General features: G+C 37.8%; 3 protein-coding genes, 3 long non-coding RNA genes and 1 pseudogene across 8 annotated transcripts; 3 read left to right on the top strand and 4 right to left on the bottom strand.

The window, feature by feature from the left end:
• The window catches only part of LOC131548667 (NXPE family member 3-like), a 10,275-nt pseudogene extending 5,519 nt beyond the window's left edge, over window positions 1–4,756 (bottom strand).
• A 6,565-nt stretch (window positions 4,757–11,321) lies between these two features.
• LOC131548676 (uncharacterized) lies at window positions 11,322–14,623 on the top strand. Its single transcript, XR_009273220.1, has 3 exons — window positions 11,322–11,614; window positions 13,011–13,125; window positions 13,305–14,623. It is a non-coding gene; the product is annotated as an uncharacterized LOC131548676 (long non-coding RNA).
• A 62,767-nt stretch (window positions 14,624–77,390) lies between these two features.
• LOC131546603 (uncharacterized) lies at window positions 77,391–79,792 on the top strand. Its single transcript, XR_009272756.1, has 3 exons — window positions 77,391–79,006; window positions 79,101–79,630; window positions 79,772–79,792. It is a non-coding gene; the product is annotated as an uncharacterized LOC131546603 (long non-coding RNA).
• A 221-nt stretch (window positions 79,793–80,013) lies between these two features.
• Window positions 80,014–81,169, top strand: LOC131550561 (uncharacterized). The gene is made up of 3 exons (XR_009273578.1): window positions 80,014–80,098; window positions 80,186–80,256; window positions 80,361–81,169. It is a non-coding gene; the product is annotated as an uncharacterized LOC131550561 (long non-coding RNA).
• Window positions 81,170–82,627: 1,458 nt separating this feature from the next.
• LOC131536828 (uncharacterized) lies at window positions 82,628–83,996 on the bottom strand. The gene is made up of 2 exons (XM_058769969.1): window positions 82,859–83,996; window positions 82,628–82,713 (listed from the first exon to the last, which is right to left on the bottom strand). Exon 1 carries the CDS (start codon window positions 83,994–83,996, stop codon window positions 83,109–83,111), a length of 888 nt encoding a protein of 295 aa, XP_058625952.1. The 3' UTR covers window positions 82,628–82,713; window positions 82,859–83,108.
• A 3,658-nt stretch (window positions 83,997–87,654) lies between these two features.
• LOC131546270 (uncharacterized) lies at window positions 87,655–90,245 on the bottom strand. 3 transcript variants are annotated; one of them, XM_058785758.1, is made up of 3 exons: window positions 89,883–90,245; window positions 89,598–89,764; window positions 87,655–89,452 (listed from the first exon to the last, which is right to left on the bottom strand). In XM_058785758.1, the coding sequence occupies exon 3, from the start codon at window positions 89,214–89,216 to the stop codon at window positions 88,080–88,082; it is 1,137 nt and encodes a 378-aa protein (XP_058641741.1). In that variant the 5' UTR covers window positions 89,217–89,452; window positions 89,598–89,764; window positions 89,883–90,245; the 3' UTR covers window positions 87,655–88,079. The 3 variants fall into 3 exon arrangements, with proteins under 3 accessions (XP_058641741.1, XP_058641734.1, XP_058641724.1); XM_058785751.1 differs by having other exon boundaries at window positions 89,598–89,749; XM_058785741.1 differs by having other exon boundaries at window positions 89,598–90,245.
• Window positions 90,246–95,308: 5,063 nt separating this feature from the next.
• On the bottom strand, window positions 95,309–130,284 carry LOC131550133 (NXPE family member 3-like). Its single transcript, XM_058792579.1, has 8 exons — window positions 130,174–130,284; window positions 130,012–130,070; window positions 106,763–107,119; window positions 105,907–106,322; window positions 105,735–105,805; window positions 97,624–97,827; window positions 96,853–97,196; window positions 95,309–96,271 (listed from the first exon to the last, which is right to left on the bottom strand). Exons 1-8 carry the CDS (start codon window positions 130,208–130,210, stop codon window positions 96,074–96,076), a joined length of 1,686 nt encoding a protein of 561 aa, XP_058648562.1. The 5' UTR covers window positions 130,211–130,284; the 3' UTR covers window positions 95,309–96,073.
• Between the last annotated feature and the right edge of the window lie 13,895 nt (window positions 130,285–144,179).

Below are 144,179 nucleotides of genomic sequence, written 5' to 3'. Positions count from 1 at the left end.
TGAAGTGTTGGGAAGGACATTTATTATTTTTTTGTCTCCATTAATAGCAACATTTGTTAATTTCCTGGAGAGAGAGAGAGAGAGAGAGAGAGAGACATTTTGTACAGTTTTTTGTTTGTTTGTTTTGCAATTCTACAGTTATTCTGAAATTCATTTTGAATCATTACTTTGTAAAAACCTGCTGCTCCAAAAGATTTAATGGGTTTTCCAAACGTCCGCCTGAGTGGCGAACCAGTTTGTCACAGGAAAGTTTCTTCGGTCTCTCACACTGCCACACCGTCCCTGTTCTTATATCCTTATGCTCACAGCAGCAGTCGCCTTTCCTCCAACTTCCATCTGCACCCCACTTAAGATTACATTCTACTACTTCTCTGATCCTGGTTTTATTGGGTCCTGATCCTTCAAAGAAGCCATTAAAGTGGGTGCGTGGGAATGAAGAGTCCCTGTATTTCTTAAGAATCTGCATAACCTCACTGGAGTGCTCAAGACGTACAAAAACTTGTGCCTGACCCTCCCAGGGCAGAAGAAGAGCAACAGAGTAAGTCCCGTTACGATGATCCACAACCTCCCCATACACGCTCGCCTTCAAGAAGAACAGAAAAGAACAAGTGTAATGCAGAAAACCACTGTCTGTTGGAAAAGTGAAACTTAAAGGGATCGTTCACACAAAAATGAAAATTCTGTCATTAATTACTTACCCTCACGTCGTTCCAAACCTGAAAGACCTTTGTTAAGATTTGCTAAAGTTGTGGTTGAATCATGATGTCACATGAACTGTTTTACTGATGGGTTTGCTGTGTTTCTGGCTCTGGGAATATTTCAGTTGCATTGCTGTTTATGGAGAATCAGGAAACTCGGATTTCATCAAAACTATCTTAATTTGTGTTCTCAAGATGAACAAAGGTCTTTCAAGTTTGGAACATTATGAGGGTGAGTAATCAGTGACATGATTTTCATTTGACAAATGACAAACGTCTGTATATTGATTTTTATTTTTTTTTATTTTTAATTTATTTGTATTTATTTATTTATTTTTTTAAAAATAATATATATATAAAAACACACACACACACACCTTTAGCTCTGAATTGAAAAGTTTTGCTTTGAAATAATCTCCTCCATATCTTTTCAGGTTCTTGCGGTGGTCTCTGGCTGTGATAGTAACATAGATCTTCTCTCCCATTTTGTAACTCTCTTTGAGTCCCATAATAGAGAAAGTTGAGTGGACTGGACTTGTGCTCTGATCCAGACGAGTGATTTCTTGATCTGGAATAGGCCAGTCAATGGCCTTCTGTAGTCTTTCCCACTCCTCATCACCGATTCCCATTTCAAAGGCAGATATTATGGATGAACTGTTATTTCGAGGAACTGGTTTAGGTCTGGGGGGCTGAAATTGTTTGATGTGGAACCCACCATTCACTGCCCATAGAGCCTAAGAGAGGACCAGGATATCATTCAGACCAAATTTATTTTATTTCTATGTGCAAATGGTAGTGATGGCGAGATGAAGCTTCATGAAGCTTTAAGCTTTTCAGCCAAGTGGTTCACAAAAGGGTTAATTTCTAGAGACTAGGGATGGGCGGATCGATCCTAAAGTATCAATATTTTCGATACTGGCGTTGTATCAAAAAGATTTATTTTCAAATAGAAGTATCGATCCTATCTGTTTTTTTTTTTTTTTTAAACAAGTGATTTTGGGATATTTTAATAATAGTAGTATGCCATATATTATTGAAATATTTGCTTAAATAGGAACGGCAATGGGAACTACATCTTGTTCCGCTGTATCTCTGCTTGTCAAGACAGCGTTCGCTCACTCTGTCAAAGGCAAGCACACGCAGTGCAGGTTTAAAAAGGGAATCGAGAGTGTGGCTGCAGTCATGACTGAAAGAAAAAGAAGCATAATCTGGAGTTATCTCACTCCAGTTAACAATGATGAAGCTTCATGTGACATTTGTCAAAAAACAATACGCCACTGTGGCAATACCACAAATATGATAAAGCATCTAAAAGTAAAACACCCTAAAGAGCACGACGAAGTACAGCTGAGGCGAGCAGAGGAGGTAACAGAGACACGACCCCCATCTTCTGGCTTGAGGCAGGGTTATTTAGCAGAATCCTTTCAGAGAGGCGGACATTATCCAGGTACCAACCTTTTTTATTAAAACATTTTATACTTTTTTTTTAGCCTATATCTATTTCTGTCACCTAGTATCTCAAGGTCCACAGAGGTATATCTAACTGTGTCCTGTCATTTTATTAACAACTGGCAAATGCAGAAATTTGTGTTAAAAACCTGGCATTTCAATACACAGCATACAACTGACAATATTAGAGCAGAGCTGAAAAGAATAGCTGAAGAATGGGGCGTAACTCAAAAGGTACTTGCAGTTATCACAGACAACGGTGCGAATATGGTTTCTGCAGTGCATAAGACTGGGTAGAAACACTATCCATGTTTTGCCCATCCTTTAAACTTGGTGGTCAAAGATGCAACAAAAGTATCTCCTGAAACGAGTCAAGAGCCCAACTAAAGCAAACACTGACCTCCATGATGGTGGCATCATTTTAACCAATAAAACAACATCTGATCATCTGTGATACTTAATAACAGCAGGTGTTAATCACTAACGCACAATCATCATTTAATTAGTCACTTAATTATTAATCATTAACTTTAACTCTTTGAGGACTTGGGATTTGACTCGAGACTTGCTTGTGACTTGAAACCCTTACGAAAATTAACCATGTTTTTTTTGTAGTAACCATGGTTTAACTACACAGTAAAACCTCCAGTGTTAAATCAACACTCCCAGTGTATATATAATCCACACTCATAGTGTTAAAAAAGTAACACTGAAGCAGTGTTAAAGTTAATGAGATAATTAGTTTAGTAATTGAGTGATGATTGAGCATTAACCTCTTAACTGTCACCGTCCACCCTGTGGGACGCCTACCTTTACTTCACTATTTTACAATTAAATCCTAATCTAATCATGACAAACTATATATCGTTGGAAAGGTCTAAGACTCCTAAATAGGTATTTTACCACTTTTTCTGTTAAAAAATTATGTAGGAAAAGTAATAGATTAATTTATGACCAGAGGTGTCAAATCCAGGGTCAGAAAGTAAAAGTCCTGCCATGTGTTTATTCCACCCATGAACTCAGCAGCTGATTTCACCAGAGGAGGAACCAAGACATTCCTTTCAAGTCACAAGCAAGTTTCGAGTCAAATCCCAAGATTATTAAGAGATAATTGAGAGACTAATTAAATGTTGATTGTGCATTAGTGATGAACACCTGCTGTTATTGAGAATTACAGAGGATCAGATGTTGATGTTTTATTGGTTAAAATGATGCCACCATCATGGAGATCAGTGTTTGCTTTAGTTGGGCTCTTGACCCTTTTAGTAACTGAGAATAGATTGCTTTTAAGCAATTGCAATATTGCTTCACAACAAACATTTGCACATTGCTGAATTAAAAGCTTGAGGAAGCAGATGAGCTTACACTTTTGGCTTTTATGTCACTTGAATGAACATCATGAAGGTGTCTCTCTTTGGTTTATTTACTGACGTTCAGCTGTTACAGGACTGCAGGAATTTACTATTAAACAAATGCCATCGTAATATTAAATATTGGAAAAAATTAAGAATTATATTGCTCAGGCTTTTAGACATGAACACTTATCATACGATCCTCAACAGTGGTGACAATAATTATTCATACTGTGGTGTTACCCAGCATGCATTGCAGCATGAAGCATTTTGTTGATTGTCACCATTGTTGAGATTCATATGCTGATTCTTGATGTCTGTGTGTGTCTGAGTAGGACTGGAGTTTAAATATTTAAATGCATTAGATTTAAAATTCTTTCTCTATAACTGCTACAGCAGTAAACTCATTGCGTACTGTGGTTTCACAGAGTTGTTTATTCAAAAGCAGAACATAAATTAAAAAAATGAAAAATGTTGTATGTGTATATATATACACACAGTATATTGGATGCAAACAGGTAAGCACCTAATGATTACCTCATCATATGAAAACAACTAACAGTTGCTCACTGCACAGCACTGATCTCTCCGCTTTACAACAGCACATGCATTGCTACAGAGAGATCTAACACAGGAGTCAAGGGTCAAGAGCCCAACTAAAGCAAACACTGATCTACATGATGGTGGTATCATTTTAACCAATAAAACATCAACATCTGATCCTCTGTGATTCACAGTAACAGCAGGTGTTCATCACTAATGCACAATCATCATTTAATTAGTCTCTCAATTATCTCTTAATTACCTCAACTCGTTGAGGTCTTGGGATTTGACTCGAAACTTGCTTGTGACTTGAAAGGAATGAGTTGGTTCCTCCTCTGGTGAAATCAGCTGCTGAGTTCATGGGTGGAATAAACACATGGCAGGACTTTTACTTTCTGACCCTGGATTTGACACCTCTGTTTATGACAAGAGTGCACCTGAAAAAAATCTACATCATGACATGAATTCTGACCTTTGTCACAGAAAGTCTTCTTAGTTGCCTTTTTCTCTATCACGAATTAGAAATCATAAGAAATTATTTATCAGTAGAAAACTTAAAATTTCAAAATTCATCCTTTGAAACCCATTTTAAAATCAGACATTGCATTACCATGTAAATGGTACATTAAAATCATGTTACAAAATATTTTCATTCATGAATTATAAAAAATTAAGTTTGGATAGTGCACTATAATGTCTCTGTTCAAAACTGTGGGTGACAGTTAAGGGGTTAATGAAGAACACCTGCTGTTAACAAACTGAACCATTGAAAAAAAGAGACGAAACGAGCAGAAAAACAAGATCTACAACTGACTTCAACCACGGCCTTAGATGAAATCAACACAAGATAAAAGAAGACATTAAATCTCTCAAGATCTCAGCAGAGGATGATTAAACAACTCCACAAACAGTATCACCTGCTTCACACGTTACTAACCAGATTGACTTTAGATGTTGATGTTTTAGTTTTGTTTGAATTATCATTATCGAGGTCAGTGTTTGCTTTAGTTGGGCTCTTGACCCTTGACTTAAAACATTACAGTTCCTTTGGCTGCCATAACAGCGTGTTTGTTTAGACATGTTAGTTATGGCAATCAGGTGTCGTTGGTTTGACTTCTATAAAGAAATCACCAGCGTTTAGTGATGCACATAACTGGTTTCATGCAGAGCATTGTCACTGAGTGATTAAAATTTATTTTGTTCACATAAAATATAAAGCTTGATCCATCAGTTTTAAGATTAATCTGAAAGACTTTTGAAAGTAAATCAGCACTGAAAGGTTAAAACTGCATTATCATACAGACATCAAGACTCAGCGTATGAATCTCAACAATGGTGACAATCAACATATTCAGATAAACAGATACTCTGTGAACATTACAAAACAAGCTACTAAAGTCACAACAAAATAGCAAAACAAAAGGAAATGGTAAGAATAAAAGAAAATACTAAGACAACTGCATAATTTATTCATGTCGCATTGCATGCTGGGAGCCATGGATGAGTTTTGATTGGTGCTCCCAGAATGCACTGCAAAATGGAGCTTTATGTTGATTGTCACCATTATTGAGATTCATATGCTGATTCTTGAAGTCTGTGTGATGAAGAAAAGTACATTTTCAGTGCAGAATAAGTTTCAAAAGTCTTTCAGATTAAACTTTCAGGTCATTATGTACAGAATCTCAATAACAAAGTTAACTAATAAATCTATCAGTGACTATACTCCAAATTAATTCAGTTACTCAAGCCACTATACCCTGATTACATCTTTATAAACGTAACCAACTACTGATCACATTTTCTCTTGGCTTGTTTTCTTTTCGCCATAACTAACATGTCGAACACGCAGGTATGGCAGCCAAAGTAACTGTAATGCTTTAAGTCAAGGGTCAAGAGCCCAACTAAAGCAAACACTGACCTCGATAATGGTAATTCAAACAAAACTAAAACATCAACATCCAAAGTCAGTCTGGTTAGTAACGTGTGAAGCTGGTGATGATGTTTGTGGAGTTGTTTATTAATCATCCTCTGCTGAGATCGTGAGAGATTTAATGTCTTCTTTCTTGTGTTTATTTAATCTAAGGCTGTGACTGAAGTCAGTTGTAGTTCTTGTATTTCTGCTCGTCTTGTCTCTTTTTTTCTCTTTCTTTCAGTGATTCAGTTTGTTAACAGCAGGTGTTCTTCATTAATGCTCAATCATCACTCAATTACTAAACTAATTATCTCATTAACTTTAACACTGCTTCAGTGTTACTTTTTTAACACTCTGAGTGTGGATTATATATACACTGGGAGTGTTGATTTAACACTGGAGGTTTTACTGTGTAGTAAAACCATAGTAACTACAAAATGAACCATGGTTTTACCACAGTAACCATAGTTAAACTATGTTTTTTGTAGTAAAACCATAGTAACTACATAATAAACCATGGTTTAACTATGGTTTTAGTAGTAAAGCCATAGTAACTACAAAATTAATCATGGTTTTACTGCAGTAACCATGATTTATCTATAGTTTTTGTAGAAAACCATAGTAATTGCAAAATGAACTATGGTTTACCACAGCATTTTTAGTAGAACCATTACAAAATAACCCATGGTTTTTCAAAAGTATTAACTACATATTTAGTTATTTCTTACTCTTAAAAAAAATAGGGCTCAATAAAATAATCATAATTAATCTCATGATTTCTGAAAATGAAACAATCAAATTTGGCAAATGTGTTGTCAGTTATTACAAACAATACACTCTTAAAAAAATGGTTATTTGGCAGGGTGTATGGTTCCATAAAGAACCTTTAATATCCAAAAAATAATATAAAAGGTTCTTTAGACTATATAATGGTTCTTCACAATCAACATTTTTGTAAATATTTTTTTCTGGAAAGTGAGATCAAGTGAGCTAAATGTTCCTAGCTGCCTGGTCCAGAACTCATTCCAGACTCATTTTCTTTTAGTTGTGTTCAATTAAAGCTCAATAAAGTATTAATTTTTTAGATCAGTCCTTTTATACTTTTTACTCCTATTTTAATGCTGTTTTGCATGACTCAAAAAATGTATTATGCTTATTTAGCAAAAGCAAAGTTTAGTATAAAAATCATGTTTTAAATGAAATAAAAAGGCTGAGTGATACAAATCTTAAAATATTATTTTTTTATTTTTTTTTTATTTATCCCACTATCATACATTTTGCACCAATGTATTGGTCGTAGAACTACAAAATGAGTTTCAAATTCGCGATTTAAAGAAAGATTTTAAGAGGTTTATGAATGCTGCATGACTGTGACGTGTTTAAATGGACTCGCGCGCTCATTCAAACGCTGCAGCGGCGGGAGTTTCCATGGAAACGGTGCACAACACTGTAACTGACGAACAGTAAATCTCCGTCTCTCGCTGCTGTTTTCACTGCTTTCAGGTGAGTTTAGTCCCTAAAATCACACAAATATCACACACAACTTTTCCAGACACTTTCTTACATGTAACTGACATGTTTCTGTTGAATATTTACTTCACAGAAATGTTTTACAGTCTTCGAAAAAGTCCGCTAGCATCTGTTTTCAGACGAGGTACACTCAAAAAAATGATTTGGTCTAAATTGACATTTTATGTAATTCAATTGCATAACAATTTTCCATCCATTTAGATTACATAGTTTTAACATAAACAAATCAATAAACTTAATATGATTCATATCCATCAGTCATACGTGAATGAAACAGGTAACATTTATGTAATAATTCACAGTAAAGTCCCCACACTGCTCAGTGTTCATGTGTTTCCACACTACAGTAGAATTGAATTCAAGTAGAATTGAAGCAGTGCTGGAGTTAAGAAGATAATTATGTGATGATTGATCATTAATGATGAACACCTGCTGTTATCAAGAAGAATCACCAAAGAAAAGAGAAACACAAGAACTACAACTGACTTCAGCCACAGCTGAAGATGAAATCAACTGAAATAAAAGAAGACTCTCAAGATCTGATTAAACAACTCCACATACAGCATCAAATTGACCAGATTGACTTTATTTCTGTCAGACTTCTAGAGAAGCTCTTATTGAGAATTAACAGAGGTTTAGATGCTTTATTGTTTTGTTTGAAATCACCATCAAAGAGACCAGTGTTTCCTTTTGTTGGGCTCTGGGCTCTTGACTCTTGACATGTTGGTGTTAATATGACACTGGTTGCTTTAACTGTGTGTTCATATAAAACACACTTAGCTTAGCCAGCAAAGCTAAGAAAAAAAAAATAGAGTTGTGGGCAAATGATCCACCGACCTCATTTCAAGTCCAACATCTGATTGTATGAATGTAGTACTGCTTTAGATTTTTTATGTGGTTTCAGATCTAGTAGTCTTGTAAAATCAGATAATTTTAATAATTTACAAATCACTTTGTGCATAAAAAGTTTTCATCTGTAACAGTACAAAGACCACAGACATCAAGAATCAGTGTATGAATCTCAACAATGGTGAAAGTCAACAAAATGCTTCATGTTGCAATGCATGCTGGGTACCAGCGTAGTACAAGACTCTCCCATGTATCCCAGCATGCTTTACAGCATGAATAAACAACGCAGCTGAATTGTCTGATTATTTTCTTTTATTCGTACTATTTTATTTTACGTATGCTTTTATAGTTGTGACTTTTAGTAGCTTGTTTTGTGATGTTCAGAGTTTCATCTGAATAGTTTCTTGAATGTCACCATTGTTGAGATTCATACACTGATTCTTGATGTCTGTGGTCTTTGTATTGCTACAGCGTTAAACGTTATGTGCACAAAGTGATTTGTAAATTATTCAAATTATCTGATATTTACCATACTGCAAGATATGAAGCTATGAAGAAATCTAAAACAGTATAATGTCTACATAATCAGAAATCGAACTTGAAATGAGATCAGTGGATCATTTACCCGCAACTCTTTTTTACTTGACTTTGCTGGCTAAGCGTGCTTCAAATGATCACACAATTAAAGCAACCAGCATAATATTAACACCAAAATGTCAAGGGTCAAGAGCCAAGAGCTCAACAAAAGGAAACTCTGGTCTCTTTGATGGTGAGTTCAAACAAAACAATAAAGCATCTAAACCTCTGTTAATTCTCAATAAGAGCTTCTCTAGAAGTCTGACAGAAATAAAGTCAATCTGGTCAGTCTGATGCTGTTTAATCAGATCTTGAGAGATTTAATGTCTTCTTTTATTACAGTTGATTTCATCTTCAGCTGTGGCTGAAGTCAGTTGTAGTTCTTGTGTTTCTCTTTCCTTCGGTGATTCTTCTTGATAACAGCAGGTGTTCATCATTAATGATCAATCATCACATAATTTTCTTCTTAACTCAACACTGCTTCAATGCTACTTGAACACTCTGTAGTGTGGAAACACATGGACACTGAGCAGTGTGGGGACTTTAATTTAAATTTATTGATTTTTTTATGTTAAAACTATGTAATCTAAATGGATGGAAAATTGTTATGCAATTGAATTACATAAAATGTAAATTTAGACCGAATCATTTTTTTGAGTGTATGTTATGCTAACTCTGAAGCTTGAGCTCTTATTTATGAAAGTTTGGGTTTTTAATCACATCTTTATGTGTAGATGAGAGGTTTTGATAGCTTTGTAAAGGGTTTGCTGTCAGTTTGTCAATGGTTTATTGGAAGTTGTCTAACTTATTTAACCTAAAATATGTGCTGTATACTGTTAATGGACGTCACTTAACATGAAGCACGAATGAACTGAATCTAACATTAGTTCAAAAGTACTTTGATCTTTCATGGTAAACAAATATTGATAAATTAAAATTGTTCTGTGGTTTCAGGAGTGATAATATAATCTTTCTACAAAGGAAGAGAAGCTCCAAGATTTCAAAATTTCTGTAGGGAGCTGCTGACAGAAATGCAGAAAACACAGGTGAGCATAGAAGAAATGTGCATTCATATGCATTTTTTTTTTCACAACATATTTTCTTATATCACCATGCATCTGTTATATTACAGTTCATTAAAGGAAGGTTTTGACAGGTAGTGACACAAACCTCCCAGTCAACAATTTGATCTCACAGTGATGTCACCATGAGCTCACAGGATACTCGTGATGAGGTCACAATGTGAGGTAACAGTGAGCTAAAAGTGTAACCACACAGCGCCCTCACTGTGTGCTCATACTAATGTGAGGTCAAAGTGCACTCACTGCACAGAGACTAGGTACCCAGCATGCATTGCAGCATGAAGCGTTTGATTGTCACCATTGTTGAGATTCATACACTGATTCTTGATGTTTCTCTTTGTGTTTAAATGACAGAGTAGTTAATAATGTTTGTGTCTTATGCTGTTGTAGTTCTTCATAAATGATTATGAAAGTGACGTGTCATACGGCCAAGTATGGTGACCCATGCTCGGAATTTGTGCTCTGCAATTAACCCATCCAAAGTATACACACCCCCGGAGCAGTGGGCAGCCATTTATGCTGCGGTGCCTGGGAAGCAGTTGGGGGTTCGGTGCCTTGCTCAAGGGCACCTCATTCGTAGTATTGAGGCTGGAGAGAGAGCGCTGTACAGAGAGCGCTGTACATCCACTCCCCCCACCTACAATCTCTTCCGGCCCGAGACTCAAACTCGCAACCATTGGATTACGAGTGCAAGTCCGACTCTTTAACCATTAGGCCACGACTTCCCAAGACTGCATATTGAATCTAGGTGATGACTGTGTTGTTGCTATCATCAATAACAAACCACCTCTTTGCAGTCTTTTTTTGGGTTTCCTTGCCATAACAAATGTGCTTTACAAACACAATTACAGCAGCCTAAAAAAATATAATGTTATAAAGTCAAGGGTCAAGAGCCCAACTAAAGCAAACACTAATCACTATGATGGTAACATCAAACAAAACAATAAAACATCATCATCTAAATCTCTGTTAATTCCCAATAAGCACTTTTGAAGATGTCTGACAGAAATTAAGTCAGTCTGGTTAATAATGAGTGAAGCTGGTGATTTGTTTATTTCAGTTGATTTCATCGAAGGCTGTGTCTGGAAGTCAGTTGTATGTTTGGAGAAGGTTCTTATAACAGAAATCTGTTAGCTGGGCGTGCACTCATGAGCTCATCATGTGAGAGCACTGTGATATCTCTGTGATAGTGTTGAGAAACAGGAAGTAGAATGTCCCCCGGTGACTGATATTTGAGCTGCCTCCTCTCAACCTGCTCAACGTTTTGAATTCACAATGAGCTCACATATTACTCACACTGTGAGGATCACCGTATGAGAATGGTGTGACGTCACTGTGATCATCGCGTGATCTCACGTGTTGACTGGGCTAAATACATGAATGTTAATAATTTTTTTTTAAGAAATTGTTTGTGTGTGTGTGTGTGTGTGTGTGTGTGTACCGTTTTCTTTTCTGCGTTTCACTTCTGCTCTAGCTTGCTTCCTTTAAATAAAGCTAAATATCGTTGGCTCTGTGATAAATTGCATATTATGTTTCTAGATTATATGCTGATGGCCGTGCAGCAGAGGAGCGCAGAGTCTCCTGTCGGACAACATCTCTAAGTCGCTATGTACCATGTTACTAGTAAATAAAACCTTAAACATACAGGACACTACTGTTCAAAAGTTTACTGTTCAATGATTTTTTTAAATGTTTTTTGAATGTGTTTTTTAAGTAAGTCTTCTGCTCACCACTACTGTATTTATTTGATTAAAAATACAGTAAGAACAGAAATATTGTAAAATATTATCATTTAAAATACCACTTTTTTATGTGAATATATTTTTAAATGAAATTTTTTTTTGCTGTGATCAAAGCTGAATTGTCAGCATCTTTACTCCAGTCTTCAGTGTCACATGATCCTTCAGAAATCATTCCAAGATGCTGATTTGCTGCTCAAGAAACATTTCTGATTACTACCTTTGTTGAAAACAGTTTTTGCTGCTTAACATTATTATGGAAACAATACCATTCAAACATTTGTGGTAAGAAAATAAAGAAATTAATACTTTTATTAATCAAGGGTGTATTACATTTATCAGAAGTAACAGTGAAGACATTTACAATGTTGGAAAAGATTTATATTTACTAAATTGTTTAATACATTTAATAAATGTTGTTAATTGTACTTTCTATTCATCAAAGAATCCTGAAAAAGGTATCACCGTTTCCACAAAAATGTTAAGAAGCAAAAACTTTTTTCAACTGTTTTAATAATAAGAAATGTTCTTGAGCAGCAAATCAGCATATTAGAATGATTTCTGAAGGATCATGTGACCCTGAAGACTGGAGTAATGATGCTGAAAATTCAGCTTTGATCACAGGAATAAATTACAATTTACAATATATTAAAATAGACAACAGTTCTTTTTAACGTGTAATTATATTTTGCAATATTACTATTTTTTCCCCAAAAACACTGTAATGTTTCCAAAATGTTGACAGTTACTGTATAATTGTTACTAAATTGCTTAAATACCATTAATTGGATGGATTTGTGGTCCAAGATGCTGGGATACGCTTCAGCCCCCAAGACCCTAGAGAGGATTTGGTTTGGAGAGTGAATAGATGGATGCTTGAACTTCCAAAATACTTTGACTTGCTTTGATTTTGTTTCTATTCCGACTGCTGTTCAGCTTAAAAATACCTTTCCATTATCGTTGTTTGTCATTTTGCATCATTATACCTGTGCTAAACCTATTAAAATTAATTCAATTCAATTCAATTCAAGTTTATTTGTATAGCACTTTTTTACGATACAATCGTTGCAAAGCAGCTTTACAGGAAGTTAAGTTTCTACTATATATATGCATACACATACGCACACATGCACATATATATACATACATATACACATACACACAGAAGAAACCCAATATATTTAAGTTATGACAGACTTAACTTGGTAATGTGTTGTCTGAGGGTTGGCAAAATTAAGAAACTAATGAAAGGTTGTTTTTTTTTTTTTTTTTTTTTACAGGATCCTATGTACCCAGCCTCAACCATTCATCAGAAGGACTGTGAAAGCAGGAACTCTTTGAACCACCAGTGGCAGTTTCCACGGGATGAAAAAGGGCATAGTAGTGGATGATGAGGTACTGACATTAACCTGCCAAAAAAGGTTCCTCTGTGACATCACTGCGAAACCCCCTTTTTGGTTCTTTCTGTCACCTTTTTTTAAGAGTGTAGATGAGAGTGTGCAACTGACCAATAACAACTGAGTATTCCAGCAAGTTGTTTATTAATATTGTGTATATATTCTTCTCATTTTTAGGTCCTGAGACCATATGGGGTGAAGATCAAGACAACTAAACCAAAGGTGGACTGTAACCTACTGGACTATATGATAGACTTCATACTGACCACTACTGCCATGTATGCAGCATGAAAAGTTTTTGAAAAGAGGGGCATTTCCTTCATCAAGTAAAAGTGTGGAGGATTCATCTGGCCTTCATCGGCCCCCATGAGGTGACTCGATGTAGAATAAATCAGCTTGCTTTAGGCTTGAAATGACTGAAATCTTCTCATGTGAGTTGATATCATTTTAAACATTCTTTAAAGTACTTCTCATTTCTTGTGAATGTATTTTGTAGTATGTGTAAAACTTTTCCACTGAAAGAACCTTTTTTACCTTCATTGATATTGTAATCAAGGTTGTTAATGCTATGGACTGCACACATCTGCCTGTGTTGGGCTTGTGTTTACAGGTTGTGTAAAACTAGGCCTGGCTACAACAACTAATCGATAATTAAAATTAAAACGAATTTGAATAGTGCATCAAAACAAACAGACCGCTCATAATTCTGACTAAAATACACATTTTGCTCAAATATTTTTTTGTTAGAAATTAAATGTAGGTTTAAAACCCTACATGTAACACAAGTAATCATATTTATGAGAGCAGTAACAGTAAAGACACTATTGTTGGAACTGTCCATTAATATAATATAATATAATTGCTCTGTTCAGACGAATGATTGTGTTTGTTCCTCGTACCTCTTACAAGTTAACATTGTGTTTTTTTGTTTAAATTGTTTTAAATTCTGTTTCAAAATAACAAGCAATCTGTTGTTTTTAGGTTTAGAATGTAATGTTTGTATTTTAACACTTTAATGCTTATAATGAACAGCAGAGCCTACATAGAGACATTCTTTATATTTGTTTTCATAGGCACACTGTAAAAAATTGCTGTAAAATTTACAGTAACTTACTGGCAATTTTGGTTGCCAGTAAGACTGTAAATTTACAAGAGTACTGTAAATCAATAATTACAATTGTACTGTAAAAATACAGCAAACTCTTGCATGCTGTAAAATTGTTGTGATGGTGTGTAAACATTTGGTAAACTTATTTAATTTGATTCTACTAAGGAACATTTCTTAATATAAAACTGCAAACATTTAATCTGTAATAGTGAAGTTGCTAAAAACATGACTTTAACCTCAAATCGTTGCAGTTTATCATCAACTATAGCACACATGCATGCGGTAAAACACTTAACAAAGAGATCATCAGTGTATCAGCAACTCTACAGTTACTGTCTTTAAATAAACAGCAGAACATCAGTGTTTGTGGCTCATCATTGACTGAAGCACAGGCTCTACTCTCCACCACAATGGTGATCCACAAAACTAAATTAGATCTCTCATGTGCAAAATAATACAGTTCAGTTAAATATTTACTCTCCTTATAGATAACACCTGCTGTTAACAAGCAGAATCACTGAATGAAAGAGAAACAAGAACTACAACTGACTTCAGCCACAGCCTTAGATGAACTCAACTGAAATACAAGACATCATTAAATCTCTCAAGATCTGATTAAACAACTCCACAAACAGCATTACCAGCTTCACACATTACAATTTGACTTTATTTCTGTCATATGTCTATAAAAATAATTTGAGAATTAACAGAAGTTTAGTTGTTTTATTGAAAACGTTTAGTGTGACCTCACCATTGTGGCGGTCAGGGTTTGCTTTAGTTGGGCTCTTGACCATCAAATTTTAATCTTAGTTTTTTCTGTCTGCTGTAACTGTGTGATTACGTGCTTGTGATTGACTATTAATAGTGATGTAATCATTATCTAGTGGCTCGATTCACTGATATCATTCAGAGGCTGATCTTTAAAGACATGGTGTGGATTTTTTTATTTGTTAGTTTGGTGTGGATTTTTTTATTTGTTAGTTTGGTGTTGTTTACAGCTGCTATATGACCCTGAATGAGACCAACTGCTACTGAAATTTTTAAAAAATGTCTCCTGCACAAAACTTTTAGTACTACGGCAGCAATTAGACACACACAGACATCAAGAATCAGTGTATGAATCTCAACAATGGTGACAATCAAAAGCTTCATGCTGCAATGCATGCTGGGTACCTAGTCTCTGTGCAGTGAGTGCACTTTGACCTCACATTAGTATGAGCTCACAGTGAGGGCGCTGTGAGGTTACACTTTTAGCTCACTGTTACCTCACATTGTGACCTCATCACGAGTATCCTGTGAGCTCATGGTGACATCACTGTGAGGAGTAGCATCTGCCTGCAAAACCGGAGGCTTTTAAACTAGGACCGCATTTCTAGGACCCTAGGTTTTTAGTGACAACGCCACCTACCGAATTAGAGGACCAGCGAAGATGGATGACAGTCGGAGTGTGAGTATCAAATGTGAATACATTTTTATTTGTTTAACATTAAAAACAATTGTGATGCATTTCATTGGAAAGTTAACGTAGCCGAAGTGATCGTGATTTGCTAAATAGTCTTGAATTCATAGCCATCATATATTAGCCTGTAATGCTGTAAAATGAATTGTTAGCATGATAAGCCTGTTGAATTATTGACAGCACAATAAACTGTAGCACGTGTAACAGGGCTGTAGGTCCTGCCTTGTAGGGGAAATTACTATGTGTCCTTGGAAGACTTAAGGAGGAAAGGATCTTGGTCCCCCACCCTAGTGCTTCGAGTCTCAGAATATACTATGCGTGTATATGTTTTAGCTTGCACTATTGGAAAACAACAGGAAAAGGAAAAGTAGGCTTCAGGTAAGTACGTGTCAGTACGGTGGCTCCCTGAAGTATGTTCATGTGAGGTAAAATAAATCATTCACAGTCCCACCCTCCTAAACCTAATAGTGTAAGTGAGACGCCCCTACTCCAAGGAAACTTGCACAGATAACTGTAGACTGTATGATCCGTTAACAATTAATAATTTTTTTCCTTTTTTAGGAAATGGGACTTTGCTTTGAAAGAATTGGCTTTAGTTTAATGAAAGAAAGAAATAAAACAAGTAATTGATGGCAAGTTCTCTGAAGTTTTCTTCTAGCTCTGGTAAACCATTCAACACTTTAACTCTTCATATACACAAGTTTCCCAGAATTAAATTCAATATCAGAGCACACAAACTGATTTTCAAAAACAGCACTGGATCTCTCAAACGAAACTCCGAAATATGTAAATGACTCTTGCAGTTGGATTGAAATAATTAACTTCAAATGAACTCTGAAATAACTCTTGACTCAGTTCAAATGTTTGAACAACTCTTATGAATCAATGTACGATTCAGTTCCCACACCAATCCAGTTCAAGTTCACAGTACAGTTAAATTTATATCAGTGAAGAGTTCATGTGTGTGTATGTGCAAAGAACATTTGTACCAGTCCGTAACAACGAAGAATTTAATGAGATGACTTGCGATGACTTAATGAACAGCTGGGTCAGGACAATGAGGAGATGTCGTCAGGATGGCAGGGTAATAATAAAAAAACAAAAAAACACAGCAAAAACTCAGCGTGGTCCAGGAAAACTCAGAAACTTTCTGGAACAAAATGGCGCAGCTCGGCCACAGCACGCACTGACTCAAGTACTTCCCAAAAACAAAACAGATTCTGGCGATGAACAGTCTCGACAAAAATGCAAGAAAACTCAAGGACGAGTGGAAAAAATCAAACACTCCGTGTAAAACTCACTTCCAGTTTACACACGTATTCTCGTGCGCTGTCAAGTGCACTTGGAAGACACGCAGAAAATAATGAATGTCTCTCACTCTAAAGCACAACTCAATGACTCGGGAATGCAGCAATACTCTCAAAAATGCTCACAGTTCGAATGATGCACGCAAAAACAACAGTGCTCAGAAGGAAACTCGCGGCTCCAGCAGCTCTCTCTCTCTCTCTCTCTCTCTCTCTCGCGTGCTCTCAGCCAGTCTCTCACACCGATCTCTGTTCGATGACGCAATCAGCCGAACTTCTGCAATAACTCCGTCTCACACGATAGCGTTAGTGTTCACTGGACTCGCAAAAACTCAGATTAGCTGTGCATTACTCTTCTTTCACGTTTCCCACTGTAAAAACTGCCGATCTTTCACGCAGCGAAGATGGTGCGTCTCTCTCGTAAAAACTGCTCTTCCCTCTTCCTCTTCCCAGGCGTCTTCGCATCTCCCGCGAACATACTGAAAACGGGCAACCCGTCAAAATAAAAGTCCCTTTAAAAAAATAAAAATAAAATACCACCGTTACACACGTTCGTTGTGAAAGCTTGTTAATTACTCATTGTTTTTCCATTTTAATTAAGCTAAAATAATCTTAATGTTTTAACTGTCACGTGCTCACAGTCAGCCTGTTTAATGTTACCCCACAATACATGTTATGAGTACATCTCCTCATTTTGACATGGTTTTATAATGTTGGTTGAGACATATGACATTTTAATAGTCATAACAGAGAGGCCATCATAATAATTGACTGTTAAAATACCACGTGTTAGATTGTGTCATTTACTGTGTACTGTACTCTATATGAAGTGTTTTCAAGGACACAGCTCAGGGCAGGCAATAGTATGACAAAAGATAAATAAATAAATTGGTCAAGTATTGGAATTGTTTTTACACAATGCCCAATGTATAATTTTTTTAAGCGTTAACAGTATTTCTGTTAACCTAGCAGTGATTATGTTCTCCATTTACTATTTTAGTGAAGTGGAAGAATTGAACAGGGTGATAGAGAAACAACTGAGAAAAGAGGGGAGAGCATCCAGGTGGTAGGTAGTGCTGCTGCATACATCACAACGTGTGCTTTAAAGGGGTCATATAATGCCATTTTTGTACAAGCTAATATTATTCTTTAGGGTCTAAATTGAAAGTTTGTAATATACTTTAATTAAAAATTCTCATTAGTATTGTAAGAAAACACTAATTTTACCTGCTCAAAAACAGCTCTGTTTTCAGCACACCGTTTTAGTGCGTGTGTTTTTAAATGCTAATGAGCTTTGCTCGCCCCACCCCTCTGTTCTGTGGGGCGTTTTTGACACAACACACGTGGAGTGTTGCCTTGACAACAGTTGAGGGTATATTTTGAAGAATGGCAGCGGGAGTCTCTGAGGATACTATGCAACCGTATCAATTTGAACCGGAGTTGGACCCGGAACAGGATGACGGCCCCGAAGAAGTTCGACAATTAAGGCTCGAACGGGACGTTTCTGAATGGTTGGTTAACGTAATGTCACTTTTATCTATTTTTGTGTGTACTGTCAGGTAGAGTAGTGAGATACGAACGCTATGTGTTTACTGATACGTTAGTTCATTGACAGATTGATGTTACAGCTAATGGTCATGAAAAATAAATTCGGTAAATGTAGGCTTGTCAGTGATGCGTAACATTATCTACATACATCGTGAAGCGTGCTAGCGATTTGCAAAGATTAATATAAAGATTAATATAAAGGTTAATTAAACGTTATACTCACTTCTTCTGGAGGTTCAGCAGGAACACGAATAGTTGGTACCGATTCTTTTTTCAGGAGCAGCTTCTTAGCAAAACCAGCTTTATACTGACCTTCATTTATAAAGCAGTCTGGTGAAAAATGATTCGCGCAAACATGAAAACATTGACGTTGCTCGTGGGGAATATTCCCTTCAAAAGCAAAACTCAGCCACTGTGTCTTCAGCGGTTCGGACTTAGGAACATCAAAATGACTGCTGTGTTCATTATTGCACCCGAGAACAGAACACCACAATCGCTTAGACGCCATTCTGCTCATAGACAGCTCCAGCGTATATCAACAAGGACGCACGGACTATGATTGACAGCTCGCTCACGAGCAAGGGCGGGTCTGTGTTGAAACACTGCTGTCAATCAACCATCGTGGGAGGCGTCCGACCGTGTGGCGTCTGCGGTCGAACGGCTTGATTTGAGACAGGGTAAAACAAATAAGGAGATTAAAAAAAAAACACTGGATGGATTTTTATCATTTTATGATGGTTGTGTACAGGCACTGCTAACACACATTTCAGTACAATCAACTTGTAAAAGTGCATGTACCATTATATGACCCCTTTAACTATTTAAAGTCATGTCAATAATATGTTATTTCTATTCAGATTTCTTGCATCTCTTGCTATTATTTTTATTGCATTAGCAGTAGCTATGCAATAATAGTATTATGAACATTAATTGGTATGAAGATTGATATCATTATTTTTGTATCATATATGTGTGTGCGCTCTGTGGTAACTAAGATCTTTTAAATATGAAATTTAGGAGGGAAGATGGCGTCGTAGAGCGGACACGCATTTTGGTGAGCTCCCGTGACATTAGTTCAAATATTCGGTTAATTTATATTTTCACTCAGTGAAATCATCCTGCTTGTTTGGAGGGTTACTGTGCCATGTCTTTTGATCAATATTTTTTAAAAGGATCTGACAGAATGCCCAAAGCTAAGAAGATTGCGTCGAAAAGTTCTACTATCAGCGACGTCCAGCAGGATGTTATGGACGACGCGAGCGTGAATAGTCGGGAGGAGGAGAGGTCCAACTCCAACTTTGCTCAAGCTTTGGACAAATTAACCGAAAACATTACCAAGGTAATAGATGAGAAAGTGAATACTGTCCTATCCGCGATAAGCGATCAAACAGTTCAGTTCCAGGCCTTGGTCGAGCGAGTGGGCGAGGCGAAGGAGCGGATCGCGGGTGTGGAGAATTCGACCGAATGCCTGCAAGCTACGGTGGCTGATCTTCAAAAAAAAGTGAACGACATGTCAGCGCACATCGATGATCTGGAGAATCGCGGGCGCAGGTGTAATTTGCGTCTACTCGGGTTGCCAGAGGGAACCGAAGGCAGTGATCCGGTGCATTTCTTCGAAAAGTGGCTGCCCGATTACTTGAAGATTACAACGAAAGCAGGGCGGATCAAGCTTGATCGTGCTCATCGCTCTTTGGCGCCATTGCCAGGACCTGCGCAACGACCCAGACCTGTCATCATAAAGTTTCATAACTTTACGGACAAGCAGCGAGTGTTGAACGCAGCTCGTCATGTTGGCATGGATCCCGAGAGGAGCGCTGACGCAGGACCGAGGATTTCATTCTTCAACGATTATTCTGCGATGGTGATAAAGAAACGCAAAGCTTTCGACGATGTCAAAAAACGACTGCAGAAGATGAAGATCGAATATGCCCTGTTGTATCCTGCAACTCTGAGGCTGACAATCAACGGGACAATGAAACGCTTCGCCTCACCAGATGACGTGACTGCGTTCATTGACAGCCTGGGCTAGCATAGCAAACTCTCGCGGGTAGTTATGTGGTGACGTTACATGAACAAAATAATTCACTGAGGGAAGAAGTTGTATCATATTGCTGGGAGCTTGGCAGGGTTTGTGTTTACCCTATGTTCAAGGATGTGGGTGGTGTTTGGGGGGTAGGCAGTTGCCTGCAGAAGAAAAGAGTAAGAATAGTCCTTCCTGCATGTTTGGCAGGTTTGTTCCCTTGTAGAGTTTTATGTGCTTTATTGTTTTTTTTTATTTTTGTTTAAAGCTCAGATTTCTGAAGGGTACACTTCTAGGAAAATATTTTGGGATTATCTGTATTATGCATACACTGATTGTTTGTACAGAATTTAATGTCTAGAGTTCTTCCCAGCCAACAATCTTATGTGGGGCCCAGATGGGTGGCACCTGGGCTATCTAACTGGGCCCCAGCCAGTTTTGTCCGCAGTTTTCATGAGAGCCCCACATGGGTCAGCCCAGATGAAACAATGAAATGAACTCTGCTCAGTATGCATACTACAGAGTGCTAAAAATTAGACTGAAGCAGCACTGCAGTTCATTAGATAATTAAGTGATTAATCTAATACTGATTGAGTTAAAGCTTTAAGGGCCAACCACCCAACTAAAACAAACGCTATTCTCCATAATGGTGACAAATATACTTTTCAATTAAACCAACATCTGTACCTCTGTAATTCTCAAAAACTTTTGTAGAAGTCTGACAGAAATAAAGTCAGTCTGGTTAGTAATAATGATGCTAGTAATGCTGTTTGTGGAGTTGTTTAATCCTCCTCTGCTGAGATCTTCAGAGATTTAATGTATTTTATTTCAGTTGTTTTGCAGGCTGTGGCTGGAAGTCAATAGTAGCTGTTGTGTTTCTGCTCGTCTCTTTTTTCTTAAGCAGGTGTTCGTCACTAATGCTCAATCAGTACTAGATTAATCACTTAATTACCTAAAGAACTGCAGTGCTGCTTCAGTCTTATTTTTAGCACTCTGTAGTATGCATACTGAGCAGAGTTCATTGCATTGTTTCATATGGGCTGACCCATGTGGGGCCCTCATGGAAACCGCGGACAAAACTGGCTGGGGCCCAGTTAGATAGACCAGGTGCCACCCATCTGGGCCCCACATAAGTTTGCTGGCTGGGTTAGGATTTGTACTTGGAATATTCGAGGCATCCATAATCCTGTAAAACGAAGAAAGATACTTACTTTTTTGAAAAAGGGAAATATCGAAATTGCTCTTTCACAAAAGACTCATTTGAGTGACGTTGAACATTTAAAATTACAGCAGGGTGTTTTTGGGCAGATATATTTTTCATCACTAGAAGTAGAGGTGTTGCTATTATCATTAAACGTAATTTACCATTCAAAGTTTTAAACTGTATTAAAGATAGAGATGGTCGCTATGTTATTATTGAAGGTGTGTGGCAAGGTAAAACTATTCTCATACTAAATATGTATTATCCTCCAGCTCATCCATCTGACTTCCCAGTCAACAATTTGATCTCACAGTGATGTCACCATGAGCTCACAGGATACTCGTGATGAGGTCACAATGTGAGGTAACAGTGAGCTAAAAGTGTAACCTCACAGCGCCCTCACTGTGTGCTCATACTAATCTGAGGTCAAAGTGCACTCACTGCACAGAGACTAGGTACCCAGCATGCATTGCAGCACAAAGGTTTTGATCGTCACCGTTGTTGAGATTCATACACTGATTCTTGATGTCTTGATGACACAGTAGTTCAAAATATTTGTGTCTTATCATGCTTTTAAAATCTTTCATAAGCGATTATGTCACTGCTGGGTCCTACACTGTATAATCACAAAGCTATTATAAAAGCTTTAGATTAATGACTCCTCACAAAGACTACATAATGAATCTAGGTGATGGTTGCGCTGTTATCGTCAGTAACAAACCAATATCACCTGGTTGCAGTCTCTTTTTGGTTTTTCTTGCCATAACAAATGTGCTTTACAAACACAGTTACAGCAGCCCCAAAAAATATAATGTTATAAAGTCAAGGGTCAAGAGCCCAACTAAAGCAAACACTACTCACCACGATGGTAACGTGAAACAAAACAATAAAACATCATCATCTAAATCTCTGTTCATTCTCAATAAGCGCTTTTGTAGATGTCTAACACCCCCCTCCTGTTCAACATTTTGAGTTCACAATGAGCTCACATATTACTCACACTGTGAGTATCACCAGATGAGAATGGTGTGATGTCACTGTGATCATCGCGTGATCTCACGTGTTGACTGGGTTTGTTACTAAAGTGTTTTTGGAAATGATTGCCAGACCAGCAGATTTAACTATTGTTGGGGGAGATTTTAATTGTGTAATGAATCCTCTTGTAGATAGGCAACCACATAGCTCTGCATCTCTAACTGCTCAAGCAAGATCTCTTCAGAATATTTGTCAAGATCTTGGTTTTGTAGATGTCTGGAGAGCTCTTCACCCTGCTGATAAAGAATATACATATTTTTCTACTTCCTATCATTGTCAGTCAAGGTTAGATTATTTTTTTATGCCAAAAACAGATTTGCATTTAGTATTATCTTGTAATATAGAAAGTATTTTATTGTCAGATCATGCCAGCGTCACTATGGAGCTGCAATTTAGGAATACTGTAGACTATGTTATACAGTGGAGACTTGGGGTGAATCCCATTTCTCTGTCTTACCCCTTCCCCTTACCCCTTCCCCTTAGTTTTGCGCGTTCACGTGAGAGTAAGGGCTATCCCAATTCTCATTTTGATCGAGGGGTAGGGCTAAGGGGAAGGGGTAGATACCCCTTAAAACCAAGCATTTTCGCGAGCTTACTTGAAACCAAGGGGTACCCAGAACACACTGTGCAACCGGCAACAATCAAGTATTTTCGGCTTAAATAATTTATTTAAAAATTACGACAGTCTTGTTTTGTGCTCTAGACAGTCCTGTACATATATATTTGCAACCATGTTCTTAATTGAAACGTTTTTAAAAAATCGCTAGTTTGCGACGCTAACGTTACATTGCTGATTTGCACAACAGTCCCGCAGACTAGCCTTGAATGGACTCCATGCATGTCTACAGTTTTAACAAGTTTGTAAAACGATCCAAAGTTCGTGATCGACAGTTGTCGGCTCTGGTGACGTAGCAGCTAGCTAGCGACGGTGTATGATGACGTAACCGTAACCAAGTGGTGTCTCATTTCATAGCGGTATGTTTTCACCCCTAGTGCTTACCACTCGGTTTCGAGGGACAAGGGCTAGGGGTAAGACGTAGGGGAAGGGGTAAGACAGAGAAATGGGATTCACCCTTAATATTGCAACCCTTAGAGACAGTGCATTTTCAGTTTACTTTTCTTCTGAATTTAAATATTTTCTATATGTTAATTCTTTATCCACAGATAATCCATCTTTATTATGGGAAACTTGTAAAGTTTTTGCAAGGGGGCTAATTATTTCATATACCTCCTCCAAAAAAAGTCAAATAATGGTGAATCAAAGGGCCTTGGAAGCTCAATTATTGGTTAAAGAAAAAATGTATAATAGATCTCCTTCAGCAGATTTATTGAAAGAATTACAAGCAGTTAGAGCAGCTCTAGTTAGAGATTAATCTTCCAACAATTTCAGGTACACAAAAATAATCTCTCAATGGCCCTATTACTAGACAGGAGGTTATTAATGCTATTAATGCTCTAAAGAATGGTAAATCACCAGGGCCAGATAGGTTTTGCGGAGAGTTCTTTAAGGAATTTCAAGAGGTGCTAGTAGACCCATTGCTTAATATGTTTAATTATTCGTTTGTGGTTAAAGAATTACCAAGGACCCTTGGAGAAGCTTATATCTCACTTATATTAAAGAAGGGTAAAAGTCCTGACATATGTTCTTCTTACAGGCCAATTGCATTACTGAATGTTGACCGGAAATTGCTTTCTAAAATTTTAGCAATGCGCCTTGAAAAAATTCTGCCTACAATAATTGGGCCTGATCAAACAGGATTTATACAGGGTAGAAATTCATCTGATAATATTAGACGCCTTTTAAATATTATTTACGCCTTTAAAGTGAAATCCATAGAGGGGCTAGTACTGTCTTTGGATGCGGAGAAGGCATTTGATCGGATTGAATGGTCCTATCTTTTCTTTGTTTTGGATAAATTTGGCCTAGGTGAAAATTTTGTGCAGTGGATCAGAGTGCTCTATACAGACCCACGTTCTGCTGTATTGACGAATGGCTTCAGATCTGATTATTTTCCTGTGCATACACTGTAAAACCCAACTGTTAGGGTAACTCAAACTGTTTGAGTAAACCGATTGCCTTAAAAACCTGACAAGTTAGGTTAACTCAAACCGTTTGAGGAAACTTATTGTCTTAAAATATTTAAGTTTTTTAAAACTAATAGTTATGAGTACTCTGAACTTATTTCAGTTGAGTTCACTAAATTAGATATATGCCCAACCAGTCACGGTAACTCAAACCGTTTGAGTAAACTGTTTGCTTTAAAAACCCAAGTTAGGATAACTCAAACCATTTGATGAAACTTATTGTCTTAAAACTTTTAAGTTTTTAAATCTAACAATTGTGAGTGCACTGAACTTATTTCAGTTGAGTTCAGTTAATTGATTAATTAAGTGCTGATTGAGCATTAGTGATGAACACGTGCTGTTAACAAACAGAATCACTGACAGAAAGAGAAACACAAGAACAACAACTGACTTTAGACACATGCTTAGATGAAATCAATTGAAATAAAATACATTAAATCTCAAGATCTGATTAAACAACCCCACAAACAGCATCACCAGCTCCACTTATTAATAACCAGACTGACTTTATTTCTGTCAGACATCTACAGAAGATCTTATTGAGAATTAACTAAGGTTTAGATGTTGATTTATTATTTCAACTGAAGTAACCATGTTAGAGATCAGTGTCTGCTTTAGTTGGGCTCTTGACCCTTGACTTCTGTGTTAGTAGTTTTGTTTTCTTTTTTTCTCTGGCTGTTGTAACCATGTGTTTTTCGAACATGTTTGTTATAACTCAAAAGCCCAGAGGAAATGATCAGTAGTTGGTTGTTATATATTTATGATGACAATCATCTATTAGTGAGCTGATCTCACAGAGATTGAACATAGACTCATTGTGTCTAATTTCTGATTGAATGAACATATTGATTATAGTAAAAGTGATTCTAAGAGCCACGGTTTCTGTGATAGTTATTAGGAAGGACTTTCTAAACAGTTTGTCCACAAAAAGTTTTAATCTATGGTCAAAATTAGACTCACACAGACATCAACAATCAGCTTGTGAACCTCAACAATGGTGACCATTAAAAAAAAAATAAATAAATAAAAATCATGCAGCAATGCATGCTGGGAGCCATGGATGAGTCTTGTACTATGCTAGTACCCAGCATGCATTGCAAAATTATTATTATATTTTTTTAATGGTCACCATTGTTGAGGTTCACAAGCTGATTGTTGATGTCTGTGTGAGTCTAATTTCTACCGTAGATTAAAACTCTTTGTGGACAAACTGTTTAGAAAGTCCTTTCTCTTAACTGACTATCCAAGAACCAGTGGCTCCTAGAATCACTTTTACTATAATCAATACATAAATTTAACCAGAGCTTAGACACACAATGAGTTGTGTTTATTCTCAGTGAGATCAGCTCAGTAATAGATGATTGTCATTATAAATATATAACAACCAACTACTGATCACTTCCTCTGGGCTTTTGAGTTGTAACAAATATGTTTGAAGAACACACGGTTACAACAACCAGAGAAAAAGAGAAATCAAAAAAAATACTAACACAGAAGTCAAGGGTCAAGAGCCCAACTAAAGCAGACACTGATCTCTAACATGGTTACTTCAACTGAAACAATAAATCATCTAATCCTTACCCAGTCAACACGTGAGGTCACGCGATGATCACAGTGACATCACACCATTCTCATACGGTGATACTCACAGTGTGAGTAATATATGAGCTCATTGTGAACTCAAAAAGATGAGCAGGTTGAGAGGAGGCAGTTCAAATATCAGTCACCGGGGGACATTCTACTTCCTGTTTCTCAACACTATCACAGAGATATCACAGTGCTCTCACATGATGAGCTCATGAGTGCATGCCCAGCTAACAGATTTCTGTTATAAGATACAACTGAAACATACGTTACCATCATAGTGATTAGTGTTTGCTTTAGTTGGGCTCTTGATCCTTGACTTTATAACATTATATATTTTTGGGGCTGCTGTAACTGTGTTTGTAAAGCACATTTGTTATGGCAAGAAAAACCAAAAAGAGACTGCAATCAGGTGATATTGGTTTGTTATTGCTGCTAACAACACAGTCATCACCTACACTCAATATGCAGTCTTTGTGAGGTTTTATTAATAAACAGTTTCTAAATATAATAGCTCTGTGATAATACAGTATAGGATACAGCAGTCTCATTATTATGAAGTTATGAAGGATAAAAGCATAAGACAAACATTATTAACTACCCTCTCATTTAAAAACAAAGAGAGACATCAATAATCGTATATGAATCTCGACAATGGTGACAATCAAAAGCTTCATGTTGCAATGCATGCTGGGTACCTAGTCTCCGTGCAGCGAGTGAACTTTGACCTCACATTAGTATGAGCTCACAGTGAGGGCGCTGTGAGGTTACACTTTTAGCTCACTGTTACCTCACATTGTGACCTCATCATGAGTATCCTGTGAGATCAAATTGTTGACTGGGTTGGGTATACCTAATAAATACATTGTTTCATCTGCTAACAAGAAATTGTATAATATACTCTCCTTTGCTGCCAGAAAAAATATTTTACTTAATTGGATTAGTGATAAATCTCCATCACTTAAAGGTTGGCATAAGATAATTTTTGAGCTGATTCCCCTGGAGCGTCTTATCTATGTATTACATCAAAAAACAGGTCAGTTTTATAAAGTCTGGACTCCATATCTGGACTATATGGAACCTCATCTTCGCCCTATTATACTACAATGAATATTGTAATTGTGTAGTTCTCTGGACACTTAACTTTTCTGCTGTTCATTATTTTATTTATTTATTTATTTTTTCCTTTCCCTAATTTGTTATATATGGGGTAGTCCTGTTTTATGTAAAAATCTGAGCTTTTTTTTTTTTTTTGGGTGATGTCTTGTTATCTTTGTAAAACAGTGAAAATTCAATAAAAAAAATAAATTAAATTTAAAATTAGAGAGTAGAACATGTTCAACTAAATGTTCCTTATTTCATTCACTTATCTCTCTTTCTCTCTCTTAGGAGTCAGTGAAGACGTTGTCCATGAAGTTCTTTCTATGTGGTTCACGTCATGAACAAATTTGTTTTTGTGTGTGTTCAAGTTGTAATATATTATTTTTAGTGGTGGGCATAGATACATTTTTTTAATCTAGATTAATCTCACTGTAATCTTGGAATTAATCTAGATTAAAATGGCTCATTTGAATTCTGCCAAGTAGATCAGAATAAGTTCACGACTAGTAGTAAACAACTAGCAGTCATCAAGAATTTAATATTGATAATAACATTGAAGACATTGTATGATTATTCCTTAAAGATAAGGTTTTAATAGTTTTAGTAGTAGTAGCCTATTACGTTCTGCCCAATGTCTTCAAGTAAAACCGAACTTTTATTTTGACGGGTTGCCGTGAATACCTTTACATTTCTGTGTATATGGTACGAGGATAGTTTTTCTCAAATGAAACGCTCGAATGCTCATGAAGTGACTCTCAGAGCAGTTCTGGAGATGTTGTTCATGTATTTATGTCCTCATTTAATGAGAGGGCAGACGTTAATATCGCCGCAAGCGTCACGTGGTCTTCTGTATGAGTAAACAAACCCGCGCGTCTGCGCCATACATTAACACAGAGACACGCAGAACTCATATTTAAATAGACATTTTGCGGCTTAATACTTACAAATAGGAGTGGGAGTGTGCTCACTTGTGTGTGCGCTTACGTTTGTTTGTGTGTGTGTGTGCGAACCGGGGTGGAACTCCGCTGTGAGCGCGATACAGAGAGTGACCATGTAACGTAGAGATAGAAATGACTTGCCGATTTCCATTGGGAAGCTTCTTAAAAATAAATTTTCCCTGAAATAAACCCGGCGGCTTCATAGCTGCATCCATGTTAACACGCATACACACAGGTTCGAAGACTCGTTCTCGCCCCCTACAGTGCAATTCGGCTAGGTATACATCCGCGCTAAAATATCAAGGTGAAAGTCATCATAGCTTGCGTAGTATAGACCCAGCTCCCAACCCAACTTTGAGAATAGATTAACGGCGATATTTTTTTTATCGCCCGATAAGAGTCTCACGTTAACGCAGCACGTTAACGCCGATAACGGCCCACCACTAATTATTTTATAAAATATACACAATCTTAAATCTACCCCCGGAGTCATCCTTGTGTCTTCCCTCTGTACTTGAAAATGTGGTTGATCTAGTGACTGAAAAGACTATACCATGATTCCTTGTTTATTTGACTTGAGTTATTATATTATGCTACCTAGACCCAATAATTACTCAACATTCCTAGGAACCTGGTTTAATTGTAATAAAGAAAGTAGTATTTGGGTGTAATAAAACTTAAAAAACTCTAAAATTATAATGTAGTTAAAACTGGGTGGAAATACTGCCTTAGTGGCACTTTTTTCGGTCCTCCAAAACTAGGGTCCTGCACTGTAAAAAATGATTCACTATATTTACTCAATAAAATTGAGTAATTCACTATATTTACTCAATAAAATTTAGTAATTCACTATATTTACTCAATAAAATTGAGGTAACAATTTGCACTTACTTTTTTTGAGTAGATTCTATCCTATATATTGAGTAAAGAGTACCTAAATTTTACAGCTATAACAAACTAAAAGAAATTAAGTAATGTCTACCTAATATTTTTCATTAAATTACATAACTAATTACATAACTATAAAAATTGAGTAACATTAACTCTATTGTTAGTAGGCAACAGTTCATCACTGTAAAACCCAACAAGTTAGGGTAACAAACCGTTTGAGTAAACCGATTGCCTTAAAACATTTAAGTTTTTAAAACTAACAATTATGAGTGCTCTGAACTTATCTCAGTCAGACATCTACAGAACATCTTATTGAGAATTAACTAAGGTTTAGATGTTGATTTATTGTTTCAATTGAAGTAACCATGTTAGAGATCAGTGTCTGCTTTAGTTGGGCTCTTGACCCTTGACTTATGTGTTAGATGTTTTTTTTTTTTTTCTTTGGTTGTTGTAACCATGTGTTCCTCGAACATATTTGTTACAGCTCAAAACCCAGAGGAAATGATCTGTAGTTGGTTGTCATATATTTATAATGACAATCATCTGTAAGTGAACTGATCTCATTGAGAGTAAGCGCAGACTCGTTGTGTGTTAAATGAATGTTGCATTGATTACAGTAAGAGTGTTTGTTACAGTCAGTTAACAAAGGAGTTTCTAAACAGTTTGTCCACAAAAAGTTTCAATCTATGGCAGAAACTGGACTCACACAGACATCAAGAATCAGCTTATGAACCTCAACAATGGTGACCAATAAAATAAAAATCATGCTGCAATGCATGCTGGGAGCCATGGATGAGTTTTGTACTATGCTAGTACCCAGCATGATTTTTCTTTTCTTTTAATGGTCACCATTGTTGAGGTTCACAAGCTGATTCTTGATGTCTGTGTGAGTCCAGTTACTGCCATAGATTGAAACTTTTTGTGGACAAACTATTTAGAAACTCCTTTGTTAACTGACTGTCACATAAACACTTTTACTATAAGCAATGCAACATTCACTTAACCAGAGATTAGACACACAGCAAGTCTGTGCTCACTTTCAATGAGATCAGTTCACTTACAGATGATTGTCATTATAAACATATGACAACCAACTATCGATCATTTCCTCTGGGTTTTGATCTGTAACAAATATGCTCGAGGAACACATGGTTACAACAACCAAAGAAAAAAAAAACCCATCTAACGCAGAAGTCAAGGGTCAAGAGCCCAACTAAAGCAGACACTGATCTCTAACATGGTTACTTCAATTGAAACAATAAATCAACATCTAAACCTTAGTTAATTCTCAATAAGATGTTCTGTAGATGTCTGACTGAAATAAGTTCAGAGCACTCATAATTGTTAGTTTTAAAAACTTAAATGTTTTAAGGCAATCGGTTTACTCAAATGGTTTGTTACCCTAACTTGTTGGGTTTTACAGTGATGAACTGTTGCCTACTAACAATAGAGTTAATGTTACTCAATTTTTATAAGTAATTAGTTATGTAATTTAATGAAAAATATTAGGTAGACATTACTTAATTTCTTTTAGTTTGTCATAGCTGTAAAATTTAGGTACTTTACTCAATATATAGGATAGAATCTACTCAAAAAATTAAGTGCAAATTGTTACCTCAATTTTATTGAGTAAATATAGTGGATTACTCAATTTTATTGAGTAAATATAGTGAATCATTTTTTACAGTGTGGAAATGCGTTCCTGGGATTGCGGTTCTCCGGCTCGGTAGGTGGCACTGTCACAAAAAACTAGGGTCCTAGAAATGCGGTCCTACAACTGAGGTCCTGAAAGTGCGGCCTTCGGTATTGCAGACGGATAATATTGACCGTGAGACCAAATTGTTGACTGGGATAATATTGTTTTGGTAAATTTTGTTGTTGTTATTAATTAAACTAATATTGGTTTGTATTTCATATACATTTCCATTTGGTATCCAGACTCGGGCCAGTACCGGCTAATTGTATAATCTATGCTGGCATGATTGTGGCCTGATGCCGGCAGTGTCGGCTCAGTTTCGGCAACCGGACTTGGACCAGCGTACTCGGGCCGATTCTGGCGCGTCATTCACTCCCGTAATTCACAAGAATCCGGCAACTGCATCCGGGCCGAGCTATTTCATCAGCATACCACCAGCATCCCATGCTGGTCACCAGCATTCCACTAGCATCCCATGCTGGTCACCAGCATACCACCAGCATCCCATGCTGGTCACCAGCATACCACCAGCATCCCACCAGCATCCCATGCTGGTCACCAGCATACCAGCACCAAAACACAACATATGCTGGTCTTGCTGGTATGACCAGCTATGCTGGTCTATGCTGGTTTTTCCAGCAGGCTGTTGATATTTGAAATCAACATCCAAACAAACACACCCCTACCAATAAGAAACACACCCCTCACTTCAGAAAATTAAAGCACAAAATATATATGAATGAACATCAGAAGGTATTTTATTTAAACCATGGAAAGACAAACTCATTTTACTCAGTTTAATCCACCTGCATTAATATATTCTTCTGTCTGATTTCTTTGTCAGACAAAATGGTGGATTCAGCGCTATGATTGGTCAGATCGCCTGTCAATCAAGTTCCCTGCAAAGGGCCAATTATAGCAGTTACACAAATTTGTATTTTCATTCAAATTCTGCATTTGTTTGCTAGTTTCAGATGCCTAAATTCAGATTTAACACTAGAACCGCCACGGGGTAAATTTTACCCGTAGCTGTTTTTCAAATGTACATAACAGATTTTCAACAAAACATTCAAGTCTCCCAGTCATTGACTTTTACTAAAATTATGTCATTTACAACCCAATGTTGTTAAAAATTATTTAGATAAAACCAGATCAAAAAACGGAGCATTTATACCTATAAGCGCCGCACAGGTCAAAATTACCCGCTATATAATGCATGTATTTTTGCGCTGTCATTTTTCTTGCCGCTGTGGGATTACAAATTTATTTAAATGTTTAATTTAGATTCCAATGTAATAGTGTACAAACTGAAGAAGTTATATACATTGTATTTAGCATTTATGGTGAAGATGATGACATCAGATGAACGATTCAAGAGGTCCCTGCCAGTTCCTGTTCTCTTATTGTAAGTCTAATGAGCCAGACGACGGAGACTCTTGCCTTTTGTTTGTAATTGCTCTTGATGCCCCTGCCCCAATCTTTGGGCAGTTAGGCTGATTAGATTAGGAGTGGTTAAATGGGGCAGGATTCTATACCTGAATACCTCATTTGCATGCTTAAAGGTCGTCACCCAGGTGCTTTGTTTTCACTCCTAAGCACTGCCCCCTAAATGTATTTAAAACTACAATGTATCACTGCTTTTAGTTAGATTTTCGATGACTACAGCTACCGACAGCTTGTGTTCTCAATAAAAGAATCCTGCTGAAGATACAACCCGAAGTCTCCTGGTCTTCACTTCTGAGTTGCCTAAACTTTAGAAGACATAGGTTTACAACAGATGGTGCCGTGACCCGGATAGAGTTCCAGCTTCCTCACCTGAATCCAGTTTGAAAACTTCAAGCTCAAACAAAGATCTGCTTCCAGACTGCATCTTTTGGAATCCAGCGAAAACTTCAAGCTGAACAAAGATTTCCAGACTGAATTTTTCTCTCAACCAAGGTTGTGGTGAGTGCTGTCTCTAATCCAAAAGAACCTTTAAGACCAGTACAAATTTGTTTATCCTCTGCGCCGTCAGAGAAGAGTTAACAGACAGCTGTAGGGTTTGGTTAACTAAGTTTTCCTCTAAAAATGAACTTTTAGAGATGAAGTTACCCTCTGTCCAGGCAGGGAAGTTTAGCATCAAGTGCTAATATTGTTTTATCCTCTGTTCTGTGTAGGCAGGAAGATTGGCATTTACGTGCTAGTTATTTTGGTTTATCCTCTTTTCACAGAGAAGTTTAGCATTTCATGCTAATAATTTTGGTTTATCCTCTGTTCTTGTAGGCAGGGAAGTTAAGTGTGAAGTGTTGGTAATTTGGAAAGTTAACAATAGTTAAGCTGTGTTAACAAGTGTACCCTCTGTTGATCAGAGAAGTTTTAGTGTTTTGATTGTGTGGTAACAAAGTTAACAATAGTTAAGCTGTGTTAACAAGTGTACCCTCTGTTGATCAGAGAAGTTTTAGTGTTTTTGTTTGTGTGGTACAGAAGAAACGTACAAAATGGTTAGAAGGAATGCTAGGCTGATTCCAACAACAGAAAAGGGTGGTCTTGCGACTCCTTTGTGGTCAGATAGCGAATTCAAATCACTGTTAGGAGTGCAAATGAACCTAATAGTCACTGAAAAAGTTAGACAAGAACTAATTCAGAAATATGAGATCCATCCAGATAAGACTTGGTCTGTAGATGAGTGTAAAAAGGTATTAGGAGCATGTGTTCGCAAGAACAATGTGAAAGGCATTATCTGCTGCCACAGAGAATTTGGTTTAGCACTAGCTACACAACAATCTCAGCGTAACTCAGAGCTAGAGAAACAGAACAATGAGCTTCAAGCTAGAGTGTCCTCTTTGACTAAGAAATTGAACCGCAACAAAGCTGCAGCAAAACTGATGTGGAAGTTAGCCAGCGGATAGCATTTACCCTGATTTACAAGCATTCTTTGAAAGAGATGTAGCTCCAATCAGTAATTGATGTGCCTGTAAATTCGGTCAATGTTTGTGGTGCTCGGAGAAGATCTCTCAGAATTGAGGAAACTGAAAGTGTTCCCTCAACTCTTCTGTTGTGCAAGTACAAACTGTTGCCAAAACACTAGGACCTAAAGATATAGAGAGACTGTCTCAGAGCTTACCCTCAGCACGCACACATTTTTCTGAATTTAGAAGAGTATTGATCAGTAAAATGCGCCTTTACGACATGTCTTTAACAGAGGTAACGCAGTTGATGTCACAAATTCTAACTGAATCTGAATTCAACAGTTTTGAATCTGCTGTTACTTCTGAACTGTGACATGCAAGTAAAGGTGATTTAAGAGAAGGTATTTTGAAAATCCTAAAGAATATCTTAGGACCCAAAATAGATTGGTCTAGAATTACTACCTGTGTGCAAAAGAAAGAAGAAACTGTGAGTGAATATACTGAGAGATTTTGTCAGTCAGCTGTAATTTACAGTGGAATTGTTGATGACCCTGAAAGTGTGCTAGATGACAAGGGACCCCTAGTTCGTATCTGGTCAGATGGCCTTGTAGCCGAATACAGAAAAGCTTTACCATTCTTAGATCTAACTTGGTCTAACAGAACTCTCAGAAGTAACCTAGACAGGTTAGCTACATGGGAAAGAGATGCTGATGTCAAGGCAAAAGTGAGAGTAGCAGCAGCTACGTTAAACACAACAAAACAAGACAAGAGATGGTCTAAAAGAGAAGGCAAATGCAACTACTGTGAAAAATTAGGACATTGGGAGAAAGAGTGTAGGAAGAAGTTGCAAGATAGTAAAAGAAATGCTATGCATAATTCTGCTCCTCCTCAGCCTGCCTACAACCCTGAAGTAGTTCCGCCAGTGACCACTGAAACTTTAGGACAGCTCGTACAGGCTCTTGTAAGAGCACAACAAGACCAGGAAAAAAACTAATTGTTGGGGCTGTGAGTAGCTACCTTTCCCCTGTAATCCATCACAATGACAAAATAATTTTTGTGAAAGGTAGCGTAAAGAGAAAGAGATTGATTTTTGCTTGATACAGGTGCAGAGTGTACAGTAATTCCTACAAAATTGGCACAAGTTTTAAACATCCCATACAAGAAAACCAAACTTTGTTTAACTGGCGTAATAGGTGAAGATTCTGTTTTGTATGAAACCCCGCCCATAGAGGTACAATTTGGCCCAAAAACTCTGACTACAAAATTGCTATGTGCTCCATTAAATACAGGTGCAATTTTAGGCATGGATCTTCTGAGACAAGTACATCTAACGTTAGACATGTCCTCAGAATCCGCTAGCATAAAATTTCCTCAGCACAAGTTTCTACCAATAATGCAATCCCTACCGAGTATGCTTTCTTACAGAATCATCTAATTTGGGCTAAAGACAAGGATGATTGTGGTTTGTTGACAGGTGTAGAACCAGTTAAATTGACGGGAAATCCACCTCCGGTCACCAAACAATATCCAATTAATAAGGAAGCTATACAGGGAATCAAACCTATTGTAGAAAAATTGCTGAAACAAGGAGTGCTCGTTAAAACCAACAGTCCATGTAATTCACCCATATGGCCCATCAAGAAATCAAATGGGACATGGAGACTTACAATAGACTACAGAGTAGCCAATAAACATATTGATAAAATCACCCCTAGTGGCAGATCCATCTACAATTTGTAATGGCTTACCATTAGATTGTAAGATTTTTTCAGTAATTGATATGTCTAATGGATTCTTTTCTGTACCGTTGCACTCTGACAGCCAGTCATGGTTAGCTTTCACAGTTGACTATGAACAATACCAGTGGACACGTCTGCCACAGGGATTTCAGAATTCGCCGACCATATACCATCAGGCTGTCAGACGTGATTTGTGTGACCCAGAATGTCCAGTCAAACAGTCCACTATGATTCAATATGTCGATGATATTATGCTTGCCTCAACAGACCACGAGGTACATCAAATTGAATTGACAGCATTGTTGGACTATTTGCATAAAAGGACACAAATGCAGCTTTCACAAAGCTCAAATTGCTAAAAAGCAAGTCACATTTCTGGGTCAAACAATTGGTGCAGGAAATAGATCCATTACACAGGATCGAGCGGCTTCAGTCAAAGCCATACCTCCGCCTACTACCATTAAAACACTCCGCTCATTTTTAGGAACAGCAGGTTACTGTAGACCTTGGATTGAAGACTATGCCTCGATTGCGCAGCCTCTCTATGATTTGTTGAAAGGCCATGGTAAAGATTCAGATACTGTTTGTATGGAAGAAATTCATCTCAAAGCTTTTAATGATTTGAAGAGAGCACTATGTCAAGCACCAGCATTAGGAATTGCCCAATCAGATAGACCCTTTGTGCTTTATGTCCATGAACACTTAAGCTTTATGACTGCATGTCTAATGCAAGATCATGGGGGCAGCTTACGCCCAATTCATTACTATTCTGGTAAACTTGACATAGTCGCTCAAGGTATGGGCCCATGCCTCAGAGCAGTACAGGCAGTTAATCTAGCGCTTCAGGCTTCATCAGGAATGGTGTTAGGTCAGAATGTAAATGTAAAATGCCCTCACGCAGTGTCTGCACTAATGAATCAAGCAAAAGTCACTTCTGTCACCTCCTCCCGTTGGGGAAATTGGTTAGCAACTCTCACAGCCCCGAACATTGTTATACAGCGTGCACCAGTCACGAACCCATCCTCATGTATGATGTCTGCAATGACTGAAGTTGTGTTAGAGGGTGAAGGTGAAATGACTCATGATTGTGTTACGCTTACATATGCAGCGACAAGTGAAATAGCAGAAACTCCATAGAGAACGCAGAATTGGAGTTGTTTGTTGATGGTTCAGCTCAAGTTATTGAAGGTAACAGACGAGCAGGATATGCAGTAACTTCCACCACTGAAGTAGTTGCTTCAGGTCGACTTCAGATCATTTTTCAGCTCAAGCTGCAGAACTAGTAGCCTTAACAAGAGCATGCACGCTAGCTTCAGGATCAGTTGCAAATATCTACACAGATTCCAGGTATGCTTTTGGGGTAATTCATGATTTTGGTGTTATTTGGCAAACCAGACAATTTCTAACTTCTGCTGGATCCCCCATTAAGCATGCTGGATTAGTGAAAGATTTAATGTTTGCCATGAAACTCCCAAAGAAATTAGCAGTGATCAAAGTGAAAGCACACCTCACAACTAATACTACGGAAGCTAAAGGCAATGCTATTGCTGATGTAGCGGCTAAACAGGCTTGTTTCTATGCAACTGTACAAGTATGTTCAGGTAGTACAGCACAGAAGACAATTCTACCTCCTGAATCAATCATTGATCTGTATAAAGACGTTCCTCTATATGAAGCATGGACATGGTTAGACAAAGGAGCCACTGTGGATTCATCCGGCTGCTGGACCAAAGGGGGAAAGTATGTTGCTCCCGAATCACTGTTGCCATATTTGGCTCAACAAATACACAATTTGGGTCACAGTGGTCCAGCAACGATGAATCACAGGTTCTCAAATCAATGGTGGAATCCAAAATTCAGAAACATAGCCACTGAAACAGTCAAGAGATGTGTAACATGTCAGAAAAATAATGAGGTACCAACAGCCACCACACCAGCAGCACATACCCCAGCTCCACCAGAGCCATTTCGTCACCTGCAAGTTGATTACATATCATTGCCCCCTTGTAAAGGAAAAACTGACGTTTTGGTAGTAATAGACAAATTCTCAAGATGGGTAGAAGCTTATCCAACAGGGCGTGCTACAGCTGCACATACGGCTAAATGTCTTGTTACTGATTTCATTCCCAGATGGGGATTACCAGATTGCATTGACTCAGATCAAGGTACCCACTTCACAGGACAAGTAGTCAAGGAAGTGTCTAGAATGTTGAAGATTAAGTGGAACCTTCACTGTCCCTATAGGCCACAAGCATCAGGACAGGTTGAACGATCAAACAGAACAATCAAAACCAGGCTAAGCAAAATGCATCAGGAAGGAGTACCATGGGTTGAAGCACTGCCTGCAGTACTGTGTAGTATGAGAGCGTCACCTAACAGATCAGTAGGACTGAGCCCTCATGAAATTATTACTGGTCGTCCCATGCAGATGTCAGGTGTAATTGATCTTAGAAATGCTGATGTTCACATTGTTTCAGATGCCCTGATCGCTTACTGTGAAAACCTCACAAAGGCAGTACAGAGTGCCAGAGAGAGAGTTGAGTCGTGTTGGCAGACTCCACTAGAAGGTGGACACACTATCATCCCAGGTCAATGGGTCATGATAAAGTCGTTCAGAAACAAGCCATTAGAGCCTAAGTGGTACGGACCACATCAAGTGATGTTGATTACAGCAGCTGCAGTATTGTGTCAGGAAGGAAAACTTGGACTCATGTGTCACACTGTAAAGTTGTTCCTCCACCTACAGGGATAGGTTAGGACACATGGACCAGTGAGGAGCCGCAGGGAAGAACCGGATGCAACAGGCTTCGGGGGCCAACCCTGTGGTGAACACACCCTCATAGGCCTTCCCCATCCACTAGTCCACCCTCACCTCACTGTTCTTTAGGTGTCACAGGAATTAAGAAATAGGGAAAGAAGGAACAACAATAGCAGACGCAGATTGAACAGAGGATACAACCCTAATGTTTGTAGTCTTTAGAACAAATACTGCTGTCTTTTGTTTTCTTTCTTCCTCTGTGCAGATACCACTTGATGGCTGTTCCAAGACCCATGCGCACCGAACTCCTCACCCGCGTATGAAGCCACAACCTCTAAAAGACAACGAGACCCACTGCCGAGCCAACTGTCACGGAAGACAGAACAAAGAAAAAATACACAACGCAGAGAATCACATATGAGAACTTCAGTCATCCAGCAACATGATCAAGACATTCTTGATCTTTCAGCAAAATTACACCTGATGGCTGAAGATAATTCTTCATGGTTCGGAAACCTGTTAGTATCAAGTGTTTCATGCAACAAATGACTCACGCCCATCACGAGAAATGACAGTTCCAACCAGAAAAGACTATTAAGAACTTCACGGAGCTGCATGTTTGTTTCTGTGTCAGCATGCAGTTCGTCCCTACAGACAATCAACACAGAACAAGTGCTATGTGCCTGTAACGATCACATGTTACAAGAATGAACTTTTAAGTGTCTAAATTTGTATTTTGTGAGTTATTAGAACTCTCAAAGGGGGAATTGTGGGATTACAAATTTATTTAAATGTTTAATTTAGATTCCAATGTAATAGTGTACAAACTGAAGAAGTTATATACATTGTATTTAGCATTTATGGTGAAGATGATGACATCAGATGAACGATTCAAGAGGTCCCTGCCAGTTCCTGTTCTCTTATTGTAAGTCTAATGAGCCAGACGACGGAGACTCTTGCCTTTTGTTTGTAATTGTTTGATGCCCCTGCCCCAATCTTTGGGCAGTTAGGCTGATTAGATTAGGAGTGGTTAAATGGGGCAGGATTCTATACCTGAATACCTCATTTGCATGCTTAAAGGTCGTCACCCAGGTGCTTTGTTTTCACTCCTAAGCACTGCCCCCTAAATGTATTTAAAACTACAATGTATCACTGCTTTTAGTTAGATTTTCGATGACTACAGCTACCGACAGCTTGTGTTCTCAATAAAAGAATCCTGCTGAAGATACAACCCGAAGTCTCCTGGTCTTCACTTCTGAGTTGCCTAAACTTTAGAAGACATAGGTTTACAACGCCGCTTATGTTTTAACATTGTACATTTCTAGGCAATGCCTTTCACTCACTGATTTAGTGGTTATCAGTTTCATAAATACAGTCAAAATGACTAAAAGAAGGCAATTTATGGAAGGTAGGTATTAGAAACACTAAATGCCATGAGTGATGGAGAGTCTGATGGCAAGTTATGTGTCCTGGGTCAGCTCAGCATCTGTCGGCTCATCTGACACTGATCCAGACATCATATTTAGATGTTTCAGACTAATGTTACTCATAATTGGCCAAACTTTGGTTTTATTATTTCATTTTTTTCTTGCCATATCGTTTATTGTTCGCTATGTACTGTGCTGCTATTTATTCTACTCTGGCTGTTTCCTGAAGAAAAAAAAAATCCGATCTATGATGTAATTAAATTTTTTTTTTTTTTTTTGATTACCCGAAGTTTATTGTTGTTGTTCTCTTATTCAAATTAAAAATGATATAGCTAAACAAATTAATAATTGGGCCTAGGTGAAGCTTTGCGCTTGAATTTGTCATAGCATCATCCTATGCCGTGTGGAGAATTATTATTGCTCATTATTGTCTATTGGCTATTTTAGTAATTTAAATAACATGGGTTATCATAATATATTGATTAATGACATTGTATTATAATATTACACCACCCAAATATTTACTACCTTCTAATTTCCGTTGTAAGTGCAGGCTTTTTTTTTTATATAGCTTAGCCTACTGACCATTATGGATTAGTGTAGGCTGCATTAAAAAGTCTTGAACATAAAACAACAGGGTAAAAATATAGCTGACGACTAGACATAAGCATTTAATGACTTTGGACACTTCTTTGTGAAGACAGTGGCATAATACAGTGAAATAATATGTTCTTTAGTCATATAAAAACAGTTGCCATGTGTGCGGGTAAAATTTACCCGCTGGCGCTTTTAGGTATACAGCGACCTCTGGCGGTCCTAGTGTTAAAGATTGAATCGGAATTTAAAATGCATTGTCAATTTAAATTGACTCAATGCCACACACACAGTAAAATCCTGAGTGTTAAATTAACACTCCTCGGAGCTTATATGGTCCCACTCTAAAAGATTGTTAAAGTTAAAGTTAACTTCATCAAGTTAATGAGATAATTATGTAATTAATTAAGTTCTGATTGAGCATTAGTGATGAACAGCTGCTGTTAACAAGCAGAATCACTGAAGAAAAGAGAAACACAAGAACTACAACAGACTTCAGACACAGCCTTAGATGAAATAAATTGAAATAAAAGAAAACATTAAATATCTTGAGATCTCAGCAGAAGATGATTAATCATCTTCACAAACAACATCACCAACTTCATACATTACTAACCAGTTTGACTTTTTTTGTTGTTGTTGTGCGTCTACAAATTTCTTATTAATAATTAACAGAGGTTTATATGTTAATGTTTATTGAACATAATAAAATTTGAAGTCATCGTTGTGGAGATAAGCATTTGCTTTAGTTGGGCTCTTGACCCTTGAATTATTAACATTAGGTGTTCTTTTCCTGCTGTTATTGTGTTTATGAAACACATTTGTTATGACAAGAAAAACTAGGAGAAAGTGAGATAAGATTATATAGGCCATTTTTTGGAAATGAAGTAGTTGTCATGTATAGCCTGATGTCATCAATGGTAACGTAAAATTTAATTTGATGTTATTGATCATATTTTTATCTTAAAAAAATATGAAGCACCTTAAAAACACTTTGCACACGCAGACATCAAGAATCAGCATATGAATCTCAACAATGGTGACGACCATCAGACAGATTCATGTTGCATTGCATTCTGGGTGCACCAATCATAACACATCATGGCTCCTAGCATGCATTGTGACATGAATAAAATATGCAGATGCATTTTCTTAGTATTTTCTTTTATTCTTACTTTCACCATTGCTGAGATTCACATGCTGATTCTTAATGTCTATGAGTACCAGAATTGAAACCTTTTTATGAACCATATTTATTAAAGCGATTTATAAAGTTTTCTCCCATTGTCATTTCACATCATAGAACTGCAGCAATATAGAAACCACTACATATTTAGATTAAACGCAACCAGAGACCCAGGTGCATAATATGAGTTTATCATAGGTTTCTTGCCATCACATATGTACCAGCCAAAGGTAAACTTATATTTAAAAAGTCAAGAGGCAACTAAAGCAAACACTATTCACCAAAACGGTAAGTTGAAAAAAAACCCATCTAAACCTAAATTCTCAATAAAGAACTTCTGTTTTAGATACTTCAGAAATAAAGTCTAACTGGTTAATAATGCATGAAGTTGGTGATGCTGTTTGTGGAGATGATTAATCATCTTCTGCTGAGATCTTGTTAATGTATTTTATTTCAGTTGATTTCATCCAAGGCTGTGGCTGAAGACAGTTGTAGTTATTTTGTGTTTCTCTTTTCTTCAGTGATTCTGCTTGTTAACAGCAGGTGTTCATCACTAATGCTCAATCAGAACTTAATTAATCACATAATTATCTCATTAACTTTAACTCTGCTTCAGTGTTACTTTAACACTCTTTTAGAGTGGGACCATATATGCTCCGAGCAGTGTTAATTTAATACTCAGGATTTTATTGTGCAGCCCTGTTGTCTTGTTAACCAGAAATAAAATGCTTACTTAATCATTATTTTAATATCTGCTTTAAAATGTCTTACAAACTTACCAAACAGAATGATGTCCAAAGAAAACAAGTGAGTAGTAATACATATCGTCTTAACCTGCAGACTGATAATACATGGAAATTATCAACTTCTGTAATCCTTAAAAACACGAAACCACTGATATGACAAATGTAATAATGTCCATTAACTCCTGATTACCTGGATTAATGGTTAATTAATCATTACCACTGATTGTTCGTGGATGGTGAGACCATGGCTAAGTCAGTTGTTCTTTACGTCAGCTTGTTGGTGAAGAACATGGCCGTACGGCTCTGAAAGCGAGGCGTTCCCACAAAGTATATGACGTGCAGTTGATCAAACACGGCTGTCCTCAGGAATAGCATTTTAGCATGGCTTTGTTTGATTTCTGCTTTAGATTAATGATTAACAGACCATTACTGTAAACTGAAATGCTAACAAATGTCCTTAAACTTTGGTTCACATATTACCTAATGCTTGTTTGTTTGTTTTTTACATTTACAAATGTTGTTAAAATATAGCTAGTTAGTAATTTATTCATGTTAACATATTCATTAACTCACAATTACAGTCTGTAAAGGATATATATATATATATATTTGGACTTCTATTGTTTTCATATCTTAACAAATTATTTATTAATTATGTATGCATGTTTTTGCAGTACCCTATATAAAGTAGAAACCATTCATCATTTGCAAATGTTCATTAACATTTACTATTTTTTTTTTTTTTTTTTGTATCTTTATGGACATTGGCCATGAAAATAGACACAAAAGCTGGCATCATGTTAAACACAAACAAACAAGACTTTTAGCTACTGTAACAACATTTGTGTAAAAGGTGGTTAGTTACGTTTATCTAAATGCTTGCTAAAGACATAACACACATTGCATTTTAGGTGCAAAACATGCTTTTATTACTTCAACACTTATTATATGAGTATAACACTGTGTATCATTAAATAGAATATTCCTTAATCCATACATCAATAGGAGGGGGTAAATACTTAATTTATCATTTCTCAAAACAATGTAATATAAACAGATTGAACCTTGTTCCCTTATAGCAGGGGTGTCAAACTCAGTTTCTGGAGGGCCACAGCCCTGCACAGTTTAGATGCAACCCTAATTAAACACACCTGATCCAGCTAATCAAGTCATTAAGGCTTATTTGAAAACCACATGGTATGTGAGGGCTGTATCTCTTCAGGAACTGAGTTTGACACCCCTGCCTTATAGTAATCAAATTGACCCCTGTACACCGCTGACGCCTTCCTTACCCAACCCTTAAACCAACCCATACCACCAAACCTGTCCCTACCTCATCCATATCACACCCCAATAGCAGCAAAAGTAACAAAAGCTTTTAAGGTAACATTTTATTTTACGATGTCCTTGTTACACGTTACATGTACTTACTATTATAATAGCAATAAATTATGCATAATTACAAGCAAGTAACCCTGACCCAAACCTTAATCCTAACTCTAACCTTGTAGTAAGTACATGTAGTTAAAGGGGTCATCGGATGCGAAATTCACTTTACAAGTTGTTTGAACATAAATGTGTGTTGGAAGCGTCTGTACACATCCATCCTATAATGATAAAAATTCACCCAGTAATTTTTTTTTTTTTTTTTAAATCCCTATTTTAAAATCCCCTTTCTGAAATCAGGCTGTACTGAGACTATTGTCAGAATGATGTAGTTCTGTACAAGCCCCTCACATGAGATTTGATTGACAAGACCGTTTTACCTTAGACCAGCCCTGAGTGAGCTGAGAGCTGTCCGCCATTGTGCAGGGGAATACAAGATGTCTCAGATTAAGTGATTGAGGTGTTTTGTTGTAGGAAGTAATAATGGATATAGCAGTCCTCATTTACTCCTGACACCTGACGACTGTTTCTATAGGCGGCAATACGCAAGCAATCCGCCATTTTTGGAACGGTCTGCGAATCTTTGAGCGCATTGACTGTGTGCGTCTACAACAGCAAGTTATACGCTTGTATATCTTTGAATATTAAGTCATTATTATGGTGAATGCGAGATGGCTGGGCCGTCAACGTATATGGAGCGGTCAAATAGGGATCTACACATATCTATGGTCTGCTCATCACTCCATGGAAGAGAGGGGCGGAGTCAGCAGAGCTCACTATTATTTAAAGCAACATGAACTAGAACAGCGTGCTGAAAACAGAGCTGATTTTGACAGGGTAAAAGGTGTTTTTTACACTAACATTGAGAAATTTGAACCAAAGTATGTTATAGACTTTTCATTAAGACCCTAAAGAATCATATCAACTTGTGTAAAATGGGCATCTGATGACCCCTTTAATTAATATTAATCAGTACTTAAAGGTATAATTACACTGTAGCAAGGACAGATATTAAGTTTAATGACATTTTGTACTTCTTAACAAGCAGTTCATTTAACAGCAAACAATGTAAGATATATGTTTCAGTCAGTCTTGTTGCTCAATTAAAGATGTTACAGTAATACGGGCTCCAGCTTCCCCATTAGAAAATACACTTACATTACCTGACTTAACTGACATTAAATCCATAAAGTTTGTAATACTATCAGTCCAGTGTGTTATCAATTAGCTCAAAAGGGAAATGTATATAAATGATTAATTATAATTAATTACAATTATTATTTATTTGATGTAACTGTATCAGAATTATTATATTATATATTATGGTAATATTAATGTTACCATCAACTAGTCATTTCATCCAACAAATTTTCAGTGTAATTTCAAATCAGCTCTACAAAATGCCATTTTCATGGCTACAGAAAATAACATTACTAATGCATTAGAGCATTTAGCATGATCAGCTCTTTAAAGCGACTTTGTTTCGCAAGCAGTGACAGAATCAAAAATGTTTTAAAAAGTTTTATTAACTAAACACTAGTCTACTAAACTAGTCTAACCAAACAAACATACAATCACACATACACAGAGAAAAGAGCAAGTGGAAACAGAGAGAAACACAGAATGAAGCTATGAAAAAGATTTAGTTAATCACCCGAGTGAACCATCAGCGCCATTGTAACAAAGGGATCCATCGCTTACACTAAACCTCTGTTTAGTTTGGTCAAATGTACGATATTTGCATTGACCATTGCATGGCCTTGGCCGTTGAATGAGCGTCCGGATGCAGTCTTGTTGGTTCAGTAGTGGTGGGGAAGCTGCATTCGAGTTCTCCCGGGTTGAAGACAGGTGAACTTCTGTAGAGAGTTTCTCTCCCAAATGGAAAGTTGAAATATGGCTTGTTGCAACTTTGAGGTCCTGCCGGCGTGGAGGAGCTGCCGCGGTGTTGCGGTCAGAGAGCGGCATAAGAGTAAGAGAGGGCCTTTTAACTTCTGGCAATGCCACACCTTCTGAGTTTGGCTTGACCAATGGAAAAGGTCTAATTTTGAAGAGAAGAAGTCTCTTTGTTTGAAAGCTGACTCATTTGCATGATCAGAGTGGGCTGGCGGTTTGGTAGCCCTTTATTCTCTGATTAGTGTACACATTAGTGACTTTTTGTTTAGAACAAGCAAAATAATCTGCCAATGGGATAAACAAAATAATCTTATTTCAAACAGAAAACAACATTATTTTGTTTACCCCATTGGCAGATTATTTTGCTTGTTATTTTGCAGATTATTTTGTTGCTCACTTAATTTTGACTTGTTTTTTTTCTGAAAACAAGACAATCATTTTTACTTGTCTAGAAAATCCTTCTTGATTTAAGCATTTTTAGATGTTTTGTCCTATTTCCAGCCAAAATATCAAAGTAAGAAAAGCATTTTTTGCAGTGCAAGAGTCCCACTGAAGTTATGAAGATGTTGCATTGACCATCATTCAAGAAATTAAGAGATGATCGTTTTGATATGAAACCCGACACCAATAAGGTTACATGAACAAATTATTTGTTCATTAAGCATGCATAAAACAATATACAATTCAAAAGACAATATACAAAACAGTAGTAATACACACAATGACCTGATTATATGCATTCTCATACTTAGAAAGATTTGTCTGTAAATTAATGAGAAGAAGTCCTTTTCCATGAGCAGCATATGTGGCCATTTTGTTGTGTAAATAAATGAGCGTTAACTCCCTTTTGTGTAGGACAGTGTATGACCCAGTCTGTTCTGTTGTCCTTTCAGGGTGACTTGCAGTAATTTGTCAGCCTCTATATGGTACGACTTCTGTTTTGAAGTCCCACATGTCTTATGTCCTAAACACACTGCACGATTTTCGGCTGTCCCAGACGAAAGATTGGCATCGTGAAACAATCGTGCAGGCGATTTCTGTGATCGTGGCTCCTAATCGGTGCTCTTATGTCGTACAGTGAGAGAGGTTCAAAGACGGCCGTTGTCACGAACTTGCAACCACAGATAGCCAACGATACAGCATGATCATCACACAGTGTGTTTGCTGTTACGATCCACGTTTACTGACCAACCAATAAAAATGCGACATCAAATCAACGCGACATGGTGCTAAATCATAAAACTGCTTACCTCAATCTCTGGTGCCTTCCTATTTCACCTCTTCCACTTTTTTTCAGCACACATAAAAACTACAACTGCTAAAGTGATTTAGCATGCTGTAGTGATTTTTGCTTTCGCCAACCTAGGGAGGCGAAATGGTGTAGTGATGGGTACTCGCGTCACCAATGACGTTATGATATTTGGATCACGTGTCACTTAAGGTGTGGTTATGAGTACATCACATAAGAAAGATTGGTGGGATCTCTAACTTGTAGAACCTCTTTCTGTATCATCAACCCAAGGAAGACACAAGTGTAATAAAATATAATTTGTTAACAAAAAATAGACAAGAGTAATCAACAACTACTAAACGAATACCATAAATGAAATAGGAATAAAGTGCATAAGATGCATAAAATGCAAGTGATTATGTTGGGTGTTGCAATGTGAGAGCTACGTTATCTGGAAAGATAAACTGTTGCTACTCTGAAAGAAATAAGGTGAAGAACCTTATTATGCATCAAACAAATACATGAAAGATTTGCAATAAACTGCAATCGGCTATATAATATCTAATGTAAATTAGAAAAATCATATACTGATAATATACAACAATGCCAAGGTCTCTGGAAGAGGTTTGGATAAGAGATAGTTGAGTTGTGGTCGAGTGAGCTGTCCGGTGGCGGTGACTTCATCCACTGGTTGTGCTGGTAACAATGCAGTGAGGAAAGGAGCAGGAATCCGTTTCGACAGCCTTGAACACGAAGCGCTGGAGGATTCTGATCTCCTGGAGCACCAAAGGGTCCTAGAATCTGGAACATGCAGATGTGGCCCTGGAGTAGGTGCAGAAGGTCCTTGGCCTGGAACACGCAAGCCAAGGTACCTTGGAGTGAAGGTTGGCTCGCTGGAGCTTAACCTTGTTACAGATGTCTGTGTGTCTTCTGCCTCTTTGGGCTAGAGACTCAGAACTTGGTTGATCTGTTAGTGTCTCACCCTTGCAGGCCGGAGACTCAGATCTGGTTGATCTGTTGCTGCCTTCCCTGTAACAGGCCAAAGACTCAGAACTGGTTGATCTGTTGCTGCCTTCCCTGTAACAGGGAACAGAATGTTTACACCATCACAACAATTGTACAGCATGCAAGAGTTTGCTGTATTTTTACAGTACAATTGTAATTATTGATTTACAGTACTCTTGTAAATTTACAGTCTTACTGGCAACCAAAATTGCCAGTAAGTTACTGTAAATTTTACAGAAATTTTTTACAGTGTGGTTGATCTGCTGCTGCCTTCCCTGTAACAGGCCGAAGACTCAGAACCAGGAGTGTCTTTTGGGAAGGTACCTTTATCTCTTTTCGATGAGGAGGAGATTGCAATCTGGCGCTTCTCCATTTCCATGCTGTGATTGGCTGTTTCCATCAGAGTGGGGGGACACGGTGTGGCCACCCTTCTTTCCTCCTGTGGAACTTATTTGCATAGTCCAAACACAAAGTTAGAAAAGTGTTACAAAAGTTTTACCAATGCATCATTCACTTACCAAACCACAACCAGAATACCTTTGGCAATGTTACGAACACATTAAGTCCAAACATGATGGAAGAAGATTGAACTGTCATGCATGCATTCATTTGTCCATCAACAGCTGAGTTTGTGTAAGATGTTGCACTACACATCGCTGTCACTAAGAATACTTATTTCTCTGAATAAGTAGGATGTGTGTGTTGTAGTTTGCATCAGTTTAAGGTTTGAGAACATAGTTATGAATGGATTTGGATGGAACTTTGTGATCTCTCTGTTTCACCCACTGCTGCTGCATCCAGAGGTCTTAAGGAATTTTTATGGCAGTCCCAGGCCAAAACCTTAGGAATCAGTCTGTTGGTGGGTGAAGGGCAGAAACTGCATTTGACCAATGATAAGTCATGTCCTTCCTTTTTACCAAAGGTCTTCTTCTTGCCCTCTAAGAGGTGTCTGGCTGTTGTCCTGGCATCTTTATCTGATGGCGTTGGACAGTTTGCTTATGTTAGTCCACCAAGATCCAATCAAAATGTAGCAAACCTTTATCCACTATTGTGGTCAGAGAGGGGCCCCGCCATAAACTGGGCCCTGGAATGTGCTGTCCACTACAATGCTCTTGATGATGTTTTATTCTTCTATAGAAACGTGAATCGTAAAGTAAGAGTCAATAGGTGTCCTTATCGTACAGTCTACACATGTCATAGCCAAGTTTATTAGATCCATGTTGCACAGTGTGACATGCAGTGATCTTATAGGATTGCTAATATTGTGCTGTGTGTTTTGGGCTTTACTGTAAGGTAAATTGCTGTATTTGATGCCATCTGTCATCGGATGTGTCTTCTATCAATTTATTGTTTCATCACTTCACTCTCTTTATCTTTTTCTGTGTTCACAAATTGCAAATCTCTCTCTCTCTCTCTCTCTTATTCACTTTGGTTCTATTTTCATAAGTAAGGTGTATGTTTTCAAAAATCCAAACTGATCACACTTGTAACATCACTAGACATTCTTCTAAAAAATGATATTATACTTTCATTACTATTATATCTATTGGGAGTATTTGATTTAATCGCCAAAACACAACAGTATGATCTTCTTTCAATTCAGTACTTTTAACAATCAGTTCATTCAAAAGCACAATATACATGTTTCAAATTACCTTTGTTTCTGAGTTATGCAGTATGCAATATACTTTACAGGGTCTATGCCTCTATTTACAGTACATGGCATAATGTAATGTACAATGCTGTATTTGATGCCATCTGTCTCCCTTCTGATCTCTGATTAGTTCCTCACCCTTGTATCCTGCTGTATGTTCACAAATTGCAAAACGCACAGTATTACAAATGAGGACATTCTCAAAGGGCACTGTTTGGTCATTTTTGTCAGGTTCGCTCACTTCTGGGTACCAACTTGTCCCCAAAATATGTTTAGGTATAGCTACACACACGCACTGTCCCCCACACTAACCTTACTCATATACCTACCCTTACGGAAATCATGGTTTTCCTCATTCTTTTAAAAAGTGAAGTTAAAAAAAAATAGCTACTTTATATTTTCTTTGTAAATTCTGAAATTTTGCATTAAAAAAAAAAAAAAACCTTTCCCACATTTTTCATGTCATTACCGAAACATTGTATGTTATAGTCCATTGGCCGATACCGATTTTAACTACACCCCTATTTTCTATTTTATTATGTTTTAGTAGTGTTTTAGTATATGAGTTAATTTTTTTTTAATGTGATGTGGTCGATACCAAAGCATTACTGTCGCTACCGAAAATGTGCAGTCACTACCAAAACATGAGATGTTTTGTCAGAAATGAAGTAAACTGAATTATCAAATAAAATGTTATGATTATGATCAGTTTTTGGTACTGTGTATATTCAAACTAATGAACTTTAAAATCAGTATGATCAACTTTTTGCCTTTTACAAAGAAAAATCGGATTCAAAAACAATAAATCTCATAAATTACACTTGACATATTGTTAAAAAATTAGTTATTTTTGATTTACCTCTGAAAATTTTTCAGTAAAATAGAAAATTATATATTTACAATGAAGATGTAAGCAAAATCTTCATAGGTCAATATAACTCTTCTAATTAAATTATTAGTGCTGTGTTTCGGTAGTGAAAAAAAAAAAAAAAAATGACATATTCCAAAACTTTCTGAAAATACAATATGAGATGTAACTGCACAATTACTAGAAATGTGTACCTTGAATATTATACAATTTGCATACATTTTTTTTTTTTTTTTTTGGAAAAAGACACATTTGGTTCAAGATGTTTCCAACTCTGACTTTGGACCAATTCTGTAGAATGGCCTATATATAGTGTGTGCATTATTATCATCCAGGTCAATTTGCTGATCATACACACATATGTGTATATATATATATATATATATATACAGTGAGGAAAATAAGTATTTGAACACCCTGCTATTTTGCAAGTTTTCCCACTTAGAAATCATGGAGGGGTCTGAAATTGTCATCGTAGGTGCATGTCCACTGTGAGAGACATAATCTAAAAAAAAAAATCCAGAAATCACAATGTATGATTTTTTAACTATTTATTTGTATGATACAGCTGCAAATAAGTATTTGAACACCTGAGAAAATCAATGTTAATATTTAGTACAGTAGCCTTTGTTTGCAATTACAGAGGTCAAACGTTTCCTGTAGTTTTTCACCAGGTTTGCACACACTGCAGGAGGGATTTTGGCCCACCTCCACACCGATCTTCTCTAGATCAGTCAGGTTTCTGGCCTGTCGCTGAGAAACACGGAGTTTGAGCTCCTCCAAAGATTCTCTATTGGGTTTAGGTCTGGAGACTGGCTCGGCCACGCCAGAACCTTGATATGCTTCTTACAGAGCCACTCCTTGGTTATCCTGGCTGTGTGCTTGGTCATTGTCATGTTGGAAGACCCAGCCTCGACCCATCTTCAATGCTCTAACTGAGGGAAGGAGGTTGTTCGACAAAATCTCGCAATACATGGCCCCGGTCATCCTCTCCTTAATACAGTGCAGTCGCCCTGTCCCATGTGCAGAAAAACACCCCAAAGCATGATGCTACCACCCCATGCTTCACAGTAGGGATGGTGTTCTTGGGATGGTACTCATCATTCTTCTTCCTCCAAACACGTTTAGTGGAATTATGACCAAAAGTTCTATTTTGGTCTCATCTGACCACATGACTTTCTCCCATGACTCCTCTGGATCATCCAAATGGTCATTGGCAAACTTAAGTCGGGCCTGGACATGTGCTGGTTTAAGCAGGGGAACCTTCCGTGCCATGCATGATTTCAAACCATGACGTCTTAGTGTATTACCAACAGTAACCTTGGAAACAGTGGTCCCAACTCTTTTCAGGTCATTGACCAGCTCCTCCCGTGTAGTTCTGGGCTGATTTCTCACCTTTCTTAGGATCATTGAGACCCCACGAGGTGAGATCTTGCATGGAGCCCCAGTCCGAGGGAGATTGACAGTCATGTTTAGCTTCTTCCATTTTCTAATGATTGCTCCAACAGTGGACCTTTTTCACCAAGCTGCTTGGCAATTTCCCGTAGCCCTTTCCAGCCTTGTGGAGGTGTACAATTTTGTCTCTAGTGTCTTTGGACAGCTCTTTGGTCTTGGCCATGTTAGTAGTTGGATTCTTACTGATTGTATGGGGTGGACAGGTGTCTTTATGCAGCTAACGACCTCAAACAGGTGCATCTAATTTAGGATAATAAATGGAGTGGAGGTGGACATTTTAAAGGCAGACTAACAGGTCTTTGAGGGTCAGAATTCTAGCTGATAGACAGGTGTTCAAATACTTATTTGCAGCTGTATCATACAAATAAATAGTTAAAAAATCATACATTGTGATTTCTGGATTTTTTTTTTTAGATTATGTCTCTCACAATGGACATGCACCTACGATGACAATTTCAGACCCCTCCATGATTTCTAAGTGGGAGAACTTGCAAAATAGCAGGGTGTTCAAATACTTATTTTCCTCACTGTATATATATATGTTTACCAGTTCCAAACCACACCAATCTTAATCACAACTATTAATTTTACATATAATGATTTATAAGTTATATTATTGTTAACAAGGGCTGGAAGTGAAAAACTCCTTATATTCAGGTGTGCATAATTATTAAGCAGGGTTATTTTTTTTATAAATTAAAAAAAAAAATTTTTTTAACTCACACTGAAAAGTAAAAAATTATTACTGCAAATGCCCACGAGAAGGCTACCCAGTCAACACGTGAGATCACGCGATGATCACAGTGACATCACACCATTCTCATACGGTGATCCTCACAGTGTGAGTAATACAGTACAGGTGCTGGTCAATGTTCGTCTTTGGGATCATTGCCAAGTCAGCAGTCTTCCCCATTATTGTGGTTTCAAAGAACAAGAGATACTCAGAATTTATACTATAGGGATGGTCATTTATTCAAACTCAAATGTAAATATTCTAATATTTTGAGATACTGATTTTTGACTTTCATGAGCTGTAAGCTCTAATCATCAAAATTAAAAGAAATAAACGTTTGAAATATATCAGTCTATGTGTAATGAATGATTATAATATACAAGTTTCACTTTTTGAATGGAATTAGTGAAATAAATAAACTTTTTGATGATATTCTAATTATATGACCAGCACCTGCATATGAGCTCATTGTGAATTCAAAATGTTGAGCAGGTTGAGAGGAGGCAGTTCAAATATCAGTCGCTGGGGGACATTCTACTTCCTGTTTCTCAACACTATCACCGAGATATCACAGTGCTCTCACATGATGAGCTCATGAGTGCATGCCCAGCTAACAGATTTCTGTTATAAGAACCTTCTCCAAACATACAACTGACTTCCAGACACAGCCTTCGATGAAATCAACTGAAACAAAATAATACATTAAATCTCTCATAATCTCAGCAGAGAATGATTAAACAACTCCACAAACAGCATCACCAGCTCCACTCATTACTAACCAGACTGACTTTATTTCTGATATCTACAAAAGTGCTTATTGAGAATTAGATGTTTTATTGTTTTGTTTGATGTTACCATCAAAGTGATTAGTGTTTGCTTTAGTTGGGCTCTTGACCCGTGACTTTATAACATTTTTTTTTTTTGGGCTGCTGTAACTGTGTTTGTAAAGCACATTTGTTATGGTAAGTAACACCAAAAAGACACTGCAACCAAGTGATATTGGTTTGTTGTTGTTGATAATAACAACAAAATCATCATCTAGATTCACTATGCAGTCTTCGTGAAGTGTTATTAATCTGAACGTCTTAATTATAACAGCTTTTTGATTATACAGTATAGGTTCAAACTGTGTAATGTATGAATGATTTTAAAAAGCATAAGTCACAAACATTTTGAACTATGGTGTCACTTAAAAACAAAGAGAGACATCAATAATCGGTGTATGAATCTCAACAATGGTGACAATCAAAAGCTTCATGCTGCAATGCATGCTGGGTATCTAGTCTCTGTGCAGTGAGTGCACTTTGACCTTACATTGTGACCATAGTATGAGCTCACAGTGAGGGCGCTGTGAGGTTACACTTTTACACAATTGTTGACTGGGTAATGCAATACTAGAAATAGCAAACTTAAGGCATGACCACTTGGCAGTAATATGCTCATTGGGTCAGCAGTGTCGCCAAAAAAAAAAATAAAAAAAAGTGGAGAAGAATAGACGCATACTAACTCCAACATAATTAAGAATTAATGTGAAGAATTAGGTGTGAAACCATCAGGAACCATTTAGTCTCCAGTGCCACTGGAGTGTCAGGTTCTCTGAGACATTGCTAAGGTAATGAATCCTAAAAAAAATTACCCTTACTTCTCCCTTACTTCTTAAAAATCACAAGCTGAAATACATAAAAATACATGAAGACTGATTTTTTTAAGGTTTTGTATAATCTTCTGTACAATATTATATAAATTGCTTATAAAAATCCATTTTAGAAAATGCAAACCATAAATTTTCTACATAACCTATATAGAAATTATATACAGTAGAATGTAGAAATTGTATAGATTTGAAAATGTATAGATATATTATTAATCATTTAATTTATCATTTATTGATTATCATTTATCTGGTTAACCATTAAGATCAGCTGGATAGACAAACGTATTAACCTGAACGAGAAAATAGGTAAATTAAAATTTTTGTAGTAATAGCATTAAGAAAGGCTATGAATGAAATGTTTAGATGAAAACTTATTTTCTATTGTGAAAAATAAAATGTTTGAAAAAAGTGATGATCTGTTATGAGATTAGTGGAATCATTTTGAAACTTTACTACTTGCTTGAGGAAACTAATTGCACACCAAAAAAATTAATAAAAATAAAATCAGGTGGGAACCAACCAAGATGTTCAAACAGGTAGAGGCATAATTATCGTATTTAATTGTTTTATTAGCTCATAAAATATGTTTGAAAAGCTGCTCTGAAGGTTTTGACAATGAGTGAGAAATGGACTTTGATAACAGTCGGAAAACATTCCACTTACATTACAACCAGGGCTTAATTGTGCCAGATCCTGCAGGAACAGGATCCAGGACCTCTATAGGTTTTGACTGTGTTCACACATGGCATCACAAAACAAACATACAACAGACTTGCTAAGCATGTAGCTTCCCATGCATTTGTAAACAACCTAGATGCATTGCACAAACTGTCACTCAAGTTCAAAAAAGAGAAATCAGCATAATTTCTTCCCACAATTTGTGGACAAATCAGGGTATTTTGAGGATGTTGGAGTGTCCAGGTGCTACACTGAATTTGGCCGGAGGGAAATTGAGGATAACACTGAACGGAGGAAACCCCAGTGACAACGCTTTACCAGAGGCAGTTTTTCCTAAGTTTAGCTAAGAACTTGGAGGACCATGTGTTATCACAAGGGAGATAAAACTGGATAGAACAAGTTTATCTAGGAATTGAAGGTGCTTTACATACCGGCCTGAGAACACTGGTGCAACGTATGAAGAACCTGAAGTCGAATAGCCTGGAGCCATTCGGGCCCACAGAGAGTACAGAGACATCCCCGATAATGTCAGATTCAATCTTGTTAGATCCCCTGTCCAAATTAAGTCTAGTGCTTTATGTAAGGTCATGGGTGGCCAAAGGAAATAGACCTGCCAGAGACATATGTAGTAAAAAATGAGAGAGGAAGGAGGAGAAGATTTGGGACATGGCTTTGCTGTGGGGTGTTTTGGACAATTAGATAAGGTAAGCAAGCATTTATGTGTATATTAATATTTTTTTAAAGCCATGTGTGATTCTGTGTTGAGAACTGTCAAGTATTGTGCATATGCTATACCTGTTGAAAAATGAACTGCTGACTGCGAATGCTGTAAGCCTTACAGTTAAGCACGAGGTGATGTGGTCATTTGAGTGTTGTACAGAGTAGTGTAGTGGGTAAGTGCAGATTTGAATACATAGGCTGTCTACATTAATCCAGATACATTTGAAAATGGTGTTTTCATTTAAAAATTCTCTCTGTACACACTAGCGTTTAAAGTGTTTTCCAAAAGTTTCTCATACACACTTAAAGGGCACCTATTATGCCCCTTTTCACAAGATGTAATATATAAGTTCCAGCTCAAAATACCCCACAGATCTTTATAACATGTTGAAAATGCCCTTTTTGGGGTCTGAGTGAAAATGAGCTGTTTTGTGTGTGTGTGTGTGTGTGTGTCTTTAAATGCAAATGAGATGGTTCTCCCCGCCCCATATCAAAGAGTATAGAAGCCCAAGAGGTGAAACTCTGATCCTTACTTTGGTAGCGCGGCCGCCATTTTAGAGTCAAAATTCCAACTGGACAACAGTACAGATACACAGAAATAAACAGAATAACAACAAAAGTGAAGTCAAAGTAGAATAAAAGAACGCAATGTTGGGCAATCCACTGCAAAAACCTTAAGTAAAGTAAAAAAGACCCTGACAGGTAATTATTCACAAAAGTGTAAAAATATTGTGTGCTTTAAAGTGGAACGTAACGTTATCCTATGCACCTGCTAACTAACTGTTTAAAGTTTAGTAGTAAATTTAATTACTTTTAGGAACTGCAGGTCCTAGCCATATAATCCATAATAATGATTTTGATTAATGAAGACATTAAGTTAGAATGAGCTTATGCGACTTTACACATTTACTATTACTATATTATTAGTATTACTCCACTAAGTCTGAAATATCCCAGGTGAAAAATAAATATATTTAAATTGTGCTTTTTCAGACACACTTAATATATTTAAACTATACTATATTAAGTGCATATTAAATGTATTATTTTGAAACAAAGTGAAGTATATTAAGTGTATTTCAAGATATGTTTAAGTTTGATTTTAATCTATTTTTAATATATTGAAATTGTGTTAAAATGGAACCACTTTAAGTTTAAGTATATTTAGTGCAATTTAAGTGTATTTCTTAAAATACATTTAAAATTAACTGTAGTTCATAAAGTATTAAAAGTATGAGTATATTTGAAGCATCGTTTTAATGGACTTCAAGTACATTTCAATTGTATTTCAGCTCATCAGAAATGCATTAGCATTACACTACTAGTATATTATAAAGCTGCTTTTTTCAGCATATACACACGTACACACTTTGATATCTAGAAAACTTTAATGCATTATATATTGTTGTGTACATTACACATATTCATAAAGTGCATTAAAAAACGTACAGAAGCATATACCTTGGTGAAAAAAAAAACATACTATTAAATGCTATTATTACCACAGCCATATCACCCTGCAGCCCAAGACCGGTTGCCCATGGAAGCTAAGCAGGGCTGAGCCTGGTCAGTACCTGGATGGGAGACCTCCTGGGAAAACTAGGTAGCTGTTGGTAGAGGTGTTAGTGAGGCCAGCAGGGGGTGCTCACCCTGCAGTCTGTGTGGGTCCTAACGCCCCAGTATAGTGACAGGGACACTATACTGTAAAAAAAAAAGCACCGTCTTTCGGATGAGACGTTAAACTGAGGTCCTGACTCTCTGTGGTCATTAAAAATCCCATGACACTCATCGTAAAGAGTAGGGGTGTAACCCCGGTGTCCAGGCCAAATTGCCTCCTCTGGCCCTTGTCAATCATGGCCTCCTAATAATCCCCATCCACTTGATTGGCTCTATCTCTCTCTCTCCTCTCCACCTGTAGCTGGTGTGTGGTGAGCGCACTGGCGCCGTTGTTCTGTGGCTGCCGTCGCATCATCCAAGTGGATGCTGCACACTGGTGGTGGTTAAGGAGACCCCCCCCCCCCATGATTGTAAAGTGCTTTGGGTGTATAGCAATACACAAAAAAGCGCTATATAAATGCTTCATTCATTCATTCATTCAAATGTATTAAAAATGCGCTTGAAATACAATTATGTTCATAATATATTTGTATTACTACAAACACACTCGAGAACATTTTAAAACGTACAAAAAAAAAACATAATAAATGAAACAAGACTGAAATGCTAAGGCAGAGCTATCTTATCAGTTTATACCTGTATTACTGAAAAGTACAGAATTTTACATCAATGAATAAATAAAAATGAAGAATGAATGAATGAAGAAAAAATAAATAAATATTTACTGAAAAACAAAGTGCAGAAGTGAATAGCTGTGTGTGTGCAAAGACTGAAGATGAAGATGATAAAGTTCAAGCAACAGAATAGGGAAGAATAGAGGGGGTTTTGGAGGTGGACGGTGCAAGGGGGTCAGCAAACATCACATGCAGAGTATGTGCAAAACCTTAAGTCACGACTTGAAGACAGCTACAAGATAGCAATTGAAAATGCTGCAAAGATAGCACACAAGAACAAAATGAGGTATGACAGGCGTGTGACTGCTTCGGACTTGGAAGCTGGAGACAGAGTATTGGTCAGAAACGTTCGCATTCGAGGAAAACATAAGATTTCAGACAAGTGGGAGTCAATTGTCCACGTGGTGGTGAGGAGAGCAGGTACCCTGCCCGTCTATACAGTCAAACCTGAAAATCAGGATGGTCCTTTGAGAACACTGCATAGGGACTTACTCCTTCCATGTGGTTACTTGCCTACAGAGGTCAACAAGGTGCCTGACCAGCAGCCCACAAGGCGCAGGCCAGCAACCCGTGCAAATCCTATTGTGGATGAGAATCATTTCTCAAACGATGAAGATGAAATCATTCCTGTTTACTATTTCAGAGAACCCCCAAATGCTCAGTTTCCCACAGTCCATGACAGTCTAGTGCAGCCTGATCCAACTATGTCTACTGTGCAGGATAAACAGCATACTGAACCTCCAAGCAATTGTCCTGTTGAGAGTCCTGTAAATGCTCAAAATGTTGATTACGCTCCTGAAATTAACAAGCCACCTGATATGTCCAATGGTGCCTCAGACAGTCCCCTCACACTTAATGATCCTAACTGTCACCACTACGACACTGAGGACCTACTTACCGAAAGAGTCATGCTTGATGAACAAGTTGATGAAATTGTTATGACCGAAAGTAACTTACCGGCTAGTAAAAACCCTGTGGAGGAACAAAACTTACCTGATGATGGGATCCAAATTGAGCAGCTTCCAGTGTTCTCTGACATGTTAGCGAGTGAAAAGGAGATGAGTCGCAATGGAAGTAAAGAACCAGAAGAGGAAATAAAGGATACAACAGTCAGGAGATCAGAGAGAAACCATCAGCCGTCAAAGAGACTTGACTATACTGAACTTGGAAACCCTTTTGTCACAGTTGTTAAATCATTCTTTCAGGGGTTAACCACAGCTGTGGCTGACATTTTAAGTGAGGGTGAAAACTACTATCCTTCTGTCCTGTACCCTGAGATACAAACAGTTCAACCATTGCCATGTACAGGGACGTACATGAGTTCAAAGGGGGAGAGTGTAGCCAGGTTTAATAATGAGAAACCCTATAGGGGATGGGGGCGTGACGTCACTGCTCTAGCGCCGCGGTGGCTGATGGGAAAAATCGCCATTTTGTGAGGCCACTTGTTGCGACGCGCAGAGCAAGTTGTAATATGAACCTGTTTTAAATAGGATACAGAAATTGAATAAAGTGTAAATCAACATATTAAAGTTATTCAACAAAACATTATTTAGTCAAGAGCAGTGAGGGATTTCTTCTGTCTTTTGTTGTTTGATTAACATTAATGACAGACGGCACACTTTATTAGGCTTCTGTCACAAGACCTGTTTCACGGATCCAATACTTATACATATGCGTTTTCTTTCGCAACTTAAGACAAAACTAACAATGCTTATGAGGATACTCGCCAGGACGACCATTTTGACATTATTTTGTGTGTATTTTGCCACTTAAGCGTAACAAGCTGTGTTTGTTTGTTTGTTCGCAGCGCGCGCTTTGGATGCAACTGCAGCGCACAGAAAAGCGCCTCTGGAGCGCACGAGTACCGAAAGACTTAAAAAGACGTGCAAATAATACATTTCTGTGACGATGCAACAATGACCGATTAGGCAATTTACAATTCTGTCAACTGTACCGAAACGCGAGCTAAAGTCTTGTATCGCAGCGTGCAGCAGCACTAGATGCGCCGATGTGAAGAGAAGACGCGGTGCAGCTGAATCACTCACGCTGTGTTCAAATGACTGGTTGTGTGAATTTATTTACTCATCTAACCTACACGCTATATTGAATAAATGTTTTGCAGGAATTTCCCTCATTTTAAAGTCGAAAGCTGCGGGAATATATGCGCAATATCCCACACCGAAATTCAGGACCTGATTAAGCATAATTCTACTGTACATAGAATTGTGAAACATGACTTTTCCAAAACTTTCTGGCTTTATTTATTTTTCCAAAAGTTTACAGGCCTGGAAATTGCTGTTTTAAAATTCCATGACTTTTCCAGGTTTTTCATGACCGTATATGAACCCTGAATGTGACGATCGGGTGCGGTTATCTAAATCAAAATCAGGCAAAAATATAGGTGCGGGTGGTTGGCCATCTTTTCCAGATACCGTTTTCTTGCGTCCGTTAGAAGTTTGTCTCTGTATAGTACATTTTGTTCTTTTAATCGACTTTTCAACATTGTTTTTCGTGTGGTTGTTTTAAGTCTCGCCCGATGTGGCCTCACAATATGGCGGCGCCCTCTTGTTTACGTCCCAGAATGCACTGCGCAGTGACGTCGGTTGCCAAGCTCTATTTAGCTGTCTAACCCAGTCACGGAAGGGTTAACTTTAATTTTGTATCTTTGATGGACTTGTAAGTGAGCCAATGGGTGAATTCTATGAGGCACTGAGCTGACCAATCAGCTGCCAGCTAGGCTCCGTTACAGTTACGCCTCTAGTTTCGCGTCACTGCACGTTCTTTTGGCGCTTGCACTTGAGCATAGGAGGCTGCGTTATCTGCTTGGTAAGATGGACAAAACAATATGAAGTGAATTAAACAAGTTCTGTAATCATTATGGATTATACTGACTATACCTTATTGTAATATAGAGTATAAACGAAAGCTGTGCCTGAATCCACTGTTGTCACGGAGTTAAAGGCAGTGAATTCCGTTAAAATGGTGAGTTGTTTATCTAGGCATCTGAGTTCGCTAATATTCATGCTAAACAGGCCAGGCTTTTGCTGCCTATTTTTGTATTTAACCTAGTCTGCTGAGTTTAGGAGTTCGTTAGCATCTATGTTAATCTGTGTTAATGGGTGCATCAATGCAAAGGTGCTCATTGTGTAAAGCTAAAGGTGTAAAGCCTGCTGTGTGCATATGTTAATAAGGTAATTAGCCACAATGGGCTAGCGAAATACTGGTTAATGTCTTTGAAACCATCAAGTTATTTCGTTTGTGGCTTATAAAAAGAAATGTTAACTTTTCATACTGTTGCTAAATAGTTAGTTTGTTAAATAATGATGTTAAGAATTGTGGATTTAATTGTGGTCACTGAAGTTTAAAGAGGTAATATTTTTAGTGCATTCTTTCCACTGTTACCGGTGCAGAGGGGGATAAATAAGCACACTAACGCCTTAATGCCTCTAATTTAAAGTGATACAATTTGATTAATGTTTACATGCAATTTATGCAGTTTTATTCTTCATACTGTTAATGTTACTACCGTAAGGTTTCATAAAACCTGAATTTGAAATGTGTCTTCATGAAGGATGCTATTTATGTAAATGCACTTTTGATACTAGAGAGAAATTCATATAATTTTGATACCTGAGAAGAAACATAAGAGCTGTTGTACAACGAGAGAAAGATTTTTATATTGCATTATAGGTGTACTGGAATATTATCTAACTTTATTTTGTAGAAGCCTGTAGCAGTCCATTTATTCACTGAATGGTAATTGAAAGAAATTATTTGGCCTTATTTATAGGTCAGGTTTTGGTAAAGAGTTGGAAACATCGTGCAGAGATCCTTTCCACCGAGTGATACAGATCCACACGTTCCAGACGTTCTCCCAGAGATTCATAGATTCCCAGTCCGGGTGGCTGGGTGGCGAGCCAACCGTGTTTGTTACTCTGACTTTAGGCGGATTGCCAGGATCATCTTCTTCATCTTCATGGTGGTAGGACAAACACTATCACAAGTTAAAAAAGGGCCCCAACGGTGAAACTGAACTCTTGTCGACCAAGGCAAGTCGAACCGAGGATGAACTGAGCTCAAAGATACTGAAAAGAGAGGGTTTTTGTTTTGTTTACGTGCGCACTTTATTATTTTAGTTTGGTATTTTTTTTTTTCATAAATGTGTTTTTTTTCTTGTATGTATGTTCCACCCTGTGAATTTAATACAGGTTGTCTAAACTGTCATTCTGGTGTGGTATTTTTTTATTGATATTCAATTCTCAGGCTCTTGACAATTTAGCATCTTCTGATTCTGGTCGTATTTATATCCAAATCGTATTTATGATAACCTCTACGACTACTTTAGACTATTAAACCTATGTACATTATTACTACCTCGTAATAAGGGTTACACATGCGAGTAAATGAACAATGCTATGAGCTGATGTTTTGAGCATGCAGTATACCACAAAGTTAAAAAGGTGCTCTCCTGCTGCTTGTTATGACAACTGAGTTTACATTCACCACACTAAATCATGTTCACAGACACACGCACAAACACAAACAAATAATTTATTTCAAGATTTAAAGTTTAAGAGAGTGAGTACTCAATTGGACGACATTTCATTGTTACATACCTAGTCTCACCTCATTCATCATCAGACTTCTCGAGGTGGTAGTTTCTCTCGTTGTCTTTCGGGGTATCTCTTCTTCTGTCGCTAACTTCAGGGTGCAGCCAGCCATAGACGCCATCTCCGCCGTCTACCGTCAGGGAGTTTGAAAAGGAACGAAGGAGTCTTGGCCCAAGATGTTTATTTTTTTTATTTTTTTGTGTGAGTAATTGGCAACCTGGTCTCATAAAAATACGTACCTCTGCACACTTTTTCTGCGACACCGTTTTACGTACCTTGCTGCACGTTTCGCCGCAGTTTCAAATAGAAATGTCCACTGAGTGGCGCTAAAACACATGTTCAATATGTGAACCCTGGCACGTTTTTATTACGTAGATATTGGTACGTATTGCTGTTTTTTTATTACGTTGCTTCAGATACGTATTGTGGCAGTTCAGAATTCAAATATCCGGGGACTGTTGCTAAAGGTTAAAGGGGTCATATAATGCCATTTTTGTACAAGCTAATATGATTCTTTAGGGTCTAAATTGAAAGTTTGTAATATACTTTAATTAAAAATTCTCATTAGTATTGTAAGAAAACACTCATTTTACCTGCTCAAAAACAGCTCTGTTTTCAGCACACGGTTTTAGTGCGTGTGTTTTTAAATGCTAATGAGCTTTGCTCGCCCGCCTCTGTTCTGTGGGGCGTTTTGACCTAACACACGTGGAGTGTTGCCTTGACAACAGTTGAGGGTATATTTTGAAGAATGGCAGCGGAGTCTCTGAGGATACTGTGCAACCGTATCAATTCGAACCGAGTCGGACCGGAACAGGATGACGGCCCAAGAAGTTCGACAATTAAGGCTCGAACGGGACGTTTCTGAATGGTTGGTTAACGTAATGTCACTTTTATCTATTTTTGTGTGTACTGTCAGGTAGAGTAGTGAGATACGAACGCTATGTGTTTACTGATACGTTAGTTCATTGACAGATTGATGTTACAGCTAATGGTCATGAAAAATAAATTCGGTAAATGTAGGCTTGTCAGTGATGCGTAACGTTATCTATGCAGTGTTAGGTACAACTCTCAGGGCGGAAACACTGATACGAGGTCACGGCAGGAATTTTTCATATTGAGAACGTCAGAATAGAAAACATGCATGTACCCTGAATGTAAACATTAGCCACATACATCGTGAAGCGTGCTAGCGATTTGCAAAGATTAATATAAAGGTTAATTAAACGTTACACTCACTTCTTCTGGAGATTCAGCAGGAACACGAATAGTTGGTACCGATTCTTTTTCAGGAGCAGCTTCTTAGCAAAACCAGCTTTATACTGGCCTTCATTTATAAAGCAGTCTGGTGAAAATGATTCGCGCAAACATGAAAACATTGACGTTGCTCGTGGGGAATATTCCTTCAAAAGCAAAACTCAGCCACTGTGTCTTCAGCGGTTCGGACTTAGGAACATCAAAATGACTGCTGTGTTCATTATTGCACCCGAGAACAGAACACCACAATCGCTAGACGCCATTCTGCTCATAGACAGCTCCAGCGTATATCAACAAGGACGCGGACTATGATTGACAGCTCGCTCACGAGCAAGGGCGGTCTGTGTTGAAACACTGCTGTCAATCAACCATCGTGGGAGGCGTCCGACCGTGTGGCGCCACACGGTCGAACGGCTTGATTTGAGACAGGGTAAAACAAATAAGGAGATTAAAAAAAAAACACTGGATGGATTTTTATCATTTTATGATGGTTGTGTACAGGCACTGCTAACACACATTTCAGTACAATCAACTTGTAAAAGTGCATGTACCATTATATGACCCCTTTAATGCAATATGCCCTACACCAAATTCAGCCCTAAACCTACCCGATAGTGTTAACAAATGCAAAACTGATATAAAAACGTATTATCCAATGCAACTGTGCCATTTGAACTTCCTGTTACGCAGATTTTAACTGCTTTGTCAAACCGTAGTTACACGGGATTCAAATCGGTGCTTCTCGTCTCCTAAGTCCGTTTCTGTACTCCGTGAGCTACCGAACAAACTTGTCATCTTTGAAAACCCATAGATATGAAGCTGGATGTGTGCGATGCTAATGTTCAAAAGCATTAGTTTTCAAATCTCCCAGCATATTAATATTGTTTTGAAGTCATAGCATGATATTCTTCAAGTAATTGTGCGAAAATTACGCTTTATTAATCGCAACGAGACCAGGTAGGTAAATGGATGTGTGGCGTGAGTGCATGTGAAAACAGGCAAAACCGTGTGTCACACGGCGAAAGCGTGAGAGTTGGCAGTACTGTTTTTGGTGCTTCAAAATCTCGTACTTCCTGGATTGTGTGCTTCAGCCAATCAAATAAATGTCACTTGCTATGAATAGATGGCCTTCCTGCAAATGTCAGAGCAACAAGTCTATGACGTCAGCACTCGTCTGTCCGTCTCTCTTTCAGAGTCACATGATCACACAGTCAACAATACTGGAGAGATGCTGCTGGGAGTTTGAAACACATTTGGTTTTCTCACCTCTTCGGTGGTCAGAGTAAATAGCTTAGAAGGTCTCACATGATAAATGTGTGTCTAATGCTGCATCAGTGATGATGTCCTTTTGCCTTGTTTCTGCTAAGTGTCATATCTTCATTTTTAAAATGTGTTAATCACGTGTTTTTCTTAGTGTGAAAATGACTATACTGGTCTCACCCTGATCATTCCTAGTATTGTCAGTATTCATTAACATTAGTGAAACCGGTAAGATCATTATTTCCTAATCATTTTAATCATGTATCAGTAACTATAAGGTTTAAAAACAAATATGCAGATGGTTTTGTATGTTGGTTACACATTGGTTATAAATATGTACAGTTCTGCTTTTTGATATAAGTGTGTTGAAAAATGTAAATAAATATGTAGGGACTCCTAAAAATATACCTTGTTTAACATGCTTTGTGTCAGAAATAATACAAATTATTAAAATGTATTTTATTTTTATTTTATTTTGAAATATGATGCAACAACTATATGCTTGTTTATATCCAATGAGAAAGAGTGTTCAATACAGGTGTACTATTGCAAGCCAATGACTGTTGAGCTTGAGGTTGCATCATAACGTGAATCACTTAATGAGGAAGAAGGGATGAGGAGCATCGCACGTGGCGAGCCTAGGCTGCATGTGTGTTCGGGGTGCGTGCAAATCTGAATGTTGTCAGTTTGGAGACCGTGTATATTTTCAGTAATATAAGGCCCAAAGTGAAAGGGAACAACCCTTGTTTATTTTTGGTTTGTTTGCTTAAAGTATTTTTCTTATTCCTTGTTGTCTGTCTCTAGCTATCAGCACACACAGGGTGACTCAGATAATCGCGAATATTCACTTGGGTAAAGTTGGTTTTATATTCGCACATTCGTACTATTGCTTATTGCTTTGTTAATCACACTACATTGGACATTCAGCGGACATTCGCAAGTATGACATTAAAACAATACTTGGCCATTTTGATTGATTGTGAAATAAATGTAGGTTGACAATGATATTGCTGATTAAAATCTGCAAAAAATAACTTTACTGCACATATAATTAGAAAGTTATTGAACGCGGAAATGTGTGAATATTGTGACTGTGCGAATATAAAACCAACTTTACCCAAGTGAGACATTCGGCCTAAGCAGCCATAGACATTTGCCTTCGTGAGAAGTGATTGCATCAAAGAAGTACTTGGGTAAAGTTGGTTTGATATTCGCACATTCGGACTATTGCATTCAATTGCTTTGTTAACCGCACTACATTGGACATTCAGCGGACATTCGCAAGTAAATATGCCATTAAAACAATACTTGGCCATTTTGTTCGATGGTGAAAAAAAGGTAGTAGGTTGACAATGATGTCTCCGATTAGAATTTGCAAAAGAAACATTTTTTGCACATATAATTAGAAAGTTATTGAACGCGGAAATGTCGTGAATATTGTGAATGTGCGAATATAAAACCAACTTTACCCAAGTCAAAGAAGTTTGTGTTACGAGTGCTGAATTCGTTCGGGACTGGACGCATCCTGTTTCTTCAAGGGACTTCGCTGGACTGGACTCGTCGTGTGCCAGGGACTGTTTGAGACTAGAAACAGTGAGGTTGTGCCGTGAGTGATTTCAATATTGCCTCATTATCGTCGGAAGGACGTAAGTTGATTCATTTTCGTGACTCCTTGACTGTGAGCGAGTCCTCTGAATTCATCATCATCTGATTAATGTGACTTGGGTAAAGTTGGTTTCATATTCGCATATTCGGACTTCCGTGTTCAATAACTTTGTTAATCTGCATCAAAAAAGGCTAATTTCGGTCAGTTATCATTACCGACTACTATGAGCACAAAGCACACATTTTTCTGTAGAACTCGACGTTTTAAAGACGCTGATGAACACGCTTACCTCTATGGAGTGTCGTGACGTCATCGCTCATCTGAGGGACCGTCTACAAATAACATGTTTTGATTACTACAGCCTGCAACGATTTACTGTCCATGGTACTAAAGTCATATAGAGGAGGTTTATTTGGACAAACTCTTGCATTTTAAACAGCTGAAACACATACTTTAAAAACATTTTAAACAATTATAAATATTCAAGTATTTTGTAATTTTCTAATTATCATGTTCAGTTATTAATTCTAACTGTAGTGATGTGTCAGGAATGTTTACCGTCTTGATCTTGTATGTTACAAAGGGATATTTATTAATTTGCTTTGTCAGACACATAACTGTTGTAACAGCACAGTACTCAAGTCAAAATACCCCACAAGGTGGCAGCTGTTGTCCAGCAGAGGAAACTACTGTTGCATTCATACAGCATTTTTTTTTCTAGTAAAGTGTTTATTAAAAGTACATATTTATATCAAATCTATAGTTTTGTTCTCTATTGATTATAAAACCTATTCAGCTCGGTATGCACAAATACACTAATGAAAATAAATGTATTGCAAAGTTCTTCAACAGGGAGTTTTGTTTTATATATATTGTATAACGGAGTGTCTATTCACACTAAGTGCAAATATCCCGTCTTATTGGCAGAAGCTATTTACACTAAATCTGCCCACCAAGGTGTGATTGGGATTGTCAATACTATAAAAGACATATATAAGAGTATGTCTCCAGTGGCGTATGTCATAAAATGCATGCTTTTTGACGTGATCGACCCGAGTTCGATACCGCATTTTGCCAAACTTTTTTTCTCCCTTTTCAAATCTCATATCGCATCTGAAAGGCATTTAGCTCATAGGAAAGCTAAGGAAATAATCAAAAAGTTGAAAATAAAGTATTGGTTAGGGTAGGTGTAGGGAGGGCTTTATTATCCCAGTGAGGTTGCATCCATTTAATAATTTAAATTAGAATTATAATTTACACTCAATACGTTATTGCATACTGTTTTATAATGTACTACAATACTGAAGTGCAGATAATTGCCACTATTTGCAATAAGTAATATAAATAGCAGAAAATCCTGCTACTTTAACATAGTGTAAATAGCATATCATTAACAGAGGTGGAAAGAGTACGAAAATATTTTACTCAAGTAAAAGTACCATTACATTAATTACATTTTACTTAAGTACAAGTAAAAGTACCAGTCTAAAAATCTACTCAAGTAAAAGTAAAAAGTAGCTCATTTAAAATGAACTCAGAGTAAAAATTACTTGTTAACAGTGGGTGTCAAACTCAGTTCCTGGAGGGCCACAGCCCTACACAGTATAGATATAACCCTAATTAAATACATCTGATCCAGCTAATCTAATCATTTAGGCTTATTTGAAAACTACATGGTATGTGTGTTGGAGCAGGGTTGGAACTAAACTCGTTAGGGCTGCGGCCCTCCAGGAAGCGAGTTTGACACCCCTGGGATAGGCCTATAAATCTCAAACTAGTTGTTTTTAATTAAAGGAATCAGTTATTTAGAATAATAAGACATTTGGGCTGTTACCAGGCAAATTAAATCAATATCAGCAAAATTCATCTTTGCAATGCAAAGGAAACACAGAAGCTTCATCTGAAGTGGCATTTAGATGTATTTACACAGTTTAATGCAGGACATGAATGCATTTAACCTGCAGTTACAAATGCAGAAATAATGTTTTGATATATAACACATAAAATGTTGAATACTCAGTTACTTTAAAAAATATATATAATTTCAAATGTTAATAAGTGAGTCATTGAGACTGAACCGAATCATTTAAACAGTTGATTAATTCAGGAACGAAACACCCTCATGTTGCTCAGAGACGCAAAATAGTGCTGTGGCTGTGTTTGGGGTTATTTTTGTTATCGAAATAGAGCTAAAACAGGCAATATGGCGTCTAAAACGCAAGTCTCTTAATTAACTTCTTGTTTATTGAACTGTTGTAATGAAGAAGAAAAATCTATAAGTAATCATGCTGATTTTTGGAGAAAAACGGCACTCTTCGTGTGATATTGATTTACTATATGAAATGATATAAATATTCCGTGATCATTTTAAATGCATTTTAACAGACTGAATCACGCAGTGAAAGAACGCAGTCTAAATGCGCGCGCACACTGGTCTACTAGACTTCAAGGCACTCTGTAGGAGTGTTTTGTTTGGTTTTTGGCTAAATACTGATAATGTCAAATTGCACATCGTTAGAACAACAATTACGATATCATCACAGATGATATATCGCATACCCTTGCACCACTGTCTTTTTGGCTAATTTGTGCAAAACCTTTTGCTAAACTGCCAAAGCTTCATTTTAACCACCAATGCAATGATGCAAGTATTTATACTTACCTCCACATGCTTGCGAAGGGTTGATGTCGATATTTATAAGCTGCTAGTTTGGTCTCCAAACTAGTGTAAACTAGAGTGCAAACAGTTTACACTGCATAATAGTGCATAAACATGGCCAGGGGTTCACTTCATTTCCTTCGAGTTCAACTTCAGCAGAATACGACGGGGTTTGGTTTTCAGCTGGGTTTGCACCATTAACGCCTGTCTTGTCCGTCTTTGTCTTTTTCTGATTTTAGCGCCAGTTTGTTCTCCTGCCCATTACTGCAGTAGTTTCCAGGGAGCGATTTTTTTATTTATTTTTTTATGTTTTACTCAGTAATTAATGTGTTTTAAAATGTAGCGAAGTACAATACTTCAAACAAAATATACTTAAGTAAAAGTAAAATTACAGATTTTAAAAATTACTTAGAAAAGTAATTAGTTTTAATTACTTAAGTAGAAGTACACAAAAAAGCTACTCAATTACAGTAACGCGAGTTAATGTAATTCGTTACTTTCCACCTCTGATCATTAACATATACTGCTATTTTCACTTAGTGTAAATAGAATCCATTGCACTTGGCCACAGCCATATATGTATGTGTGTGTGTGTGTGTGTGTATACAGTGCCTTGTGAAAGAATTCAAACCCCTTCATTTTTTTCACTTTTTGTTATGTTATAGCCTTATGTTAAACTGCTTTAAATTACTTTTTTCCGCACATCAATCTACACTATATACACCATTACGACAAAGTAAATAACCGGTTTTTAACATCTTTGCAAATTTATTAAAGATAAAAAAACTTAAATGATTCCATTGCATGTGTATTCATACCCTTATCTGGGACAGTTGAAATTTAGCTTAGGAGTATTCATTTTGCTTTTAAATGTTACCACACTTTGAGTGAAGTTAACCTGTGGCAAATTCAATTGAATGGGAATGATTTGGAAAGGCATACATGTCTTAATAAAAGGTCTAACAGCTGAGAATGCATATTAGAGCAAAGACCAAGCCCTGAAGTAAAAAAAAAACTATAAATAAAAATGCCTGTATAGCTCAGAGACAGGATTGCATCAAATCACACATTTGGGGAAGAGTTCAGAAAAAAAATTCTGCTGCATTGAAGTTTCACAGAAGTGTGTAGCCTCCATTATCCATAATGGAAGACATTTGGAACAACCAGGACTCTTCCTAGAACTGGCCTCCTGGCCAAACTGAGCAACTGATGGAGAAGGGCTTTGGTTAGAGAGGTGATCAACAACCTGATAGTCACTCTAGTCGAGCTCCATGATCATATGCAGATGGGAGAAACCTACAGAAGGACAAACATCACTGCAACACCCCACCGATCTGGGCTTTATGGCAGTGTGGCCAGACTCAATCCTCTCCTCAGTGAAGACGCATGAAAACACACTTGGAATTTGCAAAAAAGCACCTAAAGGACCCTCAGACTGTGAGAAACAAGATTCTCTGGTCTGATTAACCTGAATTCCAAGCATCATGTTTGAAGGAAACCAGCTCTGATCATCACCTGCAGAGTAGCATGCCAAAAGTAAAGTGTTCTGGTAGCAGTCTCATGCTGTGGGGCTGTTTTTCAGCGGCATGGACTGAGGGACTCGTCAGAGAAGAAGAAAAGCTCAATGCAGCAAAATATTGAGATAACCTTAATGAAAACCCAGTCCAGAGCATTCACAATCTCAGACTGGGCAGAAGGTTCACCTTCCAACAGGACAATGACCCTAAGCACAGCAAGAGTGGCTTATAGACAGCTCTGTGAATGTCCATTGAGTGGCCCAACCACAGCCTGGGCTTGAACCCAATCAAATATTTCTGGAGAAACCTGAAAATGTGCATCTGCCCCAATCCAGCCTGACAGAGCTTAAGAGGTGAACAGGTGAGAGAATGGCAGATAATTGCCAGATGATGATGATCAAAGCTTGTCGCATCAAACAAAAAAGACTTGAGGCTCTAAAGGTGCTTCAGCTAAGTACTGAGTTAAGGGTATGAATACTTATGCAATGTACTTATTTCAGTGTTTTATTTTTTATAAATTTACAAAGTTGTGACAGTTCTGTTTTTGCTGAGTGTAGATTGATTTGGATTTTTTTTTTTTTTTAAGCAGTTTAACATAAGGTTGCAACATAAAATGTGACAAAACAAAAAAAATGAAGGGGTTTGAATACTTTCGCAAGGCACTGTATGACATAACAGAAGGGTGAATCTAAATGTGTTTGAAATTTTAGTACTTGATTAAACTGATCTACAACAGCTGCAGAAGTGACAGATGTGGAAACCCAGTATGGCACTAAAGGTTCTGAGGATCCTCAAATGCAAACTGTTCATTTATTCATATAATCATTAGTCATTACACATTTATATAATTTATCATTTGATTATTTTTATCATTTAAATCATTAAGTCTTTTAACATTTATTCATTTATTTACTTATGAAATATAGAAGCATAATAAAAATTAATATTTATTTGTATTTTTCTTGCTTATGCATTTCCATTATTGTTCAATTTTAGGATTGTGGGGTTTAATGAACTGTTTTGTCTGTATGAATAAGAGATAGCAGGGAATGTTTATGGAAACTCAAGGTTAATGGGATGTTGTTGTGAATCAGTTTGGTATAATACTACTTGTTGAATTTGTGCTCATCAGACAAAGTCTGAGCATTGAGACAAACGCAACTAAGATTGTCCAATAAACTCTGCTACTTTTTACCATCATCACTTCGTCTCCTGCTTCCGCTCTTCTCTGGCATTCCTCTGTCAAATTCTTGACTGACAGAAGACTGTTAACAGTCGTTTTGGGTATTTTTGGGTACCAGACAAGACTTGCTGTAAACAGGGTTTGGGTATCGACAGCTCTGCTGACTAGTTGTTCTGTTACCGGACAAACTGTTATTTTCTGATGGGATCTGGCATCTGGCATCTAGGGCTGGATCTTAATTGTCAAGGTGTGGGTACTCAGTCTAGCAACACAGATATTTTGGAAAGAGAGACAGACTCTGACTCAAAACCTATATACCAGGAGCCGGACATTGACTCAGAGTGTCTCAAGCATACACCTGAGGCCATGAAAGTACAGGAGGGAGAGCCTGGACTAAATGTTTGGAGATGATGTTTAGAGGTGAAATAAATAAATAACCCTATGTCGAAAAAAATGTGAGATAAGATTAGGCCACAAGAAGGGTCCTCAAAATCAAGACAACCTTGGACAGACCATGTGTCTGACCGCTTTATAAAAAAAAAAGAAAATCTATGTTTTACTCTCTCATTTAAATATCAACATGTCAAAAAATCTTCCATATTTACAAATGAAAGCAGTGTGCACATTCCCCTTTTGCGCAGCCAAATACTATTGGGTCATTCCGTGTCAAATCAACCAAATTTCAAAATGGCAATTTTCAGCTGAGATTCAGAGCCAAATTACAGGGGTAAAAATGGCTTCAGAAAAATGGCAGCATCATAATGTAATTTTTACACAGAGATTGGTAGGTCTGTTAGTAAAATATGTTGACTTTAGCAATTTTTGTTGAATTATGTGAATTAAGTTTTTTTCTCCAAAGTCTGCAAGCCTGTAACTCAAAGTAGAAAGATGTCTTAATGCCCTTTTAGATATTGGGTCTTAACAAATGTTCCTTTTGGCATCTTCATTTTTAAGGCCTTATATGGTTCGGTTCCAGAGATATTGGAATTTAAATATGGCTCCAAGAGTAAATTGTTAAAATGTACATATTTCCAGTGGTAAAAAACAACAACAAATGTGGGTCAATTTGCAAAAATACGATGATACTTTTCTTTTAAAGAGGAATGTCTGAAGAATAAGTAATGTTACTAGACATACTAGGAATGCATCTTGTTTTCCTCTATCAAAACAATATGCACAGAACATACCTGTTGGAGTGTTAAAAATGCACTGAAATTGGAGTTGAGGGAAATTATCTTTCTCTCAGTAGTCTATTCATAAGATTTGAATCAGTTTCAGGGATATTTGGAAGAAGGGATTTTGTTCATTTTAACAGCTTCTGAAGCTAACAAAGAGTTCAACATGTTTGAATCAAATCCCACACCTCATAGGGAAAAGTGGTTGCTTTTACCACACATTGCATTCACATCAATAAACCAAGATTTGCCTAACCTGGATTAATTATTAGAATTTATTTTTCTTTTTTATTGTTATATAATTTGAGCATAGTTATAGTGCTAAAGGGGATCCTGTGTAATCTTATTGTACATTTCACACTGTTCATACTTTATCTAGAGTCAACAATTAATCCTGATCATGTCACACTGCACATTCCTAAACACTAGGTTACTGTTATTATTTGCATTGTCAGCAATGATAACTAGATAAACACAAAACCACATTTGGTGTGAAAATGGGTAGGACACAACAATTTGTGCATGGAGCTGCACCAAGGTGTAGGATTAAACCATACAGGGATATTGGGATATTTATGACACTCAAACAGGTATGTCCTATACAATTATTTTGATAGAGGGAAACAAGACACTTTCCTAGTTTCAACATTACTTATTCTTCAGACATTCTGCTTTAAAATACATTAAGTATCAGCTGTATACAAAGTGACCATGACCAACATTTGGTTTTCAAGTGCTGAAATGTAATATTCAACAATCTGAAAATGGAGCCTGATTGAGGTCCCAATATCTCTGGGATTGAATAATGTAGTGCCTTGAAAATGAAGATTCCAAAAGAAAATCATATTTTTGCAAATTGACTCACATTTGGTTTTTGACCACTGAAAATATGTACATTTTAACAATTTACATCTGAAACCATATTAAAATTCCAATATCTCTGGAACCGAACTATATAGGGCCTTAAAAATGGAGATGCCAAACAGAATGTTTTTTAAGACCCAATATGTAAAAGGGCATCAAGATATCTTTATACTTCTTGAGTTACAGGCATGCAAATTTTGGAGAAAAAAACTTAAAAAGTGCTGTTTCCCCAGTTTTGAATGGTCACCATTGGCACATAATGCAAAAGAGATTGCTAAAGTGAACATATTTTACTAACATGCCTACCAATCTCTGTGTAAAAATTACATTATGATGCTGCCATTTTTCTGAAGCCATTTTTACCCCCTGTAATTTGGCTCTGAATCTCAGGTGAAAATGGCCATTTTGACCCCCTCTACAAAATAGTGGATTACTTAGTAAATATTCATCCATGACATTTAATATTTTGGCTTTCATCACTATACATGTCTGTCTTTCTTCAGAAAAAAATATTAGCAAAATCCAAAATTTGAACTGGGGACCTCTGGTTGAGTTGACACATAATGACCCTGTTTCACAATCCAAAATAATCCTGCTGCACTGGGCCAAGATGTAAACATGTTAGTCCAACAAAATGGAGATATACAACACAAACTTTCAGAGAAAAAGGCTAGACCAGTAACCAACCTAAAAAGAGGAAAAATAACAAAGACCCTAACGCATGAACCCAGTCAACATTTTTACAGCACACTCAACACCAAACAAGCAACTCTTGGCTGGGAATATGACACAATGTCTGAATAAAAAAAGAGTTAAAAGCAATAGGCTCAGAAATGAGGAAAAGGGATTCCATTCACTCTGACATCATGATATAAATATAGTTAATGCAGACAGTAATCAAGGAATGTGCCACAAAATACTTCAAAATACCAGGCTACATACAACTTTTCAGTATGAATCTGTTCATTGATCATTTGTACACAGAGTATGTCATCAGCATTCTCTTGCATCATTTGCAAAGTAGGTCTCCTGTGTCTTTCTATCTTGATGCCACGGGAGGAGTTGTGTCAAAAATATCAGAACAGCTGAAGCATTAATGAAATTATGACACTTATTTCCATACAGTTGAACTGATTTATTTGAACTTAAATTTAGTTAATTGTACTGATGAGTAAAAATCATGCTAATTTAATGAGATCACATCAGTTTCATTTCACATATTCTGTGAATGTTCTCAACACAATTCACTCATATAGATCCACCCAGTACTGTTGATGTTCAGACTGGTGCCCTTGCAGAGTTGTGAGTTTTCTGCATTTTTATGAAAATGAAGAAACCTGTTGGAACTTAATGTTTACTTATTTTAAACATTTAACATATATATGTTTTTTAACCATTGTGGTGAAGAGTGGAGTTTGTGCTTAGATTATCAGTAGCTACTATAAGCACATAAGTGTTATATAATTGGGAAGAACAGAAATGCTGACAATATAAATCATGTGATTGGCTTTAAATTGATATATGTTAGTTTTATTCATAAGAACAAACATCCAACATAACACTTGCTCTCACATCAATCTTTTTCAGCCTGCAAATGAACTAAAACAAACCAAAAAAGATTATCAAGTCATTGAAAACAACAGTTTTAGCTCATGTAGCCATAGCCTAACCACAAGGCCTACACTTCACAATAATGGTAACCTCAAAAATCGGCATAAACAAAAACTCTTTTAAATGTCAAAAATAGCTGAACAACAAACTTTAAAAAGTCTTTCCCTTTACTAAAAAACACATTAAGCAGTACTTAATTTACAGATTTACACTCCTGATCTAGCCCTATGCAAAGCATGCTGGGAACTAGAAATCCACTTCCCAGTTTCAGGATTTACAGAAGTTTCTGTTATGTTGGTTTTGTAGTGTTACCGTTGTCGTGAAGAGTAGAACCTGTGGTTAGGTTCAGGATGGACAGCAAAACTTTAAGATTGTGTGTGCTTCATGTTGTTTGATTATTTACATGTAAATGTATAGTGACAACATTTTTGATTATCATGTTAGTATATGCTGTTGATAATTAACAACAAAAGATCATTGTGAACACAATGTTTATATAAACAAACCACATATTTATGTTCAATCATTTAGCAAACACTTTTATCCAAAGCAACTTACAAGTGATGACAATAGAAGTAATCAAAACCAACAAAAGAACAATAAAATGCAAGTGCTATGACAAGTCGTGGTTAGCCTAACGCAGTACATGTCAAGTCAAATCACCTTTATTTATATAGCGCTTTTAACAATACAGATTGCGTCAAAGCACTTAACAGTATCAAATTGGAGGACAGAGTGTCAGTAATGTATAATGATAAGATTAAATACTCAATTTTCAGTTAAAGGCATTTCATTACTGAATTCAGAGATGTCATTGTCTAGCTCAGTTTAGTTTAAATAGTGTCTATGCAATCAAATGGACGATAATCGCTGTAAATTAATACACATAACACGGTGTGTGTTTTTTATATACATATACATATATATATATATATATATATATATATATATATATATATATATAGATAGATAGATAGATAGATAGATAGATTTGTAATAGAGTGTGTTAGAGTTAGAGGGTCAAATATAGATGGACGAGATGTGTTTTTAGCCGATTCTTGAAGATGGCTAAGGACTCAGCTGCTCAAATTGAGTTGGGCAGGTCATTCCACCAGGAGGGAACAGTTAATGTAAAAGTCCGTGAAAGTGATTTAGTGCCTCTTTGGGATGGCACAATAATGTGTCGTTCACTTGCAGAACGCAAGCTTCTAGAGGGTACGTAAGTCTGAAGTAGTGAATTTAGGTAAAGGAGTGCCGAGCCAGTGGTGGTTTTGTAGGCAAACATCAATGTCTTGAATTGTATGTGAGCAGCTATTGGTAGCCAGTGCAAATTGATGAACAGAGACGTGACATGCGTTCTTTTGGCTCATTAAAATTAATCTTGCTGCCATGTTCTGGATTAATTGTACAGGTTTAATAGAACTGTCTGGAAGACCTGCCAAGAGAGCATTGCAATTGTCCAGCCTGGACAGAACAAGAGCCTGAACAATGAGTTGTGTTGCATGTTCCAAAAGAAAGAGCCTGATCTTCCTAATGTTGAATAAAGCAAATCTGCAGGACTGGGTAGTTTTAGCAATGTGGTCTGAGAAAGTGAGCTGATCATCAATCACAACTCCAAGGTTTCTGGCTGTTTTGAAGGAGTGATGGTTGATGTGTCTAACTGGATGGTGAAATTGTGATGAAGTGGTTGGTTTGATGGAACCACAAGCTGTTCTGTCTTGGCAAGGTTGAGTTGAAGGTGATGGTCCTTCATCCAGCAAGAAATGTCTGTTAGACAAGCTGAGATGCAAGCAGCTATCATCAGATCATCAGGATGGAATGAGAGGTAGAGTTGAGTGTCATCAGCATAGCAGTGATATGAAAAGCCATGTTTCTGAATGACAAAATGTAGACAGTGATTCCATGTAGACAGAGAATATAAGTGGTCCAAGAACTGAGCCCTGAGGCACCCCAGCAGCTAGATGTTACGACTTGGACACCTCACCCCCCCAAGATACCTTGAAGGACCTGTCTGAGAGGTAATTGTCAAACCACTGGAGTGCGGTTCCTGAGATGCCCTTTGCCAATAGGGTTGACAGGAGGATCTGGTGGTTGACCATATCAAAAGAAGTGGACAGATCCAGCTAGTTAAGTAATGGAGATTTGGAAACCGCTCTTGCCAGTCTTAGGGCTTCAACAACTGAGAGCAAGGCAGTCTCGGTTTAATGTCCACTTCTGAAACCAGACTGGTTGCTGTCGAGGAGGTTGTTCTGTGTGAGAAAGGCAGAGACTTGGTTGAACACAACTCGTTCAAGAGTTTTTGCTATGAAAGGAAGAAGGGAAAATAGTTCTTTAAAAGAGTTGGGTTAAGAGTGGGTTTCTTAAGTAGTGGGGTTATACGAGCCTGTCTAAATGCTGAGGGAAAAACACCAGTGTGAATGAGATGAAATATGATGAGATGAAATAGAATCAAGTGGACAAGTAGTAGGATGATTTAGGAAGGATGAGTTTAGAGACTTCTGACTCAGAGAGTGGAGAGAAGGATGTGAAAGAGTGTATGTTTGTTGGTAAGATGTGTTTGACAGTTTGAGTAAGAGATGCTAACTGTTTAGAGCAAGGAAGCGAAGATGAAAGTAAAACAGAGAGCCTGGAGGGTGAATGTGAGCCTAGTTTACATCGAAAGATGACATGCGGAGGGGTATGTGTTGTGTCAGGAACCATGTTGAGGTTAAGAGTGAGCAGGAAGTGATCTGAGGTGTGCAGTGGGGTAACCAGCACATGATCAGTGGAGCAGTGTCCTGAGAATTAATGAGAAATTATTGAATTAAATTAAAGATTATTAAATATATAATTATCATTGTAATGCATGGGGTGGGACTGAGAACCATGAACGTGAGGCTTGGTGGCTCCCACGGCTCTCAGCCCCTCCCCTCAATTTTTAGTGAAAGTGACGTGACGTGACGTGGCCAAGTATGGTTACCCATACTCGGAATTTGTGTTCTGCAATTAACCCATCCAAATTGCACACACACAGCAGTGAACGAATGAACACACAGTGCAAATGACAACTGAGCCACCTATGAACCTTGATCAGTCTCAAGAAACTTGGATGAAGAAGAACAAACATTTCCCATCCACCAATTCCAAATGATTTTCTGTTCCACAAAAAAAAAAAAAACATGTTCCCCCCAAAAAAGGATCCACAAGTATGTGACACAGAGCAAGAAATGTTCAAGTTTTGGTGCATGTCAGCTTCCTGCAAAGGTACTCAATGTAGAGGAAGAGGTAATGAAATCATTATACAAAAATGAAAACTATTTATTTATTGCATATATTAAGGTACACAATTATTTACTGTATGAACTGCATGTAATTATAGGTCGACATGCTATGGAAGAAGCCACCTACAGAGTTGATAAGTCTCCTAGCCAGAATCTGGAGTACCTGTTACATCCCAAGGAATTCCAAACACTGAGGCCACATGAATGATTATTTGGAGAGGAATACATATCAAAACAAAAATCTGAATGCATAATTGTACAATTATATTTGTATTTGTAAATGCTGTCCTCAATATATTCAAGTATTTTGATTCAAATTGACGTTTGATTCAAAATGCTGTATTATTTGTAGACTATTGAGTGCTATTTAAGAGCTGTACTTAATATGAAGGGTGCAAATCTCTACCAGCAAAACCATTACACCACAGGTGTCATTTTAAATAGCACAAGGGAGCAGATGGCATGGCAAAGATTGCGAAAAGTGAGAGCAGCTCCTTATGATTCTTAATTTTTACATGTACAGTACACAGACATGATTATGCATATTTCTGATAAACAGGTCAACTTTGAGCAATATGATGGGCTCATCACTTTCGTAAATATCAACAACATACACTAGAGGTTTGCGGTAAGTAAAAAGACTGCAAATGCAAATGTTAAGCTAGTACATGTAAACATGGACATGCCCATATAGAAATGTTTGATCTTTTCAGCGACATTTGATTGACTTAGTAGTTATAATTTATTTGTTTCCTTTTCTCCATTTTAGTGACTACATGCTTACACTGACAAGTATGGAAGAGAGGACTTGGTGAGTACCAAGTGGAAACCTGGCACAATCCAACATTCATTTCAGGAGGATGGTTCCAGCTGTGGTGTCTTTGTGATGCTGGTAAATGGAGGGGGAAAGTGGTTTACATAAACACTGTCTTCACCTTTTCCCATATGACACTGTGCCTATTAATTTTCATTGCTGTACTTCTAGATGGCGAAACCGGTGGTGGAAGGGTTCCCAAAAATTCCTGACAGCATTAATATAAGGAGATGATGTGCCACTACAGGAAAAATGTGGCCAATGAAATTTTGCTGGCATCAGGTATAAAGTACTTTGAAAGAACAGTATATTTCCATGTCAGACACAGAGAGATGAATTATAATCCTATCTACATTCAAATGATTGCAGTGTGAAGAGAGGAGTACTGCTCTGTGTGTGGAGAAAAAGAAAGAGCCCAAACAGAGGAGCAATGCATCTGGGTATTCACTATGCCATTTCTGCCTGTTGACTGTTTTCACAACTACATTTAATAATTCCAACACTTTCTTAATACATCTAACAACATGTCCTATTTCCCTTCCAGATTCAATGTGAATTATGCCAGAGGTAGTTTCATGTTCAGTGCCTCAACATTAATCTGCTACCAGAAGAACAAGCATGGATTTGTGATGTGTGTTTGTAAGCTATTTAGTTAGAGGAGCTGATGCTGAAAGTGTGTTTCAATTGTAAGAAAATTGTTTTGCACTGATAAGGGACAACGCAAACTATGAAAACATATTTGATTACATAAACAGTTTATACATAGAAAATAATTAAATTTTCGATTCATCAAAATATCCACCATTAGCAGCTGAAAACCTGGGCCAAGTTTAAACCAGTAACCAGGCATCACAGCTGGCAAAGGGGCATGTCTGACTTTGACATGTATATATTGCCATTATTATGTAATCAAAATGAAAATTATTATTGCTGGTCTTCAATGATAATGTCAAGTTACTTTAATGTACTGTATTTGCACCAAAAAAAATAAGGATTTATGCTGATGTCATCCAAAACCACACTTTGCCAGGGGTGTTTCCAAACGTTTGGAGGACAGTGTATGTGTGTATTTTTATTCTCATCCTATTTTTTATTGTCTGTGTGTTGTCTCTGCTGGAAGCCTGTGACACTAAAACAAATTCCTTGTATGAGCAAGAATACTTGGCAATAAAGCTCTTTCTGATTCTGATTCTGAGAAATGTGTATTGCCTATTTGATATGTCATGGAAATAATTTTTTTTTTTTTTAGTATTCTGTTTATGTTTCATATTGTTGTGGTGCTCGTTGTCTTCTGCTGGCCCTTTATGTGAATGTAGTTTTTAAAAACACACTTGCATTTGTGAGGGAGAAATAAATGTGACATTTGATATTTTGATAGTTCACTTTTTATTTATTATCTACAAAATGCTGACAAGGCCTAAAATGTTTATTTCCTAATTAGGATGCAAGAATGCTAAATATATATATATATTTTTTTCTGGCCAGGAAAACTTTACCAGACTGCAGCAACAGTGTACTTTGAACAAGCTTTGGAGCTGTTTGTTCCACCGTATAAGATTTGAGCTGTATAGCTGCATTTCACAGTCAACTAAATGCAATAAATATGCCAATCCCCATGGTGTAGTGTGTTCTTTGGAGTGTGCATAATAACATCAAAGTGGTTTGGTGTTAACTTGGGTAGCGAAAAGTTATTGAAACTTTAATTTGCAGGTAGGATTGTGGATGGGCCTTCAGCACCACATATGTGGACAGCGCCATGTCATTCAAACATAGCCAAGTTCATTTGAGGTTTAAAGCTTAGCAGTAGTATATTCAGTAAGTTTAGAGAAAGACATAACAGACCATTTTAATTTCTACCATCACTGTTTTCTATGGGGTTCTCCTTTGACACAACTTCCAGTTCAATAGCTTTCAAGGGGCACACAACGTTACAAAACAAGTTTCTAAATATTTAGCTGACCCTTTTCAACATATCAGAAGTCTTTAAAGTACAAGTATTTGCTCTAAATGGTACAATTGCAACATTTCTGTATTACACTTTGCTCATAATGGTTTCAGAGTTCTTTTAAAGCAAATAATTCCTCTATAAATAAATCTATTAATTAAAGAAGTTACTATTTTCAGGCATTACAGTAATACATACATTTAGATAATGTAATGTTTTTGGATGGAAGGTAAGAAATCCATAGAATACAGTGATGTTAAAATTTTTAAATCTACAATAAATATTACTACATTAAAGACTTGTTCTGCTATGTTGTACAATTTCAACTAATTATTAAGAAATGTGTTTTGGAAAAGTGTGAGCCTGTTTTCCAAAGTTATTAAACTAGAATGTGTGTCAATGTACGCACCCATCGAACACAGAGATGTGGGAAAAGTGTCATTTAGAGCGATTTTTGTTCTTTAAAGAGTTCTGCTATGTTGTACAATTTCAACTAATTATTAAGAAATGTGTTTTGGAAAAGTGTGAGCCTGTTTTCCAAAGTTATCCAACTACAATGTGTCTCAATGTACGCACCCATCGAACAGAGAGATGTGGGAAAAGTGTCATTTAGAGCGATTTTTGTTCTTTAAAGAGTTCTGCTATGTTGTACAATTTCAACTAAATACTTAGAAATGTGTTTTGGAAAAGTGTGAGCCTGTTTTCCAAAGTTATCAAACTGGAATGTGTCTCAATGAAGAAAAACTTTGAATACAATGTTGGTAGAAATTACACATGTAAAGAAAGCAATTGTAAAATATGTGAGTGAGGCACTGTACAGTCCAACTCTTGTTCACCATCCAAAGGACACAAGGACAACTCAAATTTCTGACTCGATCACTTTTATTTTCTTTTGGCTTTGTCAGTTGATTGATCTGCTCAGTGAATTAGCTCAGTGAATTAGGTTGTAAACCTTTAAACAGAGAACAAAAATTACCTTTCTAATTAAACATTTAATTACACATTTTAAATGAATTTTATGATGAATGAATTAAGCCTTTTACATGGAATAAAGCAGTATTTCAAACACCATAAAAGTAAATAAACATTTCACCAACCATTGGCGTCTTTGGACTGAACCTACGAATGAACTTGGAGCTTCTTCTCTCTGAAGTTTGTTTGCCTCCATGACTGAGGAACTCCATGTCTTTAACAGGTGCTCCAAATCAGTGACAATGACAAACAGCTGGATTTCTGCTGCTGGTGCACTCTGGGAAATGTAGTTCTTTGAATCTTATTCCTGAGATTCAGCTCAACACCTCCCACTTGAACTCCTGTTTTTTCAAAACCAGAGAGGTCACAAGCCCTTCACACCTCTGCTTGTTCTTCAGTGGGAAGTAGAATGACAAGGCGTCTGACATCTCTATGAAGAATTGTGGCTGGGATGTTGGTTTGGAGTCTCTTAGTTCCACTATTAGCTCTTGTGGGCCCTTCTTTGCCTTTTTCCTTTGTGATGTGAACAGGATAGCTAGGACAAGTCTTCACAAGCACATCTCTTACGATGCCTTTGCTGTCAGCATTCACACTAACCACTCTAGCCAGCTTGTACTGTCCTCTCAGGGCGTTTTGGTCAGCCAACCAGACCACATCTCCAACAGCAACATTTCGTTCTTTGGTGTGCCATTTGTTCCTTATAAACAGATTAGGTCCAGCCAATTGGCTCCACTTCTTCCAGAAGTTGCTTAATTCTATTTGAATATATTTAAGCCTTTTGTAAGGGTAGCCATCAAACTGGAAATCTCCAGGGTCTCCCTTTGGGTTGGCGCGTCCTAAAAGCAGAGAGTTTGGGGTGATATACTCTACACAGTCTTCTCTGCTTTGAGTTCTTGCGTCGATGGGTCTTTCATTTGCAAGGTTGGCTGCCATGAAAAGAAAAGTTTGAAACTCTCCCCATGTGAAAACACCATCTCCACCAAGGTTGCTTAACGCCCGCTTCACTACTTTGACAGCTGCCTCTGCTGCACCATTCCTATGGGGAGAGTCTGCAGGGTGAATCTTCCACGACCATTCTGTACCATGCTTGCCAGCTGTGTCTTCAAGTTCAGACTTATTTATTCGGTTAAGGAATTTGTAAAGCTTCTCCAGTGCAGGTCTGGCTCCCACAAAGTTAGTGCCAGGGTCTGACCAGAGTTTCCTGGGGTGTCCTCTCAGTGAAGTGAACCTTTGATAAGCTAGCAGGAATCCTTCGGATGACATGTCACTCACCACTTCAGTATGTATGGCTCGAAGCCATGCAGCAGAAGACTATTCCCCATACTGGAGTCTAGTTCTCTTCTTGACCTCATCTTTCACTTCATAAGGGCCGAACAGGTCCATAGTGGTGAATTCAAAAGGTGCAGCTGGGCCTGTTCGCTCTAGAGGCAGGTCAGCCATGATTTGTTGACACTGTTTTGCTTTGTTTTTCTGCAGACCACACAGCTGTCAACCATCTTCTTGGCAAGTCTACGGCCTTTTATTACCCAGGCTTTCTTCCTCATCCGGAGAAGGGTTCCTGCCACTCCCTCGTGGTTTGCTTTGTGGGATTCCTGTGCCAGCAGTGTAGACACCCATGCTTCAAATGGTAAAACTGGCACTGTTGTCTTATCTTCGTTGAACGTCTGAATTCTGCCCCACAAACTAGCAGTCCGGAGTTCACATCTTTGTATACTGCCAGTCTGCTCAGAGTGGTGTCTGAAAAACTATTCCTTCTTGAGCTGCGAGGAAGATGTATTTGAGTGCATCTTCACGTTCTTTGACAGTCAACACAGCTTGCTTCGTGATCTAAACTCCCACTTTGACTGTTTAGGGGCCCGGCATTTCCTCTTCAGCCACTGCTTAGCAGCAAGACAAACCCAGGCAACAACTCTCACCAGTTTGGACAGGCTACTGGATCTTCTTACTTCCACAAGATCTTTAACCCAGCCAGTGGGCTTCCTACTTAGAAGAATTGGATTTAACACAGGTATTTCCTCTGGAGTTTTACTCTTTGGACTTTGCTGAGTACCTCGTAGGTCTTCTTTTTCTGACTACTTATTGCTTGAGCTCTTGTTAATGCACCTGAGAATGCCTTTCTCTGGAGCTTGTTTACACTCTCCTGGCATGAGCTGCAATCTCTCCGGCTGATTTTATAGGCCACCTCTCCACTGGCCACTTCAGGAACTCTGGTCCATTTTGCCATGTGGAATTCTCACTCAAATCTTCCGGGCGCCCCTCTCGTTATGATGTCAGCTATGTTTAGATCTCCACAGATCCACCACCAATCTTGCACTAGTCCAGCCTTCTGGATTTCACCCACTCTATTTGCAAAGAAGGTTTTGTATCCATAACTGACTCTTTGAATGGCTCCCAAGACTGTTTGACTGTCGAGTAGATGGAACCATCTCTCGATCTTCATCCGAGCATGCTTTTCCACATACTTCCTGATCCTGGCTGCAAAGACAGCACCACAGACCTCAGCTTTTACAGCTTCTCCTTCTGATCCAGGGGTGTCAGCTTGGCTTTAGATTCAACAAATCGAACCTTAGTGCCTTGACTTGTTTCCCATCTTAAGTACATCACAGCTCCATAGGATTTGTCACTTCCATCTGAGAATGTGATGCCCCAAGGTTTCCTTCCCAGCCAGCTGGTGTAAGGCTCCTGTGGAATTTCACCTGTCCAAGCTGCACATATTCTTCAAAAAGCTGTATGGCTTCTTCTCTGAGGCTTTCTGAGAGAGGTTGGTCCCAAGTTTCTTGGGTTAGTTTCCCACCCTCCCTCTTGGAATGCTTTCCGTACAAGAATTGCTCCTTTCTGTTTGGCAGGTGTAACTAAGCCAATTGGGTCGTACAGTCCAGCCACTTGGCTTAAGAGAGCCCTCCTAGTCAGTGGTTTAGGTGTCTCAGTTCTCACCTCCTCCTTGAGAAGATCTTTTCCAACTCTCATCTTCTTTTTCCTTTTGGAAAAGTTAACATGTAGAGCTTGTCTTCATCCATTTGGTAGCCAATACCCAAGGCTTTGTTGTCTTTGCCTCTCATTTGATTTGGAAGAATTAAGGTTTTACCTTGTGTTTCTGTTAAAACCCCCTCCGTCTCCATTCCTTGCCTCCCACTTTGCCCTGACCGGATCCATGGTTTGAGGAAGAACCCTCCAACTTTCAAGATCTCTTCCACATTTGCTGTGATTTTATCAAGTTTATTTAGATCATTTTGGGAGGTTAAGAGGTCATCCACATAACTGTCCTCTTCAATGACTCTGCGCTCATCTTCCAAGTGAAGAAAGTTGGGCAACGTGCTGTTTCCCTCATAGCCAACTGAGCAATGCAACCAGCAGGTCTGTCTCCAATGTTGACTCTGGTAATTGCATATTCACCTATCTCTTCACCTGGGCTGTCTCTCCAGAGGAACCTGTGAAGATGCATCTCACGCTCCTCCAACCATACAGAGTTGTACATCTTTTGATGTCTCCTAGAGATGCATCGTCCCTTCTCTGAACCTCAGCAGGACAGCTCTGATAGGGTTGAGAACGTCTGGTCCCTTCAGAAGAAGATCATTCATACTCAAGCCTTTGTATTTCTGGCTACTATTCCATACAATACGAATTGGTGTTGTCACTGAATGAGGGTTTGGCGCCACCAGGTGGCTTACGCACCACACTGGTCCGTTCCACTCATCCATGATTTTTTGGTGAGTTTTATGGCTGCACCTCGTTCAATCATTTCATGGATCTGGGTAGCATATGCGACTTTCCAGTCTAGCTCTCTGCTTAGTTGCTTTTCCATCCTTAAAAACAAGCTTGGACTGCACCTTTATTGTTTGGGAGAGAGGCTGGATCTACCGTCCAAGGATATTTTGCATCCCAATGTGGCACTGGTGTGTGAGCATCCCCCTTCTTGTAGGTGAGGCCTCCTTTAATGATCTCCAGTTCCTCTCCTCTGCCAGGGTCATTTCTTTTCCTCCTGGTGGACAGTTTCCACATCGGCATCCCCACATCTTGGCTCACATGCAGCTCGATGCTGTCCCAGTGCCACCACTCAAGGAACTCACGGTTACTGACAGCTGTAAATTTGGTCTCAGCCACATCTTTTTGCTGTAGCTGGACTGTGTCAGTTGTTGGACTTGTGACTTCTTGATATTTGACAGCTGCTGTCCTCATGGAGCGAGCAAAGTGTGTTCTAGACTCATATGCTGCTACCTCCACTTCTTCAAATAAATCAGGATGTGCTCCACCCACTGTCTTCCCCAATGGACCCTCCCACAAAACGAGGTCTCCAATGATTTTTACCCTCTGGGAGCGAGTCTTCCTCTCGGTGGCTAATGAGAAGTTCAACCTCTTCTGGCCTTTCCAATTCTTTAAGTTTGACTCCTGGGAAGAATTTTCTCAACTTCTCAGGTTCAATTACCTGATGCACTCTGGCGATTTCATCCAAGCCATAGCAGACCATTTCATGAGCTCTCTCTGTCCCTTTAGGTGTCTTGACTCTGACTTTAAGGAGATACCTTTGTGTGTTCACTTCCATAGCCATACCACCAACCCCATGCACAACTAAAGTTATCTTCTCACGTCTTAACCTCAGTCTTTCAGCAGCCTTATGGGTGATGTAGTTTGTATCTGAAGCAAGGTCAATTAAAGTACCAATCTTCTGCCCTGCGTTTGCAGTGACTTGCATCAACATCATGATGACAGGAAGTTCAGAGAGCCCATTCCTCTGCAATAGCTCAGACTGGCCTGAAGCATCAAGGGTCACCGCAATTTTGTTGGTGTTGGTGAAAGCCTTTTGCATCGATCTGCCATTTCTGGAGAAAGTTCAGACAAGATCTCCTCTTGTTCCTCCGTTAGTTTGCCTTCCCCTCTGCCGTCTTTTCCACTCTTTCTCTCTTCCCCTCTTCTAACTTCTCCCTTTGGACAGAGGAAAAAATGGTGGTCTACAGCACCACCTTCCCTTTTACAGTCTTTATTTCTGCATAGGAAAGTGTCTCTGCAGTACCCATCTTCATCATGGCATCCGAGACATTTTCTGCATGCTCCCAGCTTTCTCAATACAGTTTTCTTTTCATGTAGCTTAAGTCTTTTGAACCTTCTACAGAAGAAGATTTTGTTGTTATGCCCTCTATCACCACAGACACCACATACTTCATCAAACTCTTCTTTCTTCGTGGTTTTTGTTGAGGCGATCTTTCGGTCATACCTCTTGTCTGAACGATCTAATTTCTCCACCTTCTCCACAGTTCTGAGCTGTTCGAGTCTCTCTAGTATCTCTTCTTGACTTTTCAGGAACTTCAAGAGCATGACAAAGTGGTTGTCTGATGTGACATTGGGTGATGTTCATGGTTGAACCCAGAAACAATCTCTTTTAATAAAGTCAGGCAACTTACTTTCAATGGTTTTAATTACCAGTGGGTTATTTATAGCTCCAGAGTTTCCTAACTCTGTAAGATCTGCTAGGGCCTTCTCGACTGACTGTATGAGATCAATTACCTTCCTTGGCTGGTTCCCTTTCACATGTGCCATCTTCTCAAGCTCTTCAAGGATTTCCACTGTGATGGTTGACCTATTTCCATATCTGTTCTCCAGGACTCTAAACATGTCATTGGCAGTGGTGTAGGTTGAAAGTCTGAGGTCTTTTGAGATTTTGTCATCCACACTCTCCAGGAGTTGAATTTTCTTAACTTCAGTTGATCCGGATGGCTCTCCCTGCTTTTGCAGGCTTTCCCAGTCTTTCCTCCATCTGTGATAATCTCTCTTACTTCCATTGAAAATAGGTAGAGAGGTTGGCTTGATTCTCACTATTGGAATGGATGTTGGCAGTTGGGGTAGTAATGGTCCTGTGCCTTGTTCGTTGATTGTCCGTGCAGTGGCAAATTCAGCTTTCCTTACCTCAAGCCTGTAATAGGATGCTCTTACATCCTTGATTCTTCCATCTAATTCATCCTTTAATTCAACAGGGATCCATCTTTCCCATGTTGACATTGCGGAGATGGCCTCTTTTATTCTCTTGTCCAAGAGAGCAAGGTGCACTTCATAGCCCTCTAAATTGGCACTTTTCACAGCCACATCAGCCGCTTTATCATTGCCTTTTTCTGCTTCCAGGATTGCCACAAGAAGTTCACTCCTTCCATACCTCGACCACAGGTTTGTTTGAACAATGTTCCTTATTTCCGCCAACTTTGTTTCGCCTTCATTTACAGATCTATCAAGGTCGGCTTCTTGCTGTTCATCAAGACCTGCTTTCTCATCCTCAGTCTTAATATCTGCCTCCAGTCCAATCCTGTAGTCATCATTGGCATCGAGCATCTTTCTGAAACAGTCTGACAGCTTTGTGAATTCCTCCTCTAACTCCACTTGAAGCATACTGCTTCCTCCTCTTGAAATGAAGTTGGCTTGTCTGGTGAAGCTGCTTTTTGCAATGGTCCTCTCCTTTTTGAGCTGCTGGACCGACTTCCCCAGGACATCTTCCGCCATCTTGACTTCCTCTGCGTCAACAGCTTATTACTGGATCTGAAGCCGTTTATCCTCAGGGCCAGGCCGCTCCGCGTGGTTTACAACTGTACAGTCCAACTCTTGTTCACCATCCAAAGGACACAAGGACAACTCAAATTTCTGACTCGATCACTTTTATTTTCTTTTGGCTTTGTCAGTTGATTGATCTGCTCAGTGAATTAGCTCAGTGAATTAGCTCAGTGAATTAGGTTGTAAACCTTTAAACAGAGAACAAAAATTACCTTTCTAATTAAACATTTAATTACACATTTTAAATGAATTTTATGATGAATGAATTAAGCCTTTTACATGGAATAAAGCAGTATTTCAAACACCATAAAAGTAAATAAACATTTCACCAACCATTGGCGTCTTTGGACTGAACCTACGAATGAACTTGGAGCTTCTTCTCTCTGAAGTTTGTTTGCCTCCATGACTGAGGAACTCCATGTCTTTAACAGGTGCTCCAAATCAGTGACAATGACAAACAGCTGGATTTCTGCTGCTGGTGCACTCTGGGAAATGTAGTTCTTTGAATCTTATTCCTGAGATTCAGCTCAACAGGCACAATTTATTTATAAAACATCTTAAAGAAAGTTTAGCCATTACTTTATGAAGTGTTGACCCAAAATACCAAAAATAAGCAACCTGTTTGCTGTCATGCTTTCTGAGTTCTTGTCAAGAATCTGATGGATTCAGTGCCATGGACAGTGATATTTCTGCAGGACTGTAAACATCAATCAATTAACAATGAATTGTGATATTGTCAGAGTGTAATGTTAAATAAAGATTTCATATAACAGGAAAACATAAAAGTTATTTTAGCAATTCATCTCAACTCAACACTTGGAGAACACTGTTACAATGGTGTTTAGCACACTTAAAACCAGAAAAAACAAACAAACAAACAAACAGAGGTGAATAAAACAGCAAGACATGGGCTGCAGTATGTTCTGTAGGGTCCAGACAAGATGTTCCAACTTGCTTTGTAGCAGTCAACCCATGCTTTCAAAACCTATAGAAATAAATCATATATGTCATTGTTAACACCAACACAGTTCTTGCTCATTTTGAGGCATAGAAATAAATAAAAAGCATTATAAATTGAAATTAGACATTAACTATGTTCAGGAGATTACACATGATTTACCAGTTGTATGTATTGTTACAAAATTTCATTATTTAAGTTCATTATTTGTCATTTCCTAAACGTCTCTTCAAACGGCATAATTATATTGCAGTTTTTTTTTTTTTTATTGCTAAAGGAGCATAAGAAGGCATACTGTGAGTGATATTTGTGAAACAAGTAATTGTCTCTTTGCACACAATTAAAAAATATATAACTTTTTAGACGGTCCCTATCTTGCTTTCCGCTCTACATTGGACATTCGGCGGACATTCGCAAGTAAATATGCCATTAAAACAATACTTGGCCATTTTGTTCGATTGTGAAAAAAAGGTAGTAGGTTGACAATGATGTCGCTGAATCGAATTTGCAAAAGAAACATGTTTTGCACATATAATTAGAAAGTTATTGAATGCGGAAATGTTGTGAATGTGCGAATATGAAACCAACTTTACCCAAGTATTAATGTGCACCAACGAAATGGGCCCCAACGATAATGATCGATCGTACATTTGAACTGTTTGACTGACTTACATATATTTGAACTGATCGTAAGAGATGTAATTAATGTGTATACAGTACTGAAAGACAGTGTATGGGTTGAATTGCAAGTTTTCTCAAGTGTATAACTGATCTTGAAAGAGAGAGTTTTTTTTTTTCATTATTGTATTACGTGGTTCTGGAGGCAACTGAGTGTTTTGCCAGAATAGGGTTCTGAATTGACATTATATATCTCAGTTGAATTATCGTATTCTAAAATAGGAACAAAGCTAAGGTTAAGAAAGAGTGTAATAAATGTGAAAGAACAAGAACCGTTCTGAGGGGGAAAAAAAGGTTGATTTCTTCAGTTACTGTTTTCTTTAAGAAAAAAGGGAGTTATTATATTAATGTAAAACAAATAAATCTTTGTTATTATTTTTCTCTTTAACATTTGTATTTTGGTATTTCGTTGAGTCTGGCAATTCATTTACAAAGTTACTAAATTCCTGAGAATTGTAAATAAGAATTGTTTAATTGATCTTTAGTAAAGGATTGGGTACAATTGGTACAGGAGAAAATATTTAACTTTTTGTAAACACTAAAAGAAAAATACCGGCCTAATTCACCATCTAACTGCCGGGGATCCAGGACTTGTGTTAGAGAAATAATTAAATTAACCCCTAGGGTTAAGAAAAGGGTTACAAATATATAATATCGTTGTGCGTAAATATAATTGTGATTAAAACTTAAAATCTTTATCTGGTGATTAATGTGGTTTTCAGTAGATACAAACGTGTCACACCAGCATGTGTTGAGCTTTGGATTTTGCAAAAGCAGCGTTTAATATTAAACGTGGTATTTAAGAAAACCAAGCATGATAAAACTGCTTGGCAAAAAATATCTGGCAGGAGTTAGCATACACTTGTAAGAGTTAACTGAAGTAGGGAGTTGCAGCAATAAAATCCCTGGGAGTCAGAGGAATGAGATCAGGAGGAGTATGACATGGGTTCTGGACAGTGGTGGCGCTAGGGGGGCTTGACGGGGCTATAGCCCCATCAGAAACTTGCTTAGCCCCGGCACAGCCCCCCCAAGGATTTCCAAATGATTTTCCTGTTTTTTTAACTCTTGGTGTCACTCTCATTAACATTGAAAAATAAACATTAAAAACCTAAAAAATAATTATAATATAATATTATGATCATTTAATATTATATGATGATAGAACTTTAGTACTTAGAATAACCAAGTATGAATACATATTTGTCATCAATATAAAACACATTAATGAGCTGCTGGGTTCATGAATATTAATCACGTAGTCTGCATTCGCTCGAATTGATTTGCTGAAATCAAACCAGGGACGATAATAGGTGAGCGTCAGCCAATGAGATTGTCGTTTGCTCATTAGTTCGGCCCACTACCAGAGAAACCGGCAGTTCTTAAAAGCTGAAGAATTCCAAAGGAACTTTGACAGGAAAATACAACAAAGAATATCGTTTACATGTAGCGCGTCAATTCTGCATGTTGTGAAAGACTCTCTTGCTCTGTATCTTTCTTTGCGTGCGTGTATGTGAGAGAAAGCGACGGCGAGTCGTGCGCCTTCACACTAGAGTTTATGGTACGTCAAATACAGCTACACTGCGCATCCATTCAGATGAACTGAAAAATTTAATTCTAATAATATAATATAGTAACGCCACATTTTATTGTCAGTAACGGTAACGGCGTTGTAACGGGGAAACAGTAATTCGTTTGATTACTCGTTACTGAAAAAAATAACGCCGTTAGTAATGCCGTTTATTCATAACGCCGTTATTCCCATCACTGTTAATAAGTGGAGCTGGTGATGCTGTTTGTGGGGTTGTTTAATCAGATCTTGAGATTTAATGTATTTTATTTCAGTTGATTTCATCTAAGCATGTGTCTAAAGTTATTTGTTGTTCTTGTGTTTCTCTTTCTGTCAGTGATTCGGTTTGTTAACAGCAGGTGTTCATCACTAATGCTCAATCAGCACTTAATTAATCACTTAATTACTTAACACTGTAAAAAGTGATCCACTATATTTACTCAATAAAATTGAGTAATACACTATATTAACTCAATAAAATTGAGGTAACAATTTGCACTCACTTTGTTTGAGTAGATTCTATCCTATATATTGAGTAAAGAGTACCTACATTTTACAGCTATGACAAACTAAAAGAAATTAGGTAATGTCTACCTAATATTTTTCATTAAATTACATAACTAATTACTTATAAAAATTGAGTAACATTAACTCTATTGTTAGTAGGCAACAGTTCACCGCTGTAAAACCCAACAAGTTAGGGTAACAAACCGTTTGAGTAAACCGATTGCCTTAAAACATTTAAGTTTTTAAAACTAACAATTATGAGTGCTCTGAACTTATTTCAGTCAGACATCTACAGAAGATCTTATTGAGAATTAACTAAGGTTTAGATGTTGATTTATTGTTTCAATTGAATTAACCACGTTAGAGATCAGTGTCTGCTTTAGTTGGGCTCTTGACCCTTGACTTCTGTGTTAGATGTTTTTTTTTTTTTCTCTCTGGTTGTTGTAACCATGTGTTCCTCTAACATATTCGTTGCATTGATTACAGTAAAAGTGTTTCTGTGACAGTCAGTTAACAAAGGAGTTTCTAAACAGTTTGTCCACAAAAAGTTTCAACCTATGGCAGCAATTGGACTCACACAGACATCAAGAATCAGCTTGTGAACCTCAAAAATGGTGACCATTAAAATAAAATAAAAATGTACTGTGCTCGAAGCGCGTGCTCTTCAATACATGCACGAAGGTGCCAGCATAGCTGTATCATTTCATATCATATCGTGAAAGAAACTATGAACATGCAATGTCGTGATCAGTTAAGTCATGAAGTTACCAAAATGGCGATTAAAGCTGCCATAAACCTGTGCATGCATGTGATATGTTATATATGAGTTACATTAAGAACGTCTCTGAAATGGTTTTCAAAACTGTCCTGGAGCATCCTAGCACTTTCTCCCTCATCTAACACACTCAATTCAGCTTGTCAGCTCATTAGAAGAGACTGAAATGGGTCCGACCTGAAATGGGTCAGAAAAGGTAGAGTTAAAAAGGTAGAGAAAATACGATGCGTGTCAGATCCGTGTCATGATCGGTGGCGGAAGCTCTTAAAGAAATAGCAGCCAAAACAACCTAATAACCAGCTGCTGTGATGTCTGTTCATCAAGAACAAAAGAAAAAAGAGGAAATCAATAACTTTTATAGTTTTAAGGATTCATCTGTATTTAGTTTAAAATGTAGTGTTTGATAACTTTCTGTATATTTCTGCTGAGGGACACGTAGATAAATATTACATTTATTATAATGGGTTTATGTGAAGATTGTTTTAAGTCTAATAAATGTTAAAATTGATAGCTCTTAATTATAATGTAAAGTTGAATGGCTATAGTCAAAGGTTAAATATTAGGGGGGAACATTTTTATCAGTAAATTAATCGGTGTTAATTGGTATCAGTGATACTGGCCTTCAGTCATAAAAAAAAAAGATGCCATTAAACAAATATAAATAATATACTGTCTTTATGTTGTTTGTACATTAATTTGAAGATTGAAAGTGAAATTATTGCAATATAAAAGTATATTTAAAAACTTTAATGTTAGGTGGACAATCCAGGGGTCAGAAAGTAAAAGTCCTGCCATATGTTTATTCCACCCATGAACTCAGCAGCTGATTTCACCAGAGGAGGAACCAAGTCATTCCTTTCAAGTCACAAGCAAGTCTCAAGTCAAACCCCAAGTCCTCAAAGAGTTATGAGATAATTAAGTGACTAATTAAATGATGATTGTGCATTAGTGATGAACACCTGCTGTTATTGAGAATTACAGAGGATCAGATGTTGATGTTTTATTGGTTAAAATGATGCCACCATCATGGAGAGCTGTGTTTGCTTTAGTTGGGGTAATAATATTTTTAGAATTTTTTTTTTCTTACCTGTTTTTTTAACAGTATATTCTGATGGAGTTCTAAAAAGGAATATCCAAAATTTTCTCTGTCTTTAATATGTCAACAAAATGAAATAAGATTTTTTAACCTGGCTTGCTTGTTTGTTTATGTATTTATTCAATCCTATTCACTTAAAATGCACTTTATAAACACAAAAGGAGAATGCATAAAATGCAAATCATGCAACAACACAAACACAGCCACAGAATCTGTGAGGAACACAATATGTGTGTTTCACTTATTCTACGTTGCACCAGACTACTGCATTTCGGGTTAACTGTGCTGAGACTGTTAGCATCACTCCACTACTACTACAATCCATGTACAGGAGGACGCTTTTGAAAAAATTAAAATGCCATTTTTTAGACTGACAAGACTAGTAAAGTCATTAAATATCAACCAGAAATTGGAAGTGTTTTATTAATCAATGTATTAATGATCTAATTCTTTCTTTCTTTCATTCTTTTTTTTTCCTTCAACTTGACAAGAAGAGGCCGTAGTATTTGGGACACACAACAAAATATTTTACAGCCTCTGTGGGTGGAGCCCTGAATGATTGACAGCAGAGTCATGATTTACATTTATTCATTCAGCAGATGATTTTATCCAAAAGAATGTAAATATAAGGTAGACACACAAGCTAGAGCAGAAGTGAAGTGTTGAAAACATGGGCAAGAATTTGAAGTCTCGTGTGAATGTGTGAATTATTTTATACAGAGTTTACGGAAAATGTATGGAAAAAAGCATATTGAATCGATTAAAACATTTTTTTTTTTTCATTTACATTTTATATAATATAGTTTGTTTATTTTTAGTCTCATTGTTCATGTTTTCAGGGCAGAAAATAAAGTTATTTTATCCAACAGTTCACAGTCTTCTGTCATTCAATACTTCAGAATGAAAGAATAATTAATAATAAACAGCAATATGTTTAGAGGTACACTATACAAACAAAACTGATAACCGACAGAGCTTTATACTGGTTCATTTTGTATGAAAACAGCACACATTGTTTGTAGCCTGTAAGTGTATTAAGTTATTCGGAATATCAGTGCAAAATTCATAGTGGTTAATAAAGTCAAATAATATCATAGCATGCCAGAGAGTCACGCTCCCATCGGGCCAGTGTTAGAGGAATTCTGGTTAAGTAACAGCCTGATTAGCCTTCTCCCGACCAGGAAGGTTTCTCATTTCCTTTATGGAACCAAATCAACTTGAACAGACCTCAGGCAGGACAGACATATGACAGCAACATGTCGACTTCATTAGCAATGATAACAGGTCCTGGGTGAATGTGTTCACGTAGATAGTGACAGGAAGTCATCTGCCAGACATCTAAGAAGATGACTCCATCAATGTCTCTGAACATCTCCCGCATCACTGTGTCCAACTGCAACATGTGCCAATCACTTTGATAAATATTCTGGAAAAACACAGATCAGAATCAGAAAGCGCTTTATTGCCAAGTGTGTCTTTCACAAACAATAATATATCTTTCCTGCCACGGAAAGAAATGACAGTAAACTAGTAGAAATAAAGGAATTGTTTGCCCAAAAATCATCCGTTTTCATCCATGTTGAAGCCTTGAAATGATATCAGTTCAAGCATGGTAACTTCAGTGCGAGTCAAGTCCATGATTTTGGCATTGTGAGCGCCATGATTTACTGCTCGAGTCTCACCAAAGCACACATCTTTAAGCCCCAGTGTTTCTAGACTTTCAGTGTTAGGGATAACGTATTACAAGTAACATGAATCATGTAATCAGAATACTTTTTTTCCAAGTAACTAGTAAAGTGTAATGCATTACTTTCAAATTTACAACAAAATATGTTTTTTTTTCCTTTTTTTCAATTAACACAAGTTACTTTTTTCTCATTTATTGACTGATACCTCTGTCCCGTTGCCCCAACACTGTGTAGACTTTCATGTACAACAAATACCATACCAACTATACAACATTTCAAAGAGTTTAAAATACAGTAGGATTGGAAAGTGAACGTGTACCTTTAGTCCTGCAGTGTTTCCAGACTTGATAACGACAGTGGTCTCTGGAGCGCGGCTCAGCAGTGCAACCACAGACTGGCGGATTTTGGCCACTTCATACACGTAAAATGTTATCGGGTGAAAAACCAGGTGAGCACAGTATGTGAAGACAACGACTGCATGAGGCCCACCGGCTATTTCATCAATATCATTACTGATATAATGCAGGTCAATTATCGGCATAACTTTACTAAATCGCAAAGGAACACCGTGTACCCTCCAGTGAACAATGATATTATTTTTCAACTCCACAGCCATCAGTGGGCCACCTGCAGGATGAGTGTGGAGGTCCATTCTTTTTATGCCTAATAAAGATATGTGAAACAAATATTATAATTGTAGCTTGAGAAAATCATACACCTTTTGAACGAAAAGTGTGTAACCCAGTCAACAATTTGATCTCACAGTGATCTCACCATGATCTCCCAGGATACTTGTGATGAGGTCACAATGTGATTATATTAGATGGAAAATATTAAACCAAGTAGCATCAGCAAACAAGATGAGCTTTTTTTCAGAACTGACTTCCCCTTTATAAGCCACATTTTGCAAGTTTGCCTGAAAAGTGCACTAGTTTTTGATATTTTCATCTCATGCCAATATATTCATATTTAGATTAAGTGCCCCATATCCTTTACGGGGCCTCTGTATGTCATTTCCTTGTTTCATCTTAAATTATACATTCATGCTATCGAGTCTTAAATTGAACATTGGAAATTGAGTCATACTTGCCTGGCACTGTTCTTTCTAAGTACTCGAACCACTGCCTTGTAGTGGAGTCTCCCATGAAGTAGACAATCTTGTTTTTAAGACAGTTTGCCATTTGTGCAGGACTGAACTGTCGAGTGTTGCATACAAAAGACTTCCAGACATCTTTCAAATAAAATCCTGCAGGAACTGGTGTCATCATGCCAGACCTGCATTTCTCCATTGTGCCTAAAGCAAAGAAACATGCACATGAAATGTTTTGTAGCTACGTGAATTCTTTTGAAACTACATTTGATTTCAGATGATCTTCGTCCTCTCATATGTAGGGTTGGGTACCGAAACCCGGTACCAATATGGCATCTCGGTATCTTTTGGCTGATGTGTTGTATATGGTATATCTCGGTATTTTGTATTTGGATTAAACAAATAAAGTGAATGTAAGCATGTAGGCATATATTATGTGCAAAAAGGGTTAAAATCACCTTACATTCTAACATTGTAACATTTCAATCTAAAAACAAAAATAATGCTTTTAAAGCAGAAGTTAAATTTACTAAACTAAAAATGAAAATAAAGCACAGACTGAGTAGAAATGGCTGTTTTGATTACCCCATTACTTTACAGTTAGTGTTATCATACAAATACACTTACTTGTAGGTTTAAAATTCTGCATATATCACATTTATTGTCCAACTACAAATATTTCAGCAAAATGTATATTTTAGTCAGAGTTATTGCGCTCCGTCTGTTTGGCACGCATGTTCTAAATGAAGTCTGTGAAGTTTAGCGGAGAATCGCAAAGCAAAAGCTCACGCACTTCTGACAGCAAAATGGAAATATTTCCATGGCTTTCTAACATTTACAGATGGAGAATATGTAAATTCACATTACCTGTGAAATGTAAGTATGCATTAGGGAAAACAGCACGTCTCAAACACATTAAACAGCACGTCTCTGTCAGCGGCACACGCAACCTTTCTGTCAGAGCCACTTTAAACTTAAACTATAAACTATAGGCTAGTATATCTTACGAGTTTTTTTTTAAAGCCCTTCATATAAAGCTTGTCACTTTTAGAACAAATTGTATTATGCACTTTCTCTGCAGCAGTTCAGTCTGTGTCCTCCCTAGATATTTTTTCAGCTGCGCTCGTATCAACCTTATAAAGAATATATCGATATATCATGGTAACTCAATATACCGCCCAGCCCTAGCTTAAATTAAAATGCCTAAAACTAAAATTATCTTGTATTCACGTTTTTAAACCTGTTGTCCAACAAAAGTGTCACAGACCAGTCAGGCCCTTCACTCCACCAATCACAACGTTCCACATCCCCGGAGTTCTAATCACACACACCTGCACCTGATCACCTCCTCATCAGCCCACACTACAAAAGCTCACCACACACACACTTCAGTGTCCGATCTAGTCTTTGCTACGTGGACTCAGACAACTCTACATCCTACAACGAAGAGAGCTATATCCTTCCAATATTCTAAGACCGCTTACCTTGTATAAACTTACCTCCTGTGTTCCTCCTCCTTGTGTCGCCCTCTCTCTCTCTGCAGAAGTCCCAGCATGAAGTGTGTGTGTGTCACTCCCTGGATCCAACCTGTCTCGTCTACCTGTATTCCTAGAAGAAGAAAAGAATTATCATCACCTTGTCATCCCCATCAGAATTGCCGTTTCCAAGATATCTACTCACCTCTCAAGACCTCTCAATTCACCTGTGTGCTTAACCTGTTTCAATAAATCACCTCATACTCACCTATCATCTTTGTGTCCGAGTCCGTCCATAACAGAAGATCGGACCGACACCGTCACCTCACTCACCGGTCCCGCTCTGAGATGGGCAGAGACCATTCTGAACCAGGCAGGACCCGCTACCCACAGTTTTAACAATTTCATCCATCACTTCAAAGAAGTGTTTAGCGTATTGCCTGGAGATTCCACTGTTGGTGAACAACTGTATCAGCTCCGTCAAGGTACCAACACCATCCACCAATATGCCTTACAATTTCGAACCCTGGCCGCCGCCAGCGGTTGGAACGAACCTTCACTCATCACAGCTTTCCGACAAGGACTCAACCCTCGCCTCCGCCTCCACCTCAGTGCCTACGACGATAACTATGGTCTGGAAAAATTTATTCAACTCGCTATTCGTTGTTCTAATTGCATCCAGTCCTGTTCTCCGGATCCTGCCATCGCCATCGCTACTCCTCCACCTCGCCGACCAGAGAGGGATGACCCTCCAGAACCCATGCAAACCAATACTACCCGGTTACCATTAACAGAACGACAACGACGCATTTCTCAAAGGTTGTGCCTCTACTGCGGAGACGATGGACACCGAGTGTTGGAGTGCCCCTTGCGGCCACAACGGGTGTTGGTGAGTTCTGTCCTCTCTCCTCTTCCCAAGCTTAAGCCCCTCTCCACTCGTGCTTTGCTTACTGCCTGCTCTGATGTATTTACAGTCACCGTCCTCCTCGACTCTGGTTCCGCGGGTAACTTCATCTCAGGCAAACTCACCCAACAGCTCCGCATCCCCACTTTCGACACCCCGAAAAGTTACGAGGCACAATCCATAACGGGCCAATCACTCACCAAAAGGACCATTCATCTATGCACCGAGCCAGTTCAACTACAGATTGGGCAACTACACAGGGAAAACCTTCAATTGCTGGTTCTGGAGGGTTCGACAGTGGACATCATTTTGGGTCGACCGTGGCTGGTGCAGCACGATCCACATCTGTCTTGGAGGACAGGAGAGGTCCTAAAGTGGGGTGAGAAATGCTTTCCTCGCTGTTTTCCCGACCTACCTCTACCAAGGCAACAGGAGAGACCTCAAATAACTATCGGCACCACATCCATAGAAAGTCCTCAAGAAAACTTGTCAGTCGACATCCCTTCATGCTACTCCCACTTTAGTGACGTCTTCTGTCCGAAGAGGGCTGCCCAGCTACCCCCACATCGGCCATGGGACTGTGCGATCGATCTCCTTCCGGGTGAGCCAGTACCACAAGGAAAAATTTACCCACTTTCACCACCGGAACAAAAGGCCATGGAGGAGTATATTGAGGAGGCATTACATCAAGGATACATTGTACCATCTACCTCCCCTGCTGCTTCCAGCTTTTTCTTCGTGGCTAAGAAGGACGGCGGCCTACGCCCCTGCATTGATTACCGTAAACTCAACGAAATCACAGTCAAATTCCGGTATACCCTTCCCCTTGTTCCAGCAGCCCTTGAACAACTGCGCGGCGCCACCATCTTCACAAAATTGGACCTCCGCAGCGCCTACAACCTCATCCGCATACGAAAGGGAGATGAGTGGAAGACCGCCTTCATCACCCCTACTGGTCACTACGAATATCGGGTAATGCCGTATGGGCTTGTCAACGCTCCCTCAGTCTTCCAGGGGTTTATGCACGAGGTGCTCCGGGAGTTCCTAAACCGCTTCGTTATCGTGTACATAGACGACATCCTTATCTACTCCCGGAGCCTGGCCGACCATCGCCACCACGTTGCGGAGGTCCTCCACAAACTCTGTCAGTTTCACCTCTATCTCAAAGCCGAAAAATGCACCTTCCACCAACCCTCAGTACACTTCCTCGGTTACATTATAGATCATCGTGGCGTCCGCATGGACAAGGGGAAGGTGGAAGCAGTCACATCCTGGCCAGTCCCCACCAGCATTAAAGAACTTCAAAGATTCCTAGGATTTTCAAACTTCTATCGCCGATTCATTCCCAACTATAGCACCACCACCAGCCCACTCACCGACCTATTGAAAGGAAAAACCAAGATTCTCACCTGGAACCCGAAAGCCTTTGAAGATCTCAAACAAGCATTCACCAACGCACCACTCCTAACCCACCCGGACCCCGAAACACCGTTCATTGTTGAAGTAGACGCATCCACCACAGGCGTAGGAGCCGTCCTTTCTCAGCAGCAGGGGAAGCCTCCCAGACTCCATCCATGCGCCTATTTCTCCAAAAAACTCAGCCCGGCGGAACGGAATTATGATATCAGGAATCGGGAGTTATTGGCGGTTAAGCTAGCCCTTGAGGAATGGAGGCACTGGTTGGAGGGGGCAAAGCACCCCTTTCTTGTTCTGACTGACCACAAGAATTTGCAATACATCCGAGAAGCCAAACGACTCAATCCCAGACAAGCCAGATGGGCATTATTCTTCACCCGTTTCCAATTTACGATCTCCTACCGACCCGGAACCAAGAATATTAAGGCTGATGCCCTATCCAGAATCCATACTCCCGAAGCTGATGACCAGGAACCCGAAAATATCCTCCCAACAACTATCATCACCAGTCCTATCCAGTGGACCTCTCCACCAGTCGCCTCCTCTACACCTCCCGCCAATCCGCCGGGCTGTCCACCAAACCACCAGTATGTACCTAGGACCCAACGGACACCATTAATCCACTCCACTCACGCCTCACTTGGTACTGGCCACCCAGGGGCCAACGCAACTCTCGCTGCTACGAGACCGCTTCTGGTGGCCCAACATGGCCAGGGACGTCAGAAGGTTTGTGCGAGGCTGCCCGGACTGTGCCATCTCCAAGAGCTCCCGTCATCTCCCAGCAGGCAAACTACATCCATTACCCATACCTCAACGTCCGTGGTCACACCTAGGAGTGGATTTCATCTCTGACTTACCACCGTCCAATGGCAATACATGCATTCTAGTCATCATAGACCGATTCTCCAAGTCCTGTCGACTCATTCCCCTCACCGGTCTTCCAACAGCTCTCCAAACAGCTGAACTCTTATTCAATCATGTATTTCGATATTTTGGCATCCCCGAAGACATAGTATCCGATAGAGGTCCCCAATTCATCTCCCGAGTCTGGAAAGCCTTCTTCTCCCTCCTAGGTGTGACCATCAGTCTCTCATCCGGTTATCATCCACAGTCCAATGGGCAGACCGAACGCAAAATCCAGGAGATAGGACGATTCCTGAGAACCTTCTGCCATAGCCGCCAGAACTCCTGGAACCAGTTCATAGGCTGGGCCGAGTACGCCCAAAACTCCTTACGACAACAATCCACCGGCCTTACCCCATTCCAGTGCGTACTCGGTTTCCAGCCTCCCCTGTTTCCCTGGTCAGGTGAACCATCCAATGTCCCTTCCATCGATCACTGATTCCGGGAGAGCGAGAGAGTCTGGGACTCGGCACACCATCAACTCCAACAGGCAGTGCGCAGACAAAGACTGACAGCCGACGCCCGCAGATCAGATAACCCAAACTACCAACCAGGGGAAAAGGTCTGGCTGTCAACCAGAGACATCCGTCTGCGCCTGCCCTGTAAGAAACTTAGTCCCAGATTCGTTGGCCCCTTCACCATACTGGAACGTGTCAACCCTGTCACATATAAACTCGAATTACCACAACACTATAGAATTCACCCCACGTTCCATGTCTCACTACTAAAACCCTTCTCTCCACCTATCACCACAGGGCCTGACTTGGACGAAGAAACCCCTCTCCCACAAATCCAAGACGAAGGTGCAGTATATCAAGTCAAAGAGATCCTGGAATCCCAGCGTCGTGGTGGTAAATTGGAATACCTCGTGGACTGGGAGGGCTACGGCCCTGAGGAACGCTCTTGGGTAGCCAGGGATGACATCTTAGACCCAACTCTACTCTAGGAGTTCCACACCGCCAACCCAGATCGCCCAGCACCCCGAGGCAGGGGTAGACCACCACGACGCCGAGGTCGGCCCTCAGGAGCGGGCCGTGGAGAGGGGGGTACTGTCACAGACCAGTCAGGCCCTTCACTCCACCAATCACAACGTTCCACATCCCCGGAGTTCTAATCACACACACCTGCACCTGATCACCTCCTCATCAGACCACACTACAAAAGCTCACCACACACACACTTCAGTGTCCGATCTCGTCTTTGCTACGTGGACTCAGACAACGCTACATCCTACAACGAAGAGAACTATATCCTTCCAATATTCTAAGACCGCTTACCTTGTATAAACTTACCTCCTGTGTTCCTCCTCCTTGTGTCGCCCTCTCTCTCTCTGCAGAAGTCCCAGCATGAAGTGTGTGTGTCACTCCCTGGATCCAACCTGTCTCGTCTACCTGTATTCCTAGAAGAAGAAAAGAATTATCATCACCTTGTCATCCCCATCAGAATTGCCGTTTCCAAGATATCTACTCACCTCTCAAGACCTCTCAATTCACCTGTGTGCTTAACCTGTTTCAATAAATCACCTCATACTCACCTATCATCTTTGTGTCCGAGTCCGTCCATAACAAAAAGAGAACATTATAACCTTTTTAGTCCACAGCAGTTAAATGCTTCCTTTTGTGATCTGATGTAGCTTCTTGTCACAGAATGAGGCAGAAAATATGTTCCATAGGCTACTAATGCATTGATTAGCAATGGATTATAAATATACTTAATTATTATGAAAATACCAGCGACGGCTTGAATAACACAGATAAACTATATTTTTGTACTCAAGTGTTTAATGTATTTGTTTTATCATTCAAAACGTTTATATCTTCTGTTTACTCAGTTACAGCAATAGTAATGCCTTTGTCCATATTGGGGATTTCCTGGAGCTTCATGAATTGCATAAATAAAGTGTGTTTATATATACATATACCTGTGTGTATATATAACAAGTGTCGGTTCAGGCACCGTTTTAAAAGTAAAGATTTGGCACCGGTATCGAAAAAAACCCAAACGATACCCAACCCTACTCATATGTGGTCCGTGTATGTTTTGACCATTTCCTTTTTGGAAAAAAACAAAGCCCATAGAGAAATGTAATATATGACATACTGTACGTTCTGTGGGTAGATGAAGATAGTAATCCCCATAGTAAAACTGGTATATATGTGTTAATATATGATGATTTTTCATATGGTATTATATGCAGAAACCATGTCAACAATATGTATTTTATTTATATATGCAACATATATACAAAAATTTGTCTTTATATATGTTTTGTAAGAAATGCTTTACATGTCTATCATGCGCAGTGTTCTGAAATTTGTAGCTCCCGTTTCAAGGATCTTTCTTGATCACATTTCCTTCTCTCCATCATTTCGACTAGGTTCACACTGCAGGCTAAAGTGGCACATTTGGGCAAAAAGTCGGATTTGGGCCACTTTAGCCTGCAGTGTGAACCTAGTCGAAATGATGGAGAGAAGGAAATGTGATCAAGAAAGATCCTTGAAACGGGAGCTACAAATTTCAGAACACTGCGCATGACAGTCTGAACAGCACAAATCCAATTTTTTTCAAATCAGGCCCAGGCCACTTTCATATGTGGTCCTAAATCGGCTACATATCCGATGTTTTGCAATGCGACTTCTGTCTGAATGGCCATGTCGCATTTCATGCAATTTTTACGTCACTGAAATGTGACGGACGTCACAATTCTGCGCTGGAGGAAATTGTGCTCTCCTTCTCCTTAATATTCTTCTTCTTATCACTTTGTTATTTAGGCTCTGATTGCACATTAACTTAAAAATTGCTAAACACGCGCTAACACGAGCAGCATCCATTTTTATTTCCGCAAACGCACTGCGCTGCGTCTGACGTCACGTCTTCTTCTGTGCATGCGGGTCACTTCAGGTCCGTATACAGTCCACACATGAGACTGATGTGTGACAATTTAACAATTTAAATGACAATGTGAACAACAGCGCAAAAAAAATCGGATTTCAGCAAAAAATCCGATCTGAGCATTAAGACCTGCAGTGTGAACTTCATGTCCTATCACAATAAATGGAAAAAATATATGAAATTGTTCCTGTTTCTAATGTTTCATATATATATATATATATATGTTTCATTTCATATGGCATTTTACTTCATTTATTTCATACCTTCATTGTGTTTATAGTGGCTTAAATATTTAGTTCACTGAAATGCCGCTTATGTGTGTGCAACAATTTCAGAGTGTAAATAGTGCCAAATATTCATGCCATAGGCCAATTTGCTAATAATAAACAAAAGTAAGAACTCAAGCCTGTTCTGGTTTTCTGTTGAAAAAAAGAACCATTATTTTATCTCTCTTTTTTTTTTTTTTTCCCAAACAGGAAATGACATGGTCAAAATGTACAGAGATCATTATGTAAACATACCAATGGCTGAAGTGTTGGGAAGGACATTTATGATTTTTTTGTCTCCATTAATAGCAACATTTGTTAATTTTCTGTAGAGAGAGAGAGAGAGAGAGAGAGTACACTTTTTCATTTGTTTGTTTTACAATTCTACAATTCTACAATTATTCTGAAATTAATTTTGAATCATTACTTTGTAAAAAGCTGCTGCTCAAAAAGATGTAATGGGTTTTCCAAACGTCCGCCTGAGTGGCGAACCAGTTTGTCACAGGAAAGTTTCTTCGGTCTCTCACACTGCCACACCGTCCCTGTTTTTATATCCTTATACTCACAGCAGCAGTCGCCTTTACTCCAACTTCCATCTGCACCCCACTTAAGATTACATTCTACTACTTCACTGATCCTGATTTTATTGGGTCCTGATCCTTCAAAGAAGCCATTAAAGTGGGTGCGTGGGAATGAAGAGTCCCTGTATTTCTTAAGAATCTGCACAACCTCACTGGAGTGCTCAAGACGTACAAAAACTTGTGCCTGACCCTCCCAGGGCAGAAGAAGAGCAACAGAGTAAGTCCCATTACGATGATCCACAACCTCCCCATACACGCTCGCCTTCAAGAAAAATGGGAAAGAACAGGTGTAATGCAGAAAACTAATGTCTGTTGGAAAAGTGAAACTTAAAAGGACAGTTCACCCAAAAATTAAAATTCTGTCATTAATTACTCACCCTCACGTCGTTCCAAACCCGTAAAATTGCAGTTGAAGCACTGATGTCACATGAGCTGTTTTACTGATGTTTTTGGCTCTGGGAATATTTCAGTTACATAGCTGTCTATGGAAGATCAGAAAGCTCTCGGATTTCATCAAAAATATTTTAATTTGTGTTCCGAAGATGAATGAAGGTCTTACGGGTTTGGAACAACATGAGGGTGAGTAATTAATGACAGAAGTTTCATTTGACAAATGTCTGTATATTGATTTTATTTTCATTTTTTCCCCAAAAATGTATTTTAAAAATAATGTTATTGAAAAAAAACCACACACACACACACCTTTAGCTCTGCGTTGAAAAGTTTTGCTTTGAAAAAATCTCCTCCATATCTTTTCAGGTTCTTGCGGTGGTCTCTGGCTGTGATAGCAACAGAGATCTTTTCTCCCACTTTGTAACTCTCTTTGAGTCCCATAATAGAGAAAGTTGAGTGGACTGGACTTGTGCTCTGATCCAGACGAGTGATTTCTTGATCTGGAATAGGCCATTCAATGGCCTTCTGTAGTCTTTCCCACTCCTCATCACTGATTCCCATGTCAAAGGCAGACATTATGGATGAACTGTTATTTTGAGGAACTGGTTTAGGTCTGGGGGGTTGAAATTGTTTAATGTGGATCCCACCATTCAATAACCATAGAGCCTGAGAGAGGACCAGAATATCATTCAGACCAAATTCCATTTATTTCTAGTTCAAACGGTTAAAGGGCACCTATTATGCAAAATTAACTTTTACATGTTGTTTGAACATAAATTTGCTTTAACAGTGTGTGTACAGTCTCTCAGAACAAGCCGTTCACAGAATCTGTAAAATTTGACGTCACACAGGGATGGGCAGTATTTAGGTATTTTTAAATACTTAATATTTGAAATACAAAATAGTGTTTTGTATTTTAAAACCCTTGTTAAAAAAAGTATTTTGTATTTAAATGCATTTAAGATTTTTTTTTTTTTTTTTTTTTGTATTTTCAAAATACATAAAATACTTTGCTAGTCAATCTCTTTTTCAGGGTGTTGATTTTGTGCATTATATACAGTGGGGAAAAAAATAAAAACAAATATATATATATATATATATATTTGATCCCCTGCTGATTTTGTATGTTTGCCCACTGACAAAGAAATTATCAGTCTAAAATTTTAATGGTAGGTTTATCTGAACAGTGAGAGACAGAATAACAACAAAACAATCCAGAAAAACGCATTTCAAAAAATTTATAAATTGATTTGCATTTTAATGAGTGAAATAAGCATTTTATCCCCCTATATCAATCAGCAAGATTTCTGGCTCCATGGTCTTTTATACAGATAAGCAGCTGAGATTAGGAGCATTCTCTTGTCAGTGTGTTACCTGTATAAAATCAATTAATCAATCAGATTCCAAACTCTCCACCATGGCCAAGACCAAAGAGCTGTCCAAGGATGTCAGGGACAAGATTGTAGACCTACTGAAGGCTGGAATGGTCTATACGACTATCACCAAGCAGCTCAAGTACACCCGGCTGCAGCCTGCAGATCGAGGCGGGGCTCTCGTTGGTTAGTGGCAAAGTAATGACGTCGACGCCACGATGACGTCGACGCCGCGGTAAATAGGAAATGCGGTTGAAACAATAGACCTACATGGTATTAATACTTAATTATATAAAACAAAACTGTGAACCCGTTAATTACTTATAACTGGTAAAAATATATAGTATTAAACAATACACTGTAAATTTGTTAATTTTTGGAAAACGTTTCATTATGTACATTTCCAAGCAAGAATCCAATTACTGCTTTTGACTTGTCACATTGCAATGTCAATGAATATAGTTTATTTACAACGTTTAAGTTATTTCTATTCATGTGCATTGGTCATTTACCACTTATAAGTTATTTATGGTCGTTTTTTTTATTTTAATTTCAGTATATGCTTTACTGTTACATGTACTATTAACATTTAAATAAAAGTTAAATATTCTCAGCAAGTGTCATATCTTAAGATGTTATTAAAATGAATGGTCACACTTTACAATAAGGTTCATTAAACATTAATGTATTAACTAACATGAACTAACCATGAGCAATACATTTGTTATTGTATTTACTAATCTTCGTTTACGTTAGTTATTGAAAATATAGTTGTTTATTGTTTGTTCATGTTAGTTAACAGAGCATTAACTAATGTTAGCAAGATTAATAATGTATTAGTAAATGTTGAGATTAACAAAGATTAATAAATGCTGTATAAATGCAGTTCATTATTAGTTCATGTTAACTAATGAACCATATTGATAACAAATTAATAATTTTTTGATTTACTTGACAATGAAAAGCTTATGGTAAAAATAGCAGCATTGTTTGTATATGAATAACATGCCAAGACAATTATTTCCTTGTTATTTATTTAGGTATGAAAGTTTAATTCTGATAAAGAAAGATGAAATTTGTACATCTGTATATAACACATCTTTTTGTAGATATAAATCTCTGGTTAAACATTAACATCCTTTACACACTTTCTTCAGAATAAGAATCAGAAAGAGCTTTTATTGCTAAGTATGCTTGCGCATACAAGGAATTTGTTTTAGTGTCATAAGCTTCCAGTTTACAGAGACAACAACGACACACAGACAATAAAAATAAGATGAGACTAAAAAAATACACATATATAAATATAAATAAACAAACAAATTTAACTGTTCATAAGTTGGATTGCCTGGAGGAAGAAACTGTTATAATAAATACATGTAATAATAAATACAACAACAGCTGAGAGTATTAACATTCTGAACACTGTAAGCACATCTGCAAAAGTAAGTATACTTCAACCATGGAGCTGCGTAAAAGGATAGACAGTGCACCCAAAAAATTTTGGTCTGTACATGTATATACTTCCATAGTATTTTTTTTTCCCCCAATACAATGGAAGTCAATGGGGACCACCAACTGTTTGGTTACCAGTCATTGTCTTCATTTTTTGTGTGAACTCCAAACACAAAAGACTGAGGCAGTGGCTGCTGGACCGAGGAGTAAGACTGAGGCAGTGTCTGCTGGACCAAGGAGGACTGAGGCAGTGGCTGCTGGACCGAGGAGTAAGACTGAGGCTACGGCTGCTGGACCGAGGAAGACTGAGGCAGCAGTTACTGGACCGAGGAGGAAGACTGAGGCTGCGGCTGCTGGACCGAGGAGGAAGACTGAGGCAGCAGCTACTGGACCGAGGAGGAAGACTGAGGCTACGGCTGGACCAAGGAGGACTGAGGCTGAGGCTGCGGCTGCTGGACCGAGGAGGAAGACTGAGGCTGGATTGGTGATGAAGCATTGGTGGCGATGTGCTTCAGCAAATTTGGACCACATTTTAAAATGGTGAAATCTGAAAGAGTAAAAAAAGAAAATAAGTTTGTTGAAAATTGCCTAAATTGAACCTTCACTTGTTTGCATTTTGCTCTGGACGGTGGACAGTCGCAAGACAGAATTTTCATCAGCACCATCCATGTGCAAGTACATTTTTTTGTGATTTGAGCAACAAAGACCCATGGTCAATGTGCGGAATGCAGAAAATTAAGTTTACCTGAGCCTTAAAATTAAACATTCTACTACAAACTCACAAACAATTAAATCAGAAGCATGCACAGTGCATTGCTGGCTGGTTCGGCACCATATTAAACTTTAACTAAAGTGACATAAGCAAAAGACAGTTAAACTCACCATGCTGTTGCACTGCCCACTGAAAGTGATTTTTGATGTGATAATACATCAGTTGTGGCATACTGGTGTAATTGCAGAATGGGCACTCACTAGTGCAGTTTTTTAAATACTGCTCACATTTCCCCTTGCTTAACACAGTTTTGTGCATTTTTGCAAGGGATTTGGCACCTGCTCTAGGACATATACTGTATAGCAGCATAACAGTATGTAATATAAAAAACGAGCTCTACTTTCAAGGACTGTTAAACTTAATCATATTTTTTGTTGAATTATTATTATTAAATGTAGTTCACTGTTTATTTTAATAGATGCATACTAATTATTATAATAAAATCTAAATATTTTACATTTAATCATTTTATTCACAGAAAAACAATATAAATTTGTATAGCTATTGTTAATATGAACTTGTCCTATATTACTTCTGCTGGTTCAGTTTTGCCACTGTATTTCTTTTTAAGGGGCTTATTTTGGGAACACTATATCCTAATCATAATCCCACCAAAACCACACACACTAACGTTTCTAATGCTGCCTTCAAGTGCTCTCGGAATTATCATAAATACGAGTTTCCTAGGTAAACATGAACACTCTTCCATTTCATAATCACAACTTCAATAGTGAGAATTATCAAATTTCCGATAGAACGTGAAGGCGGCATTAGGCCTGATGCTTTTGGGAAACGCAGACCTGGTTATTTTAAAAGCAGACCTTCACACCTTGCGTGACATGGTTGAGTGATTAAAGTTATGCGATTTTATTTTGAAACTACTTCACATTTCCTTTTAACAACACACTAAACGCCACTTTAGAATAAAAAATTGTAATTAAACAAATTAGACAAGAACTCACCATGCAGCGAAGAACAGCGTAAATGAAAACCCGCTAGAATGATGTTATGACTTGACGCCACTAACCAATGAGAACAGTTGTAGGCAGGACGAGACGTGCAGCCCCGCCCCAGGTGCAGCCCCGCCTCGATCTGCAGGCTGCAGCCGGGTGCTTCTCAAGCAGCTTGGTGAGAAGGTGACAACAGTTGGTGCAGTTATTCACAAATTGAAGAAACAAAATAACTGTCAATCTCCCTCGGACTGGGGCTCCATGCAAGATCTCACCTCGTGGAGTTTCAATGATCATGAGAACGGTGAGGAATCAGCCCAGAACTATATGGGAGGATCTTGTCAATTCTGTCAATCTCAAGGCAGCTGGGACTCATACTAATGTGAGGTCAAAGTGCACTCACTGCTCAGAGACTAGGTACCCAGCATGCATTGCAGCATGAAACTTTTGATTGTCACCATTGTTGAGATTCGTGAGTAGCCCCAGAGGTTCTGCACCCTGGACAATGGGGCGGCACGACACAATAAGGTAGGGTGATGTGTCGCTCCGTCCACCCCCAATTTCATTGGTTTATAATACAGCAGAGCTAATTGGTGTGGACGTTTGCGCATGAACATTCTTTTATATACATTTTCATGAATGATCTGCGCTGTTTGGCTGTACTACAGAAATATTAAGTGCTAACAACAGCAATTTTAGTTATAATCAATTAGCAAATGTGTTTTTTTTTTACTTATGATGAATTAGTTACATTAAGTTCCTATCAAACGCTTGGTGGCGGCATCTCCGAGTACTTCGGGCAGAACAGAGCTGTATAATAGCGGCTAACGAATTAGGTCTGGGGAGCAAATTCTTAATTCAGATTTTTGAGCCAAGTGGATTTTGAATGCAGTTTCCAAAAGACAAAAGGTAGCCGATTATTATTTTCTATATTTAATACAATCACACCGGCATGATTAGAATGTTCAGTGCGTCATATCATCAGCTGCTAAATTCAAATTTGCGTTTGCTGGCTGGCGCTGAGCCAGATACAGATGCGTTTTTTCAGCACTGCGCATTATAACCAATCACACACGATTCTGTTGATCAGAACGTGTCAGACAAATTTAAGATTCGATCAGAACATCAAAACATGAGGAGCCGGAATTCCAGAGGGGCCCCAAGGCTGCAACAGGACGTCATAAATCAGATTCCTAGCTCCAACTAGTCTGAAGAAAGCCTAACCAGCAAGCCTCTTTCACAAAACAGCTTGCAACATTGAGACAAAAGAACAAAAGATAATTCCAATTCAGGAAGGAGACTGTCAAATTATGGGCAAATAATCAAGATTAATGACCAAAGAGATGCACTGCGTGACCAGCACATGTAGATCTGTGACAGAAATCACGAGCTTCTTTAGATTGACTTTTCCCCCACACATAGAAGACAAAGAACCAGACTGAAATTCCACTGTCCAAAGAACATGTCTTTTGGTCTCCATAGAACTACACAGAGACTTTCTTTTTCATATGCACATAAAATCATCCTAAAAGGGCATTTCTATGCATAACCCGGTATTATGTATGTGACCCACACATTACACTATTATGTTTTAAGCACATCCCAGTCAACAATTTGAACTGTGATGTCACCATGATCTCCCAGGATACTCGTGATGAGGTCACAATGTGAGGTAACAGTGAGCTAACAGTGTAACCTCACAGCGCCCTCACTGTGTGCTCATACTAATGTGAGGTCAAAGTGCACTCACTGCACAGAGACTAGGTACCCAGCATGCATTGCAGCATGAAGCTTTTGATTGTCACCATTGTTGAGATTCATACACTGATTCTTGATGTCTCTCTTTGTTTTTAGATGACACAGTAGTTCAAAATGTTTGTGTCTTATCATGCTTTTAAAATCACTCATAAATAATTATAACACTGCTGGGTCCTATTCTGTATAATCACAGAGCTATTACAAAAACTTTAGATTAATAACTCCTCACAAAGACTGCATACGGAATCTGGGTGATGGTTGCGCTGTTATCATCAGTAACAAACCAATATTACCTGGTTGCAGTCTCTTTTTTGGTTTTCCTCGCCATAACAAATGTGTTTTACAAACACAGTTACAGCAGCCCCAAAGAATATAATGTTATAAAGTCAAGGGTCAAGAGCCCAACTAAAGCAAACACTACTTACATTGATGGTAACGTCAAACAAAACAATAAAACATCATCATCTAAATCTGTTAATTCTCAATAAGAGCTTTTGTAGATGTCTAACAGAAATAAGAACCCCGCTCATCTTTTTGAGTTCACAACGAGTTCACATATTACACACACTGTGAGTATCACCAGGGGCGGATTTAACCAATAAGGCGAGGTAAGCGGCCACTTAGGGCCCCGTGGAATCAGGGGGCCCCATCTGATATTGGCGAAACATATCTGCAGCGTTGAGCAATGTAGCCGTTCACAGACATGTGCGCTGATTTCTTGAACGCAGTGACCAGAAGTGTTTAAGTTAGAATCCACTTACCGATCAAAATGCCGAGTTTTTGTCAAGTGCTGCGAGTTCTGCAAGTTCGGGGATCATCTCATTATAACAAAGTGTAGATACGATGTAAATAAGAGATTCATTGTGCAGTGTAGAGCTTATTAACGGAACGTCGCGAGATTGTAATGAATTGAAGTGAGAGACAGCTATAGTGATTATGAGGGAGCGCTGTTTGCGCGCATTCTAGGCTGTCTGACTGTCTCAGAACAGAGATATTCACCTCAGTAAAGAAAGTATTGTGTTTCAAGTCACAATTATATTTATCTTGATGTTTCAAAATGACTCTCTTGTGTGCTTCTCCTAGGCGAACGGCGCGAACTGCCGCGTACTTGTATAAATGCACGAATGCAATGACTGGAGATTTTCCATTAATAATAGGTTTCATTTTCGATTTTTTTCTCGGCAAAGCCTACAGTATGCCTTCAGAACACTTGGAATATATAATGAGTTGCCTGGGATAATTTTATGTTTGTAAAAAGATTAGAATGGTTTACAATTTATTAAATAGACAAGTGCACGCATTTTTCTTTTCTTTATTTATTTCTTTCTTTATTTTTTGATAATGTCTTCCTTTTGTGATCCGAAAAAAATAATAATAATAAGGTAGCCTAATTTGGCTTTAGAACAGCAGCAAGTCGACTAATTACTGGTTGTGAAGGGATAAATAAACTAAAAACTAATGCGAGCGAGCAAAATAGGGGTTAAGCATAAACGGACACATAGTTATTGTATGGCCCATACCTGGAATTTGCTTAGGGCCCCCAAATCGCTAAGTCCGCCCCTGAGTATCACCGTATGAGAATGGTGTGATGTCACTGTGATCATCGCGTGATCTCACGTGTTGACTGGGATATTATATATTTCTTTTTAATAACTATTGAATGACTTTAAGGGTTATTCGTGTTTGGTATGTATGAATTTGACAATTCTAGCTTGAAACGTTTCTTCCAATTGATTCTTTGTCAAATGTATCATATTCTGGTTATAGAAATCACATCCAAAAGTATACTTTGCAAGAGTGTGTAAATTCGGATCATGTGACTGATAACATGCTGATTTATGATGGAAGGAACACCTCTAGCTAAGATAATAGCCTATCTAATTGGTCAAGACACCAGATGGGATGTGTCCAGAAGTCGACCAGAAAGTTTCTTTCCGTTGAGTTTCGTGTTCAAAAGTTAAGTTTGCCACAAAGTCCAGCTCCGACTGCACCCGCTTCGAACTTCAACCAGCAACTGACTCCAAAACCATCTTCAGCCAATGCCCAACCATTGGCTTCCCAAGACATCACTTCAAAGACTACTGAACTTCCAGCCAATCAGCAACTCGGGAAACCCCCTTTCTTGAAACGACTACGACAGAAGGGAATCCCTTTAACACAAAGGCAACGCACAAGTAACCTCCAGATTCTAACTGAGCTGGTGCATTTAATATAAATTTTAGCCTCGTTGAGAAACTCAATGCGAAGGTTAATTAAGTGATTGATGGCTGTTCAGGTCTATGCAATTGCACATATTGCTGCAAACTTGGGATATCACATTTCCATTCTCTTAAACTCATCCTTTCCTCACTTTCTCTCTTTCTGCAACGTGTGAATGTGTGAATGCGTGTGTTCATGTGTTAGATTAGTTTATGTCTTAGGTTTATATAAATAAAGTCGTATTTATATTGAAAAGAGAAGTATCTTGTGTTTTGTGCTTACAAGTTAACGTCTTAAACTGCCGATTTTGTTACTGTGCTTATTAATAGTGTTTTCACTATATTTTGGATTTTAATATCCATTGCAGAGTTGATGTTATACGGCTCGTTCAATGAATCGCAAGCCGACTCAATGATCAGCTGTAAAACAGTGAATCTGTTCAAATTCCCTATAAAATTATAAATGATTCCCTCTGAGCTAAATTGACCTGTTTACATTATATATTACCCTTACACTGTTGAGCCTATGAATGCAATGACCAATCAGAGGTGTTCAGATGAGTCATCGCTAAAATGCCAGTGTTTTCCCCACTTGCTCGCTGACTATACCTCTTTCTGGCAAATTCTTTCGTAACAAACAACAAAGTGCAAATGTGTGTACGAATCTGTAAGTAAGACATTCATTTTATAGTGTAAACAGCTTCAGTGATTTTAATGAGAGTTTTTGAGAGTGCTTGAACTCTAGACTGTCAGTGAAAATGTTCTTTGATTTAAATGTTCTTTGCTCTCTTTCTGTACAATGAAAGTGTTATGATTTGTAGCCTACCCAGTCAACATGTGAGATCACGCGATGATCACAGTGACATCACACCATTCTCATACGGTGATCCTCACAGTGAGAGTAATATATGAGCTCATTGTGAATTCAAAATGTTGAGCAGGTTGAGAGGAGGCAGCTCAAATATCTGTCAACGGGGGGACATTCTACTTCCTGTTTCTCAACACTATCACAGAGATATCACAGTGCTCTCACATGATGAGCTCATGAGTGCACGCCCAGCTAACAGATTTCTGTTATAAGATACTTCTCCAAACATACAACTGATTTCTAGACACAGCCTTAGATGAAATCAACAGAAATAAACGAATCACCATCTTCAGTCATTATTAACCAGACTGATTTATGTCTGTCAGACATCTACAAAAGCGCTTATTGAGAATTAACAGAGCTTTAGATGATGATGTTTTATTGTTTCGTTTGACGTTACCATCAAAGTGATTAGTGTTTGCTTTAGTTGGGCTCTTGACCCTTGACTTCATAACATATTTTTTTTTGGGCTATTGTAACTGTGTTTGTGAAGCACATTTGTTATTGCAAGGAAAACCAAAAAGAGATTGTAACCAGGTGATACCAACACAATCATCACCTATAGTCAATATGCAGTCTTCGTGAGATTTTAATCTAAAGCTTCTAAATATAATAGGTCTGTGATTACACAGTGTAGAATCAAACAGTCGCAATCATTTAAAAAGTATTATAAAAGCATAAGACACAAACGTTATTAGCTACTTTATCATTTAAACACAAAGAGAGACATCAAGAATCAGTGTATGAATCTCAACAATGGTGACAAGCAAAAGCTTCATGCTGCAATGCATGCTGGGTACCTAGTCTCTGTGCAGTGAGTGCACTTTGACCTCACATTAGTATGAGCACACAGTGAGGGCGCTGTGAGGTTACACTTTTAGCTAGGGATGGGCAGATGAAGCCTCATTAAGCTTTTCAGCTTTTCGAGAAGCACCCGGCTGCAGCCTGCAGATCGAGGCGGGGCTGCACACAAAACTTCTCATTGGTTAGTGGCAAAGTAATGACGTAGATCGAGGCGGGGCTGTATCTGGCGCGGGGCTGTACGTCTCGTCCTGCCTACAACTGTTCTCATTGGTTAGTGGCGTCAAGTCATAACGTAGATTCTAGCGGGTTTTCATTTACGCTGTTCTTCGCTGCATGGTGAGTTCTTGTCTAATTTGTTTAATTACAATTTTTAATTCTAAAGTGGCGTTTAGTATGTTGTTAAAAGGAAATGTGAAGTAGTTTCAAAATAAAATCGCATAACTTTAATCACTCAACCATGTCACGCAAGGTGTGAAGGTCTGCTTTTAAAATAACCAGGTCTGCATTTCCCAAAAGCATCAGGCCTAATGCCGCCTTCACGTTCTATCGAAATTCGATAATTCTCACTATTGAAGTTGTACGGAGCCCTTTACAGGACATTGTGGTGGGAAAAATTTGGGGTGAATGGAAAAAAATCAGGGTGGGAGGGAATTTTTTTTTTCAAATGTTTTGCGTTCTCTCGCAAAACTTTTGCGTTCCCTCGAGAAACTTTGCGTTCCCTCGCAAAGATATTTGCATTCTCTCGCAAAACTTTTGCGTTCCCTCGCAAAACCATTTGAGTTCAGACAAACGCTTCCTGTTTACTTTGCAGCTTGCAGTGGTTATAGCTCGTATGTTCACAATGAGCGGTTCATAGAGTTTTATTTTGAACTTGGACTCAAATAAATTAATAAGTCAGTGCTTAGTTCAAGGCACGGTTTTGGGACATAATAAAACGCTTAATGTGGCTTAATGTTTTAAAACAGTGACTTGGAGGACCAAATTCGATAATAATAAAAGCTGATACAATTATTAGGCTAATATTAATAACCTTAATAATATTACTAAGCAGAATAGCCCAGAATATGAGCATAGCGCCCTGCACGTAGCCTAAGCTTTTTCTCCCCATAAAAGCTTAGTAGGCTATAATGAAAACGGTGATTTAAAAATACCAAATCCGTTGCATTCATATTCTGGGCTATTCTCCTTTATTAATAGTAATATTATTAATAAGGTTATTAATATAAACCTAACAATTTTATTAGTATTTATTATTATCGAATTTAATCCTAATGTCACTGTTTAAAGCCACATTAAAGCGTTTTAGAATGTCCCAAAACCGTGCCTTGAACTAACCACTGACTGACTGTGTTTCTTTATACTTGAATCAAAGTTCAAAATAAAAACTCTATGAACCGCTCCATTGTGAACATACCAGCTGCATGAACCTTTCATTATAGCCTACCTTAAGCGTTTTCTATGGGGAAGAAAAGGCTTAACGTGCAGGGCGTTGCGTTCATATTCTGCTTTATTAATAGGAATATTATTAATAAGGTTATTAATGTTAGCCTAATAATTTTTATCAGGATTTATTATTATCAAATTTAGTCCTCCAATGTCACTGTTTTAAAACATTAAGCCACATTAAGCGTTTTAGAATGTCCCAAAACCGTGCTTCGACATAAGCACTGACTGTATTACTTTGAGTGCAAGTTCAAAATAAAACTCTATATCATACGAGCTATAACCACTGCAAGCTGCAAAGTAAACAGGAAGCGTTTGTCCGAACTCAAATGGTTTTGCGAGAGAACGCAAATATCTTTGCGAGAGAACGCAAAAGTTTTGCGAGAGAACGCAAATATCTTTGCGAGAGAATGCAAAAATTTTGCGAGGGAACGCAAAGTTTCTCGAGGGAATGCAAAAGTTTTGCGAGAGAACGCAAAACATTTGAAACAATTTTTTTCCTCCCACCCTGAATTTTTTTCATTCACCCCGAATTTTTCCCACCACAATGTCCTGTAAAGGGCTCCGTAAAGTTGTGATTATGAAATGGAAGAGCGTTCATGTTTACCTAGGAAACTCGTATTTAAGATAATTCTGAGAGCACTTGAAGGCAGCATTAGAAACGTTAGTGTGTGTGGTTTTGGTGGGATTATGATTAGGATATAGTGTTCCCAAATTAAGCCCCTTAAAAAGAAATACAGTGGCAAAACTGAACCAGCAGAAGTAATATAGGACAAGTTCATATTAACAATAGCTATACAAATTTATATTGTTTTTCTGTGAATAAAATGATTAAATGTAAAATATTTAGATTTTATTATTATTATTATTAAGTATACATCTATTAAAATAAACAGTGAACTACATTTAATAATAATAATTCAACAACAAATATGATTAAGTTTAACAGTCCTTGAAAGTAGAGCTCGTTTTTTATATTACATACTGTTAGGCTGCTATACAGTATATGTCCTAGAGCAGGTGCCAAATCCCTTGCAAAAATGCACAAAACTGTGTTAAGCAAGGGGAAATGTGAGCAGTATTTAAAAAACTGCACTAGTGAGTGCCCATTCTGCAATTACACCAGTATGCCACAACTGATGTATTATCACATCAAAAATCACTTTCAGTGGGCAGTGCAACAGCATGGTGAGTTTAACTGTCTTTTGCTTATGTCACTTTAGTTAAAGTTTAATATGGTGCCGAACCAGCCAGCAATGCACTGTGCATGCTTCTGATTTAATTGTTTGTGAATTTGTAGTAGAATGTTTAATTTTAAGGCTCAGGTAAACTTAATTTTCTGCATTCCGCACATTGACCATGGGTCTTTGTTGCTCAAATCACAAAAAAATGTACTTGCACATGGATGGTGCTGATGAAAATTCTGTCTTGCGACTGTCCACCGTCCAGAGCAAAATGCAAACAAGTGAAGGTTCAATTTAGGCAATTTTCAACAAACTTATTTTCTTTTTTTACCCTTTCAGATTTCACCATTTTAAAATGTGGTCCAAATTTGCTGAAGCACATCGCCACCAATGCTTCATCACCAATCCAGCCTCAGTCTTCCTCCTCGGTCCAGTAGCCGCAGCCTCAGCCTCAGTCCTCCTCCTTGGTCCAGTAGCTGCTGCCTCAGTCCTCCTTGGTCCAGCAGACACTGCCTCAGTCCTCCTCGGTCCAGCAGCCACTGCCTCAGTCTTTTGTGTTTGGAGTTCACACAAAAAATGAAGACAATGACTGGTAACCAAACAGTTGGTGTTCCCCATTGACTTCCATTGTATTGGAAATACTATGGAAGTATATACATGTACAGACCAAAATTGTTTGGGTGCACTGTCTATCCTTTTACGCAGCTCCTTGGCTGAAGTATACTTACTTTTCTAGATGTGCTTACAGTGTTCAGAATGTTAATACTCTCAGCTGTTGTTGTATTTATTATTACATGTATTTATTATAACAGTTTCTTCCTCCAGGCAATCCAACTTATGAACAGTTAAATTTGTTTGTTTATTTATATTTATATATGTGTATTTTTTTAGTCTCATCTTAATTTTATTGTCTGTGTGTCGTTGTTGTCTCTGTAAACTGGAAGCTTATGACACTAAAACAAATTCCTTGTATGCGCAAGCATACTTAGCAATAAAAGCTCTTTCTGATTCTGATTCTGATTCAGAAGAAAGTGTGTAAAGGATGTTAATGTTTAACCAGAGATTTATATGTACAAAAAGATGTGTTATATACAGATGTACAAATTTCATCTTTCTTTATCAGAATTAAACTTTCATACCTAAATAAATAACAAGGAAATAATTGTCTTGGCATGTTATTCATATACAAACAATGCTGCTATTTTTACCATAAGCTTTTCATTGTCAAGTAAATCAAAAAATTATTAATTTGTTATCAATATGGTTCATTAGTTAACATGAACTAATAATGAACTGCACTTATACAGCATTTATTAATCTTTGTTAATCTCAACATTTACTAATACATTATTAATCTTGCTAACATTAGTTAATGCTCTGTTAACTAACATGAACAAACAATAAACAACTGTATTTTCAATAACTAACGTAAACGAAGATTAGTAAATACAATAACAAATGTATTGCTCAGGTGCAGCCCCGCCTCGATCTGCAGGCTGCAGCCGGGTGTACTTGAGCTTTTCAGCCAAGTGGTCCACAAAAGGGTTAATTTCTGGAGGCTTAATTTGCTCACAATACCACCTGGTGGCCAAAAAGTGTAAAACAAGCAGATATATTACAGACAGAAGAGTAAAGTCCACAAGTACTCCTCGCTGCAGACTGTAGCGCGGTGACGTCAGGTACCTACGTCACGTATGTGTTTACCGCGCACGCGCAAAGTGACGTATGGTATGTCTATAAAACGCATGCGCAGTGGCGCGGTGACGTCACGTACTTACGTTACCTATGTATTTACCGTAAATACGCAGGTTCAATAATGGATCATTCATTTCTGGAACATTTACTTACTTTTGTTTTCTTAAAGATGTGCGTTTGTGTTGGCTTTTAATTGTAAGGATGCTTTGGTCATAATCACAGAGAGTGTCATTGCAAATGTTTGCGATTTCAAACATTTATGACATGTTTTATGATATGTGTTAGTATTCGACGTGACAGGGATTCTGCTGGTCTTTAAAAGTCTTATTTCGCCTAAAATTAGCCTTTAAAGATGTATTAAAATAGAGCAGAAATACTTATATTAATAAAGTAATGAATTGCATGCATTGCAAAAAAATAAAGAAATAAATACATACATACATACACATACATACACACACACACACACACACACATATATATATATATATATGTGTGTGTGTGTGTGTGTGTGTATGTTTCTCATATTTGTCATCTTTTTCATTAACATTATCAAAAATTAATAGATACTGTAACAAATGTATTGTTCATTGTTAGTTCATGTTAATTAATACATTAACTAGTGTTAACAAATGACACCTTATTGTAAAGTGTTACCTCTTAAATTTACCTTCATGTTCATATGACTTTTTAGGGACATTATCAGTGAGACAAAATTCAGAGAAGAGGCTCACTTCATATGTCTAGACAGATAGTTCTTTAACTCCTTAACATGTAGTGAATACTGTAAAAAGTATTTGAGTGTCTGTCTCTCTTCTCATCTTTCTGTCTGTCTCATCTCAACTATCTGTTTTTTTTTTTTTTTTTTTCCTGATAGACTGTATTGCCCTCAACTGTAAAACTTTCAAATTGTTTCAGGCTATGCTTTCTCAAGCCAAGCCAACCTAAATTTTGACTTGACAAACTTTTGTAATTTATTTGGTTAATGCTGATTATAAATTAAATCTCTTAGGTACTTTACAGACAAAGCAAACAAAACTCTTTTTCTAACACCATCCTGTAATATTTAAAAATATATTTAAAATGTTTTCCTTTTATGGCTCTTTTGCCTTTCCTCAAAATTATTTAATATTGTTTGTTCTTTTATGTAAATTAGGTGTTGTGAACTGGAGTGCATTTTCTGCACAATACAGACAGGAGTGCCGGGTGCCGTATTCACAGACCAGTGCCTACGGTGCAGTGAGATACTGTATTTAAAGACTGCACACCTAGGTATGTCAGGAATGACAGGATGACTAATTGATTAATTTCAGAATGAGTAGATGCAATTTTTTTTTTCTTTATCATGTGTCATGTTTATAGTCTATAGTCTTAATCTATATTTGTATATACAATTATATTTTCTGTTTTGTTCTTTGAAATAATAATTTTAAAAAAAGATCACTGTTATCAGTTTGGCTTTTTGGAGGCACCATGCATAAAATGGGATGCAGACACTGAAAATATACTGTATGTAGTCAATTGAATTTAAAACTACTTTATTGGCTTAAATATTTCACATGCAGAATTGCCAAAGCAAAAGAAAAATGTCCAAAATTATACTAAATAAATAAATACACAAGAACTATGACAGAGGACAGATTAACCCCTTAACTGTCACCCACAGTTTTGAACAGAGACATTATAGTGCACTATCCAAACTTAATTTTTTATAATTCATGAATGAAAATATTTTGTAACATGATTTTAATGTACCATTTACATGGTAATGCAATGTCTGATTTTAAAATGGGTTTCAAAGGATGAATTTTGAAATTTTAAGTTTTCTACTGATAAATAATTTCTTATGATTTCTAATTCGTGATAGAGAAAAAGGCAACTAAGAAGACTTTCTGTGACAAAGGTCAGAATTCATGTCATGATGTAGATTTTTTTCAGGTGCACTCTTGTCATAAACAGAGGTGTCAAATCCAGGGTCAGAAAGTAAAGTCCTGCCATGTGTTTATTCCACCCATGAACTCAGCAGCTGATTTCACCAGAGGAGGAACCAACTCATTCCTTTCAAGTCACAAGCAAGTTTCGAGTCAAATCCCAAGACCTCAATGAGTTGAGGTAATTAAGAGATAATTGAGAGACTAATTAAATGATGATTGTGCATTAGTGATGAACACCTGCTGTTACTGTGAATCACAGAGGATCAGATGTTGATGTTTTATTGGTTAAAATGATACCACCATCATGTAGATCAGTGTTTGCTTTAGTTGGGCTCTTGACCCTTGACTCCTGTGTTAGATCTCTCTGTAGCAATGCATGTGCTGTTGTAAAGCGGAGAGATCAGTGCTGTGCAGTGAGCAACTGTTAGTTGTTTTCATATGATGAGGTAATCATCAGGTGCTTACCTGTTTGCATCCAATATACTGTGTGTATATATATATACACATACAACATTTTCATTTTTTAATTTATGTTCTGCTTTTGAATAAACAACTCTGTGAAACCACAGTGCGCAATGAATTTACTGCTGTAGCAGTTATAGAGAAAGAATTTTAAATCTAATGCATTTAAATATTTAAACTCCAGTCCTACTCAGACACACACAGACATCAAGAACCAGCATATGAATCTCAACAATGGTGACAATCAACAAAATGCTTCATGCTGCAATGCATGCTGGGTAACACCACAGTATGAATAATTATTGTCACCACTGTTGAGGATCGTATGATAAGTGTTCATGTCTAAAAGCCTGAGCAATATAATTCTTAATTTTTTCCAATATTTAATATTACGATGGCATTTGTTTAATAGTAAATTCCTGCAGTTCTGTAACAGCTGAACGTCAGTAAATAAACCAAAGAGAGACACCTTCATGATGTTCATTCAAGTGACATAAAAGCCAAATGTGTAAGCTCATCTGCTTCCTCAAGCTTTTAATTCAGCAATGTGCAAATGTTTGTTGTGAAGCAATATTGCAATTGCTTAAAAGCAATCCATTCTCAGTTACTAAAAGGGTCAAGAGCCCAACTAAAGCAAACACTGATCTCCATGATGGTGGCATCATTTTAACCAATAAAACATCAACATCTGATCCTCTGTAATTCTCAATAACAGCAGGTGTTCATCACTAATGCACAATCAACATTTAATTAGTCTCTCAATTATCTCTTAATTACCTCAACTCGTTGAGGTCTTGGGATTTGACTCGAAACTTGCTTGTGACTTGAAAGGAATGACTTGGTTCCTCCTCTGGTGAAATCAGCTGCTGAGTTCATGGGTGGAATAAACACATGGCAGGACTTTTACTTTCTGACCCTGGATTTGACACCTCTGGTCATAAATTAATCTATTACTTTTCCTACATAATTTTTTAACAGAAAAAGTGGTAAAATACCTATTTAGGAGTCTTAGACCTTTCCAACGATATATAGTTTGTCATGATTAGATTAGGATTTAATTGTAAAATAGTGAAGTAAAGGTAGGCGTCCCACAGGGTGGACGGTGACAGTTAAGAGGTTAAAATAAGAAAGGCAGCAGCTATTTGCACTAAGTGATAGCAGGATTTTCTGCTATTTAAACTACTTATTGCAAACAGTGGTAATTACCTGTACCTCTGTATTGTAGTGCATTATAAAACAGTATGCAATAATAACTTATTGAGTGTGAATTATTATTTTAATTCAAATTATTAAATGGATATCACCTTATTGGGACAATAAAGCCCTCCCTCACAACTTTTTGATTATTTCCTTAATTTTTATTGAAAATAAAAATTTTTTTGATGTGATTTGAAAAGGGAGAAAAAACTTTGCTAAAAGGCGGATTCGAACCTAAGTCGATCGCGTCAAAATGTGAAAAACACACATTTTACCATCTGCACCACTAGAGCTGACAACTGATGGTATCTTTTGTAATTATTGACTAGCCTAATAAGAAATATATAAGGCACCGTTAAAGTGTAATATTACAATATACACAGTGAAGTAAAGTGCAACAGAATGTTAATAAATTGTAAATAAAATACTACACAGATATTACAGAATAAACTCTGTAATTCCGTATCATTTTACCTGAGATGAAACATAGTTAAAATCATGGATATGTGCTGTATTACATTTTATTTTTTTATTTTTTTTCCACCTTAGCATTCTTAATAGTTTTACATTTTATTAGAGTATTCTGTTAAGTATGCGCATGCGTTTTTATGACGTGTTACGTCACGCACGACGCGAAAACACCTACCATCACCACGTAATGCAAATTACACACGCAACGCGCATGCGTGTCATAGACATACCATACGTCACTTTGCGCATGCGCGGTAAACATACGTGACATAGATACATGACGTCACCGCGCTACAATCTGCAGCGAGGGGTGTCACCCTTTATGCAAGAAGTCAAGGGTCAAGAGCCCAACTAGAGCAAACACTGATCTCAATGATGCTGGCATCATTTTAACCAATAAAACATTAACATCTGATCCTCTGTAATTCTCAATAACAGCAGGAGTTAATCACTAATGCACAATCATCATTTAATTAGTCTCTTAATTAGCTCATTAACTTTAACTCTTTGAGGACTTGGGATTTGACTCTAGACTCGTTTGTGACTTGAAAGGATTGACTTGGTTCCTCCTCTGGTGAAATCAGCTGCTGAGTTCATGGGGGGGAACAAAAATATGGCAGGAGTTTTACTTTCTGACCCCTGGACTTTACACTTCTGTCTGTAATATATCTGTTTGTTTTACAGTCTTTGGCCACCAGGTGGTATTGTGAGCAAATGAAGCTTCCAGAAATTAACCCTTTTGTGAACCACTTGGCTGAAAGCTTCATGAGGCTTCATTTGCCCATCACTATGAAAATAGTAAGGTTTCATGTCACCATGATAGAGATCAATGTTTGCTTTAGTTGGGCAGATACATCAACAATCAGCACATGAGTCTGAACAGTGATGATAATCTAGAAGATTGTTTTGTGTCGTTCAGAGTTCATCTGTTTATTTTATCACCACTGTTGAAATTCTTATGATGATTCTTGATGTGTGCCTGAATGATCCTACAATAATATTTTTTTTTACACAATGGCGAAATCTTATAAAACATGGCACCATTGCTGTGTAAAAATAATAATTAATGCTAAAAACTCAGCTCAGACTCTGAATCAATCTGCTTGATGATATTTTCACCCAAACAGATTTTTTCCTGTTTTTTTTTTTTTCAGCATAACAAATGTGCTTCAGACACACAGAGTTAAAACAGCCAAATAAAAAGTTTACGTTAGAAAGTCAAGAGACACGTGCAAACAGTGATCTCCATCATGGTAACATCAAACTTTACTATTTTCAATATAAATGCAATATCTAAACCTCTGTTAATACTCAATAAGAACTTTTGTATGCAAGAAATCAAGTCAGTCTAGTTAGTAATAAGTGAAGCTGGTAATGCTGTTTGTGGAGTTGTTTATATGCATTTGTGTTGTTGTGTTTTATAATGAAGCAATTCGGGAAGCAATTATTTGACAGATAATAAAATCTATAAAATACCAGTGTTTTTTTTTTTTCTGTTAAAGTGTGTATTGAAAATTGTTTTACCTTTTTTTGCAGTTTAATGTATACAAAAAATGGCCAACAAGCATTAGCAGAAAATATACGTACGTAAATATATGTTGAAATATATTTTTAAAAATATATTTTCTGGCCAGTTTTTTATATTTTGATATATATTTCAAAATATATTTGAAAATATATTTGTTGCTGTATTGGCTTTGATAATTCACACTGCGTGATTGTCACTTGTGTGAATAAGCACTGATTTGCCTCCCATTTCATGCATTTGTTAGCAATTCGCAAAACCTCTTGGCGAGTGAAAATCAAGGCTAAAATTGTGCAGTGTGAACTCGGAATAAGTCTCTACTGTTACTGCTCTCATAAAATGCATTTATATGTTTTACATGTGTAATTTTAAACTCGCGATAATGTCTAACAAGAAACAGAAATGTATTTAGTCAAAATTATTGCACTCATATTCTCTTGTGCTCCATCTGTTTGGCAAAGTCTGCAAAATTTACGGAGACTGTGAGTGGTCAGGACTAGCCTGTGTGCTAAACAGAAATAATTGCACAATTTTCTAATATTTAGCCTACAAATAACAAACCAACTGTGAAATGTAATTAAAGAAAAAAAAGTCTCTAATGCTTCAAACAGTGCCAGTGTAAATATCAAACATACAAATTAAATGATTCATGCTAATACCTATTGATGTTACTTTAAAACTACAATTACAGCAGATACTCAAATTTGTACTTGCATTTAAATTCTGCATTTGTTTGCTAATGATTTTTGATAATAAATTGAAATGTTTGGAATTATTTTCCGGACTATTTTCAAAAGCAATTGCAAATTGTATTTTCAATTGTGTTTTCCACATGCATAAATTGTGACATAATCCAAATGCAATTGCAAATCTTGCATTACCGTTTGCATTTTCGCTTTCACGAATGCAAAGTGACTGCCACATTTCAAATGAAAAAGCAGTCCATTTGCAATTGTATTTCCCATGTCTTAAGAGTTATGAGCCTGTCATATTTAAATAGCAATATTAATTACCACATTTGGTTTTTCACTTTCTCTGTGTCGCGCATGTAACCTGCCAAAACTCAAATGAAATCGCAATTCCTTTTGCATTTCAATTTCCGATGTCTACACGGAAAGCTGTCAATCAACGTGAGGGGGCGGGACTATACTAGGGGGCGTGTTTGTATTGGGAAGTGATGTCACTCACAGACAACCATGCCGAACGCTTTGATTAATGGAGGTAATCGGTAAAGGCTCCGCTAAAGGCAGCTGTCAGTCAGTTTGTGCCTGTGTGAAAGAACAGACAAACTTCTAGGCACAATACATAATTCTGTCTTTTTTACCCCAAATGCAGCGATTATCCCCTGCTAACAGCGGGAGCAACACCGGTACGCACAATAGGTCAATATTCACTATTATCGAAACGCTTTTCACCTGTCTCAACATCTCTCACTGCTTCTCTCACTCCGACTCACGCAAATGAGCAAACAGACAGTGCAATTCTACACTTATTACAGTACAGTTTTATTCCTTTCTACACCTGCCTCAATATTTTGAAAAAAAAAAAACGTGCCAATCTATATTTATTTACCCATTTTCCACCTTATATATTATTTCATATTTTAACAGTTTTAATCCGTTATGGAGCATGCGTCCCGTGGCACCAAAGCGTTGCGCAAGTCTCAAGATCTCTCACTGTATACAGCCAACCGACACTGCGATTGATGCACATGATTTTTAATATTAATTCACTTTGGCTGTGGCATGTTATGTGACAGCTGCGCCTAGATCGTTGGTGTGAAGACTCATCTAGGGCAGGCAGAGCAGGAGTAGCAGCATTTTTTGTTTAGTTACGTTCATCAATTGGAGTGTAAACAGACTGAGAGATCTTGCAGCCATGCATTTTTTTCCCCCCTTCTTATTTTCTCCTGATCTCGACTTAACAAAAGTTGTTTTCTAGTTATCACGACTTATTTTTCTCACAAACTCAACATAACAAAACTTATTTTTGCGCCAGCAGTATATAACTACTGATGGGGAGTATGCGTTTGGGAAAGAGGACCTTCGTGATCGCTATAATTTATGCAGTTTATTACTGATGTTTAATTAAACTTATAAATATTAAATGCTTGAATAAGTATGATCATTTTGCTTGAAATTTGTTATTACTGCTGCACGACTCATCACAGTTTCTCATTTGTGACCCTGTACCACAAAACCAGTCATAAGGGTCTTTTTTAAATTTGATTTATACATCATTGATGTATGGCTTGTTAGGATAGGACAATATTTGGCAGATATACAAAGTTTTGATGTATTTACAGTAGGAAATTTACAAAATATATTCATGGAACATGATCTCTACTTAATGTCCTAATGATTTTTGGCATAAAATAAAAATCAATAATTTTGACCCATACAATGTATTCTTGGCTATTGCTATAAATATACCCCAGCGACTTAAGACTGGTTTTGTGATCCAGGGACACATTTACAATGACGTATTTGTAATGTGCATCTTTCTTATTTTTAATCTTTATTGTTAATAAATATATATTAATAAGAAATGTGATTTGTATATGGGAATAATTTAGTTCAGTGATGTTGTAGCCTAATCCTTTGTATTTTCTACATTTGTAGGAAACCATAAGTGTAGAATTGCACTGTCTGTTTACTCATTTGCGTCAATCGGAGTGAGAGAAGCAGTGAGAGATAATGAAAAGCGTTTTGTTAATAGTGAATATTGACCTATTGTGCATACCGTTGTTGCTCCTGCTGTTAGCAGGGGATAATCGCTACATTTGGGGTAAAAAAGACAGAATTATGTATTGTGCCAAGAAGGTTGTCTGTTAGTTCACACAGGCACAAACTGATTGACAGATGCCTTTAGCGGAGCCTTTACTGATTACCTCCATTAATCAAAGCGTTCGGCATGGTCGTCTGTGAGTGACGTCACTTCCCAATACAAACACGCCCCCTAGTATAGTCCCTCCCCCTTACATTGATTGACAGCTTTCCGTGAAGGCATCGGAAATTCAAATGCAAAATTAATTGCGATTTCATTTGAGTTTTGGCAGGTTACATGCGCAACGCAGAGAAAGTGAAAAACCAAATGTGGTAATTAATATTGCTATTTACATATGACAGGCTCATAACTCTTAAGACATGGTAAATACAATTGCAAATGGGCTTTGCTTTTTCATTTGAAATGTGGCAGTCACTGTGCTTTCGCATTCGAAAATGCAAACGGTAATGCAAGATTTGCAATTGCATTTGGATTATGTCACAATTTATGCACCCACATGTGGAAAACACAATTGAAAATACAATTTGCAATTGCTTTTGAAAATAGTCCGGTAAATCGTTCCATAGAAATGCATTCTCAAGTCAAATTGAGTTGAATGCCACACAGCCTTGTCTTGTTTATTAAACACTTATTTATTTGACCATTATTTTAACATCTGCTTTAAAATGTCTTACAAACTTACCAAATAGAATGATGTCCAAAGAAAACAAGCCAGTAATGCATAGTGTCTTAACCTGCAGACTGATAACACATGGAAATAATCAACTTTCAAATCTTTCAAAACATGAAACCTTTTTGACCAGTAATGTGACAAATGTAATAATGTGCATAAACTCCTGATTACCTTGTGCATTTGATTTCTCTGTTGATGGCTTGACCATGGCTAAGTCTGTACTTCTCCTATGTTACATCAGCTTGTGAGTGAAGGACATGGCCGTACACACTCTGAAAACAAAGTGTTCCCACAAGGCATATGACATGTTGAAACAGGTTGACAGGTTGAAAGAATTCAGCTGTTCTCAGTAACAGCTTTTTCGATTTGCTTTGTTTGATTTCTAGTTGAATGTAATTCAGCAGGTTTTTGTTTAAAAAAATAAAAATCAATAAAGCATGAAAACAACAACAAGAGTGTAACAGGGCTGTCAACATAGTTGCTGTTTCATTGCAAGACAAATATAGCACAAGGAACACTGACAAAAATGTGTGAAGGCATGTGGTTCCAGGGAAGGGCTAGTACATGGGTGGCTGAACGTCGGTCCTGGAGAGCCGCAGCCCAGCAGAGTTTTGCTTCAACCCTAATCAAACACACCTGAACAAGCTAATCAAGGTCTGAAGGGTTACTAGGAAGCCACAGGCAGGTGAGTTTTTATTAGGGTTGGAGCTGAACTCTGCGGACGGCGGGCTTGACTTCACCGCGGACAGCGTTTCTGGGCTGAGGATGAGAGTAGAGCTATGAAGAACACACAGGCATTTGGGGTTGGGCAGGCGGTAGGAGCCTTTGGTGAGGTATGTGGAGGTTCTCCGCGTGGGGTGAGCCGGGGAGATGCGGTGCGTTCCCTTACTTCTTCCACTTCAAACTCAGAACAGTTGAGAAAAAGTATGAGATTGATCAGCTTGATCAAGGAAAAATCACAGACAGGAAGATCACAGTGGATCTCGTCATCCAACCCCAGCTGGAAGCAGACACCTAAAGTGGCGTTGTGCCAGCTAACCCGGTTGGAGAGCTTGAGAAAATCTTCCACATATCGCTCCAACCCCCGACTGCCCTGCCACAAATCCCACAACGCATCCTCAACTGCAGTCATCTTGTTTGGGTCTGGTCTTCTGTCACGGTGTTTCAGGCAGAAAAAAACACAGGAGACTCAGGAATCTTCATAATAGGAACATTTAATAGCCAAACTCATGAAACATGGAGAACACACACACTTATCACAACTAAGACCAGACACCAAATGAACGTAGGAGACAGGCTTATAAAGGAGCACAATTAACAAGACTAAATAAACACAGCTGGAGACAAATCAACATAATCATGACAGGAACAGGAAAACGACCAAATAAGGAAAACCAAGAAACAAAACGGGAACGTACATGTGACAACCCTCAAGTTGTTCCAGGTTTGGAATTTTCATTTTTGGATGAACTATCCTTTTAGCTAAGGTTTTAAATATGACTAGTAGTTTATCCCCAATGTAGTATTATTAGTTACTAAAATAGTTTATTAATGTATCTCAATATTTCTTCTACTAATCACTTTGTCATAGCTCTAAACAATTTCTCTTTTCTTTCTTTCCCTAAATCAGACCAGACCCCTGTACTGCAGGATAAAGCTAAATAAGCCAGTGCTGGACAGGTTTTTAATGGTTTTCGGCTGAGCAGGGAGGCCCTGACAGTGCTGCTGGATCTTCTGAGAAGTGAACGATGACGTGAACGGATGGGTTGCCACAATCCAGACCCTGCCCAGTCAACAATTTGATCTCACAGTGATGTCACCATGATCTCCCAGGATACTCGTGATGAGGTCACAATGTGAGGTAACAGTGAGCTAAAAGTGTAACCTCATAGCGCCCTCACTGTGAGCTCATACTATGGTCACAATGTAAGGTCAAAGTGCACTCACTGCACAGAGACTAGATACCCAGCATGCATTGCAGCATGAAGCTTTTTATTGTCACCATTGTTGAGATTCATACACTGATTCTTGATCTCTCTCTTTGTTTTTAGATGACACCATAGTTCAAAATGTTTGTGACTTATGCTTTTAAAATCATTCATAAATTATTACACTGTTTGACCCATTTACTATACAACCAAAAAGCGTTCAGATTAATAACACTTCACAAAGACCGCATACTGAATCTAGGTGATGATTTTGTTGTTACCATCAACAACAAACCAATATCACCTGATTGCAGTCTCTTTTTGGTATTACTTTTGGCCATAACAAATGTGCTTTACAAACAGTTACAGCAGCCAAAAAAAATATAACGTTATGAAGTCAAGGGTCAAGAGCCCAACTAAAGCAAACACTAATCACTTTGATGGTAACAACAAATGAAACAATAAAACATCTAATTCTCATTAAGTGCTTTTGTAGATATCAGAAATAAAGTCAGTCTGAGGTGTGTTTCCCAAAAACAACTATGGTCGCAAGTTCCGTCGTTACCAATCGAGTTCAATGGAACTAACGACCATAGTTAGCTAACGATGCTTTTGGGAAACGCACCCCTGGTTAGTAATGAGTGGAGCTGGTGATGCTGTTTGTGGAGTTGTTTAATCATTCTCTGCTGAGATCATGAGAGATTTAATGTATTATTTTATTTCAGTTGATTTCATCAAAGGCTGTGTCTGGAAGTCAGTTGTATGTCTGGAGAAGGTTCTTATAACAGAAATCTGTTAGCTGGGCGTGCACTCATGAGCTCATCATGTGAGAGCACTGTGATATCTCTGTGATAGTGTTGAGAAACAGGAAGTAGAATGTCCCCCCGTTGACAGATATTTGAGCTGCCTCCTCTCAACCTGCTCAATATTTTGAATTCACAATGAGCTCACATATTACTCACACTGTGGGGATCACCGTATGAGAATGGTGTGATGTCACTGTGATCATCGCGTGATCTCACGTGTTGACTGGGAGGTGTTCCTTTTCTGTCTGGCCAGTGGTACATCATACAGAGTGGTCTCCTGAGTGTTTGACATGCCTCGTTCCACTGTCCACCGCATTGTCCTCCGAGTCGCTGAGGAGCTGCTGGCCATTCGCCACCAAGAGATTCACCTCCTGAAGACCCCATAAGACCTGGAGGCAGGGCTGGGCTTAAAATTGATGTTGTTTTTCTGATGTTAAACCTAAGCTACTGTATGTTCTAAATAGTTGTAAAAATTACTTTCAGTAATGTATAGAACTATTTGTTTTAACCTCTTAACTGTCACCGTCCACCCTGTGGGACGCCTACCTTTACTTCACTATTTTACAATTAAATCCTAATCTAATCATGACAAACTATATATCGTTGGAAAGGTCTAAGACTCCTAAATAGGTATTTTACCACTTTTTCTGTTAAAAAATTATGTAGGAAAAGTAATAGATTAATTTATGACCAGAGGTGTCAAATCCAGGGTCAGAAAGTAAAAGTCCTGCCATGTGTTTATTCCACCCATGAACTCAGCAGCTGATTTCACCAGAGGAGGAACCAACTCATTCCTTTCAAGTCACAAGCAAGTTTCGAGTCAAATCCCAAGACCTCAACGAGTTGAGGTAATTAAGAGATAATTGAGAGACTAATTAAATGTTGATTGTGCATTAGTGATGAACACCTGCTGTTATTGAGAATTACAGAGGATCAGATGTTGATGTTTTATTGGTTAAAATGATGCCACCATCATGGAGATCAGTGTTTGCTTTAGTTGGGCTCTTGACCCTTTTAGTAACTGAGAATGGATTGCTTTTAAGCAACTGCAATATTGCTTCACAACAAACATTTGCACATTGTTGAATTAAAAGCTTGAGGAAGCAGATGAGCTTACACTTTTGGCTTTTATGTCACTTGAATGAACATCATGAAGGTGTCTCTCTTTGGTTTATTTACTGACGTTCAGCTGTTACAGAACTGCAGGAATTTACTATTAAACAAATTGCATCGTAATATTAAATATTGGAAAAAATTAAGAATTATATTGCTCAGGCTTTTAGACATGAACACTTATCATACGATCCTCAACAGTGGTGACAATAATTATTCATACTGTGGTGTTACCCAGCATGCATTGCAGCATGAAGCATTTTGTTGATTGTCACCATTGTTGAGATTCATACGCTGGTTCTTGATGTCTGTGTGTCTGAGTAGGACTGGAGTTTAAATATTTAAATGCATTAGATTTAAAATTCTTTCTCTATAACCACTACAGCAGTAAATTCATTGCGTACTGTGGTTTCACAGAGTTGTTTATTCAAAAGCAGAACATAAATTAAAAAAATGAAAAATGTTGTATGTATATATATATATATATACACACACAGTATATTGGATGCAAACAGGTAAGCACCTGACTATTACCTCATCAGGTGCTTACAACTAACAGTTGCTCACTGCACAGCACTGATCTCTCCGCTTTACAACAGCACATGAATTGCTACAGAGAGATCTAACACAGGAGTCAAGGGTCAAGAGCCCAACTAAAGCAAACACTGATCTACATGATGGTGGCATCATTTTAACCAATAAAACATCAACATCTGATCCTCTGTGATTCACAGTAACAGCAGGTGTTCATCACTAATGCACAATCATCATTTAATTAGTCTCTCAATTATCTCTTAATTACCTCAACTCGTTGAGGTCTTGGGATTTGACTCGAAACTTGCTTGTGACTTGAAAGGAATGAGTTGGTTCCTCCTCTGGTGAAATCAGCTGCTGAGTTCATGGGTGGAATAAACACATGGCAGGACTTTACTTTCTGACCCTGGATTTGACACCTCTGTTTATGACAAGAGTGCACCTGAAAAAAATCTACATCATGACATGAATTCTGACCTTTGTCACAGAAAGTCTTCTTAGTTGCCTTTTTCTCTATCACGAATTAGAAATCATAAGAAATTATTTATCAGTAGAAAACTTAAAATTTCAAAATTCATCCTTTGAAACCCATTTTAAAATCAGACATTGCATTACCATGTAAATGGTACATTAAAATCATGTTACAAAATATTTTCATTCATGAATTATAAAAAATTAAGTTTGGATAGTGCACTATAATGTCTCTGTTCAAAACTGTGGGTGACAGTTAAGGGGTTAATGTATAAAACAATTTATTTACAGGACAAACAAATAAACGTATAGAAGAATATTTTGTATGCTGCATTAAAAAAAATGAACAATGTACATAACAATTACTTGCCTTTTATTTACACGTGAATATCAGAGGTGAATAGTCCAGGGGTCAGAAAGTAAATGTCCTGCCATATGGTTATTCCACCCATGAATTCAGCAGCTGATTTCACCAGAGGAGGAACCAAGCCATTTCTTTCAAGTCACAAACGAGTCTTAAGTCAAATCCCAAGTTCTCAAAGAGTTAAAGTTAATGAGATAATTAAGTGTCTAATTAAATGATGATTGTGCATTAGTGATGAACACTTGTTGTTATTGAGAAGCGCAGAGCATCAGATGATGGTGTTTTATTGGTTAAAATGATGCCACTATCATGGAGATCAGTGTGTGCTTTAGTTGAGCTCTTGACTCTTGACTTCCTGTGTTAGATCTTTCTTTGTTGTACACTGCAAAAAATTCAACTTGCGACTTGTTGATTCTGTTTAAAATTATAAGTTAGGTGGGCAAATTTTTGAGTACAGTGTTGAGTTTACTTATAAAAAAGATTTAACTGCATGTTTATTACTTTTTTGTCCAATGAAAATAAACCATTAAGTTGGAAAAATGTTAGATTTTGATTTCTTCATTCAAGCGTTCACTTCCTGTTGTTGTACATGCACAGTCTGTTTCCGTGGCGTTTTGCAAAGGGTTTCCCCTCATCAACTGCATGTCTACAATTTCAAAAACATTCCACTCACCTTGGTAACTAAGCATCAGCTTATGATGGCCCATTATCTCGATGGTCCAAGTCTCTTTTCATCACCTTTGTCTGTGCAGAAGGTAAAAACTGTAAGAACATGTACATTGCAAGAACTGCAGAAGACTGCAGTTCGTAAAAAACACCCGCACAAAGAAGTTTTGTCACTTACGTCTGATGTGCATTTGCATGGAATTCACTTCAGTGAAGGCATGATTTTGTCCTCAGGTCAATGCAGTGGCTTGCCTGATTTTTTTTAGAATACTCGGTGTACTTGTCAATGCTAACAAGGTGGCCTTTCTTTGCAAAAGGCTTTCGTCATGGTACATTGAGCACTACAGGTGTTACACGTTTTCTGAAACAAGTGCAACTGAAATACTTGAGCCAGAGGATCCTAATGATCCTCATCCTTTCACATCGTATACAGTTCAGGGAAAGAACATGATTGCGCTAAAGAGACTCCTTCTCCATTAATTGTTCTTCACATAGCCACACAATGTACATTAAAAGTGGGTCAATGTATTCTGATTTGAACTTTAACGTGACAAAGTATGTCACAGGTTGAAGGAAGTGTTCCCCAAAATGAAAATTACATTTTAAACCTGTATGACTTCCTAATGCAAAAGACAAAAGCGGTAAGTGTTTTAAAGGGATAGTTCACCCAAAAATGAAAATTCTGTTAATAATTACATACCCTCATGTATTAAGCTAAGGATTCTCATAGCTTTATAAAATTACAGTTGAGCCACTGATATCACATGGACTATTTTGTCAATGTTCTTGGTACCTTTCTGGACCTTAAATATGGTAGAACCCTTGCTGTCTATGCAGGGTCGGAGAGCTCTCGGATTTAATAAAAAAAAAAACTTAATTTGTGTTCTGAAGACGAACAAAGGTCTTATGGGTTTGGAACGACATGAGGGTGAGTAATTAATGATATAATTTTCATTTTTTGGTGAACTATCCCTTCAATGAATTTGAGTCAGATTTTTTTTTTTTTTCAATAGGGCCATATATGTAACTTTAAAGATTAAAAAAGACACAAAAGCACTCTATTTTACTTGCACATTATATTCCAAGTTTTGTAATGTTTTTGGAACCTTTAAGCAAGTCATTATACACTGTTGTTGTGTTGAAAAGACAGACAGTGATATTCATTCTAAAAAATCTTATTTTGTTTCTTCTGCATTAGAAAGTAACACAGATTTGGAATGACATGACTTGGCAAGGCTTAGAAAATTATGAAAGTTTTCATTTTTGAACTACCCCTTTTAAATCAATTTTACATGTTACCACATATTAAGCTTTGCCATACAGGTGCTGGTCATATAATTAGAATATCATCAAAAAGTTGATTTATCACTAATTCCATTCAAAAAGTGAAACTCGTATATTATATTCATTCATTACACACAGACTGATATATTTCAAATGTTTATTTCTTTTAATTTTGATGATTAGAGCTTACAGCTCATGAAAATCAAAAATCAGTATCTCAAAATATTAGAATATTTACATTTGAGTTTGAATAAATGATCATCCCTATAGTATAAATTCTGGGTATCTCTTGTTCTTTGAAACCACAATAATGGGGAAGACTGCTGACTTGGCAATGATCCAGAAGACGAACATTGACACCCTCCACAAAGAGGGTAAGTCACAGAAGGTCATTACTGAAAGGTGTGGCTGTTTACAGAGTGCTGTATCAAAGCATATTAAATGCAAAGTTGACTGGAAGGAAGAATTTGGGTAGGAAAAGGTGCACAAGCAACAGGGATGACTGCAAGCTTGAGAATACAGTCAAGCAAAGCCGATTCAAACACCTGGGAGAGCTTCACAAGGAGAGAACTGAAGCTGGAGTCAGTGCATCAAGAGTCACTATGTTCAGACGTCTTCAGGAAAAGGGCTACCAAGCCACTTCTGAACCAGAGACAACGTCAGAAGCATCTTAACTGGGCTGTGGAGAAAAAGAACTGGACTGTTGCTCAGTGGTCCAAAGTCCTCTTTTCAGATGAAAGTAAATTTTACATTTCATTTGGAAATCAAGGTCCCAGAGTCTGGAGGAAGAGTGGAGAGGCACAGAATCCATGTTGCTTGAAGTCCAGTGTGAAGTTTCCACAGTCAGTGATGATTTGGGCTGCCATGTCATCTGCTGGTGTTGGTCCACTGTGTTTTCTGAAGTCCACAGTCAACGCAGCCATCTACCAGGAAATTTTAGAGCACTTCATGCTTCCTTCTGTTGACAAGCTTTATGGAGATGCTGATTTCATTTTCCAGCAGGACTTGGCACCTGCCCACACTGCCAAAGGTACCAAAAGCTGGTTCAATGACCATAGTGTTACTGTGCTTGATTGGCCAGCAAACTCGCCAGACCTGAACCGTATTGTCAAGAGGTAGATGAGAGACACCAGACCCAACAATGCAGATGAGCTGAAGGCCACTATCAGAGCAACCTGGGCTCTCATAACACCTGAGCAGTGCCACAGACTGATCGACTCCACCCAGTCAACAATTTGATCTCACAGTGATGTCACCATGATCTCACAGGATACTCGTGATGAGGTCACAATGTGAGGTAACAGTGAGCTAAAAGTGTAACCTCACAGTGCCGTCACTGTGTGCTCATACTAATGTGAGGTCAAAGTGCACTCACTGCACAGAGACTAGGTACCCAGCATGCATTGCAGCATGAAGCTTTTGATTGTCACCATTGTTGAGATTCATACACTGATTCTTGATGTCTCTCTTTGGGTTTAAACGACACAGTATTTCAAAACGTTTGTGTCTTATCATGCTTTTAAAATTCTTTATAAATGATTATGAGCCTGTTGGGTCATATTATGTATAATCACAGAACTACTGTTAAAAACTTTAGATCAATAACTCCTCAAAAAGACTGCATACTGAATCATCAACGTCAGTAACAAGCCAATATCACCTGGATGCAGTCTCTTTTTCGTTTTTCCTTGCCATAACAAATGTGCTTTTCAAACACAGTTACAGCAGCCCCCAAAAGTATAACGCTATAAAGTCAAGGGTCAAGAGCCCAACTAAAGCAAACACTACTCACCACGATGGTAACGTCAAACAAAACAATAAAACATCATCATCTAAATCTGTTAATTCTCAATAAGCGCTTTTGTAGATGTCTGACAGAAATAAGAACCCCGCTCATCTTTTTGAGTTCACAATGAGCTCATATATTACTCACACTGTGAGTATCACCGTATGAGAATGGTGTCATGTCACTCTGATCATCGCGTGATCTCACGTGTTGACTGGGCAAGTATACAGGTGCTGGTCATATAATTAGAATATCATCAAAAAGTTGATTTATTTCACTAATTCCATTCAAAAAGTGAAACTTGTATATTATATTCATTCATTACACACAGACTGATATATTTCAAATGTTTATTTCTTTTAATTTTTATGATTAGAGCTTACAGCTCATGAAAGTCAAAACTCAGTATCTCAAAATATTAGAATATTACTTAAGACCAATACAAAGAAAGGATTTTTAGAAATCTTGGCCAACTGAAAAGTATGAAAATGAAAAGTATGAGCATGTACAGCACTCAATACTTAGTTGGGGCTCCTTTTGCCTGAATTACTGCAGCAATGCGGCGTGGCATGCCCAGTCAACACGTGAGATCACACGATGATCACAGTGACATCACACCGTTCTCATACGGTGATACTCACAGTGTGAGTAATATATGAGCTCATTGTGAACTCAAAAAGATGAGGGGGGTTCTTATTTCTGTCATACATCTACAAAAGCGCTTATTGAGAATTAACAGATTTAGATGATGTTTTATTGTTTTGTTTGACGTTACCATCGTGGTGAGTAGTGTTTGCTTTTGTTATGGCAAGAAAAAACAAAAAGAGACTACAACCAGGAGATATTGGTTTGTTACTGATGATAACAGTGCTAATATTATGTAAATTCGGTATGCAGTCTTTGTGAGGAGTTATTAATCTAAAGTTGTTAATAACAGCTCTGTAATTACTCAGTATAGGACCCAGCAGTGTCATAATCATTTATGAAGGATTTTAAAAGCATGATAAGACACAAACATTTTGAACTACTATGTCATTTAAAAACAAAGAGAGACATCAAGAATCAGTGTATGAATCTCAACAATGGTGACAATCAAAAGCTTCATGCTGCAATGCATGCTGGGTACCTAGTCTCTGTGCAGTGAGTGCACTTTGACCTCACATTAGTATGAGCACACAGTGAGGGCGCTGTGAGGTTACACTTTTAGCTCACTGTTACCTCACATTGTGACCTCATCACGAGTATCCTGTGAGCTCATGGTGACATCACTGTGAGATCAAATTGTTGACTGGGTCCCCATCTGATAGCTCAAACCAGAGTTTTCCCTTTGTGTCTGTGAGACAGCGTGAAAATTCTCAGTGGCCATCTCCTTTCCCCATTCCCAAGTTCTCTTATGATGTTGAGTTGCGGCTTGAGAAAGGGAATGGGAATTTTTAAAGAAGATGGAACACTGCTCACAGTACCAAGATAAATGAAAATGGACATCCTGGATAGCATAGCTCAGGCAGTTTTTTCATTCAAAGCTTACCCAAACAATCAAGAGTTGGAGTCTGTGTCTTCTGCACTGATAGGGAAGTATCCATGTCTGAAGGACCCAGGCTCAGGAACAGGTTATCACAGCTGGACTATGAGCATCAAATATAAGGTTGGGAACTACACTGTAAAAAATGATTCACTATATTTACTCAATAAAATTGAGTAATCCACTATATTTACTCAATAAAATTGAGGTAACAATTTGCACTTAATTTGTTTGAGTAGATTCTATCCTATATATTGAGTAAAGAGTACCTAAATTTTACAGCTATGACAAACTAAAATAAATTAAGTAATGTCTACCTAATATTTTTCATTAAATTACATAACTAATTACTTGTAGTAACATTAACTCTATTGTTAGTAGGCAACAGTTCATCGCTGTAAAACCCAACAAGTTAGGGTAACAAACCGTTTGAGTAAACCGATTGCCTTAAAACATTTAAGTTTTTAAAACTAACAATTATGAGTGCTCTGAACTTATTTCAGTCAGACATCTACAGAACATCTTATTGAGAATTAACTAAGGTTTAGATGTTGATTTATTGTTTCAATTTAAGTAACCATGTTAGAGATCAGTGTCTGCTTTAGTTGGGCTCTTGACCCTTGACTTATGTGTTAGATGTTTTTTTTTTTTCTTTGGTTGTTGTAACCATGTGTTCCTCGAACATATTTGTTACAGCTCGAAACCCAGAGGAAATGATCGGTAGTTGGTTTTCATATATTTATAATGACAATCATCTGTAAGTGATGATATTTCATTGGACAATATTTCATTGTTTTAGTCGCTAATTACGGTACTTCACGGACTGTGGCAGCAGACATACCCTTTCATTAAACATACTTTTTCGTGTCCTAATAGACAGGGCCAACATTTGGCAGAAAACTCATGACAGGATACCTGTCGGCAAATGGGATAAGAGCGGGTGAGGGCAGAGTGGGCCAACTTTTGAGAACCATCCAACAACCATACCATGAAGCGCGATGTCATGTAAGTGTGCGTGTGTTTAATAAATAGGCTACAGTGGGGTGTCTAAGCCGGTTTATTATCAACTGTTCTGTGATCTTTACTCTCAAAATATATACTACTGCTCTCTAAAATATGTATTGCATTTATTTATATGGCAGCTGACCAATAAAGTAGGGATAACGTACAGTCATTATCGCACAATAAACTCGTTTAAGCTGAGACATTTCAGTTTACTAAAGTTAGGTCTTGGCGACATTTCCTGAATTTTTATAAAGGATGTTATACACCAACAATAACCCATACTTAATTGTGTGTTCAGGGTGCACGTAACCTGAATCCAGTTCCTTATACTGCGGAATGCATGGGCCATAAATTGCACATTGACCAGAATGAAAAACTGGCAATGTTTGGAGCAACACATGTTCTGGCAATTGATGGATTTAGCAGGAAAATTGTTTCTTTTTCATCTATGCCAATAAAGAACAACCTTTTAATTTACGAGGATGTTTACAGGTGAGAAATTTTCGTGAATTTGCATTTTAGTAGTATTTTTTATTATTATTATTATTATTATTCCCAGATCTGCAGTTGTTAACCATGGGATGTGGGAACAAGTTAGAGTGGACCATGGAAAGGAATTTTACTTATCCTTATTCATTCAAGAAATGATTGAAGGTTACCGAAACAGACCAGAGAGACAACCCTACATGCAAACACAATCAACTAAGGTACAGTATGAGCTCGATTTGCATAATATAGGTAAATTGTGAAAATACTTTTTTTTTTTTTTTTACCAATATTGAAGAAAATCACAGCTGCTGGTGCATACAACAAAGAGGCACTGTTGTGATTCTAAGTTTACATACTCCAGAATGATAATTTCTTAAAATATAAGAGGGATAATATATAGTACTACTTTGAAAAAGCAATGTTTACGTAGTCCACAAACCAAATTCACTGAATTTACCAGCTTAAATGTTTACATAGGCTTGAGTCTTAATACAAAGCATTATTGCCTGGACAAAGGCTGTATAAATGTTTTGTGGTAGTCCCTTGTTTGTCCCAAGTTGTTAAAATAACCCCTGTTCTTCAGAACTGTTCTCCATGTCGTAGACCTTATACATATTGGTGATTGTGACAGATATTAAACTAATACAAAAGCTGATCATATGGTTCAAAAACATGTTTTCACATCAGCAGTTTAAAATAACTACTTAAATCAATGTTCTTCTGTTTCCACAAATCACAGAACCACACAGTTGAAAGGATGTGGCCAGAGATAAATAATAGGGTTAATTATCCACTAAAAACAGCACTTGTAGAGCTAGTGGACCAGGAATTGTTGGACATGGAGGACAATCTTGTCAGATACTGTGTCTCCAGCTTCACATGCCAGCTATGCCACCTTGGCATCAGTAGAGTTGTACAAGCTTGGAATGAACACCGTATTCCAGGTATACTGAAATAACACTTTTATTAAAATAACAATGATTAAGGACTGTCAATCTGACTTGAAATTTTGTTACTCCAGGCAAAGGCATTCCCAATGTTTTGGCAGAGGGTGGATGTCTAAAGAAAATCTCAGAGGAACTGTTGCCACATGCCAATGAAGCAGCTGAACTTTACGAAGCAGAACTAGGCTCTTCACTGACCAGACATTCAGTGTTTGGAAGAGATCCCTTTTCTTCAGGGAGACAAAGAGCATGTGTGGAACACCACTTTGCTGAACTACACCCAGATATAGAAATATGTTACAACAAAACTGTGAACGGTGACTTCTCGTACTTTAAACTAGCTCTGCTGGATCTCATTGAAACAACAAAAAGATACACAACATGAACCATAAATAACAGAAAAAGCAGAGAAACAACATTAACAAATTTGTTCAGAGTTTAGTCAACAGAAATAATGTCTTTCAGAACAGATAATGCATCAGAAAGGCCTGTGACTTCATAAACATTGGTGCACTCTTGTCTACATTTAAGACACTGGCTAGAAGTTTCATGCCATTGCAACACACATACTTTGCATCCCACAATGCTCCGGCAACAGACTGCAAACATTGGCTCCTGGAAGGGTCCTGTGAAATAAGAGATTCAATAAATAAAGTTTGTCTTACTCATTTTGTCTGGTTAAAAGTTCCAGTTTTTCCCCACTCTTATTATGAAGTCAATTCCTAAAAAAATAACAGTAATTTGGGAAAAAATTTAAAATAGCAAACAGCTGCTTTCTGCAGTAGCAGCAGCAACTGAGCTATTGTTTTTACATGACGCTTAATACATAATATGGTAGTCATTTTGGCAAGTCTAAAACAACTGCTATATTAGACTGAATAGTACAAAGAACTACTGTGTGCACCTTTAAAAAGTTTAACACATGGTTAAAGTTCAACGCTTTTATGCAAAGCATCAGATTGTGTTAAAAATATTGAGCTGGGGTGCAAACCTTTGCATACATGACAGTTGAATGCTGTCTGTAGCTGTTGTGCTTGGAAGTTTGTCATCACCAGTGTGGTTCTCCTGTTACTGGAGGCAACGTCGGAGAGCTCCTTCATTACTGACGTGACTTCTTGCAGGCCTTGAGCAGCCAGCACAACTTCTTCAATTCTTTCAAACACATCCTGCAAGCCACTGCTGCCATCATCTCTCTGACTGAAGTTGAGACAAAAAAAAATAAAAAATCTCATTCTTGTTTTAGGTAGAATGTTAATGACTGACAG

The sequence above is a fragment of the Onychostoma macrolepis genome, chromosome 01, assembly GCF_012432095.1.
Source record: "Onychostoma macrolepis isolate SWU-2019 chromosome 01, ASM1243209v1, whole genome shotgun sequence".
NCBI classification, from domain to species: domain Eukaryota; kingdom Metazoa; phylum Chordata; class Actinopteri; order Cypriniformes; family Cyprinidae; genus Onychostoma; species Onychostoma macrolepis.
The sequence above is the reverse complement of the archived record's forward strand: the minus strand, read 5'-3'. Positions and strand labels throughout refer to the sequence as shown.

What these genes read in the sequence shown, in the direction of transcription:
- LOC131536828 (XM_058769969.1), bottom strand. Translation starts at nt 83,996, where the DNA reads ATGTCATCCGAAGGATTCCTGCTAGCTTATCAAAGGTTCACTTCACTG.
- LOC131546270 (XM_058785741.1), bottom strand. Translation starts at nt 89,216, where the DNA reads ATGGCGGAAGATGTCCTGGGGAAGTCGGTCCAGCAGCTCAAAAAGGAG.
- LOC131550133 (XM_058792579.1), bottom strand. Translation starts at nt 130,210, where the DNA reads ATGGTCAAGCCATCAACAGAGAAATCAAATGCACAAG. An exon ending in AGAGAAATCAAATGCACAAG is followed by an intron (nt 130,071 to 130,173) that starts GTAATCAGGAGT and finishes ATGTGTTATCAG; the next exon opens with TCTGCAGGTTAAGACACTAT. An exon ending in GAAACACTGCAGGACTAAAG is followed by an intron (nt 96,272 to 96,852) that starts GTACACGTTCAC and finishes GTGTTTTTCCAG; the next exon opens with AATATTTATCAAAGTGATTG.